The sequence below is a fragment of the Bos taurus genome, chromosome 23 (genome assembly GCF_002263795.3).
Source record: "Bos taurus isolate L1 Dominette 01449 registration number 42190680 breed Hereford chromosome 23, ARS-UCD2.0, whole genome shotgun sequence".
NCBI classification, from domain to species: Eukaryota; Metazoa; Chordata; class Mammalia; order Artiodactyla; family Bovidae; genus Bos; species Bos taurus.
In genome coordinates this window covers 29,011,432-29,154,916 of record NC_037350.1, presented here as the reverse complement: position 1 = coordinate 29,154,916, position 143,485 = coordinate 29,011,432, and the positions used below count along the sequence as shown (strand labels likewise).

Below are 143,485 nucleotides of genomic sequence, written 5' to 3'. Positions count from 1 at the left end.
GTGTCCCGGATGAAAAAGGTCTACCACTCAAGCGGGGAAACAAAGTGATGGAGCCACAGGAAAAGCAGAGAAAGCAAAGCTGGTGGGGTATCCAGCAGAAAATAACTCCTAGTCATTGAATTTTACCTGTGCAAGGTAACTTTTTTAATCATTAAGCTTAGCTTTTTATTTATTTATTTTTTTAATTTTTGGTTCCAGTGTTTTCATTGCTTTGTGCAGCCTTTCTCTAGTTGCAACAAGTAGGGCTTGCTCTTGCCAGTGCACTGGCTTCTCATGGCAGTGGCTTCTCTTGTTCTGGAGCACAGGCTCTAGGCGCAGGAGCTTCAGTGGTTGCAGTGCATGGGCTCAGTAGTTGCTCGCAGGCTCTAGAGCTCAGGCTCAGTAGTTCTGCCACACCCACTTTAGTTGCCCCAAGCATGAGGAATCTTCCCAGAACAGGGATTGAGCAAGTGTCCCTGCATTGGTAGGCAGACTCCCACCCAGGGACGTCCAGTCATTAAGTCTATATATTTGCTCTGGGGAGTTATCTGTGGCATTTTAAGTGAAACAGTTGCTCCTCCTGCCACCCAGCATGTCCATTTTTGCCTATTCTTTCCATTGCTCAGCTTCTCCAGAGGAGTGAATACTCTGATGTTCATATAAAGTGCTGGGAAATCGCACATGGTTTGTAGTCTGTACATCTGGGTTGGACATCCAGCTCCTTCACTTGCTATCAGGCAGGTAACCAAAGAACATAAAATCCTTTTCAGTTCTCTCAGAGAGAAGTTCTGATGTTCAGTAGACTTAATAACATGCAAAGCAGTGAATGAAGAAATGATGCAAAGCCGAAGAATTGATGCTTTTGAACTGTGGTGTTGGAGAAGACTCTTGAGAGTCCCTTGGACTGCAAAGAGATCCAACCAGTCCATCCTAAAGGAAATCAGTCCTGAATATTCATTGGAAGTACTGATATTGAAGCTGAAACTCCAATACTTTAGCCACCTGATATGAAGAACCGACTCATTGGAAAAGACCCTAATGCTGGGAAAGATTGAAGGTGGGAGGAGAAGGGGACAACAGAGGATGAGATGGTTGGGTGGCATCACTGAGGTGAGGGACATGAGTTTGAGTAGACTCCAGGAGTTGGTGATGGACAGGGAAGCCTGGTGTGCTGCAGTCCATGGGGTAGCAAAGAGTCAGACACGGCTGAGTGACTGAACTGAAAGCAGTGAACAAGTGCTGGTTTATTAGATTAGATTGGCATGTAGTTTTCTTTCCTTGTAGTGCTGTTATGCGCTGGACTGTGTGTGACCACCTCTCTCACCCCCAGAAAAATTCATATGTTGAAACCCTAATGACCAATGCCTCAGAATGAGGCTGTATCTGGAGACAGCATCTTTAAAGAGATGATTAAGGATAAATGAGTTACCTGGAATGGGGCCTAATCCAATATGACTACTAATATCCTTTTAAGAAGAGGCAACCAGGACACAGATACACAGAGGGAAAACCAGTGTCTTAATACATAGGAGAAGACAGCCTTCTATAAGCAATGAGAGTAGACTCAAGAAACTAACCTTGCCAACACTTGGATCTCCAGACTCCTGTGGAGTCTGTGAGATAATGAATCTTTTTATTTAATCCATCCCATTTGTGATACTTTGTTGCTGCTGCTGCTGCTAAGTCGCTTCAGTCGTGTCCAACTCTGTGTGACCCACAGACGGCAGCCCACCAGGCTTCCCGTCCCTGGGATTCTCCAGGCAAGAACACTGGAGTGGGTTGCTATTTCCTTCTCCAATGCATGAAAGTGAAAAGTGAAAGTGAAGTCGCTCAGTCGTGTCCGACTCTTAACGACCCCATGGACTGCAGCCTACCAGGCTCCTCCATCCATGGGATTCTCCAGGCAAGAATACTGGAGTGGGGTGCCATTGCCTTCTCCGTTATGGCACCCCAAATAAACTTTGCCTGTTATTTTCTTTTTTATTGAAGTTTAATTGATTTAAAATGTTATGTTAGTTTCAGGTGCACAGTAAAATGATTCATATATATATATATATACATATATATACAGTCTTTTTCAGATTCTTTTCCCTTAAAGGTTATTACAAAATAGTGAGTACAGTTCCTTGTGCTATACAATAGATTCTTTGTAGGTTATCTATTTTACATACAATAGTGTGTATATGTTAATAGCAAACTCCTAATTTTCCCTCCCCTCCTTTCCCCTTTGGTAGCCATAAGTCTGTTTTCTATGTCTGTGAGTGTATTTCTGTTTTGTATAGATATTCATTTGTATCATTTTTTAAATTCCACATAGAAGCAATATTATATAATATTTGTCTTTGTCTGGCTTACTTAGTATGATAATCTCTAGGGTCCATCCATGTTGCTGTAAATGGCATTATTTCACCCCTTTTTTGGCTGAGTAATATTCCTGTGTGTGTGTGTGTGTGTGTACTACATCTATATCCATTTATCTGTTGATGGACACTTAGGTTTCCTCCATTTCTTGACAATTGTAAATAATGCTGCTATGATCATGGGTGCATGTATCTTTTTAGTGTTTTGATTCAGTTTGGGTTGGTTTGGTTTGGTTTGGATATATACCCAGGAGTGGAACTGCTGGGTCATAGTTCTATTTGTAGTTTTTTGAGAAACCTCTGTACTGTTTTCCATAGTGGCTGCACCAGTTACATTCTCACCTCAGTGACCAAGGGTTCTCTTTCTCCATATCCTCACCAACATTTGCTGTTTGTGTTCTTTTTGATTACAGTCATTCCAATAGATGTGAGGTGATAGGTCATTGTGTTTCAGGTTTGCATTTCCCTGATAATTAGCAATATTAAGCATCTTTTCATGTGCCTGATGGCCATCTGCATTTCCTCTTTGGAAAAAATGTCTCTTCAATTCATCTGCCCATTTTTTAATTGGGTTAGTTTTTTGATATTATGGGAGAGCTACGAAAAACAATAGCCCTGGACATTTTCTCTGATATGCTCTTGACAGGTCACCCTACAATTTCTGCAACCTAAGAAACAGACTTTAAAATAACACATTAATTGGTTGTGTGAAGAGCACTTCCCTTTGGAAAGTCAAATATGCTTGGAGACTCAGGTCCTCAGAGACATGAAAGAGACACCAAATTGAACAGTACCTTCCTCGGGAGGGATCCACTGTGTAGAGAAAGGAGAAGATAAGCAAGTCATCAAAGACCATCTGCCTTTATCACTGGCTGTTTCTTCAAATAAAAAGAAAGAATTCTGATAGCATCTCCTGAAAAACACTGAAAGAGCCACTAAGGTGGAATGAACCAAGGACTCTCGAACTGCAAAAGGACACCAGTGTGTGAGCTTGTACTTTTAATAGATGTTCCTGAATATGGTTTTACATTTGCAAAGAATTTAGATGTGTGCTTCTATTATATATCTGGGTGTATTTATATTCCTAGGTTAAATGTATTTTCACATTCATTGTTATTTGTAGTGATATTTGTGTGTATATACAATACATGATTTATTTGTGACCTTAGCTGACTCTAGCATCTGAGGATATTGGGCTATTTTTCTGTGCTTGTGTTTAGAAATGTAATATGTTAGTGTGTGGATCTGTGAAGTTTACACGTGTGGCTTGGGCTTTTGCATACATATTAAGATAAATAGAGATGAGGTTTGAGGGCTGTAAAATGCAAAAATAAGCAACCAGGAAGGACCTTGTCATCTCCTTCCTGAGTATCTTTAAAAACTAGAGTGATTCTCACTCCTTTGGATAATTAACAGTTTAACTGCTTATAAGAGAGAGAATCTTTCCAATTTCTTCTCTCCCCTTTGAAAACCATGAAATTTATCTCATTGCCATTAGATAGGAAACTGACAGAAAAAAAATAGAGAAAGGTTGAGTGGATCTGGTAACTGAAGAAAGAGTTGAAGTTGGGGGGTGGGGGGTGGGGAACTATATGAAAATTGTGTGAGAGGGGAGACAAATGGAAAGGCATGGAAAAAGGAAACATGTGAAAGAAGGAAAGTAAAAGACAAATATAGAAGGACTCAAAAAGGAAAAAACACAGAGAAAATTCCGACTAAATTGGGATTTTTCATGCCCTCCCTGAACATGGAACACATCTAACTTTGAGGAGGGAAATATCTGCTGGGAGGGAAAATTCTGTCCCCAGCACTGTGGGAAGGATGAGTAAGGGAGAAAAGAGTAAAAAGGAGGCTAGAATGATCCAGCCCTCATCCCTGGAGTAACTGAAAACAGAATTCAGTGTGTTGTTATGAAAGGCGGGCACCACCAGGGAGAAGTCAGGTGAGGGAGTTAGGCACAGAGCCGCACTATTCACCCAGGGTTCCAAGAGCCAGCAAGAGTCTAATATGGACTCAAGGCTGTGCTGCCTCAAAGGCCATGAAAGTCTAAAAGACAGAAGTTCCAATGCTTTGCTCAGATACAAGAAGAGGTCATCTTTTTTAAAATTTCAAATTTTGAAACAGGGTTTATTTCTTTTTAATTGTTGGCCAGACCCTGTGTCACGTGAGATCTTAGTTCCCCTACCAGGCATGGAACCCGCATCCCCTGCACTGGAAGGAGCAGTCTTAACCACCTGACCGACAGAGAAGTCCCAACAAGACGCCATCTTTGCCCACCTCACAATTCCATAATTGCAACTTTCCCTCGCCATTTCTTTCGTCCTTCATCAGAAGGGATTTGAGCAGGATGTCTACAAACACCTCCGTGGTGACCGAATTCATTCTTGTCGGTTTCTCCCGCCTGGCCGACCTCCAGGGCTTACTCTTCTCCTTCTTTCTCACCGTCTACCTGCTCACCGTGGCTGGCAACCTCCTCATCGTGCTGCTGGTCTCTGCTGACGCTGCCCTCCGGACCCCCATGTACTTCTTCCTTCGAAACCTCTCAACCCTGGAGATCGGCTACACGTCTGTCACGGTCCCCCTGCTGCTTCACCACCTCCTCACCGGTCAGCGCCACATCCCTCGCTCTGGTTGTGCTCTCCAGATGTTCTTTTTTCTCCTTTTTGGTGCCACGGAGTGTTGCCTCCTGGCAGCCATGGCCTATGACCGCTACGCCGCCATATGCCAACCCCTTCGCTACCCACTGCTTCTGAGCCAACGGACATGCCTGTGTCTAGCTGGGTCAGCGTGGGCCTGTGGGGCACTGGTGGGCCTGGGCCACACCTCCTTTGTCTTCTCCTTGCCCTTCTGTGGCCCCAAGGCCATCCCACACTTCCTCTGTGAGATCCAGGCTGTCCTGCAGCTGGTATGCGGGAACACCTCTCTCAACGAGCTGCAGATTATCCTGGCCGCTGCTCTCCTCATCCTCTGTCCCTTTGGCCTCATCCTGGGTTCCTATGGGCGTATCCTGGCTACTATCTTCCGGATCCCGTCTGCTGCTGGCCGCCTCAAAGCCTTCTCCACCTGCTCCTCCCACCTGGTGGTGGTGTCCCTTTTCTATGGCACCGCCATCTTTATCTACATCCGGCCTAAGGCCAGCTATGATCCCACCAGTGACCCTCTTGTCTCCCTCTTCTATGCTGTAGTCACCCCCATCCTCAATCCCATCATCTACAGCCTCCGGAATGCTGATGTCAAGGCTGCCCTAAAGAGAACCATCCAGAAAATAGGGCCGGCAGGGATTTGACAAAGGGTTGCTGATGATGACCCCCATTTCCAGTCAGCCCCAAATCACCAAAGATCAAAGGGAGAAGAGGCGTGGTTCTTGGGAGAGGGCAGCTTGTCAAAAAGAAAATGTTACCTTAAAGAACTACTGGAGTCAAACGCCTCCTCCAACTTCAGCAACCCACGCACGCACAAGCACGCAAACACTATTCTGCCTTCTCCTAAGAAACAGGAAATATTTAGGATGGAGGATTAACTCTACAAGCAGAGCAAGTTGACAATTGGGAAAATGTTACAAATTGTCATCCTCACCAATGAAGGTAATAAAATTTCCAACCAGAGTAATGATCCTTGAAGTTATTTGACATTTGTACATTCTAAGGTAAGGCATTTATTCTCTGAGTGGTCCTGCTCCTTAGTACTTAGCACACATAATTATACCTAAGTAAATCTATCACCAGGTAGAAAGGAAAGCCCTTAAGAAGTGAGAGCAATGAAAAAAGTTTCAATAAAGGTAAGTTCTTATGAGAATCGGACTTCCCTGGGGGCTCAGCTGATAAAGAATCCCTCTGCAATGCAGAAGACCTGGGTTCCATTCATGGGTTGGGAAGATCACCTGGAGAAGAAATAGCTACCCACTCCGGGAGTGGTTAAGAGAATAGATTATAATGTCTGTAATTCAAGATCATAATTTTTCCAAGTGATTACCTGTGTGATAACAGGAGAACTATATCATCACTCTGAGCCTTAATCTATTTATCCATAAAATTTGCATAATAATAGAGTATTTCTTTGGGTTTGTTGAGGATTTATAGACTTGTTAAATAGCCAAATTCAATGTCTCACACAAAATAGTGTCTCCATAAATGGTTTTATTAGAGAGTCAGACAGATCTGTACAGAGGATAATATCCATTGCACATTGGGCACCTTTGCTGGGAGAGAGAAGGATCTTCTTGGAGTGTCAGTGACCTCCTGCACCAAGATTCAAAGGAGTGGAGGAAGAGACTCCACACCCATCACAGACATAAAGACAACCAGGCCACTATAGAGCAGATATGATGGCAAAGTACAGAAGAGTCAGAGACACACAGAACAAAAAAATGAAGATGAGCTGAGACCATCAGAAACCATGTCTCGGGGGCAAATACTCAGTCATTATTAAAAATCCAATCCATACTCGTTTTCTTATAGGCAATATTTTATTCAGTTTTACAAGCATTTACTGAAGGTCTTCCGTATGCCCACTGCTGTGCTTGGCACTGTGGTGAATACCAGAGAAATATAGGGTGGTGATTTTGCCCAGATGGTGCTTGCTAGCTGGTTGAGGAAATAATGCTGACTCCCATGAATCTGGGCTTCCCTGGCAGCTCAGTTGATAAAGAATCCACCTACAATGTGGGAGACCTGGGTTCAATCCCTGGGTTGGGAAGATCTCTTGGAAAAGGGAAAGGCTACCCACTCCAGTATTGAAGCCTGGAGAATTCCATAGTGTAGTTAATGGACATGACTGAGCACACACACACACACACACACACACACACACACTTGTGAAACCATTCCCACATGCATGATATGAAAGAATTCAAGCCCTTCAAAAGTTTTCTCATGTCCTGTTTCAATTTCTCCCTTCTACCCCTCCACACATTGCTCATTCCCAAACCTCTGATCAGCTTTCCGTGGCTATAGATTATTTTGCCTTTTCTAGAGTTTTATATAAATGGAATCACAAAGTATGTACTCTTTTATGACTTCTTTCATTCAGCACAATTAATTTGAAAGTCATCTATGTTGTGTGAATCAACAGCTCGTTTCTTTTTATTGCTGTGTTATTCCATTATACAAACATATGACAAAATATTTATCCATTAACCTATTGGTGGAAATTTGGGTTGTTTTCAGTTTCTGGTTATTACAAATAAAGCTGCTCTGAACACTATGTACAAGTCTTTGTCTGCTTTTATTTCTCTTCAGTTAGTATTTAGGTGTGGAATAGCTGGATCATACGGAAAGTGTTTAACTTTTTAAGAAACTAATTAATCACTTTTCCCTGCTTGCATGACAACCAGTAAACTTAAAGCCAAATTTGTAAGCCATCTCCAGGAAATGTACATTCCCTCACAGTGCACTTTTGAAATATTCACCTGATATCTGACATCACCTTAGTTTTTCTATTCTGCCATTTTCTTTGTTCTCTCTACCTCATCCTTACTTTGTGGATAATATGTAAAGCTTGTTAAAGTTTTTCTAGAACAAGATCTAGGGTCATGAGCATAGAAAAGATAGCAGAGAGGAGGGCTGAAAGGAAAAGGGCTGACTCAAATGAGCTCTATGTCAGGTTCAAGCTCCACTATTTCATGTCAATTTCCCTGAGGACTTTCTGCTTCTTGTGGCTAATTCTTGGATAAAGAACCAAAAAAAAAAAAATCTGGTAAATGCTCCCTCCCCACCATTGCTACTAAGGGATCTTGAACTACATTGTATATGTGTTAGTCACTCAGTTGTGTCCAATTCTTTGCTACTCCATGGCTCCTCACCAGGCTCCTCTGTCCATGGTTCTTCAGGCAAGAATACTGGAGTGGGTAGTCATTACCTTCTCTAGGGGATCTTCTGACCCAGGGATTGAATCTGGGTCTCCTGCATTGCAGGCAGACTCTTTAACCATCTGAGCCACCAGGGAAGCTTGAATCTTGGCCAATACAAGCTGTCCGCTTGGTTGCCTGGCAAATACCACTCAAAATAGACAGCAAGTTTCTAAATTCTGAACTATGACCCCAGATATAAGAGAATTCACATTTCTGTTTATTCACATGGGGATTTCTAGCAGAGAGCAGACAAGCATATGGTCATCAGGAAAGAAGGAAAATATACAGGGAGGAGCCAGTTATCAGAGAGATCTCTGGGTGGCCGATGTACACCCTCACCCAAGGTTAAGGAATCTACTGACAAATCCGAATCTGCTCCCCAAATCCAATGTGGCTTCTGCCCCATCTTTCTGATGGATGCTCATCATATCTGGGAGCTGTATCTAGACAGCCAGGATCTCACCAAGAAAATGTCATCTGAGGTTACTGTCTCACACAGGCCATAGCCCTGTGTCTGGATGAGATCTCCCAAAGAGGGGAAGTCTCATCAGCATCTACGGTATTATTAGGAAGCAGTCCCAACATCGTGGTGGATTTGCACACCAGACACATGCACTAAAAATAGTAACACAGCTGCCTGAGAAGGTGCCTGAAGCCCACTTTTAAAGACTCATAAAAGCCCTTCCCTTTGAATCACAGGCAATTTTTACTTCAGGAATTTCTGAAAACGTGATCATTTTTCATTCACAGGTTAATGTAGAGTTCTAAGAGCAAGACACCTCAGAACATGAAACCTAGACATATAGAGAGGCCAAACAAAAACAAAGGGTCGGGGAACTTCCCTGGTGGTCCAGTGGTTAAGACTCTGTACATCCACCGCAAGGGGGTACGGATTCCATTCCTGGTCAGGGAACTAAGATTCCACATGTCCCCCAGCCAAAATGTTAAGTAAATAAAATAAAAGGAAGAGTCTGAAAAGGTGGCCAAGTTCGATTTTGTCCATGTCCCAGTGTGCCCTGGTCAATCGTAGGGCTTCTCCTGGGTAAGCCAGACTTCATCTGGGCTCTCTCATTTCCTTGCACTTCTCTGAGCTTTTCCAGATGAACTAATGAGACAACAGACTATTTTATAACGCGCCCCCTTGTGGTCAGGGACTGGTACAGATTACAATCTCCATCTCTTCAATACAGACTGTACAGACGGGAACACCCTGATTACCCTTGGTTTGGATTTGGGTGGGAACGTGCAGTGATGGAGCTGAGGGCTCTATACTACTGGCTTTTAACTAAACTAGGACAGAGATTCTTAAAATGCAGTCTCCTAACCAGAAGGAACGACATCTCTCAGGAACATAGAAATGTAAAATTCTCAGGGGCCTCCCCAGACCTACTGAATCAGGAATTCTGTGGGTAAAATCCATCTTAAAGACTAAAATTAGTATCCTAGACCTTAGCTCAAGGGATACTTGCTACAGTATTTCAGGATCGGGTCTTGCTCTCCAGAATTCTGGAGATGATTCAGTTCTCTATTATGACCACAGGGTGGCATACCAATCCTGACATCCTGAAGTTCAGTCGCTCAGTCTGACTCTGCCAACAGGCAGAGTCCCCATGGAGGGCAGCACACCAGGCTTCTGTCTTCCACTATTTGCCAGAGTTTGTTCAACTCATGTCCATTAAGTCGATGATACCATCCAACCATCTCATCCTCTGTCATCCCCTTCTCTTGCCTTCAGTCTTTCCCAGCATCAGGGTCTTTTCCAATGAGTTGGCTCTTCATATCAGGTGGCCAAAGTATTGGGAGTTTCAGCTTCAGCATCAGTCCTTCCAATGAATATTCAAGATTGATTTCCTTTAGGATTCGCTGGTTTGATCCCCTTCCAGTCCAAGGGACTCTCAAGAATCTTCTCCAGCGCCACAGTTCAAAGGCATCAATTCTTCAGTGCTCAGTATTTTTTATTGTCCAGTTTTCACATCTGTACATAACTACTAAAAAGCCATAGCTTTGACTATATGGACCTTTGTTGGCAAAGTACTCTCTCTGATTTTTAATATGCTGTCTAGATCAGTTGTAGCTTTTCTTCCAAGGAGCAAGTGTCTTTTAATTTCATGACTACAGCCATCGTCGGTTGTGATTTGAAGCCCAAGAAAAGAGTCTGTCACTGTTTCCATTGTTTCCCCATCTATTTGCCATGAAGTGATGGGACCGGATGTCATGATCTTCTTTTTTTGAGTGTTGAGTTTTAAGCCAGCTTTTCACTCTCCTCTTTCACCTTCATTAAAAGGCTCTTTAATTCCTCTTTCCTTTCTGCCATTAGGGTGGTATCATCTGCATATCTGAGGTTATTGATATTTCTCCCGGCTATCTTGATTCCAGCTTGTGCTTCATCCAGTCCAGCATTTCCCATGATGTGCTCTGCATATAAGTTAAATAAGCAGGGTGACAGTATACACCCTTGACGTACTCCTTTCCCAATTTTGAACCAGTCCGTTGTTCCATGTGCAGTTCTAACAGTTGCTTCTTGACTTGTATACAGGTTTCACATGAGGCAGGTAAGGTAGTCTAGTGTTCCCATCTCTTTAACAACTTTCCACAGTTTGTTGTGATCCATACAGCCAAAGGCTTTGTCATAGTCAATGAAGCAGAGGCAGATTTTTCTGGAATTCTTTTGCTTTTTTTATGATCCAGTGGATGTTGACAAATTGATCTCTGGTTCCTCTGCCTTTGCTAAATCCATCTTGTACTTCTGGAAGTTCTTGCTTCACATACTGTTGAAGTCTAGCTTGAAGGATTTTGAGCATGACCTTCCTAGGATGTGAAATGAGTGCAATTGTGTGGTAGTTAGAATATTCCTCAGCATTGCCTTTCTTTGGATTTGGAATGAAAATACCTTTTCCAGTCCTGTGGCCACTACGGAGTTTTCTAAATTTGCTGGCATATTGAGTGCGGCACTTTCATAGCATCATCTTTTAGTATTTGAAATAGCTCAGCTGGAATTCCATCACGTCCACTAGCTTTATTCATACCGATGCTTCCTAAGGCCCATTTGACTTTGCACTCCAGGATGTCTGGCTCTAGGTGAGTGATCACACCATCACAGTTATCTGGGTCATGAAGATCATTTTTATATAGTTCTTCTATGTATTGTTGCCACCTCTTCTTAAAATCTTCTGCATCTATTAGGTCCATACCGTATCTGTCCTTTATTGTGCCTAGCAGGAGGGCCAAGAGGAGCTGCTCCACATTCAAGGTCAGGAGGGGTGGCCGTGAGGAGATACCCCTCATCCAAGGTAAGGAGCAGCAGCTGCACTTGCTGGAGCAGCCATGAAAATATACCCCACATCCAAGGTAAGGGAAACCCAAGTAAGACAGTAGGTGTTGCAAGAGGGCATCAGAGGGCAGACACACTGAAACCATAATCATAGAAAACTAGCCAATCTAATCACATGGACCACAGCCTTGTCTAACCCAATGAAACTAAGCCATGCCATGTAGGGCCACCCAAAATGGGCAGATCGTGGTGGAGAGGTCTGACAGAATGTGGTCCACTGGAGAAAGGAATGGCAAACCACTTCAGTATTCTTCCTTGAGAACCCCATGAATAGTATGAAAAGGCAAAATGATAGGATACTGAAAGAGGAACTCCCTGGGTCGGTAGGTGCCCAATATGCTACTGGAGATCAGTGGAGAAATAACTCCAGAAAGAATGAAGGGATGGAGCCAAAGCAAAAACAATACCCGACTGTGGATGTGTCTGCTGATAGAAGCAAGGCCGATGCTGTAAAGAGCAATATTGCTTAGGAACCTGGAATGTCAGGTCCATGAATCAAGACAAATTGGAAGTGGTCAAACAAAAGATGGCAAGAGTGAATGTCGACATTCTAGGAATCAGTGAACTAAAATGGACTGGAATGGGTGAATTTAACTCAGATGACCATTATATCTACTACTGTGGGCAGGAATCCCTTAGGACAAATGGAGTAGCCATCATGGTCAACAAAAGAGTCTGAAATGCAGTACTTGGATGCAATCTCAAAAATGACAGAATGATCTCTGTTCGTTTCCAAGGTAAACCATTCACTATCACAGTAATCCAAGCCTATGCCCCAACCAGTAACGCTGAAGAAGCTGAAGTTGAATGGCTCTATGAAGACCTACAAGACCTTTTAGAACTAACACCCAAAAAAGAAATCCTTTTCATTATAGGGGACTGGAAGGCAAAAGTAGGAAGTCAAGAAATACCTGAGATCAGATCAGTTGCTCAGTCGTGTCCGACTCTTTGAGACCCCATGAATCACAGCATGCCAGGCCTCCCTGTCCATCACCAACTCCTGGAGTTCACAGAGACTCATGTCCATCGAGTCAGTGATGCCATCCAGCCATCTCATCCTCTGTCATCCCCTTCTCCTCTTGCCCCCAATCCCTCCCAGCATCAGAGTCTTTTCCAATGAGTCAACTCTTCACATGAGGTGGCCAAAGTACTGGAGTTTCAGCTTTAGCATCATTCCTTCCAAAGAAATCCCAGGGCTGATCTCCTTCAGAATGGACTGGTTGGATCTCCTTGCAGTCCAAGGGACTTTCAAGAGTCTTCTCCAACACCACAGTTCAAAAGCATCAATTCTTCAGCATTCAGCCTTCTTCACAGTCCAACTCTCACATCCATACATGACCACAGGAAAACCCATAGCCTTGACTAGACGAACCTTTGTTGGCTAAGTAATGTCTCTGCTTTTCAATATGCTATCTAGGTTGCTCATAACTTTCCTTCCAAGGAGTAAGCGTCTTTTAATTTCATGGCTGTAGTCACCATCTGCAGTGATTTTGGAGCCCAGAAAAATAAAGTCTGCCACTGTTTCCACTGTTTCCCCATCTATTTCCCATGAAGTGATGGGACCGGATGCCATGATCTTCATTTTCTGAATGTTGGGCTTTAAGCCAACTTTTTCACTCTCCACTTTCACTTTCATCAAGAGGCTTTTGAGTTCCTCTTCACTTTCTGCCATAAGGGTGGTGTCATCTGCATATCTGAGGTTATTGATATTTCTCCTGGCAATCTTGATTCCAGCTTGTGCTTCTTCCAGTCCAGCGTTTCTCATGATGTACTCTGCATATAAGTTAAATAAGCAGGGTGACAATATACAGCCTTGACATACTCCTTTTCCTATTTGGAACCAGTCTGTAGATCCATGTCCAGTTCTAGCTGTTGCTTCAAGATCTGCATACAAATTTCTCAAGAGGCAGATCAGGTGGTCTGGTATTCCCATCTCTTTCAGAATTTTCCACAGTTTATTGTGATCCACACAGTCAAAGACTTTGGCATAGTCAATAAAACAGAAATAGATGCTTTCCTGGAACTCTCTTGCTTTTTCCATGATCCAGTGGATGTTGGCAATTTGATCTCTGGTTCCTCTGCCTTTTCTAAATCCAGCTTGAGCATCTGGAAGTTCATGGTTCACATATTGCTGAAGCCTGGCTTGGAGAATTTTGAGCATTACTTTACTAGCATGTGAGATGAGTGCAATTGTGTGGTAGTTTGAGCATTCTTTGGCATTGCCTTTCTTTGGGATTGGAATGAAAATTGACCTTTTCCAGTCCTGTGGCCACTGCTGAGTTTTCAAAATTTGGTGGCATATTGAGTGCAGCACTTTCACAGCATCATCTTTCAGGATTTGGAATACCTCAACTGGAATTCCATCACCTCCACTAGCTTTGTTCGTAGTGATGCTTTCTAAGGCCCACTTAACTTCACATTCCAGGATGTCTGGTTCTAGGTCAGTGAACACCTGAGGTAACAGGCAAATTTGGCCTTGGAGTACAGAATGAAGCAGGGCAAAGGCTAATAGAGTTTTGCCAAGAGAACGCACTGGTCATTGCAAACACCCTCTTCCAACAACACAAGAGAAGACTCTACACATGGATATCACCAGATGGTCAACACCAAAATCAGACTGATTACATTCTCTGCAGCCAAAGATGGAGAAGCTCTATACAGTCAGCAAAAATAAGACTGGGAGCTGACTGTGGCTCAGATAATGAACTCCTTATTGCCAAATTCAGACTGAAATTGAAGAAAGTAAGGAAAACCACTAGACCATTCAGGTATGACCTAAATCATATCTCTTATGATTATACAGTGGAAGTGAGAAATAGATTTAAGGGACTAGATCTGATAGATAAAGTGCCTGATGAACTATGGACAGAGGTTCGTGACCTTGTACAGGAGACAGAGATCAAGACCATCCCCATAGAAAAGAAAAACTAAAAAGCAAAATGGCTATATGAGAAGGCCTTACAAATAGCTGTGAAAAGAAGAGAAGTGAAAAGCAAAGGGAAAAAGGAAAGATATAAGCATCTGAATGCAGAGTTCCAAAGAATAGCAAGGAGCGATAAGAACGCCTTCCTCAGCAATCAATGCAAAGAAATAGAGGAAAACAACAGAATAGGAAAGACTAGAGACCTCATCAAGAAAATTAGAGATACCAAGGGAACATTTCATGGGCTCCATAAAGGACAGAAATGCTATGGACCTAACAGAAGCAGAAGATACTAAGAAGAGGTGGCAAGAATGCACAGAAGAACTGTACAAAAAAGATCTTCATGACCCAGATAATCACGATGGTGTGATCGCTCACCTAGAGCCAGACATCCTGAAATGTGAAGTCAAGTGGGCCTTAGAAAGCATCACTACGAACAAAGCTAGTACAGATGATTGAATTCCAGTTGAGCTGTTCCAAATCCTGAAAGATGATGCTGTGAAAGTGCTGCACTCAATATGCCAGCAAATTTGGAAAACTCAGCAGTGGCCACAGGACTGGAAAAGGTCAGTTTTCATTCCAATCCCAAAGAAAGGCAATGCTGAAGAATGCTCAAACTACCACACAATTGCACTCATCTCACACACTAGTAGGGAGAAGGCAATGGCACCCCACTCCAGTACTGTTGCCTGGAAAATCCCATGGATGGAGGAGCCTGGTAGGCTGCAGTCCATGGGGTCCTTTAGAGTCAGACATGGATGAGCAACTTCAATTTCACTTTCCACTTTCATGCATTGGAGAAGGAAATGGCAACCCACTCCAGTGTTCTTGCCTGGAGAATCCCATGGCCAGAGAAGCCTGGTGGGCTGCAGTCCATGGGGTCCCACAGAGTAGGACATGACTGAAGCGACTTAGTGGCAGCAGCAGCAGCACACACTAGTAAAGTAATGCTTAAAATTCTCCAAGCCAGGCTTCAGCAATACATGAATCGTGAACTTCCAGATGTTCAAGCTGGTTTTAGAAAAGGCAGAGGAACCAGAGATCAAATTGCCAACATCTACTGGATCATGGAAAAAGCAGGAGAGTTCCAGAAAAACATCTATTTCTGTTTTATTGACTATGCCAAAGCCTTTGACTGTGTGGATCACAACAAACTGTGGAAAATTCTGAAAGAGATGGGAATACCAGACCACCTGACCTGCCTCTTGAGAAACCTATATGCAGGTCAGGAAGCAACAGTAGAATTGGACATGGAACAACAGACTGGTTCCAAATAGGAAAAGGAGTATGTCAAGGCTGTATATTGTCACCCTGCTTATTTAACTTATATGCAGAGTACATCATGAGAAACGCTGGACTGGAAGAAACACAAGCTAGAATCAAGATTGCCGGGAGAAATATCAAGAACCTCAGATATGCAGATGACACCACCCTTATGGCAGAAAGTGAAGAGGAACTCAAAAGCCTCTTGATGAAAGTGAAAGAGGAGAATGAAAAAGTTGACTTAAAGCTCAACATTCAGAAAACAAAGATCATGGTATCCGGTCCCATCACTTCATGGGAAATAGATGGGGAAACAGTGGAAACAGTGTCAGACTTTATTTTTTTAGGCTCCAAAATCACTGCAGATGGTGACTACAGCCATGAAATTAAAAGACACTTACTTTTTGGAAGGAAAGTTATGACCAACCTAGACAGTATATTTAAAAGCAGAGACATTACTTAGCCAACAAAGGTCCGTCTAGTCAAGGCTATGGTTTTTCCAGTGGTCATGTATGGATGTGAGAGTTGGACTGTGAAGGAAGCTGAGCACCAAAGAATTGATGCTTTTGAACTGTGGTGTTGGAGAAGACTCTTGAGAGTCCCTTGGACTGCAAGGAGATCCAACCAGTCCATTCTAAAGGAGATCAGTCCTGGGTGTTCATTGGAAGGACTGATGCTAAAGCTGAAACTCCAGTACTTTGGCCACCTCATGTGAAGAGTTGACTCATTGGAAAAGACTCTGATGCTGGGAGGGATTGGCAGGAGGAGAAGGGGATGACAGAGGATGAGATGACTGGATGGCATCACCGACTCAATGGACATGAGTTGAGTGAACTCCAGGAGTTGGTGATGGACAGGGAGGCCTGGCGTGCTGCGATTCGTGGGGTTGCAAACAGTTGGCCACAACTGAGCGACTGAACTGAACTGAACTGAACTGAACTTGCATGAAATGTCCCTTGGTATCTCTAATCTTTTTGAAGAGAGCTCTAGTCTCTCTCATTCTATTGTTTTCCTCTATTTCTTTGTATGTCTCCTTGCTATTCTTTGGAACTCCTGATATTTTGACCTAAAGTGTATAGTATGCAACGACATAGGGAAAGGCCTCTTCCCAGAACTTGATAGGCTCCAGGAACGTTGAGGAAAATTAGAAAGTCAAAATCAAAGTATTTTTAAACCAGTTGCCAAGACTGCACAGGAAAGTGTGGCTAGTCATATAATTCATGTAGAAAGAGAAGTGCTGGCTTCCACCAACCACAAGCTTAAAAATAATTTTCTTCCAGCAAAACGACAGCTGATTGAAGGGAAAAGTCGGTGCACAAGGAAACATATAGGAAGTACCAACCTCCAGGAAGTGCATCCAGTGGAATTTGGTGATAATTTCCAGCTCCATAACGTCTGATTTTCGGTTAGAGGACTGAGCAAAGAATGGTATTGCTACCCTCACCGTATCAACTCTGACACCTCTTCAACCAGAAAACATCAAGTGCTGAGAGGAAACCAGGCCGCTAACTCTCCACCACCATGTCCCCTGTGTTTAACTTCTACCCCCTGTTTTGAGTTCTGTGGAAACACAAAAAAATGTTGCTTGTTTGGCTTTTTTAATTGCTAGTTACACAGACTCCCACCACATCCTGCCCTAATGCAACACAGGCAGGAAGTTACACCAGTGAAGCAGAGTACAATTTCAAAGAAAACAACACAACCCTGTAACACCAAAATTCAGAACTCTGAAAACCAAAGATTTGGGTGAGGGAGGAGGAGCAAGATGACCATGGGGTGGTACAAATGAGGACACTTGGGCTGCAGGGCTCAGGTCATTTAGGAGGTGAAAATATTTCAGGGGACCTCTTCAAAAGGGGGCCACCTGCTCCTCCCTCTTTATCTTCTCCCATGAGATAGACTAGGGGCTCCAACAAGTGAGAATAAAAACCTTAGAAAATAAGATGATGTAAGTTAGATAAAAAAAAAAACTCTACAAACAGATTTAACCTGAGCACCTACCACCTGCCCTGTACCTTCTGCTCCAAGATCATTCCCTGAGGACCCAGGGATTAGCTGTCTGATGCTCTCTAGCATTTCTTACACTTCTGGATAGGGGCATGGAAGACACTGAAGAGGCAGGAAGGACCGAGGCCTGCTTAGAAACCCTACTTAGTAACCATCAACCCCAGATATTTGCCTGAAGGCCACTCAGTTCAGTTTATAGTTACTCAGTCATGTCTGACTCTTTGCAACCCCATGGACTGCAGCACGCCAGTCTTCCCTGTCCATCACCAACTCCCAGAGCCTACTCAAATTCATGTCCATCAGGTCAGTGATGCCATCCAACCATTTCATCCTCTGTCATTCCCTTCTCCTCCAGCCTTCAATCTTTCCCAGCATCAGGGTCTTTTCCAATGAGTCAGTTCTTCACAACAGGTGGCCAAAGTATTATAGCTTCAGCTTCAGCATCAGGTCTTCCAATGAATATTCAGAACTTATTTCCTTTAGGATGGACTAGTTGGAGCTCCTTCAGTCTAAGGGACTCTCAAGAATCTTCTCCAACACCACAGTTCAAAAGCATCAGTTCTTTGGTGCTCAGCTTTCTTTATAGTTTAACTCTCACATCCATACATGACTACTGGAAAAACCATAGCCTTGACTAGACGGACCTTTGTTGGCAAAGTAATGTCTCTGCTTTTTAATATGCTGTCTAGGTTGGTCATAGCTTTTCTTCCAAGGAGCAAGCATCTTTTAATTTCATGGCTGCAGTCACCAACTTGCAGTGATTTTGGAACCCCCCAAAAAACAAACTCTCTCACTGTTTCCATTGTTTTCCCACCTATTTGCCATGAAGTTGAAGGAGGAAACAGAACAGGCTCTATCTTGAAAGCAGGACTCCATCTTGGGCGGACTGTGGACTTTGAGCTATATGCCCAGTATCTATGTAAACGACACACCAACTGGAAAACCAGACCCCCAGAAGAAAGAGCCCCAGGGCTCTCTGTAGCCTAAAAGAATACCCTAATTATCTGGGTAACCAAATATAATCATACATTCTATTATGCTTATTGGGGTATGACCACAGGCCTATTGATAATTCTCCACTGTTAACTACCTAGCCTTCAGTTCAGTTCAGTCTCTCAGTCGTGTCGACTCTTTGTGACCCCATGAATTGCAGCACGCCAGGACTCCCTGTCCATCACCAACTCCCGGAGTTCACCCAAACTCACGTCCATCGAGTCAGTGATGCCATCCAGTCATCTCATCTTCTGTCATCCCCTTCTCCTCCTGCCCCCAATCCCTCCCAGCATCAGAGTCTTTTCCAATGAGTCAACTCTTCGCATGAGGTGGCCAAAGTATTGGAGTTTCAGCTTTAGCATCAGTCCTTCCAATGAACACCCAGGACTGATCTCCCTTAGAATGGACTGATTGGATCTCCTTGCAGTCCAAGGGACTCTCAAGAGTCTTCTCCAACACCACAGTTCAAAAGCATCAATTCTTCTGTGCTCAGCTTTCTTCACAGTCCAACTCTCACATCCATACATGACCACTGGAAAAACCATAGCCTTGACTAGACAGACCTTTGTTGGCTAAGTAATGTCTCTGCTTTTGAATATGCTATCTAGGTTGGTCATGACTTTCCTTCCAAGGAGTAAGCATCTTTTAATTTCATGGCTGCAGTCACCATCTGCAGTGATTTTGGAGCCTAAAAAAATAAAGTCTGACACTGTTTCCACTGTTTCCCCATCTATTTCCCATGAAGTGATGGGACCAGATGCCATGATCTTCATTTTCTGAATGTTGGGCTTTAAGCCAACTTTTTCACTCTCCACTTTCACTTTCATCAAGAGGCTTTTGAGTTCCTCTTCACTTTCTGCCATAAGGGTGGTGTCATCTGCATATCTGAGGTTCTTGATATTTCTCCTGGCAATCTTGATTCCAGCTTGTTTCTCATGATGTACTCTGCATATAAGTTAAATAAACAGGGTGACAATATACAGCCTTGACATACTCCTTTTCCCATTTGGAAGCAGTCTGTTGTTCCATGTCCAGTTCTAACTGTTGCTTCCTGACCTGCATATAGGTTTCTCAAGAGGCAGGTCAGGTGGTCTGGTATTCCCATCTCTTTCAGAATTTTCCACAGTTTGTTGAGAACCACACAGTCAAAGGCTTTGGTATAGTCAATAAAGTAGAAATAGATGTTTTTCTGGAACTCTCTTGCTTTTTCCATGATCCAGTGGATGTTGGCAATTTGATCTCTGGTTCCTCTGCCTTTTCTAAAACCAGCTTGAACATCTGGAAGTTCACGGTTTACATATTGCTGAAGCCTGGCTTGGAGAATTTTGAGCATTACTTTACTAGCGTGTGAGATGAGTGCAATTGTGCAGTAGTTTGAGCATTCTTTGGCATTGCCTTTCTTTGGGATTGGAATGAAAACTGACCTTTTCCAGTCCTGTGGCCACTGCTGAGTTTTCCAAATTTGGTGGCATATTGAGTGCAGCACTTTCACAGCACTACCTAGCCTTAAGGCATATGAATCATGGGTTAACTTTGATTGTATCTTTCTTTTTCCTTTGTTCAGACTAGTTTCAGGGAATTTGGGGAGGTGGGTTTGTGCATGTACACTTAGGGTATATAAGGTTTTCACAAAAACTGGTCAGGATCCTTGGCTAAGAGGAGACTCTGCCTTGGGCCTGCCCGTGTAATAATCTGCACTCCACTATCTGCATTGTCCTTCTGAGTGAGTTTGTTTCCCGGAACTCGTGGCTACAACAAAGTGATGGGACCAGATGCCATGATTTTAGCTTTCTGAATGTTGAGTTTTAAGCCAACATTTTCACTGTCTTCTTTCACTTTCCTCAAGAGGCTCTTTAATTCTTAGCTCTGAGAAAAGGCAAAACCCTGGTTGTTGCTGTTCAGTAGTTCAGAAGTGTCTGACTCCTTGCGACCCCATCACTGCAGCACGCCAGGCTTCCCTGTCCTTCAAAATCTCCCAGAGCTTGCTCAAACTCATGTCTGTTGAGTCGGTGCTGCCATCCAACCATCACATCCTCTATCATCCCTTCTCCTCCTGCCTTCAATCCTTCCCCAGCATCAGGGTCTTTTCCAGTGTGTCCATTGTTCCCATAAGGAGGCCAAAGGCTTGCAGCTTCTGGATGTGATGAGGTTGGTTTTAGGACTGAAGCTCCTGCCGCCCCCACCCCGCCCCCCAACCCCGGTCGGCCGCGCAGCCTTAGGGTTTCTTGCGCATATGGACCCTGTGGTGCGCGACCATCTGCTGAAGCCCTGGTCTTAGCCATCCCTAGCCACAGGTACGGGATGAGGTGCGAGCTCCGTGCCACCCCGCCACTTGTCTTGCCGGGCTTCCCGCCGGCGGGGACCCGCCTGTGCGGAATGAGGTTGGCGCGGTGGCTGAAACACTTGGTACAATCCGCGCACTTGTGGGGTCTCTTGCCACCGTGGATGCGCCGGTGCCGGGTCTTGGCCAAGGTGGAAGCACTTGTCGAAACTCACTGCCGCGGTAGGGCTGCTGGCCCCTGTGGATTCGCTGGTGCGCGAGCATGACGAGATGCGGCCAAAGCTGCGGGTGCACTGCGGGCAGGGCAGCTCAGCGGCGTGCGTGCACTGCTGGTGTCCCGTGTCCTCAACAACTCTAAAGATTTGAGGCCAAAGCGCTCCGCGGACGGCGCGCAGCTTAAAGGAGCCTCCCCGCGGTGCCTGCAGCAGTGGCAAGTCGGATCTGAGTTCCAGCTCAGGCTCTCATTGAGCTGTGGACACTGGAAAAGCTTCTTCTCGCTGGGGATGCGCTGTTGGCGGTTCCTTTTGGAGGGGTGGCTGACGCCCTTGCCCCGCAGCGGGCACTGGTAAGGCTTGCGTGGATCTGGAGCAGAAAAGGGTCATCAGGGAGAGTCGATGGCAGTGCAAAGGGTCAGTTCCTTGCCCTCGAGGGGCATCAGTAGAGAACCTTGTCAGAATGCTCCTCGGAGACCTCATCCCCACTGGGCAGGGCTGGGGAAAGGAGTCCCTGCCTCACAGACCTCCTGGGTTCGGTAAGGATTTCATGATGTCTCCTGCAGGGGAAAGCAGAAGCCAGGGTTTGAGATGGGTGGAAATGAAGTGCAGTGCAAACTGGCAGATTCGAGCCTTAGTACTGAGGCTAATATTGACCTGTGGGGCAAATCACTCAGGATCTCTAAGCCTTCTTCCTCATCTGTAAAATGGGGGAAATAAGACATACTTAACAAGTCTGTATGGTTATAAAGCTGTTTAATAAATATGTGCTGAATGGAGCACTTGGAAAGGGAAAGGGGAAGGTGTCAAGGGTTACTTCAGACTCCATGGTCTCCATACTCGCAAGAAACTCAGACATTTCAAAAAGAAAGCAAATAAAAGGTTGTTTCTACTTGGTCTTAGTAGATTTAATTTCCTGATTCTACTTGACTTACCATTATTTAGGGGTTAAGGAGGTTAAGGTGGAGGGGAACTTTTAAAATATCTGAGTGAGGCAGGCACTCAGCAAATACTCTCACCACCAACAACAAAAACAAAATAACTACAGATTTGTCAAAAACGATAATGGAAGGGCTCTAGAAATTGACCAAAGGCATCTATCGACTTAAAAAATATTGACTTTAAACAACCTAAAACTTCAGCTTTGTTTTACTCAGTGGGAATTTTTAGGACTTAAGCCCAGGAGAGAGCATCTCAAGTGAACCTAAGAGAACCGCTCTGAAGAGCTGATGGGAAGAAGCCAGGTTTTATAGAAGTCTTACAACAAAGAGCAGATAGTCTAATATCAAAAGATACAGTTCAGTTCAGTTCAGTTCAGTCGCTCAGCCGTGTCCGACTCTTTGCGACCCCATGAATCGCAGCACACCAGGACTCCCTGTCCATCACCAACTCCCGGAGTTCACCCAAACTCACATCCATTGAGTCCGTGATGCCATCCAGCCATCTCATCCTCTGTCGTCCCCTTCTCCTCCTGCCCCCAATCCCTCCCAGCATCAGAGTCTTTTCCAATGAGTCAACTCTTCACATGAGGTGGCCAAAGTATTGGAGTTTCAGCTTTAGCATCAGTCCTTCCAATGAACACCCAGGACTGATCTCCTTTAGAATGGACTGGTTGGACCTCCTTGCAGTCCAAGGGACTCTCAAGAGTCTTCTCCAACACCACAGTTCAAAAGCATCGATTCTTCTGAGCTCAGCTTTCTTCACAGTCCAACTTTCACATCCATACATGACTACTGGAAAAACCATAGCCTTGACTAGACAGACCTTTGTTGGCTAAGTAATGTCTCTGCTTTTGACTATACTGTCTAGGTTGGTCATAACTTTCCTTCCAAGGAGTAAGCGTCTTTTAATTTCATGGCTGTAGTCACCATCTGCAGTGATTTTGGAGCCTAAAAAAATAAAGTCTGACACTGTTTCCACTGTTTCCCCATCTATTTCCCGTGAAGTGATGGGACCAGATGCCATGATCTTCGTTTTCTGAATGTTGAGCTTTAAGCCAACTTTTTCACTCTCCACTTTCACTTTCATCAAGAGGCTTTTGAGTTCCTCTTCACTTTCTGCCATAAGGGTGGTGCCATCTGCATATCTGAGGTTCTTGATATTTCTCCCGGCAATCTTGATTCCAGCTTGTGCTTCTTCCAGCCCAGCGTTTCTCATGATGTACTCTGCATATAAGTTAAATAAGCAGGGTGACAATATACAGCCTTGACATACTCCTTTTCCCATTTGGAACCAGTCTGTTGTTCCATGTCCAGTTCTAACTGTTGCTTCCTGACCTGCATACAGATTTCTCAAGAGGCAGGTAAGATGGTCTGGAATTCCCATCTCTTTCAGAATTTTCCACAGTTTGTTGTGATCCACACAGTCAAAGACTTTGGCATAGTCAATAAAGTAGAAGTAGATCCTTTTCTGGAACTCTCTTGCTTTTTCCATGATCCAGTGGATGTTGGCAATTTGATCTCTGGTTCCTCTGCCTTTTCTAAAACCAGCTTGAACATCTGGAAGTTCACAATTCATGTATTGTTGAAGCCTGGCTTGGAGAATTTTGAGCATTACTTTACTAGCGTGTGAGATGAGTGCAATTGTGCAGTAGTTTGAGCATTCTTTGGCATTGCCTTTCCTTGGGATTGGAATGAAAACGGACCTTTTCCAGTCCTGTGGCCACTGCTGAGTTTTCCAAATTTGGTGGCATATTGAGTGCAGCACTTTCACAGCATCATCTTTCAGGATTTGAAATCGCTCAACTGGAATGCCATCACCTCCACTAGCTTTGTTCATAGTGATGCTTCCTAAGGCCCATTTGACTTCACATTTCAGGATGTCTGGCTCTAGGTGAGTGATCACACCATCATGATTATCTTGGTCATGAAGATCTTTTTTGTACAGTTCTTCTGTGTATGCTTGCCACCTCTTCTTAATATCTTCTGCTTCTGTTAGGTCCATACCATTTCTGTCCTTTATCGAGCCCATCTTTGCATGAAATATTCCCTTGGTATCTCTACTTTTCTTGAAGAGATCTCTAGTCTTTCCCATTCTGTTGTTTTCCTCTATTTCTTTGCATTGATCGCTGAGGAAGGCTTTCTTATCTCTTCTTGCTATTCTTTGGAACTCTGCATTCAGATGTTTATATCTTTCCTTCTCTCCTTTGCTTTTTGCTTCTCTTCTTTCAACAGCTATTTGTAAGGCCTCCTCAGACAGCCATTTTGCTTTTTTGCATTTCTTTTCCATGGGAATGGTCTTGATCTCTGTCTCCTGTACAAGGTCATGAACCTCCATCCATAGCTCATCAGGCACACTATCTATCAGATCTAGTCCCTTAAATCTATTTCTCACTTCCACTGTATAATCATAAGAGATTTGATTTAGGTCATACCTGAATGGTCTAGTGGTTTTCCCTACTTTCTTCAATTTAAGTCTGAATTTGGCAATAAGGAGTTCATGTTCTGAGCCACAGTCAGCTCCCGGTCTTGTTTTTGCTGACTGTATAGAGCTTCTCCATCTTTGGCTGCAAAGAATATAATCAATCTGATTTTGGTGTTGACCATCTGGTGATGTCCATGTGTAGAGTATTCTCTTGTGTATGTGTAGAGTCCAAGGAGCGCTGGCTGCGCTGGTGCAGGAGGGCTGAGAAAAGCTACTCCACGTTAAAGGTCAAGAGGTGCAGCCATGAGGAGATACCCCTCATCCAAGGTAAGGAGCAGCGGCTGCACTTGCTGGAGCAGCCGTGAAGAGATACCCCATGTCCAAGATAAGAGAAACCCAAGTAAGATGGTAGGTGTTATGAGAGGGCATCAGAGGACAGACATACTGAAACCATAATCACAGAAAACTAGCCAAACTGATCACATGGACCACAGCCTTGTCTAACTCAATGAAACTAAGCCATGCCGTGTGGGGCCACCAAAGACGGGCAGGTCATGGTGGAGAGGTCTGACAGAATGTGGTCTACTGGAGAAGGGAATGGCAAACCACTTCAGTATTCTTGCCTTGAGAACCCCATGAACAGTATGAAAGGCAAAATGATAGGACACTGAAAGAGGAACTCCCCACGTTGGTAGGTGCCCAATATACTACTGGAGATCAGTGGAGAAATAATTCCAGAAAGAATGAAGGGATGGAGCCAAAACAAAAACAATACCCAGTTGTGGATATGACTGGTGATAGAAGCAAGGTCTAATGCTGTAAAGAACAATATTTCATAGGAACCTGGAATGTCAGGTCCATGAATCAAGGTAAATTGGAAGTGGTCAAACAGGAGATGGCAAGAGTGAACGTCAACATTCTAGGAATCAGCGAACTAAAATGGACTGGAATGGGTGAATTTAACTCAGATGACCACTGTATCTACTCCTGTGAGCAGGAATCCCTCAGGAGAAATGGAGTAGCCATCATGGTCAACAAAAGAGTCCAAAATGCAGTACTTGGATGCAATCTCAAAAATGAAAGAATGATCTCTGTTCGTTTCCAAGGCAAACCATTCAATATCACAGTAATCCAAGCCTACGCCCCAACCAGTAACACTGAAGAAGCTGAAGTTGAACAGTTCTATGAAGACCTACAAGACCTTTTAGAACTAACACCCAAAAAAGATGTCCTTTTCATTATAGGGGACTGGAATGCAGAAGTAGGAAGTCAAGAAACAGCTGAATTAACAGGCAATTTTGGCCTTGGAGTACGGATTGAAGCAGGGCAAAGGCTAATAGAGTTTTGCCAAGAGAACGCACTGGTCATAGCAAACACCCTCTTCCAACAACACAAGAGAAGACTCTACACATGGACATCACCAGATGGTCAACACCGAAATCAGATTGAGCAAAAGATTATTGTTAATTAAAGAAAATCAGATATCTCAAGTTAAGAAATTTAGCACTTTTCTATGTATGGGAGGATGCAAGAAAGAATCTGGGCTAACTGAAATCATTCCTTTCATATCCGTCTCAGCTATCCGGGGCCAGCATCTTATGTTTTTCACATCCTAAGCTCCCTTGGGCTCACTGTAGGGAGTGGCTGCAACCTGATGGCTATTAGATCTCAGATATTCTTCTACTTCCTGAGTGCCTTTATGCTCAGATTGGAGGTCTGGAATTGCTGACGACTGTGGACTGTGACATCATTGTTCACTAATATGGCAGGAAATGTTCCATTTCTCACATCCAACAATTTGAGAAGTGTTTATTCAAGAATACTTTCCTAAACTTTAGCAAGAACCCTCTTAGGCTGGAGTTTCTCCTTTCACCCACCCAACTGAACAAAGGAAGGATTAAGATACAATGAGATCTGGGTGTTAGGACTGTGAAGTACTGACAAATGAAACTCTCTTAAAAGTTGGGGGGGGGCTGGGGGAGACATGCAGAATGACCATTCCAGGATGAGGAGTTCTATAAGGAAAACAGTCCAGATACCCTCACTCTTCCCAGAAGAAACTCAAAGCCAACTTCTCAAATGTCAGCAACCCTGGAATAGCATGTGAGCCCAAGGATGAGCCCCATAAGGGCTGATAGACAAGAAAGGACATTCAAATATGAAGAGGAAGCAAGATTCAAAGACACAGAGAAGAGATGGCATAAGGAGCAGATAAAGGCAGAGTGACCTGAACCAATGGGACCGAATGAATTAGGTGGCCAGCACTGCTTAATAAACATAACTCCAGCATCAAGGAGTCAATAGGGCATTTGAGCAGAAAAGTGGGCTTATCTGGTCTAATCCCATCATTTGGAAGATGAGAAAACAAAGACATAGATAGACTTAAATGTGTCCATGGTCACAAAGCTACCTAGTGCAGAACCAGAATCCTAGGTTTCCTTTGGCCCAACCAAGTTCTCTGGCCATTGTGATCTTGCCTCTACATACATGCTGAATGAACAAATGAATGAATCCCACCCACCTGGTTTCATCATAAGACAAGTCAGAGCTTTTGGTTCAGAGAAAACTGAAATAGTCAGGCTTGTGAGATGGAGTAAAAGGAAAGAGATGGCTGAGTACTAGCCCAAAGAGCAAAAAGGAAAAGGAACACAGAGTCACCATAAGAGTAGGAAAGAGGAAGAGGTAGAAGAAAAGACAAGGGGGAAGTCAAGAGGCCACATTCTCCCCTGAACCCCAGTTGCAAAGTGCATAGATGTCACAGTTAGTCTGTGGAGGATGAAGATAGGGGAAAGTTAAGCTGGGGAGGCCATTGAGAGATTTCATTCTTGAGGGTATCACCCCCCACTCCATTCTGCCTCCCTGAACCTGACACCTAGAAGCTATTACCCCTATTCACATCCTGCTCTATTCTCGGATCCTGCCCTTGCCCACAACAACCACTGGTCCTCCTCTTCACCTCCCACTGCCCTTTCTGTCAGGCTTCCTCTTCCCCACCTCTCTCCCCAGACTTTCCCATAACTTTCCCATCCTCAGAGGACCCACCCTCTAAAGTGTGCCCCACCCCTAGACATCTGCTCCGGAAGTGGCCTCCTCCCCTCACTCTGCAGAATTGAAGTGGGAGGTGACTGGGATGGGAATAGGAGGGGTGCAGGCAGGGTGACCCACTGGTGGAGAAAAAGAAGGACCACCACAAAAGCCCAGAGGAAAACTCACTAGCTCACAGGGAAATTGGTGTCTGGGCTCCCTGGGCCAGCCTCTTTTAGGAGCTAAGGAGCAGCACACTCACCCATGGATCTCACCTCCCCAGCCTGCACTCTCGGATCCCCCTGCTTCACCTCCTCCCCAGGCTCTCTCACATTCACAGATCAGGGTCCCAGGGAGGGACTGGAGAGCCTGGCAGGAGAGGATCTCCCTTGGGAGCCAGAAAAGAGATGTAGAAAGCAGGAGTGGCTGAGGAATAGAGACAAAGGTTTCAGCTCAGTCCAGAAAACATGAGTGGGTGCTCACTCTGTTCACTGGCACCCTCTTTGTCTCTCTAGGGTATGTACTGTCACTGTCAGGGTCAACCAGGGAAGAGGCAAGGAAAGTGGGAGAAACTCAGGTGCCATGGGGCTGAGAAACAGAAGCGCTGGGTCCTCCAGAGATATTGGACCAGGGATTGAACCCAAGTCCCCTGAATTGGCAGGCAGATTCTGACCCATTGAACTACCAGGGAAGCCCTATAATGAAATGAAAAGCAGAAGGTGAAAAAAGATTGTTTGTTTTGCAAATTCTAAAGGCTGTGGGAAGTGAGAAGAGGCTTAGAAAGGCTTCCTGGAGGAGGTGATGCTTGTTTTGAAGCTGGAGGGGTAGGGAGGAATGAGGTCGGTGTAAAGGGACAAGGAGGGCATTCCTTCAAGCAAAGATACAGAGGTGGGGATGCGCAAAGAGTCACCCAACCCCACCAGGGCAACAAGTTTATGTGAGAAAAAGCAGAACACGTGCCAGGCCTGGAAACTTGAGGCTGGATTCTTAGAAGCCTTGAATGCCAGACTTCAGACTACTGGCTCTATCTGGGGAGAGGGGGCACTGGAGAAAGTCACATATTTCTCCAACCTTCCAACACTCTTATTGAGGCAGAAATCATTTAAGTTAATTTCAAGATGAATACAAGGATTCTGAAAGATCCTGAGAGACATGGAAAGAAGATCAAAGGGACCATGGTGAAGGTTTCTGGGTTCAAGTGTCTTCACTTGGCCCCTGAAAGAGGCAGCTTACAGAATGGGAGGAAATATTTGTAAACCATATTATCTGATAAGGGGTTAATATTCCAAAAAAAAAAAAAAACATATACAACTCACTAGCAAAATAAATTCAATTAAATAATTGTCAAAGGACTTGAACAGATATTTTTCAGGAAAAAAAAATCTGATCAAAAAGTGGACAAAGGATCTGAATAGATGTTTTTTCCAAAGTCATAAAAAAGGGCTACCAGGAACATGAAAACATGCTTGACATCACTAGCCATCAGGGAAATGCAACTCAGAACCACAATGAGAGGGGGCTGGACTTCCCTGGTGGTCCAGTGGTTAAGAATCTGCCTTTCAATGCAGGAAACACGGGTTCAATCCCTGGTCTGGAAACTAAGATCCCACATGCCCCGGAGAAACTAACCTCGAGTGCCACAAATAGAGAACCAGCACACCACAGCTAAGACCCATCACAGACGTCCCCCGTCCCCCCAAAAAAAGCACAATGAGACATCACCTTACACTTATTACAACAGCTATCATCAAAAAGACAAGAGAGATAAGTGTCAGTGAGGATGTGGGGAAGAGAACCCTGGTGTGCTGTTGGTGGGGATGTAAAGTGATACATACATATGTGTGTGTTTCAAAGGAAAGCAAAGTGGGTGAGGTGGGAAATGACAGCAATGAGGAGTGTCGAGGGTAAAGCTGAAGTGAGAGCCGAAGCTGCGTTCAAAACTGAAGATGACCTCATCAAATCTATAATATCTCCCACAGGTCAGGGTTGCTACCTACGTTTTACAGATGGTGACACCAAGAATCACTAGGTTGAACAGCTGGCTGAAGGTCACCCTACAGAGAATGAAATCCTAAACCAGTTAAAAATTAAGAGTAGCAACAATGTGAGAAGGAATCGCGCTGCCTCTGGCTTCCACATACTGCCAGGGACACTCTACCTAAAAGGACCATTCCCTCTAGTATCTTCCCTTGCATACCCTGGGAGAGCTCTCTCTCCGGATACCTCCATACGAAGGACTAATTATGGGAGAGGGTCAAAGAGTCCCCAGAGCTCCACCCTCTCTCTAAATAACAGGAATCGGTTAATTCCCCGGCTCCTTCTTCATTCTCTACAACTGCTCTGCCCTTAAGAATCAGGAAGAACATTTTTTTTTCTATTTTTTTAAAAATATTTTTATGCTTTTTGTTGGTTTGTTTTAAATACATAAAGAATCAAATCTAGTAAAATGGGATATGGACTTTTTCTATTTTTTAAAAAACATTTTTATGCTTCTTTTTTTTGTTTTGGACACATAAGAATCAAATCTAATAAAATGAGATGTGGGCTTTTTTTCATTTTTTAAAAAACATTTTTAAGGAAAGACATCTTTGCTGCCACTACCAACAATACTGATTTGCCATCACCACAAGGATCAGGTCCTCGCCTTGTCTAAACCTTATTACAGGGTTCTCCGGGAACCCATATCACCACCTGTACCTGGATCTCAGTGTATCCCAGGACTTACAGGGCTTCTTGCCCCAGGTCATTCTATTCATTCCTCTGCTGACCAGCAAGAAGCATCCACCCTAAGTCTTCTTCCCTAAGGTAGCTGCTCTGATCTCAGGCACCCATTCCAGAAATAACAGTCATGTGACTTGGCCTTTCTTTCATCCCTCCCCCGGCCACTTCAAACCCAGAGAATCCAGAGCAGGAGCACAAGACGAGCCTCTCATCTGTTAGCTGAAGGCCTAAACACCAGTGCCAAAGAATAAGACATGAAGGTAGGTTTATTACCACATCCCACTTTTTAAAAATGGTCTTATGGATGAGGGGTGCATTCTAGAACACCAAATGATGTGTGAGGACAGATTAGAATATTTTTTACAACATATTTTGTGTTCTGGATGCTTGAGGGGGATTATGGGGTGTTTGTATGTGTGTACAAACGTGTCTGAGCTACTTGTTTGGGAATTTGTGTGTACCTGCGGTAAAGATGTCTGTGCAATTTTACCACTGTGTGCCTGTTTTCAGAGTTTGGTGGGTTTGCAGAAGAATGTCTTAAGGCTTGCCTGGCTGAACTGTTGTGTATTTATGTAGCCACAGAATTAGAAAATTTGACTTTTTATAACTCAACGTCCCTAACGCCATTGTCAGCTTTCATACTTTTTTCGTCTTTGATATGACTATAATATTATCCAGAAATAAAGGTAAATCTTTGTATGGAATTTTATCCATCACAGTCCTTAACATATTAGAGCCTGGTTCCTTTAAAAAAAGCAAGGGTCCCCGAATTAATCAGATTTGAGTTGAAATCCTGAGAGGCATTTACAAACTATGTGACTTTGAGCATGTTATTTAACCTCATTTGCCCTCCTCTCTTATTATATAAAGTAAGGATATTATCTAATTTTTCACATAAGGTCAGAGTGAATATATGAAAAGGGATATAAATTCACACACCAGCTTTGTCCTGACCTAGTGTAAGAACCCTCTAGAAGCCTATTCCCTGATATGAAATAGGGTTTGATAGTTAACATTCATTCACCATCTACTACATTGTCAGAAACTGATCTAAGAGCTTGACATGTTTGACCTACTTAACCAATTCTACTTTCACATCAGGAAACTGAGGCACAGAGAGGTTAAACAACAGTGGCCAAGGTTGCTCGGGTAAGAAATGAGAGAAGCAAGAATGGAACAGGGGCAGTCTGACTCCCAAATCCTTGTGGTTTTTTTTTTAATTATTTTTATTTATTTATCAGTATTTGGCTGTGCCGGGTCTTGGTTGCAGCATAAAGCATCTTCACTGCGGCATGCAGGACTCTTTCGTTGTGTCCTGGGAACTGTTAGGTGTGGCACGTGGGATCTGGTTCCCTGACAAGGGATTCAACAAAGTGTCTCTGCATTGGGAGTGCTGAGTCTTAGCCCCTGGACCACCAGGGAAGTCCCCCAAACCCTTATTGTAAATCAAAACATTAATACCTGTTCTGCTTAATGAAGATAAATGAGAGAACCATACAGATACAATGTTGTATTGGGGGGAAGAAGTTTCTTTTCTGAACAATAAAAAATACAGGATTATAATTTAAGAACAGCAAATATGATTTTTAAAATAAGTTATCCTTACAATGATAACCTGTCAGAGACCATGCAGTAGGAAGCTTTCTATGTGACTTTTATCCATCACATCAACCATGATGGTTTCTGTACTGTTAGAAATTTGATTCGGCATTCCCTCAAGGATTAAGACTTTTGCATCCACTTTTACTTTGCTTGAAAAATAGTTATTAAAGTGAAAAAAAAATTTATTAAAATGAGAGCCAGGAAGGTAGTACAGGAACTTCAGATGTCATTTAGTTCTTACTCAATGGTTCACACATGAAAAAAAATTGAGGTGGAAAGAAATGAAATGACGTCCCCATATCAAATCATTAACAAAAGGGAGTTCTACTAGGTGAAACCCAGGTCTCCTGGCTAGTGGTCTTTCTCTACCCAGATGACTCTGGATTTAAAGGCTGGTACATATGTGTCCATCTGTGTTGTTCACGCTCATCACAGTAGCTGGTAAGCAGGAGTGACATGTACATTGCACACAGCCTAGAAGAGAGATTCACCACAAATTAAAGTTTCTCCTTCTGGCAGGAAAGCCACTGATAAAACACTGATTTTGGAAATCAAACAGTCCTGAATACACTTCCACAGGGGCACTCACTTATCTATGACCTTGGGATGCTTTACCTTACTGAGCCCAAGTCTGTTCATCTCTAGAAGGGAGATTCTATTTCCTCATAGAATTTTCTGGTAAATATATAACTAGAGCATACTAATATATGGCTGCCTTCCTAAACTAAAGGTTCAGATCTGTAAATGAGCTCCAATGGACACCTAAGCATGTGTGTGCTGCCTGCCATCTGTTCCCCCTCCCCACTCCCATGGTCCGGGTTTTCCTTTGCTTGTAAGGGACACATCGCCCTGTGTATCGTCCTTCCAAACCTGCGAGTTTCCCTCTTCAGGGCAACCACAGCACAGAGGAGCGCTTCCTCCTGCTGGGCTTCTCCGACTGGCCCTCCCTGCAGCCTGTGCTCTTCGTCCTCGTCCTCCTCTGCTACCTCCTGACTCTGATGGGCAACTCGGCGCTGGTGCTGCTGGCGGTGCGCGAGCCGCGACTACACACGCCCATGTACTACTTCCTCTGCCACCTGGCCTTGGTGGATACGGGCTTCACCACGAGCGTGGTGCCACCCCTGCTGGCCAACCTGCGCGGCCGGGCCCTGAGGCTGGAGCGCGGCGGCTGCCTGGCGCAGCTGTGCGCATCGCTGGCGCTGGGCTCGGCCGAGTGCGTCCTCCTGGCGGTGATGGCTCTGGACCGCGCAGCCGCCGTATGTAGTCCTCTGCGCTACGCCGGCCTCGCCTCCCCCCGCCTCTGCCACACTCTGGCCGCTGCCGCCTGGCTCGGGGGCCTCACCAACTCTGCCGCGCAAACCGCGCTGCTGGCCGCTCGGCCGCTGTGCGCGCCCGGTCGGGTGGACCACTTCATCTGCGAGCTGCCCGCGCTGCTCCAGCTGGCCTGCGACGGCGGCGGCCAGGACTCCACCGAGCGCCAGATGTTTGCTGCCCGCGTGTGCATCCTTCTGGTGCCGTCCGCCGTCATCCTGGCCTCTTATGGCGGCGTGGCCCGTGCTGTATGGGGCATGAGGACCAGAGGCAGCCGCAGGAAAGCGGTGGGCACCTGTGGGTCTCACCTGACAGCCGTCTGCCTGTTCTATGGTTCAGCCATCTACACCTACCTGCAACCCACGCACAACTACAACCAACGGCGGGGCAAGTTCATTTCTCTTTTCTACACTGTAGTCACACCCGCCCTCAACCCACTCATCTACACCCTCAGGAATAAGGAAGTGAAAGGGGCAGCGAGGAGGCTCCTGGGGGCTGTGGGGAGAGGACAAGATGCACAGTGAGTCAACTGGGGAGGGAAAGAGGGGAGTGTTACCCCAGGGCCCAAGGATGGGAATGCCCAGTGGAAAGAAAGGGTTTAGCCTTCAGGCTGTTCATTTCTCTACATGAATCCGTAAGACTTGTCCTTAAGAAGCCCATGATTAATGGGGAGGTCCCTTCCTCCCATCAGGAAAGGTTCTTGTGCTATAGGGAAAACCCCCCATGTCCTTTAGCTGTGCAGGTTTAGTGAGGGGAAAATGGCCCTTGGGCTTTCTCCAAAGCTGATGAAAATAAGAAAGTGAGATTTGGGGAGGACCTTTCCCATCTTCAAGCTTACCATATCCCCAAGTCAAGAGTCCGTATGCTGGTAAGAAGATGTATGAAGATCCCAGTCTAGTGGAGGAGGCCATGGAAGACCCCATGGTGTTTGTCATCAGACATATCCCTAAGTGACAATAAAATCATAGACTCAGCCCTGCGGGAGATTCCATCCAAAAAAAGAAGACACGGTCTCTCATTGCAGGGAATCAGTGCAAACAAATGCCCTCCTACCCAGTTAAATAGTGCCCACCCCAGAGAACTTGACCCATAATTATACTGAGCAACACCTGTAAGTGCGGTTTGTGCTGAGTGCATTAAGTTCAGAAAGGCTTCTGCAGGAAGTGGTTCTTGAGACAGTTATAAACAAGAGAAGAGACTAGTGGGGAAGAGGGTGGACATGTTTCAGGCTGCAAGAAAAACATATAGGTGATTGGGAAGGAGACCTAAGGTGGTGAGACATAGGAGTAAAGGAAGGGAGAGAGATGGAGGAAGCAGAGAGGGGAACACTCCGCTAGCCAGAATGTGGGCAGAATGTTGGGGTCAACCCAGAAACCAATCCTCAGCTCCCATCCAACCCAGAGAAGACCTGCTAGAGCCCTAGGCAGTCAGGACAGAGACTGCTCCACAATCACTCAATTTTCTGAAAATCTGTTCCCACCTAAAGTACATCTACTCCCAAGGAGCCCCCACTAGAGGCATAAAATCTCTAGATCCCACCATGAATATCTTGCCATGACCACCATCATCCCCAGAAATAAGAATGGTTTAATAAGAGTGTGAGAAACAGAGAGTAGAAAGGGGCATGGTGCCAAGTTTCACTTCATAACAAATAGCTTTAAATAAGGCGAGGGGAAGTCGTTTGATTGAATTTCTAAATTATTTATTAATAAGATTGGAATCATCACAGTAAATAGTTCAATAATAAAGCATTTCACTATTCTCTATAAGTAGAAAGTAAATGTAGCTCAACAATTTTTGAGTGATATGATAGAAGAAGCACTGCACTAACAATAGATGCAAACACAGTAATTAGAAGAACATGGATCACAACCTAAAATGTACTTTTGTTGATTGGGAAAGGAAATAGGAGTTTTTCTATGAGTCAGAACCAATTCAGAATTAAACTGCAAGCTGGCTTTGAATGTTACCTCTAAGAGGTGTTCAAATTCCAATATATTCTAACATATCAACATATAATGTATTATATGCAATTTTGCAATTATTCAATCATGTGAAAATGAAAGAATCAATGAATTAGAAATGTTCTACAACATTCTTCACCAGCCCAACCTAAATCTTCTCTTTCTATTTATCTTTCACATTAATTTTGGGAGATTTTCAGAGGGTGTGATTAGTGAGTAAGAAGTAAAAGGAAATGAGCTCTTTCATTTCTGCTATCATTCCATCTGCAGGGTCATCATCCGCCAATGCAGGGATATGTCAGGAAGAGTAAATGGCCCTTTTTGATGCCATAATCTCCCATGATCTTCCCGTCTTCCAGTTTCTTTCCATTGCAGTTCACAATCTGCTTCTTCGGGGGTATAGCGGTCCTCATCTTGATCATCTCCTTCACCTGGGCCACTGAGCTGGACCTTCGCACCTGGAGCTCATGCCTCTGCCCCCCCTCACCAGGCTCCACCAAAACCAAGGGCAGCTCCTCATCACTGGGCTTCACCACCTTCAGGGTGAGGTGGATGGTCGTCTCCTTGTCGATGCCATACGATGACAGAGTTCTCTTTGGCTTTAGGGTCTTCGAGCCCAGCTGGAGGACCTGGTCCGGCACGGGAACCTTGGTCCTAGAGCGGACACGTTCATTGATCTTATTCACTCTGTCTCCCGGATGGGCAGGGAAGGTCATCGGTTTCCATTTCTCAGAATGGACAGTCACCTGGACAAAAGTGGCCAAGAGAGAGTTGCCTATGACTGCACTCATCTATACCCTTTGTACCCCCTCCTCCATTGCTCCCACCCCTCTCTGCCTATCTGGTCCTCCAGATCCTTTACAAGCTGTGCCCCTCCCTTGTTTGAAACTTGTTTTTGAAATTTCCAGGTTATAATGCAAGAAAACCAGTTTTCTCCCTTTGTCCTCTTATCCATTGCAAAATGTTATTGATAATTTCCTATCTTTTTTACCTGTCTCCTCTCCAGATAAATGTTGTCAAATGTCAAAAACTAAATACACCTAGAAAGCATCCAAAGATGTACACCAGATTTGAAAAACAGCTCTCAAACAGAATTCCCAAGACCTGACAGCCTAATGGAATACTCACATGGCTGTCCTCTGTGACTATGACTTCTTTAGAAGGAAATTCTGTTTATGACACATCTTTTCTGTATTGTTAGTTTCTTTCTTAATGCTTTAAATAATAACTCACACATTGTAGTGAAGCTATGTTCAATATCACCTGCTCATCTGTTTCCTGTGTTCTTATATCCACCTGTTGTAGAATATGATCCCTCCTTTAATTGAATCGGGGTCCCACTCACAGAAAGTAGGGACTACATCTGAGTCTTATTTCAATAATATGAACACAAGGAATCTCACTCCTGTGCTATCACCTGAAAGTCTTGGAGGACCTCTTTCAGGCTTCATTCAAAATATCTTCCCAAACTAGATGCCACAGACATTTCTTCACTGAATTCACACGCTTCTATGCTAAGCATTAGCCTCATTCCAAGTTCCTTTTGTAGAGCATATAGTCTTACACAGGCATTAACAACTTAGAATAAATGAATTCTGTAGACCTCTCTTTTGGTAAAAGAAGAAAGCTCAAGTTTAAGAGCCCTGGAGGCCTAAACAGGATAAGACAGAAAAGGATCAAGAAAATATTCCCATAGTTTCAAGTCTTGCCAGCCCTGCTGAGCACAAAGCCCACTCCCACTTCCTACCACGTACCCCTAAGTGTGACCAGTGCAAGGTCTCAATGCAAAAGAACTCAGGAGCCAAGCGACCTGGTTCTCTTCATGGAAACTTTCTTCACATTCAGTAAGTAACAATGCCTATCTCCTCCCCTTCCAGATGCCTTTCCAGCAGCACCCCCTTCACTTCCCAGCACTGTCCCTCATCCATTCCTGATTCTCTCCCATGACTCAGAGGTCCTCTCCCTTTCTCCACCCTCAGTATCAAATCCCAACTCACATCGACCACAGTGGCCATGTCTGCAATCAGAGGAGCAGAATCAGAAGACAGAGCAAAGGACCTCGCCTCCAGTTTATATAAGCAGCTAAATTGGAAATCCCCTGCCTGGTTTTCAAGGTACGGTGGTTTTCAAGTTTTTCTCTACCCTTTGTTATCAAACTTCCTCAAGTTACTTTCACTTTTGCTACTGGGGAGTCAGTAAACAAAAGTGCCTTATGATTAGGCACTTGGCCCCACAATCAACCCATTTGTCCTCCCTGTTCCAAACATGGGATGGTCTTTCTCTGTTGAGAATTTTCCCCTGATTTACAACCCACCACTCCCAATCCTGACTTGTGACTTCCTAGCCCACAGCTCTGACCTTCACTAGCTTAAAGACCTTTAACTCCTGTGGTCCTTCCCTTAGCTTTTAAGAGCCCCCTCGCCATTAGTCAGAGAACTTCCTGAGAACAGAGGTGCCCGGGAGAGGACCGTGAGAGTTGCCATGAGTGATGTGAGCCTGTTAACCCTAGCCTAGCAGAATGTGTGAAGCTGACCTGGAGAAAACACATAAATAACCCTGGACTGAGAAGAGCCATGAGTTCCAGTCCCAGGGCTGACACTCAATTAACCTGGGCAAGTCTGTTCACCTCCCTGGATATTGGCTTTCTGGTCTACAAAAGGATGATTGGAGAGAATTCCTAAGTGTCTTCCAGACTCATAAAATGTTGTTTATAAATGTCCTTTACAAAGAACTTTAGATTCCTGGGTCTTGAGTTTTCTAACATTCTTCTCATGCTGTCTGAGAACCTGGAAACCAAATCTACTACTTGAGAACAATCTGAAGCCAACAATCAAACACTGACTCCCACCTTCCACATGCAAAACAACCACATATCCTTGTCTCACTACAGTGCCTCTATTTTCTCACCCTTACCCCGGACCCTCACTAACGTGACCTCACAAATGCCTAAGGAGCTGTTTACCCGCTGGATCTTCAAATTTTGACTGGGGACAAAAAGAGAGGGGACTTTCCTGGTGGTCCAGTGACTAGGACTTCAAGCTCCCAATCCAGGGGACCCTGGTTCAGCCTGGCCAGGGAAATGTATCCCACATGCCTCCACTAAAGATGCCCACGCCATCCCACCTGCTGCAGCTATGACCTGGCACAGCCAAGTAAATGAACAATTTTTTTAAAAAAGAGAGAGAGAACATAAACTGTGCATGCTCAGAGGATTTTCTTGATCACTCTGATCTCCTAACATTTCAAGTTAATCCCTGCTCTCTCTGAAAGTCTCAGGACATCTCCATAAAACCCATTTTTTTCTAACAAAACATGTATTTAAAGTGCTCCAAATAATTTCAAAGTAAAAAGTCTGTAAAAAAAAAAAAGCCAAGTTAATTTCTTTACTGTGTTTTCAGTGAAAATTTACTGTCCCTTCATTCACTGATAAATTTCACATGATCGCATTTTATTTCAGGAGTTTCCAGCCTAGAGAACTTGGCTTTGCAGAAGTGTCTACACAAGTAATGGGACCCAAGAACTCATTCCAATATTTCAATAGGCTTAACATAAATAATGTTCTTTTAACTGAAGCTCTTATTAGATAGTTAATAAAGTTGGTAAAACTAATTATTATTTAAATATACTTTGTGAGGCGGACAAACTTTTTTATAAACAGAATGAATATGGAAAGGGAAGAATGCAACCTGATGGAACAGACTGAAAGCCCTGACCTGCTCTTCTCCCTTTAGATATTTCTGCAGGTTCCAAGAATCTCTCTGTTTAGAAAACATGATTGTGACCTCCCGGCTACCCTACAGTAGAAAAGGAGTACCCTGCACCCACTGTCCAATAAGATTTGAGAACTCTGAAACATCATCAGTGGCCAGGCAAAAAACATCAGATGAAGTTGAGAGTGATAGAAAAAGTGAAACTCCTCTAGCAGGACAAGGATGGCTGTTGGGTCTGGAGAGAGAAAGAAAAAGCTGTACAAAGCAGACTTGAGGAAACAGCTTTCAGTTTTCACATTTTGTTTGCATCCCTCAATTTCTTAGGTCTCCACATCATTATTGGAAAGAGAAGTGGGAGAATAGATGGTTAAGCTCCTTTAAATTAAATCATTCTTTTTTCATACCCTTTCTGCTTTGCCTTTCTGCCCTGGGAGTGTAAATATTGGCACCTATACCACCTTGGTGCCAATGTTTACATTCTCAGGGGGAGGAGGATCCCAGGAATATTTCCCAGGGGTGTTATTTGTCTGCTGACACACTTCACATCTGTATCCATAGTCCCACCCTGAGCTGCAGATCTGTATGTCTAGCCACTTCTTTCCATGCACAGGGTCCTGAATTCCCTGTGTATTTTTGAACATGCCAGGCTCTCCACCACCAGATCATTAACATGGCTTTCCCTTTAACTCTACCCCCCAACACCATGGATTTATAAGAATATACAACAGAAGCAGCGTCCCCTCCAGGAAGACCTCCCTGACTCTCTTCCATCCTATGCTGGGTTACATGCCCATTTTCTGTCCTTCTATACGCCTTCAGCAAACTTCCCAGAGCATGTTTCTCTAGAAATAATGTCATCGGTGTACTTGTCCTTCCCCCCTCAGTAATCAATGAGACTCTTGAGGGCCATGGCTAAGTCTTAACTTGTATCTTCAACACTTCCCAGGCTGTCTGACACTCCATTCTTACTAAATATTTGCCAAATGTATGAGTAAATCAATAAATGAATGAATAAGTAAGTGAATATTAATAGGAAAATAACACTTAGTGAGTACCAATTACACTACAGGAACTGCACAAGGTTTTATTAAATGGTACCTCATTAAGTAATTTAGGATTCTGAAGTAGTAGTACCTTTATGGATAAACAGGATGCTAACTTACCCACAGTCATATTAGTGCTAGCTGGTAAGTAAGGGTTCCACAGGCTTCCCTGGTGGCTCAGCAGTAAAGAATTCACCTGCCAATGAAGGAGAAACGGGTTCGATCCATGGATCCACAAGATCCCCTGGAGAAGGGAATGGCAACCCACTCCAGTATTCTTGCCTGGGAAATCCCATGGACAGAGGAGCCTGGCGGGTACAGTCCATAGGGTCGCAAAGAGCGGAACACAATTGAGAGACTAAACAACAACAAGTAAGGGTTCAAATGCAAACCTCTATTTCTACAGTCCTCATCATCTCATGTTGTGCTTCAGTGGAAAGAAGGGCGGGGAGTATATGCCCTTGCATACCTTTTTATTACAGGAAAAGTATGAGTTGAGGGAATAAATAGATAAAGGAAAGCAGAGGATGCAAGGAGCCTTTGGATGCATGTGGCAGCCCCTGCCTGGACAGAGGTAAACAAAGAGCAGTGGAGAGTGCAGGACTCAGAGCCTGGAGGAAGACTGCACCCTGGGAAAGAGCTGCTCTCCCAGGACTGTGAGTAATAAAAGACAGCACTGCGAGGCAATTCCCCAGAGCGGTAGAAAAACTGCCCACTGGAGCTGGGGATTTTACAGCCTTGAGTTACTCTAGGGCAAGCCACAGATTTTCCCAGGAAAAACTAGTTCAAGTGATTCCCTCCCCAGATAGCATCTGGATTCCGAGAAATTCAGTCCTTTCAAGGAACGAGAATAACAAATCTGGACTCTGATCTCTCTTTGCCCTCCTCCCTTCTTACGTGAAATTCCCTCCTAGCCTAAGTCTGGGGGAGGGGCTGTCCCAAACACCCTGGTGTCCCTTGCTGTCTATAGGTTCTTCTTGGGAACTGACTCCTCCTTGCTTCTCACCACAGTGTCCATCTGACTTGTTTTTTCCCTCTGTGTCACAATGCACTTTTTCAGAGGCAAAAAGATCTTTTTTCCTTTGCCCCTCTAACAAATTCAGAAAACTAGCCAAGTTCAAAGATCATGCTGTGGAAACTTTGGCAAGTTTTAAAACAAATGTCTCTGACATCCATAGCCTCCCAGCTTGGCCCTAGCTGCCCGGGTGGTCTATTGCATGTCACTGTCCCTACTGGGACTCCTTGGAGCAGAAGCCTCTTTCCCATGTCTTTCAAAACACTCATGAAACAGTTTGTAAAACTGCCTTGAGATCAGGAATATTGCTTCAGAAATTCCAATCAGAAGGCTTCTCTGGTGGCTCAGTGATGAAAAATCTGCCTGCCAATGCAGGAGACATGGTTCAATCCCTGGTCCGAGAAGATCCCACATGCCGCGGAGCAGCTAAGCCCGTTTGCCCCAACTATTGAACCTGTGCTCTAGAGCCCGGGAGACACAGCTACTGGACCTATATGCCACAGCTACCAAAGCCTGCTGGCCCTATAGCCTCTGTTCTGCAACAAGAGAAGCCACTGCAATGAGAAGCCCGTGTACTGCAACTAAGAGAGAAGTCCCCACTAGCAGAAACTAGAGATAAGTCCATGCAGCAAGGAAGACTCAGATAGCCATAAATAAAAAGAAATGCCAACCAAACTCAATCAAAATACATCTGTAAATTCTTGTTTAATAATGGCTATAGGGAAAGTCTGTCTAATCTCAAAGAATGACCATTTGGAAAATATTTGTCAAAATGAAAAATGGACATGCCAAACTAAAACAACCCAAATACCTTTCAGTAATAGGGACATAGATAACTAAACTGTAGAACAGCATCAGCAATAAACATGGTTGAATTATACCTGCAAGCAACGATATGGATGGACATGCCACATACCAGCTGAGCGAAAGAAAACAAGGCCAGGGAGACTACAGAGGGTATGCTACTATTCATAATTCTTCAAAACAAGCAAAAGTACACAGAGAAGCAGAGAAAGAGATTAGCTACTTTGAAATTCAGAGTATATTTGTTTTCTAAATAAATGAAGCCCAATCTACGTGCTGCAAGGGGTCACTTGAAGATTTTCAACAGCAAATAAGACATTTGAGAGCCCTCTGATAGCTCATCCTGTCGCATGCTGTGCTGTGCTCAGTAGTGTCTGACTCTTGGTGACCCCATGGACTGTAGCCCACCAGGCTCCTCTGTCCATGGGGATTCTGCAGGCAAGAATACTGGAGTGGGTTGCCATTTCCTTCTTCAGGGGATCTTCCCAACCCAGGGATCCGACCCAGGTCTCCCGCATTGCAGGCATATTCTTTACCAGCTAAGCTACTAGGGAAGCCCCATCCTGCATTTACAGTTTAAAGTTTAACTTTGGGAACTTAATGTTTGGTGAAGCAATGTATTGAATGTAACTAATATATGTTGCCTTATTAATTAATTAAGAGAAAACACATATTCAGTCAATTAAAAATAAAATAATGTTATAACCTAAAGGATAAATGTTCCAAAGGAAAATAAATACAAGCAAAACAACAATTAGTGTTTAAGACCATATAGTGTGTCATCAAGCTGTCATAAAAACGTAAAAATCATAAGTGTTGATTATGACACAATTACGCTTTAGAGTTTATATATGTTACATAATTCTTTTGTGGTACCAAAGCTATAACTAACTCTTTTTTTTCATCTATCTATCCTAAACCCAGCAATTTCACTTTAGGAATTTATTCTATCAGTATACTCATATATGTATGAAATAAGATATGTATCAATACAAGCATATTCATGCGGTATTACTTGTCATCCAAAAAATGGAAACAACATTTATCAACAAGGAATTAAATAAATGAAAGTGTATACAGAGGAATTAACTGAAAGAATCAAGTTACAAATGTATAATTTTCTGATATTTAAAAAAGAATAATATATACACACATATGCTGAAATATGCATGCATGCAATATCTCTGAGAGGAAACAAACTGTATTGCCTAAGAAACTGGAATGGGAGGGAGATTTACTTATTATGTGCCTTGTACTGTTACTGTTTTTAGTTTTGTATTGTCGACTAAAAAAATATATTCACCACCTAAAAGTTCAGTTCAGTTCAGTCGCTCAGTCATGTCCGATTCTTTGCAGCCCCATGTATCGCAGCACGCCAAGCCTCCCTGTCCATCACCAACTCCCGGAGCTTACCCAAACCCATGTCCATTGAGTCGGTGATGCCATCCAACCACCTTATCCTCTGTTGTCCCCTTCTCCTCCTGCCCTCAACCTTTCCCAGCATCAGGGTCTTTTCCAATGAGTCAGCTCTTTGCATGAGGTGGCCAAAGTATTGGAGTTTCAGTTTCAACATTAGTCTTTCCAATGAACACCCAGAACTGATCTCCTTTAGGATGGACTGGTTGGATCTCCTTGCAGTCCAAGGGACTCTCAAGAGTCTTCTCCAACACCACAGTTCAAAAGTATTAATTCTTTGGTGCTCAGCTTTCTTTATAGTCCAACTTTCACATCAATATATGACCACTGGAAAAACCATAGCCTTGACTAGACAGATCTTTGTTGGCAAAGTAATGCCTCTGCTTTTTAATATGCTGTCTAGGTTGGTCATAACTTTCCTTCCAAGGAGTAAGCGTCTTTTAATTTCATGGCTGCAATCACCATCTGCAGTGATTTTGGAGCCCCAAAAAATAAAATCTGACTCTGTTTCCACTGTTTCCCCATCTATTTGCCATGAAGTGGTGGGACCGGATGCCATGATCTTAACCTAAAAGTTAAGCATTGTGTTTTCTTCAGAGGACAGCCAACAAATTAGAGCTCCAGAGCAGCACCTCAAGTAACGCTGAGAAAACTGCTTCAAGAAGGTGAAATGGAAACTAGGATATATAGGAGTTTTGCAACAAAAGGCAGGTACTAGAAATAAAAGATTACTGTTAGTAAAAGAAAACTAGGTGTCTTAAGGAATTTAGTGCTTTTCTACCTATGGGAAGATGTAAGAGTCTGGGCTCTTTGAAATCCTCCCTTTGATATGCGTCTCAGCTCTCTGGGGCCAGTATCCTGTGTTTTCTCATGCTGAGTTCCCTCAGGGCTCACCAGCTCACCTGTGCTGCAATCGCTGATGACTGTGACTGTTTTCTGATACAGCCGGCAATATTCCATTTCTCCGCCTCCAGTGTATGTATTACCTGTTCAATAGCAAAAGAGAGGAGGGAACAGAGAAAGGGGTGGAGGAAGGGGTATGCATCTTTTTTATGCCGTCACTAGCTCAAGATAGAACTGGCTACAAGCTATGCACCATGCACTGATGGGAACCAGTTTCTGTACTCAATCACTTGCTGCTAAGCAGATGGCCATGAAAAGCTAGCACTATAGTAGGTCATCCCACACGCTAATAAAGTAATGCTCAAAATTCTCCAAGCCAGGCTTCAGCAATACGTGAACCATGAACTTCCAGATTTCAAGCTGGTTTTAGAAAAGGCAGAGGAACCAGAGATCAAATTGCCAACATCTGCTGGATATTCAAAAAAGCAAGACAGTTCCAGAAAAACATCTATTTCTGCTTTATTGACTATGCCAAAGCCTTTGACTGTGTGGATCAAAAAAATAAACTGTGGAAAATTCTGAAAGAGATGGGCATACCAGAGCACCTGACCTGCCTCTTGAGAAATCTGTATGCAGGTCAGGGAGCAACAGTTAGAACTGGACATGGAACAACAGACTGGTTCCAAATAGGAAAAGGAGTCTGTCAAGGCTGTATATTGTCACTCTGCTTATTTAACTTATATGCAGAATACATCATGCAAAATGCTGGGCTGGAAGAAGCACAAGCTGGAATCAAGATTGCCGGGAGAAATATCAATAACCTCAGATATGCACCACCCTTATGGCAGAAAGTGAAGAAGAACCTAAAGAGCCTCTTAATGAAAGTGAAAGAGGAGAGTAAAAAAGTTGGCTCAAAGCTCAACCTTCAGAAAACAAAGATCATGACATCCAGTCCCATCACTTTATGGCAAACAGATGGGGAAACAGTGGAAACGGCAGTTGCCTTTATTTTCTTGGGCTCCAAAATCACTGCAGATGGTGACTGCAGCCATGAAATTAAAAGACACTTACCCCTTGGAAGGAAAGTTATAACCAACCTAGACAGCATATCAAAAAGCAGAGACATTACTTTGCCAACAAAGGTCCATCTACTCAAGACTATGGTTTTTCCAGTAGTCATGTATGGATGTGAGAGTTGGACTATAAAGAAAGCTGAGTGCTGAAAATTTGATGCTTTTGAACTGTGGTGTTGGAGAAGACTCTTGAGAGTCCCTCAGACTGTGAGGAGATCCAACCAGTCCATCCTAAAGGAGATCAGTCCTGAGTTTTCATTGGAAGGACTGATGTTGAAACTGAAACTCCAATACTTTGGCCACCTGATGCGAAGAGCTGACTCATTTGGAAAAGACCCTGATGCTGGGAAAGACTAAGGGAAGGAGGAGAAGGGAACGACAGAGGATGAGATGGTTGGATGGCATCACCGACTCAATGGGCATGGGTTTGGGTAAGCTCCGGAAGTTGGTGATGGACAGGGAGGCCTGGCGTGCTGCAGTTCATGGGGTCGCAAACAGTCTGACAGGACTGAGTGACTGAACTGAACTGATAGTAGGTTAATTGTCATGATCCTGTGCCTTCCCTACTCCCAAACATGCAACATCCACTAATATTTTACATAATCCCAAACTTGGAAAAATCAATAATATACTCTATAATATTATCTGAAATCAAGAGAATTTAATATTAGCTAAAATCAGAGGTCAAATCTAATCTTTGGTTAGATTTTTGGTCAAATCTAATCAAATAAACCAAATATATGTAATGTATATATATATATACAACTCAAAACTATCACTGAGCCATGATCTTAGTCTGATGGCAACATGTGAAAATTGACTAAATGGACAAAATACCCGGAGTAGTTACTGCACTAGGAGGTGTGGGATGGCCTGTGGGCCAGTGGCCCACATCCACTTTGCAGCTCTCAGGCCTTCCTAGAATAAATTCAGACTCTGCTTCCTACTTTTATGCAAGCTCTTTAACTATTCTCAAGCTTAGTACTTTCTTCTGTCAGCTGGAGATTTCATTTAGGATTAAGCTCTGTTATTATTAACAGATACCTAAAAATATTTGGCTTTGTAAAGATATAAGTGGCTTCAAAATTCAGAAGTAGAAGATTCAGAGCCAATGTGGTAGTTCTGTTCAAAAAAAAGCAACTCAGGACCCCCTTCCTTTGAAGGGGGTCTGACCTTTTAGGACACGGTCCACATTGTTGTGGTCCAAAATGGTATCTAGTGCTCCGGCCATTACATCATTATTCCAGGAACAGAGAGCTTCAGTGGTATTTTTTAAAAGGCTCCATGAAATGGCCAGAAGAGATTTCTCCTACATCCTATTGCCTAGCATCTTACAACCACATGAAATTGAAAGGGAGGCTGTGAAATAGTCCTTAAGTAGGCATGCTGTTGTTCCCCTTGTTGTTGCTGTTTGGTTGCTAAGTCATGTCCAACTCTTTTGTGACCCCATGGCCTGTGGCCCACCAGGCTCCTCTGTCCATGGGATTTTCCAGGCAAGAATACCGGAGTAGGTTGTCATTTCCTTCTCCAGGGGATTTTCCCGACCCAGAGATTTAACCCGCATCCCCTGCAGCTCGTGCACTGGCAGGCAGACTCCTTACCACTGAGGGAAGCCCATGACACTCAGGAGGTGGTAGTAAAAAGAAAACAATACCCTTGTACTCCCCTGTGACACAGGGGAGCAGAGGGAGACCTTTCTATTTACCAAAGGGAGCGATGTTTCTGGCACATTTACTCTAGATCTTCCTGTCTTTTCTTAACCATGATTAGTGGCAGTCGCTAATTAGCTGTGAATTGCGAGGCCCCCAGTCTTGGCAGAATTGAGGAGGTGTTTCTCTCATGGGATAAGAGTCCTGGGATCACTCCCTTCATCACCTCACCACTCTTCCCTTTTTACCTCCAGTACCACTAAAAGAGAAGTTAACTTCCTGGATTGAGGAGGAGAACTTGTTATCAAAAAGCTCCACAGTAAAAGGCTGCCTCTGGCCTCACAGGCTCAGCAAAGTGATGGTGGGATGTGGTTATTACATGACCTCCTCAGCCACCACCCTGGGTTCAAATCTCAGCGGTGGTGCTTGCTAGCTACACTTTCAGAACAAGTGATTCATCCTCTGTTCATTCTCATTTCTGTGTCCGAAAAAGAAGATAATAATTGTGCACATCTCTTGAAGTTGTCATAAAGAGCAATCTACTGTGATGTGCTTTGCAAAGTGACTGGGGAAGGAACCCATAGCAATCATTACCCTTACCTGAAATCTGAGCTTTAATCAATTTCAAGGATATAGTATTTCTCATAATTTGCTTTTAGTTTTCAGTATGAGGATCAAGTGAAGGCTCAAACCAGTCCAAAGCTCCATATCCTGGGGATGCTCTGGCAGCAAGGCAATGAGGAGACTGACTTGATTGTGGGTAAGTCACATATTTATTCTTCTCCTATAGCCCATCCATTACTATATATCATCATTAATATTATGAATGAAACAGGGTCTAGAAATCTGGCCCTGGCACTTACTAGCTGGATCATCTTGGGTGACTTACTCATCCTTTCTGAAGCTGTTTCTTCTATAAATGAGGGATAGTATCAACAAGTTTTTTCATGGTTTTTGTGAAATACAGATATTGAGAATTTTTTTTAACATAGTGCCTGGTGCTTAGGAAACACTCAAGAGATGATAACTATGAAAATAATATGAGATTATCATTACTGGATGTGGAATTTGCATCTCATGACCTTGTAGCTCTTAGAAATGACTGACTCTTTGGTGACCGATAAAAGATTAAACATGCACATGAATATTGGAATCAATGGGAACTGGAAGTAGTGTTTGCTTTTCTTGGTGTAAGAGAAAAGAAGAACCTAGAGAAAGAGGATGAGGAAAAGACCTGTTACGAAAAACAGACAAAAAGAAGGAACGGAGAGTCAAAGGAAGATAGAACCTAAAGATATCCAGAAATAACATACAGAGTAAGGAAACACATTGCCAAGAAAATAAGAATATGGGAAATTCTACAGCTGATGGATAAATAAAACTTGGTGGGTAATTGCTGAGATACAAGCAATAGGACCACTATAAAGTTCAAAAGAAATTTAAAATAAGCCGAATACCAATTACTTCCTAAAGGGCAAAGAGAAGATGTCTCTTTGTGATCAGATGTGATCAGAGAGGTACCCAGAGCTATGGGTAACATTTGTTCTGCTCTTAAATTGAGTCGGGGGCAGATATGCCATGTGTTTATTTTATTATCCTGTAAAGCTTATAGACATATTTTATACACTCTTTATTACTCAAATTGTTGGGAATTCCCTGGTGGTCCAGTGGTTAGGACTCCACATTTTCACTGCATGGATTCAATGCCTGGTCAGGGAACTAATATCCCACAAGCTACCAAAAAAAAAAAAAAGTTATTAAAGGGAACAAATCTTATCCTCAAAGGGAAAGTAATGATGGAAGAAGAACTAGAGAAGAAGATAAAAAGGAGTCCTTACAAAAAGGGGAAGAAATGCAGCTTCTAACACAAAATGGTGACTTTGTGATGAAGAAATGCTTTGTTGTTGTTGTTGTTTAGTAGCAAAGCCGTGTTGACTCTTTGGTGACCCCATGGACTGTAGCCTGCCAGGCTCCTCTGGAATCTTCCAGGCAAGAATACTGGAGTGGGCTGCCATTTCCTCCTCCAGGGGATCTTCCCAACCCAGGGGTCAGACACACATCTCCTGCATCCCCTGCACTGGCAGACAGATTCTTTACCACTGAGCCAACATGGAAGCCTATCCCATTCCAAAAGCTTCTGGGACATTTTCTGCCATCAAAGCTACCCACATGCTTGCCACCACATCCCCTCAATGGTTTCCTACGATTGTCTCTTCTCAGAAGACCCCCAATTCTGCCCCTTGACTGCCAGAGTGGTTCCACATCTTGCAACCATCTGTGGGCTCAGTTCAGTTCAGTCACTTAGTCATGTCCAACTCTTTGAAACCCCATTGACTGCAGCACGCCAGGCTTCCCTGTCCATCACCAACTCCTGGAGCTTACTCAAACTCAGGTCCATCCAGTCGGTGATACCATCCAACCATCTCATCTTCTGTCATCCCCTTCTCCTCCTGCCTTCAATCTTTCCCGGCATCAGGGTCTTTTCCAATGAGTCAGTTCTTCGCATCAGGTGGCTAAAGTATTGGAGTTTCAGCTTCAGCATCAGTCCTTCCAATGAATATTCAGGACTCATTTCCTTTAGGATTGTTTGTGAGCTCACCTGTGACCCAAACTGTCTTTCACAGCAAAGATTTGGGTCACCTTCTCCAGGATGTTTTCTTGACTTACTTGCCCAGAATCCTCCTTACTGTTCAGACTTCCTTCTCCCACACACCCATCATCTTTGCTTTATTTGCCTTCAATTTCTTGGCGATCTCAACATTTTCTATGCCTTTCCTCCCTTTTGAACTACTGCATGAGGCCAGCTGTACACCAATCTCTGCTTCTTCTGGTGAGACTTGAACCCATCACTGAAAAGTTGTTGTTGAATCACGCGAAGACACCGGGATTCTTGGCCCCTGGAGGAGAAGAATTCAATCCGGGCCAGAGACGAGGCTTGATCGCTCAGAGCTTTTGTGTAATAAAGTTTTATTAAAGTATAAAGGAGATAGAGAAAGCTTCTGACATAGGCATCAGAAGGGGGCAGAAAGAGTACCCGCTTGCTAGTGTTAACAATGAAGTTATATAATCCAAAGAATGTCTAGAGATTGTAAAGACCTCATCAGACCTACTCCCATAATTTACATTTTAAGATAACAGCCAGAAGGTTTGATCCAGACACTGTCCTTAGGCAGGATACATTATTGTTATATAATCCTAAGGAATGTAGAGAAAGAAAAAAAGTTTGTCCTTTCTTCCTCCTTGAGAATTCCAGACCCCTCTCTCCTTGGGGACCCCTAGACTCCTTATCAACCTGCCTAGGAAATGACTCTCTCATCACCTTATACCTGAAGACGTTTTCATTTCAGTAGCTAAGGAAAGGCTACTATACGACCAAGGTCACACATAAGTGATAGGCACCAGATCTTTTATGGGGAAATTTGCTATAAAAAAACATTACTATGAGTATGAACAAAATTATGAGTATGAGCTACAGTCAATGTTTTGCCAATGGTGGATTTTCTATATTGAGTAGCTGTACTGTGTTTACATAAAAGAATTTCCTTTTGATTAGAAACTACATGTTAACATATAAAGGTGTGAAGAAGCATTATGTATGCAACCTACTCGCCAATAGCTCTGAATAAATATAACTGTGTATATAAAGAAAAGATAGAATGATTTAAAAGTGGCAAATACTAACAATTCATTGATCAAGAATAAACAAGAATTTTTAGACTTGGAAATTTTCTGCAAGTTTCAGAGTTGGATATAGAAAGTTTTAAAATCTCAAATACTGAGTAGAATTAAGAAAGCATTCAACAAATTCTATATTCTACTTAAATATCTCAATAGCAACTCAGCATATTTTGCTTTTGATGTAATCTTATCTGAAAGGGAAAGTATTTTTTTAATTACATCATCTTCCTTATTTCAAGGTCCAATTAGTATAGATGTTTCTACTTCCAAAGCAAGACAACTGGCAGCCTGTTTGGTCTTATTTTGTGACATGCATGTAATGTTAAGTTGAGCTTAGGGCTTTATTAAAAAAAATATTTATTTATTTATTTATTTATTTGGATGCATGAGGTCTTAGTGTGGCACGTGGGATCTTTAGTTGTGACATGTGGGATCTAATTCCCTGACCAGAGATCAAACCTGGGCCTCCTGCATTAGGAGCTCGAAATCTTAGCCACTGACCACCAGGGAAGTCCTCAGGTTTTTTAGTTATAGAAAATGCTCTTGTACTTAGTTTAATAAATCACAATTTTTTAAAATATTTATTTGTCTGTGCCAGGTCTGATATGTATGTGGGATCTGGTTCCCTGATCAGGGATCGAACCCTAGCCCCCTGTATTGGGAGCTCGGAGTCTTAGCCACGGGACCACCAGGGAATTCCCAATCACAATTTTTTCATGGGACAAGATAACTTAGTTAATATCTCTATAGTGGGGTCACTTCATACAGAGAAGAAATGTCCTTAATTCATACATTCTGCCTCTGGTGGCTCTCCTACAAATGAAAGTAAAGCGGATAAAACATGAGTGATCCAGAAAATTTATCATCCAAAGTAGGAAGTACTGCATAGATACTCTCAGGAAGGAAACTCAGTAAAAATGATTCCTTTGGTAATGATTTCTGACATAAGGGAATATCGAAAACTACCACAGTCCTCAGAACAAAATAGGCATTCAATAAATGATTGGTGAATTAAGGAAAACTAATTAATTATTCCATATTTCACATCAGTTTCTTTTGCCTTCACTCAGTAAGTCTGAGATACCAGTGTGAGTCTCCGTCTGTCTTCTGCACATTCACGGCTTCCTCACTCTCACTGGACCACATTTGACCAGGAGGAGCAGAAGAGAAGGAGCTGCTGGATGGCGATGTGCTGGGAAAGAGGCTGAGTGAGTGACGACAGAAGAGAAATGCCCACCTGGTATGACCTGACAAGTGCCCAAGGTGAGTTATTATAAGACAGGTGGGAACACACAGCTCAGACAGCCCTCATCCCTCTAGGTCTGGACAAGAACAGGCCATGGTCAACCACAGCTTCCCAGTGGACTTCCTCCTTCTGGGCTTCTCTGAACACCCAGGGCTTGAAAGAATCCTCTTCATGGTTGTCTCAATCTCTTACCTCCTGACTCTGGTGGGCAACACACTCATCATCCTGCTGTCCATGCTGGACCCCAGGCTCCACTCCCCGATGTACTTTTTCCTCTCCAACCTCTCCTTCCTGGACCTCTGCTTCACCACAAGCTGTGTCCCGCAGATGCTGGTCCACCTCTGGGGCCCAAGGAAGACCATCAGCTTCCTTGGCTGCTCTGTCCAGCTCTTCATCTTCCTGTTCCTGGGGACCACGGAGTGTGTCCTCCTGACCGTGATGGCCTTTGACCGCTACGTGGCTGTCTGCCAGCCCCTCCACTATGCCACCATCATCCACCCCCGCCTGTGCTGGCAGCTGGCGGCCGTGGCCTGGGTAATGGGTCTGGTCCAATCGGTAGTCCAGACACCACCGACCCTCCGCCTGCCCTTCTGCCCACATCGGCAGATAGATGACTTTGCGTGTGAGGTCCCTTCTCTAATTCAACTGTCCTGTGGAGACACCACCTACAATGAAATCCAGTTAGCTGTGTCCAGTTTCATCTTCCTGGTCATGCCACTTACCCTCATCCTTATCTCTTACGGTTCCATTGCCTGGGCAGTGCTGAGGATTAACTCGGCCATAGCATGGAGGAAGGCTCTGGGGACCTGCTCTTCCCATCTCATTGTGATCACCTTATTCTACAGTTTAGTCATTGCTGTCTACCTCCAGCCCAAAAATCCTTATGCCCAGAAGAGAGGCAAGTTCTTTGGTCTCTTCTATGCAGTGGGCACTCCTTTACTTAATCCCCTCATATACAGCCTGAGGAACAAGGAGGTAAAGGGGGCGCTCAGGAGGTTGCTGGGGAAAGACAAGGACTCCAGGGAGAACTAAAGGTAAGCTGTTTGATGTGCTTTCATTGAAAGGATATTCTTTATTCTTTTTTGGACAAGTTTGACCTCTCCAGTCTACAGCCTTCCCTATACCTATCCAATCCACTACGGTGAGTCACAGTGTATGCGTGTGTGTGTGTCTGTGTGTGTGTCTGTGTGTGTGTGTGTTACAGGAGACATGTATGTTGGAAAGGGGAAACAGAGTTTAAAAAAAAAGAATAGACAGAACTTCAAAGAGCTTTGGTATGAGTGAAAACAAGGAGAAGTTTGGGGTCTACGTGTAGGCAGGAGTAAGCATCATGATGCTTAGGCCTTCCCTGATGGCAGGCCTTCCCTGGGACCCGCCCCACCATGTACTTTTCCCATACTTTCTAGAAGGAAGAGAACAGCCCCTGAATGCAGGGAACAGGGCCTGGAGGAAGCATGCAGCCTGGAGGACAGGTAGACAAGAGCTGTTCTCCCAGGACTATGAGTGTTCAGGGCCCCACCAGCCTGTCCTCCAGGTGACACTCGCGCCCATCAGCTGATGCCACGTGGCCTGCAGGCTTCTGCAGGGTTGCCAGGGCCTCAACAGTTGAGCAAAGCAAAGACTGAACCCCTGAGGTCTCCACTCCCAGGCAGAATATATTAATCATGTCTTTCATTTGTTATATCTTGATGCTTTGACAGAAAAACATCTGTTTCTGCTTTATTGACTATGCCAAAGCCTTTGATCACAATAAACTGTGGAAAATTCTGAAAGAGATGGGAATACCAGGCCACCTGACCTGCCTCTTGAGAAACCTATATGCAGGTCAGGAAGCAACAGTTAGAACTGGACATGGAACAACAGACGGGTTCCAAATAGGAAAAGGAGTACATCAAGGCTGTATATTGTCACCCTGCTTATTTAACTTATATGCAGAGTACATCATGAGAAATGCTGGGCTGGAAGAAGCACAAGCTGGAATCAAGATTGCCAGGAGAAATATCAATAACCTCAGATATGCAGAGGACACCACTCTTACGGCAGAAAGTGAAGAGGAACTAAAAAGCCTCTTGAAAGTGAAAGAGGAGAGTGAAAAAGTTGGCTTAAAGCTCAACATTCAGAAAACGAAGATCATGGCATCTAGTCCCATCACTTCATGGAAAATAGATGGGGAAACAGGGGAAACAGTGTCAGATTTTATTTTTGGGGGGCTTCAAAATCACTGCAGATGGTGACTGCAGCCATGAAATTAAAAGACGCTTACTCCTTGGAAGAAAAGTTATGACCAACCTAGATAGCATATTGAAAAGCAGAGACATTACTTTGCCAACAAAGGTCCATCTAGTCAAGGCTATGGTTTTTCCAGTGGTCATGTACGGATATGAGAGTTGGACTGTCAATAAGGCTGAGCACCAAAGAATTGATGCTTTTGAAGTGTGGTGTTGGAGAAGACTCTTGAGAGTCCCTTGGACTGCAAGGAGATCCAACCAGTCCATTCTAAAGGAGATCAGTCCTGGGATTTCTTTGGAAGATCAGATCAGATCAGTGGCTCAGTTGTGTCTGACTCTTTGCAACCCCATGAATCGCAGCACGCCAGGCCTCCCTGTCCATCACCAACACCCGGAGTTCACTCAGACTCACGTCCATTGAGTCAGTGATGCCATCCAGCCGTCTCATCCTCTGTCGTCCCCTTCTCCTCTTGCCCCCAATCCTTCCCAGCATCAGAGTCTTTTCCAATGAGTCAACTCTTCCCATGATGTGGCCAAAGTACTGGAGTTTCAGCTTTAGCATCATTCCTTCCAAAGAACACGCAGGGCTGATCTCCTTCAGAATGGACTGGTTGGATCTCCTTGCAGTCCAAGGGACTCTCAAGAGTCTTCTCCAACACCACACTTCAAAAGCATCAATTCTTTGGCGCTCAGCCTTCTTCACAGTCCAACTCTCACATCCATACATGACCATCGGAAAAACCATAGCCTTGACTAGACAAACCTTTGTTGGCTAACTAATGTCTCTGCTTTTCAATATGCTATCTAGGTTGGTCATAACTCTCCTTCCAAGGAGTAAGCGTCTTTTAATTTCATGGCTGCAGTCACCATCTGCAGTGATTTTGGAGCTCAGAAAAAAAAATCTGACACTGTTTCCCCTGTTTCCCCATCTATTTCCCATGAAGTGATGGGACCGGATGCCATGATCTTCATTTTCTGAATGTTGAGCTTTAAGCCAACTTTTTCACTCTACTCTTTCACTTTCATCAGGAGGCTTTTTAGTTCCTCTTCACTTTCTGCCATAAGGGTGGTGTCATCTGCATATCTGAGGTTATTGATATTTCTCCCGGCAGTCTTGATGCCAGCTTGTGCTTCTTCCAGTCCAGTGTTTCTCATGATGTACTCTGCATATAAGTTAAATAAACAGGGTGACAATATACAGCCCTGACGAACTCCTTTTCCTATTTGGAACTCGTCTGTTCTTCCATGTCCAGTTCTAACTGTTGCTTCCTGACCTGCATACAAATTTCTCAATAGGCAGGTCAGGTGGTCTGGTATTCCCATCTCTTTCAGAATTTTCCACAGTTTATTGTGATCCACACAGTCAAAGGCTTTGGCATAGTCAATAAAGCAGAAATAGATGTTTTTCTGGAACTCTCTTGCTTTTTCCATGATCCAGTGGATGTTGGCAATTTGGTCTCTGGTTCTTCTGCCTTTTCTAAAACCAGCATGAACATCAGGAAGTTCACGGTTCATGTTTTGCTGAAGCCTGGCTTGGAGAATTTTGAGCATTACTTTACTAGCGTGTGAGATGAGTGCAATTGTGTGGTAGTTTGAGCATTCTTTGGCATTGCCTTTCTTTGGAATTGGAATGAAAACTGACCTTTTCCAGCCCTGTGGCCACTGCTGAGTTTTCCACATTTGCTGGCATATTGAGTGCAGCACTTTCACAGCATCATCTTTCAGGATTTGGAATAGCTCAACTGGAATTCTATCACCTCCACTAGCTTTGTTCATAGTGATGCTTCCTAAGGCCCACTTGACTTCACATTCCAGGATGTCTGGCTCTAGGTCAGTGATCACACCATCGTGATTATCTGGGTTATGAAGATCTTTTTTGTACAGTTCTTCTGTGTATTCTTGCCACCTCTTCTTCATATCTTCTGCTTCTGTTAGGTCCATACCATTTCTGTCCTTTATCGAGCTCATCTTTGCATGAAATGTTCCTTTGCTATCGCTGATTTTCTTGAAGAGATCTCTAGTCTTTCCCATTCTGTTGTTTTCCTCTATTTCTTTGCAATGATCGCTGAAGAAGGCTTTCTTATCTCTTCTTGCTATTCTTTGGAACTCTGCATTCAGATGCTTATATCTTTCCTTTTCTCCTTTGCTTTTCGCTTCTCTTCTTTTCACAGCTATTTGTAAGGCCTCCTCAGACAGCCATTTTGCTCTTTTGCATTTCTTTTCCATGGGGATGGTCTTGATCCCTGTCTCCTGTACAATGTCACGAACCTCATCCCATAGTTCATCATGCACTCTATCTATCAGATCTAGGCCCTTAAATCTATTTCTCACTTCCACTGTATAATCATAAGGGATTTGATTTAGGTCATACCTGAATGGTCTAGTGGTTTTCCCTACTTTCTTCAATTTCAGTCTGAATTTGGCAATAAGGAGTTCATGGTCTGAGCCACAGTCAGCTCCTGGTCTTGTTTTTGCTGACTCTATAGAGCTTCTCCATCTTTGGCTGCAAAGAATATAATCAATCTCATTTCAGTGTTGACCATCTGGTGATGTCCATGTATAGAGTCTTCTCTTGTATTGTTGGAAGAGGGTGTTTGTTATGACCAGTGCATTTTCTTGGCAAAACTCTATCAGTCTTTGCCCTGCTTCATTCCGTACTCCAAGGCCAAATTTTCCTGATACTCCAGGTGTTTCTTGACTTCCTACTTTTGCATTCCAGTCCCCTATAATGAAAAGGACATCTTTTTGGGGTGTTAGTTCTAAAAGGTCTTGTAGGTCTTCATAGAACCGTTCAACTTCAGCTTCTTCAGCATTCCTGGTTGGGGCATAGACTTGGATTACTGTGATATTGAATGGTTTGCCTTGGAAACGAACAGAGATCATTCTGTCGTTTTTGAGATTGCATCCAAGTACTGCATTTTGGACTCTTTTGTTGACCATGATGGCTACTCCATTTCTTCTGAGGGATTCCTGCCTGCAGTAGTAGATATAATGGTCATCTGAGTTAAATTCATCCATTCCAGTCCACTTCAGTTCGCTGATTCCTAGAATGTCGACATTCACTCTTGCCATCTCCTGTTTGACCACTTCCAATTTGCCTTGATTCATGGACCTGACATTCCAGGTTCCTATGCAATATTGCTCTTTACAGCATCAGACCTTGCTTCTATCACCAGACACATCCACAGCTGGGTATTCTTTTTGCTTTGGCTCCATCCCTTCATTCTTTCTGGAGTTATTTCTCCACTGATCTCCAATAGCATATTGGGAGTTTCTCTTTCAGTATCCTATCATTTTGCCTTTTCATACTGTTCATGGGGTTCTCAAGGTAAGAATACTGAAGTGGTTTGCCATTCCCTTCTCCAGTGGACCACATTCTGTCAGATCTCTCCACCATGACCCACCCATCTTGGGTTGCCCCACGGGCATGGCTTAGTTTCATTGAGTTAGACAAGGCTGTGGTCCTAGTGTGATTAGATTGACTAGTTTTCTGTGATTATGGTTTCAGTGTGTCTGCCCTCTGATGCCCTCTTGCAACACCTACCATCTTACTTGGGTTACTTACTTGGGTTTCTCTTACCTCGGGCGTGGGGTATCTCTTCACGGCTGCTGTAGCAAAGCGCAGCCATTGCTCCTTATGCTAACGCTGAAACTCCAGTACTTTGATCACCTCATGCGAAGAGTTGACTCATTGGAAAAGACTCTGATGCTGGGAGGGATTGGGGGCAGGAGGAGAAGGGGACGACAGAGGATGAGATGGCTGGATGGCATCACCAACTCGAGTGAACTCGAGTGAGTTTGAGTGAACTCTCGGAGATGGTGATGGACAGGGAGGCCTGGCGTGCTGTGATTCATGGGGTCACAAAGAGTCGGACACGACTGAGAGACTGAACTGAACTGAACTGATGCTTTGACATCTGGGGTTTTGTTGGCCCTGGAGGGACTTGCCCCAAGACTAGCTCATTCCTGGACCTCCCTGGTGGCACAGTGGATAAGGATTCGCCTGCCAGTGCAGGGGACACAGATTCAACCCCTTGTCCTGGAAGATTCTGCATGCCATGGAGCAATGGTGCCCCAACTAGCAAGCCCCTGCTCTAGAGCCTGAGAATCGCAACTAATGAAGCCTGCTGGCTCTAGAGTCCTTGAGCCAAAACTAGTGAACCCCAATGCTGCAGCTTCTGAAACCTGCATGCCCTAGAGCCCGCAAGCCACAATTACTGACCCTGAGTGCTGCAACTATTGAAGCCCAGGCACCTAGAGCCTGTGCTCTGCAATAAGAGAAGCCACCACATGTGAAGCCTGTGCACCGGAACTAGAGAGCAGCCCCTGCCACAACTAGAGAAAGCCCTGGCACAACAGTTGCACAGTAAACAGATCACCCTGAGAACGGCTTTTCAAATGCAAATCAACCAACTCAGAGCTCAGTCCCCAACCACCTCCTTCATCAAGCCCTCACACTCCAGGCCACCATCCACCTGCCCAAATCTCACCAGGCGGGTTCCAGACAACTAGAAATAGCCCCTTTGTCAGAGTCCACTGACATTATACAAACTAGCTAGTTCTCAACCTCCTTCTTCTGTCTTGTCCATTCCTTTCTGCTGAAACCACATGAAAGCCTCCTGTCCATAGTTCTCTGCTCCTCTCTCTTCCTGTGACCAACTTTGCTGCTTTCTAACATGGCCCTGCACGGCCACCTCCTCTTGAAATCTATGAGTAATAAACCGTCTCTTCAGAGGCCATCATTTTTGAAACTGTTGACATAACTGAGTACATAACCGATACACTATACTTTAAGACAGTTTTAGAGGTGTGTCAGTTACCTCTTCCTGTCAGTTAAAGTAAGTTCCGCTCCCCTTACAGATTTCATAAATAGAAATCCTCACCTCCAACCTCACTGAGTGTCATGTGGCTCCTGACTGGCCAGACCCTAGTGACAACAGAGAACCTGCCCACTGGAGCTGGGGATTTACAGCCTGCAGCTGTTACAGGGGGAAACATGGGCTTCTTCCGAGAAAGACTAACCCAGGGGATTTCCTACCCAGTGAGGGCCAGAGTTCAGGGAAATGCTGCCCTTTACAGAAATGTGAAAAAAAAGCCTAGGATCCTGGTCACCCCCCTTTGCTCCTCCCTTCCTGTGTGATATGACCTCCCTCCCAGAGACAGAACAGACCCGGACTCCCCAGCTGCCTTCATTCCTGATCAAAAACATTTTTTTTCCTCAGGAGTTTTCACACGTGCTTGGCTACGAATGCAGCATCAGAATGGATTCTCTTGCTCTGTGTCCTAAAAAAGTAAAATTCTCTTAAAGACAGAATATTCTCAGCTTATATATTCTCTGTAGTTTTTGTTGCTTAGTTGCTAAGTCATGCCTGACTCTTTTGTGACCCTATGGACTGTAGCCTGCCAGGCTCCTCTGTCCATGGGATTTCCAGGCAAGAATACTGGAGTGGGTTGTCATTTCCTTCTCCAGGGGATCTTCCCTACCCAGGGATCGAACCCACATCTCCTGCATTGGTTCTTTACTACTGAGCCACCTGAGAAGACCCTGTTTATTCTCTAGCAATATAAAAATAAATCAGACAAGGAGTAGAATTAGACTGTGGGAATTCTAACAGGTTAAGGAGATGAAGTAAGTAGCACATCAGCCCATGAACCTCCCATCTGGCCCCAGGATGATGGAGTGGCCTTGACCAAATCAATCCACCCATCGAGTCCTCCCTGGGGAAGATGCTTCCTTTCCTTCTAGAAGTAAAGTCTCATGAGAGAATGTGAGAAAGTGCTTTGAAAACACACTATTAATAGAATAGAAAAAATAATGCTTTAGAAATGCAAACCAAACCCAAACCCAAACCTACTTTGGATTTTTATTTACTGATGGTTAGAATAGAAATTCATTGGAGGCAGAATGCATAGATGAGAGGTTCTAGCAAATCTTCTTCTCAAAACAAATTAATAAATTTGGACAAAATAGAAACAACCATTTCAGAACCTCTAGGAGTTAACCAAAGGCCACATAAGAAACTAAGAAGATCATTTAGCAAATGAACAAAATGAGGTGTGCAATGTATAAATAATGTGCTGGCAGTACCCTTTAAAAACATTTTGATTGATGTCTTTATTCTTGTTTGTTTTTAAGGCTTTTATTGAATTTGTTACAATATTGCTTCTGATTGATGTTTTCAACTCACACCCCTTGCATTGGAAGGCAAAGTCTGGACCACCAAGGAGGTCCCTATGCTGGCAGTATTTTTAAAAGGAAGGACAGTAGGGAATTCCCTCGTGGCCCAGTAGTTAGGACTCTGTGCTTTCACTGCTGAGGATGCAGGGCCAATCCCTGTTCTGGGAAGTAAGATCCCACAAGCCACACAGCCCAGTCAAAAGTATAAAAATATTAAATTTTTTTTAAAGTAAGGACATTGCACACTTATATTTATTTTATTTGTAGATGCATACCAGTTACCAATATATTGACTCAGCTCCAAATTCAGCTTCAGTAACTGTTATGCATTAATGGACAGAATTCCTTTCAAGATTTCTCCTTTACAGTGAGGAGGACATTAAGCTTCTTCAGAGGGTTCGGGAGGAACTGCAGGAGAAAGGGCTTCTCTCTCTGGGTCCAGTGGTTGCACTGGTCCAGGGAGAAGGTATGAGGACATCCGGTGTTGCCCTGTCCCAGCTGTGTGCCCAGAAGACACGAGCCCTCAGCAGTCCCACAGCCCTAACCCAGCCTGATGGTTGCCTTCTCACAGCCCTTCCAACGTGGGTGCCCCACACTCCACATCTCCCATCCACTCCCACCTCTCTTACTCCAAAGACCAAAGGGCAGTTGTAGAGATTCTACCACGTACGTACATTCCAGTTATATATTCAGGGTCTTCAATGATGACTACCGGGTAGGTCCATGCACCTAACAGATCCATTGAGATCTGGACTGGGCCAGGATGCCATTTATTAGAGAACTCCATAAGCCCTGCTCTGATGGGGGAGGGGGCGTGATAATGATGCAGCTACATCATATGAGGGTTAGACTGAACGCTTAGTGCTCTTCCAACCCTAGGCTTTTATAATTCTGTGTCACAGTGTGCTCTGACTCAAAAAGACTGAAATGGAAAAGGAAGAAGTAGAGAACTTTAAAAAGCAGGCAAGGACTTCCCTCATGGTTCAGTGGTTAAGAAACCACGTGCCAATGCAGGAGACGGGGGTCTGATCCCTGGTCCTGGAAGATCCCACATGCCCAAGCACCACAACCAGAGAGTAACTCCCACTGGCTGCAACCAGAAAAAGCCCTAGCATAGCCACCCAAAAATAAAATTAACCAATTAATTTTTAAAAATAAAATAAACATGGCATCCTGGGACTTCCCTGATGGTCCCGAGGTTGAGAATCCACCTTCCAATGCAGGGGATGCTGGTTCAATCTCTGTTCAGGGAGTTAAGAACCCACATGCTATGAAACCCTGACATCACAACTAGAGAAAAGCCTGCCCACAGCAACTAAGACCTCAGGTAGAGCCAAAAAAATAAAAATGGGATCCTGAATTGATGAATCAGAGGCTTGAAAGGACTATCTGGAAGCCTGGGGGGACTCTCTGGAGGTGGAGAAAAGGAGAGATCACTTAGTTCTCCCTATTAACAGAATCGGTTGGTAACCTTTTTACCTCCCACAGGGATGACTATTGCTGAAGCATCTCCTCTAGATATTCCCCCGAAGGAATATCTAGCTAGTTGCCTGTAAACTGTGAGCCCCAGGGTCTTAGCACAGTAATGAGTGCTACCTCTCCATGGGATGGGCGTCCTGGGACTCCTCCCTCCACCACCACACCAGTGTCAATCCTTAACCTCCCTTCCCACAAAAACAGGTTAACAGCTCCTGCAGACAGAGGGAGAAGATTCTTTTGCCATTTCACTCCCAAGGAGCTCCACAGCATAGGTAACTCTGACCTCCACTCCATTGACCTCACCTTCCCTCCAGAGATGCTCAGGGCTGTGGTTGGGGCACAGTCTCTGCAACCCACTGCATGAGTGTGTGCTAAGTCACTTCAGTCTTATCTGACTTTTTGTGACCCTATGGACTGTAGCCTGTCAGGCTCCTCTGTCCATGGGATTCTCCAGGCAAAAATACTGGAGTGGGTTGCCATCCCCTCCTCCAGGGGATCTTCCCAACCCAAGAATCGAACCCTCATCTGGTTCTTTACCACTAGCACCAGCAGGGGAGCCCCTACAACCCACTATGCTGTGCTTAGTCGCTCAGTCATGTTCAACTTTTTACTACCCCATGGATGGTAGCCCCCTAGGCTGATCTATCCACGGGGATTCTCCAGGCAAGAATACTGGAGTGGGTTCTACAACCCACTACTTAGATTCAAATATCAGCTTACTAACTACATTGTCTGAGTAAAGTTATTTAAACATTCTTGAGCAGGGGCCATGCTAATCTTCTCTGTATCATTTTAATTTTAGTATATGTGCTGCCCAGAGGGAGCACAAGCTATTTAAATATTCTTAGTTTCAATTTTCTCATCTTACTCAGTGACTAAACCACCACCACCACCAAAAGGAAAATAACACACAGAACTGTGGTAAGGACAATCAGAGATGTGCTGGCAAAGGTTTAACAACCAGCTGGGCTGTGGAGAGACAGAGCCCTAAATTGAAGTGTTGCCAGTTTCCATTATGTAAATATGGCTGCCATGGCTGACTCAAGCTACCAATAGTTTAGCATGTGTCTCACAAAATTCCTGAAAATTTAACAATCAAGAGCTGCTGCTGCTGCTAAGTCGCTTCAGTCGTGTCCGATTCTGTGTAACCCCATAGACAGCAGCCCCCCAGGCTCTGCCGTCCCTGGGATTCTCCAGGCAAGAAGACTGGAGTGGGTTGCCATTTCCTTCTCCAATGCATGAAAGTGAAAAGTGAAAGTGAAGTCGCTCAGTCGTGTCCAACTCTTAGCGACCCCATGGACTGCAGCCTACCAGGCTCCTCCGTCCATGGGATTTTCCAGGCAAGAGTACTGGAGTGGGGTGCCATCTCCCTCTCCGAACAATCAAGAGCTAGTATGAGTCAACTGCAACATATGACATGTGCATACGCTTAGAAAAGTGCCTAGCAGTAAGTATTAACAATCTGTATTGTGATCAGACACCTACTGCCCATTCAAGGATGTCCATTCCTCTTTACTTTAGGTTTTCCCCTTGAAAAGAAGGCTAGGCACCAGTTAAGAGTTTTGTCATCATTGGCAGCAAAAGAGATTTTTATCTAACTGAAGGTAAGTGAAAAGTTTGTTCTCCTCCTTTGAGGCAGGAGTTTTCACATTTCCTCATTCACATTTCCTCACATGTGAAATGTGAGGACATTTCACATGTCCTCAACAGCTTCAAACTAAAACAGGGACTAGAATCCCAACCCAGAAACTAACTGGCTGGTTGACCTTAGCCAAGTTACTTAACCTCTCCGAAACTGTTCCCTTCTTGGTAAATGTGGGATAATAACATAATATTGCAGCGTTACTATGAGAACTGGGTGTTCAAAGAGTTGATTGGCACCAAGCTTGACTCACAGGGAGCATTTAACAAATGTTATGGCTAATAGCAAGAGCTGGTACCGATCACTGGATTATGTAAAACTCCTTTTAGTGGACCCGCCAACCCCTGCCCTGGCTCCTAGCACAAGGCTGGTACTTTGGGGGTGCAAAAACTGAATCAATGTATAAGCTAAAGAATGAATGTGTCAGAGGGAAAAGGACTAGGAGAAAGATGCTAAATGAAAATAAAAGTCGAAAAGACAGATCAAAGGAGAGAAAAAGGAGAAACTCACTAAGAAAGATCTCATTTAAAGAGACTCAGGAATAAAGCAAGGGAATGAAATGGCAAAAGAATGAGAAAGTTAGAAATGAAAAAAAAAAGATTAGGATGATGGTGAATTAATCTTAAAAAATAGTTGGTTTTTGATTAAGGGTACAAGGACTTTTATAGTAAAGAAAATAAAGGAGGTGATGACTGCTCAAGGGGCCTGGGGTTTCTTTTTCTGGAGATGAAACATTCTGGAATTGATAATGCTGGCTGCACAATTTATGAATATACTAAAAACCATTAGGTTATACCCTTTAAAAGGGTGAATTTATGGTGTGTAAAATATATCTTCAAAAAATAAAACAAAGTCACAATTTAAAATTCAAAATGTTAAAAACAAATTCAAAACGGTGGTTACACTTTCAGGAATGGGCAATTGAGCAGTCAGGGAGGGGCCCCTAGGAGCTTCTAAGATACTTGAGACATTGATTCCGTCCAGGTTGGCACATATACCAGGGTTGACTTTATTACTCATTAGACTATAGAGATATGCTTTGTTTACACTTTCATTTGAGTATAACAATCTGAAAGTACTTTTAAATATATCCTATAAAGGAGAAAAGAACTACAGGAGAAAAAGAAAGAACAAACCAAGAAAGATGCAAAAGCAGAACTTTCTGGCAAAAGGGGGATGCAATAGAGCTTAAACACGGATGGAGATCTTGTGATGGGAGATGTTCAGGCCGCCCTAGAGCTGCAGGGCACTTTTGCCGCCTGCCACCATCCCCCAGCCGCCTTCTGAAGGTCTTGTAAGACCAGAGAACCCTGAGTCCTTGTCTCTCAACTGCCAGAGTGGCTGCAGCCTCCACCCCATTCCTGAGCTGACCTTCTATACCCCAGTACTTCCCTATTTATTTTTTTTAATCCAGTTACCTCCTCTAGGAAGCTTTCCCTGTTACACCTACCCAAGTTGGTCCTTCATCTTTCTGACTTTTTCTCTAATTCACTCAGTGTGTTGGTCCTTCATCTTTCTGACTTTTTCTCTAATTCACTCAGTGTGTTGGTATTCCTGACTTTTATCTTGGAGTCTTTGACAGTGTTCCTGAGATCTCCTCCATGATTTTAGTGTGCACGGGACCACCTCACCTCCTGCCTGTAGGCTTCCCAAGGCAGAGACTGAGCATGTGGACCAGCTTGCCAAGCAGGAATGTTGGTTCTGTGACTCAGGCAAGCAAACTGATCTGTCATTAGACACAAAGGGAAAACCTGTCTCATAGATAAACATTCCATCTCTGATAAGCTGCTTCGCAAATAAACAAGCATAAAATCCAGGGAGTATAAATAAGTAGCTCTAAAAATTCATCAGAACAATAGAGAAATGATCAAATCTACAGACATCATTTACAATCAGAAAATGTATTCAAAGTATATACCTTGCTATTTCTTCCAACAAATATATAAGGAAAAAGACAACACTTAGAATAGTGCTCTGAAAATAGCAGCACTCCGTAAATGCATGTTGGGTGAACTAATTAATCCATGCTTTACACCAGCCCCCTTTAAACTGAACCAGTGAATCTGAGACCAGTGTGAGTCTCCGTCTGTCTTCTGCACATTCACAGCTTCCTCACTCTCACTGGACCACATTTGACCAGGAGGAGCAGGAGAAGAGAAGGAGCTGCTGGATGGTGATGTGCTGGGAAAGAGGCTGAGTGAGTGACGACAGAAGAAAAACGCCCACCTGGTATGACCTGACAAGTGCCCAAGGTGAGTTATTATAAGACAGGTGGGAACACACAGCTCAGACAGCCCTCATCCCTCTAGGTCTGGACAAGAACAGGCCATGGTCAACCACAGCTTCCCAGTGGACTTCCTCCTTCTGGGCTTCTCTGAACACCCAGGGCTTGAAAGAATCCTCTTCATGGTTGTCTCAATCTCTTACCTCCTGACTCTGGTGGGCAACACACTCATCATCCTGCTGTCCATGCTGGACCCCAGGCTCCACTCCCCGATGTACTTTTTCCTCTCCAACCTCTCCTTCCTGGACCTCTGCTTCACCACAAGCTGTGTCCCGCAGATGCTGGTCCACCTCTGGGGCCCAAGGAAGACCATCAGCTTCCTTGGCTGCTCTGTCCAGCTCTTCATCTTCCTGTTCCTGGGGACCACGGAGTGTGTCCTCCTGACCGTGATGGCCTTTGACCGTTATGTGGCTGTCTGCCAGCCCCTCCACTATGCCACCATCATCCACCCCCGCCTGTGCTGGCAGCTGGCGGCCATGGCCTGGGTCATTGGGCTGGTGGAGTCAGTGGTCCAGACACCACCGACCCTCCGTCTGCCTTTCTGCCACCACCGGCGAGTGGATGATTTTGTGTGTGAGGTCCCAGCTCTAATTCACCTCTCCTGTGGAGACACCACCTACAGTGATATCCAGATGGCTGTTGCCAGTGTCTTCATCTTGGTTGTGCCACTCAGCCTCATCCTGGTTTCTTACGGTGCCATTGCCCAGGCAGTGCTGAGGATTAACTCGGCGGTAGCATGGAGGAAGGCTCTGGGGACTTGCTCCTCCCACCTCATTGTGGTCACTCTTTTCTACAGCTCGGGCATTGCTGTCTACCTCCAGCCCAAAAATCCCTACGCCCAGAAGAGAGGCAAGTTCTTTGGTCTCTTCTATGCAGTGGGCACTCCTTTACTTAATCCTCTCATATACACCCTGAGGAACAAGGAGGTAAAGAGCGCGCTCAGGAGGTTACTGGGAAAGGCTGTGGACTCCAGAGAGAGCCAAGGGAATGCTGCCTGATGTGCTGGAAAAGCAAGAACAGCTTCTCAGTGGTTTTGCCAGGAAGTCTGTGTCCACACAACTCTGCTCTCCTCACATCCATCATACCACAGAAATGAATGGCAGCCCCCTCTGTGTTCATGCAAGTGTGAGTGTGGGTGTGTGACACAGAGAGATGCCTCAGAAATGGATGACAGCCCCTATGTGTGTGTGCATGCAAGTGTGTGTGTGACACAGAGAGACACACACAAAGAGAAACAAAAATTGAAAATGTGTTAAGTGGACTTATGTAGCCCTATATGAAACATATGAATCAAATTTAATATTTTGTGCTTCACACAAAATGTTGATCTCCCCAACTTTATCATTTCTATTTTAGCTCACCTCCTTGTCACATTGTCACTATTTCTTCACCTCCACTTCTAATTTCTACTGTAGTTTCTTTAGTTCTCCCTTAAGGTTTTTCCACTTCCCTATGTGTCTATTTTGCTATCTCATTCTATTTTACATCAAGGAGACAGGGAGGTGAAGCCCAGGGGGTTCCAAGATGCACCCAAGGACACACAGTGTTAGGACTAAATCCCAGGCCCTATGACTTCCATCTGGCAGCTTCACAATTACAGGCAGTTGTTTTCCATATACTTGGGCTGGAAGTCAGAACAGAGGCTTAGGAGAAACCTTAATTTCTTCAGTTCTACTGCCTCCTCTTCTCTGGCACCCACAGATGACAGACCAACCACTAAGACAGAGAGGGAGACATCAAAATGTTTATGCTGGTGAACAGTTTTGACAAGGAGGGATTGGTGCCATCTAATGGATCTTCCCTGTAGTTCGGATGGTAAAGAATCTGCCTACAAAGCAGGAGACCGGGGTTCTATCCTTGGGTTGGGAAGATTCTCTGGAGAAGGGAATGGCAAACCACTCCAGTATTCTTGCCTGGAGAATCCTATGGAAAGAAAAGCCTGGAGGGCTACAATTCATGGAGTCGCAAAGAGTCAGTCGGACACGACTGAGTGACTAACACTACTAATGGCAATATGTGGTATTACATCTGGCATCTCAGACTCCTGACCTAAGACCTGTCCAGGGTCATCAGTCCTTTACTCTTCCTCAGAAAGATGATAATGATCGTATTGTTATTATTACGTATTAAATAGTGGGTGTTCGTCTAGTCAAGGCTATGGTTTTTCCTGTGGTCATGTATGGATGTGAGAGTTGGTGAAGTTGTGAAGAAGGCTGAGCACCAAAGAATTGATGCTTTTGAACTGTGGTGTTGGAGAAGACTCTTGAGAGTCCCTTGGACTGCAAGGAAATCCAACCAGTCCATTCTGAAGGAGATCAGCCCTGGGATTTCTTTGGAAGGAATGATGCTAAAGCTGAAACTCCAGTACTTTGGCCACCTCATGCAAAGAGTTGACTCATTGGAAAAGACTCTGATTCTGGGAGGGATTGGGGGCAGGAGGAGAAGGGGACGACAGAGGATGAGATGGCTGGATGGCATCACTGACTCGATGGACGTGAGTCTGAGTGAACTCCAGGAGTTGGTGATGGACAGGGAGGCCTGGCATGCTGCGATTCATGGGGTCGCAAAGAGTTGGACACGACTGAGCGACTGATCTGATCTGATGATATCCCAGGTACCATTTAAAGTAGTTCACACACATTGGCTCTTTTAATCGCTATTACAATACTATGAAACATGTAATATCCTTTATCAGATGCAGAAACTAAGACCCAGAATTTAGTAATAGCTTAACAATGTCAGAGCTTTGGACCCAAGAGGACTGGGTTAAGTTTTCATGATCTTCATCCTACAGTTGGATACAAATAGTGTCTCCCTAGCCCAGGTGAGAATTCTCAAGCTCTCAGTAAACTTTGAGGAAATTGGGGACTTCTCTGACCATGCTTCCACGCCTGGGTTCCATGCCTGATTAGAGAACTAGACCCCACATGCCCATGCCTTAAGTGTTCACATGCTACAACTAAAAGATCTTGTATGCTTCAACTGAGACCCAGTGCAACCAAATAAGTTTTTTTTAACTTTGAGGAAGTCATCCCAATCTAAAAAAAGTGTTTAGTTGGTTTGCTCCCCTTGAATAAGAGTTTACAATATGCTCCAAAGCATCCCATGGAAACAAGAAACAATAGCCTCCTGGAGGAAGTTTTGGTACATGGTGTATGCTCCTCAGTTCCTGCACTGGACTTCAGAGTCCTAGAAGCAAGGACCAGGAAGTTGCGCTAAGTTGGCCCCTAATTAGTTCTATAAAAGAATGAGTGAGTGAATGTCTCCGAAGAATATGTAAAGGGTTTTGGGGTCCTAATCTCACAGATACCGTCTCCCAGCTTTCCCATGGCAATGGCAACAATACCAAATTCTCTCAGGTATGTGCTGATAAAATAAGAAAAAGGAAAAGCCTAGGTTTGGTGGCTCAGATGGTAAAGAATCCACCTGCAATGTGGAGCCCAGGTTCAATCGCTAGGTCAGGAAAATCCCCTGAAGAAGGGAATGGCACTCCAGTATTCTTGCCTGGAGAATTTCATGGACAGAGGAGCCTGGCAGGCTACAGTCCATGGGGTCACAAAGAGTTGGACACGACTTACTGACTAACACTTCCACTTCCATTCCAGTCCCAACACAAAATGGCTTGGATTCAACATTTACTCTGGCATCAGCAAAGAACAGCAGCATTAACTCTATTTTAATCCTAATCTTCATTTCAGCCATCTATTAGTCCAATCTTCTTGTCTTCTTGGCCTCCTTTACCAGCCTTATCATAATTTCAATGTAGATCTCCCATTTTATTTAATAATTCTAATCTTGCCCTACAATGAATGCTAAGCCTAATTCCACTTTTCAAACATTTGTAATACATGTTTTTCATGATTACCTATTAGGCTACACCATGAAGTTTCTCAAGCCCTGTAATCACCCAGCCTTAAGTCTGAAGAAAGAGCCCAGAACAGTGACAGAGACATCAATGATTTACTGAATATCAGTTTATTGGATAGAGAAAGGTCCTGGAGTGACGCCCACAGAGCATAAGGCAGAGAGCAGACATTAGCTGTGGGGGTAGGAATGAGGGAAGGTTACCAGTTAAAGGGGGAATTGACTTCTGGTTGGCCCATCTGTTACCAGGGAAACAAGCAGAGGAGCACACCTCTCATCAGGTCAGTTTAGTTCAGTCGCTCAGTCATGTCCAGCTCTTTGTGACCCCATGGACTGCAGCATGCAGACCTCCCTGTCCATCACCAACTCCTGGAGTTTACTCAAACTCATGTCCATGGAGTTGGTGATGCCATCCAACCATCTCATCCTCTGTCACCCCCTTCTCCTCCCGTCTTCGATCTTTCTCAGCATCAGGGTCTTTTCCAATGAGTCAGTTCTTTTCATCAGTCCTTCCAATGAATATTCAAGGCTGATTTCCTTTAGGATGGACTGGTTGGATCTCCTTGCTGTTCAAGAGACTCTCAAGAGTCTTCTCCAACACCACAGTTCAAAAGCATCAATTCTTTGGCTCTCAGCTTTCTTATAGTCCAACTTTCACATCCATACATGACTACTGGAAAAACCATAACTTTGACTAGATGGACCTTTGTTGGCAAAGTCATGTCTCTGCTTTTTAATATGCTGTCTAGGTTGGTCATAACTTTTCTTCCAAGGAGCAAGTGTCTTTTAATTTCATGGCTGCAGTTACCATCTGCACTGAGTTTAGAGCCCCCCAAAATAAAGGCTGTCACTGTTTCCACTGTTTCCCCATCTATTTGCCATGAAGTGATGGGACCAGATGCCATGTGATTAGTTTTCTAAATGTTGAGTTTTAAGCCAACTTTTTCACTCTCCTCTTTCACTTTCATCAAGAGGCTTTTTAGTTCCTCTTCACTTTCTGCCATTAGAGTGGTGTCATCTGCATATCTGAGGTTTTTTATATTTCTCCTGACAATCTTGATTCCAGCTTGTGCTTCTTCCAGCCCAGTGTTTCTCATGCATATAAGTTAAATAAACAGGGTGACAATATACAACCTTGACATATTCCTTCCCCTGTTTGGAACCATTCTGTTATTCCATGTCCAGTTCTAACTGTTGCTTCTTGACCTGCATACAGATTTCTCAGGAGGCAGGTTAACCCCTCCATTAAGCCTGTCAAGGATCAGATGTTTTTCTCTGATAAACTAGCATAGTGAAACTGTTTTGACCTGACCCAAAGATAAGAACAATGACTGCTGGAGCCTGGGGCCAGCATGGAGATAGTTACTGATTAAGCTCTATGACTAAGAGGGGGAAGGTCAGTCCTGTGAGTAGGGTGAGGTAAGGCAGGAACTGGTCAGCAGGAGTGAACAGATAGAGCAAGAGAGCACCCATCTTGAGTGGCCTAACCATACACCACCTTCATCTTCTTTCTCTTAGTGGAACCAAAAAACCTCTACTCTTCTTGCCTGTTTATCAACTCCCTCTGCTCAGAGGCCCTAATGTTCCCATATAAGAAAATCCTTTCTAGACAGACTGTAGGGGAAATACAATAGAGAATTAAATGAAGCTGTGTAAACAATATGTTTTCATGAAACCTGATTTGTTGAATAAATGGTTTAACAGAGACTTTAGGACTAAAGCCTCTTCTCCCTGGAGAAGGAAATGGCAACCCACTCCAGTACTCTTGCCTAGAAAATCCCATGGACGGAGAAGCCTGGTGCAGGCTACTGTCCATGGGGTCGCAAAGAGTCGGACACAACTGAGCAATTTCACTTTCACTTCACTTAGGACTAACATTCCGAATGTACTCAGTCTGTGTGGACAGTTATCTATTAGATACTCGAGGACAAACTCCAGCATGAGATCACTCAATCACAACCTCAAAGTGTCTGAAGCAGATCAAGATGGTCAGAGACACAATTTCAACATAAGTAGCCACTGCACAACTGAGTTTGGGGCAAGTACGAGGCCAAAGGCATAGAGAATGAAAGAATAAAGTGTACGAGTGTGTGGGTGGTGTGGGTATCAGAGAATTCTTCCAAGAGGTTTGAAACACGGCAGAGAGAACAATATTAATATGAAATATTTGCCAATTTACTATGTGGAAATGAGCTAATGTATGTTGTGCATTAAGATAGGAAGAGTTACACCAGGGAACCAAATGATTAAAGAGAAAAATGGAGGTTATTTTAGAAACATAGAGGGGCTTCCCTGATGGTTCAGCAGGTAAAGAATCTGCCTGCAATGAAGGAAATACAGGTTCAATCCCTGGGTTGGGAAGATCCCCTGGAGGAGGAAATGCCAACACACTCCAGTACCTCTTGCCTAGAAAATCCCATGGACAGAGGAGCTTAGAGTCCACAGGGTCACAAAGAGTTGGACATCACTTAGCAGAGCAGACAGAAACATATAGAAGCTACTGAATTGGATACAAATGGAAACATTTGTACAGATAATTAAAAATCAGAAGATCTACAGCCTATGAGTGTATTCAATAAGACACATAAGTTGGCAGTACTTAAGGGACATGATTCAAAAATCTCAGGATATGATCACCAGTTCACTTCTGAAAGGCTCACTGAACCATGAATAGGTCCTGACTTCTTTGAAGCCCTGAGTGTTCAGAGGAGCCCAGAAGGAGTAAGTTCACTGGGGAGCTGTGGTAACTACAGCCAATTCCTGTCCAGACCTAGAGGGCTGTCTGAACATGTGTTCTCACCTGTTTTATAATAACTCACCCTGGGTGCTTGTCAGGTCATACCAGGTGGATGATTCGTCACTCACTCAGCCTCTTTCCCAGCACATCACCACCCAGCAGCTCCTTCTCTTCCCCTGCTCTTCCTGGTCAAATGTGGTCCAGTGGGAGGGGGGAAGGCGTGAATGTGCAGAAGACAGATGGAGACTCACACTGGAATCTCAGACTTACCAAGTGAAGACAAAAGAAACTAATGTGAAATATGGATTAATTAATTAGTTTTCATTAATTCAGCAATCAGTTATTGAGAGCCTATTTTGTTTGGACTATTGCAGTATTTCTCAATATTCTGTTATGTATCCAGAAAGTATTAACAAAGGAATACTTTTGACTGAATTTCTCTTTCATAAGTATGTAGTTTGGGGATAGCGGGGGGGTTGTCCTTTTGCAGTTTCCTCTTTCCTGGGATTTCTCCTTAATTTCATGCAGAATAACTCTCTTTTTTCAAGGGTCAAATGTCCTCTAGTTTCTCCTTGCTTTTGATCACTCCCTCTGACTTTATGTGCTGTTTTTTTAATATTTTTTATTTTCAGAGAATTTATAATTATTATTGACAGGAGAAGCAATCTAATGCAGACTATTCTCTTTGTTGTAAATTTTCAGATTCTTTTATTTTATTCTCTGTGTTGGACTACAGGGTAAGAAGCACAAATTCTAGAATCTGAAGTTTTGAAGAGCCATTTAGGACATTGTTTAATCTTCATCTGATGCAACAAAATCCCCTTATAACTCATCATTTTTTGAATCATCTGAGGTCATTTTTTCCCATTTATTTTTTTTTTAGTTCCTTATTGATAAATGTTGTTTCTATTTTTAATTACAAATAATACCACATGACTATATACTTGCATTGGTATATATCTTATTTAATACATATATGAGTATATTAATAGAATAAATTCCTAAAGTGGAATTGTTGGATTTAGGATATGTATATGAGTTTTTTAAAAAATTATATTTTTGTCACCAAATTTGGTACCACAAATGAATAAATGTAATATATGTAAACTCTAAAGCATAATTTTGTCATAATCAACATGGTTTTCAAATTTTTATGACAGCTTAAAAGCATACATATATGGTCCTAAACACTGATTGTTCAGTTTTGTTTATATTTATTTCCTTTTAGAACCATTTATGTTTTAAGTCATAATACTGAGTGACTGAGTAAGTGAAAGTCACTCAATAGTGTCCGACTCTTTGCAATCCCATGGACTATACACTCAATGGAATTCTCCAGGTGAATACTGGAGAGAAGATCCCTTCTCCAGGGGATCTTCCCAACCCCAGGATCAAACCCAGGTCTCCTACATTGCTGGCAGATTTCTTCACCAACTGAGCCACCAGGGAAGCCCAGGTCATAACATTATTGTACCTTTAAGAGAGTGAATATATGTTAATCTCTTAATTAATTAATAAGAGAACACACATTATGGAGAAGGAAATGGCAGCCCACTCCAGTATTCATGCCTGGAGAATCTCATGAACAGAGGAGTCTGGCGGGCTACAGTCCATGGGGTCACAAAGAGTTGAATACAACTGAGCGACTAACACAAAACATACATTAGTTACATTCAATACATTGTGTCACCAAACATTGAGTTCCCAAAGTCAAACTTTAGACTCCAAATATAACAGGATGAGCTATCAGAGGGCTCTTAAATGCCTCATTCCCTGTTGAAACTCTTTAAGTAACTCCTATCAGCATTTAGATTGGGCTTTATTTATTTAAAAAACAAATACACTCTGAATTTCAAAGTAGCTTATCCCGTTCTCTGTCTCTCTGTGTAGTTTTGCTTGGTTTGAAGAGTTATGAATAGTATCATACTTTCTGTAGTCTCCTTGACCTTGTTTTCTTTCATTCAATTGGTATGTGGCATGTCCATCCATATCGTTGCTTGCAGGTATCATCCATCCATGTTTATTGCTGATGCTGTTCTACAGTTCAGTTATCTATTTCCCCATTACTGAAAAATATTTGGGTTGTTTTAGTTTGGCATGTCCATTTTGGAATTTGGCAGATATTTTCCAAATGGTCCTTCTTGAAAGTGGACAGACTTTCCCCCTAACCATCATTATATAAGAACTCACAGGTGCATTTTTGTAGAGTTTGCTTGGCATTTCTGAAGCAATATTGCTGATCCCAGTTTTACAACTTCTTTCATGGGCATTTATGAAAGAGATGGGAAAGAGGCATCTTCTCCAGGGAGTCCCAGTGGGGAAGTGATGAGCCCTAGATCACCCGGCCAGCTAGGACCATGCTGGGCGGCTCTGGATATCTGAGACATTTGTTTTAAAACCTGCCAAAATCTCCACAGCATGATCTTTGACCTTGACTGGTTTTCCAGATTTGTTAGAGGAGCAAAAGAAAAGAGATTTTTATTTGCCTCTGAAAAAGTTTATTGTGACAGATGGGAAAATGTCAGATGGACACTGCAGTAAAAAGCAAAGAGGAATCAGTTCCCAAGAAAAACCTGTGGTCAGCAAAAGGACACTGGGGCACTTAGGAGAGCCCTCCCCCTGGACTTGGGCTGGGAGGAAATTTCATATAAGAAGGGAAGAGGGAAAGAGAGATCCAAGTCCAGATTTGTTATTTTCCTTCCTTGAAAGGACAGTTTCTCAGAATCCAGATCCTGTCTAAGCAGGAAATCCCCAGCTCCAGCGGGCAGTTTCTTTACTGCTCTGTGTAATTGTTTCGCAGTGTTGTCTTTTTCCACTTATAGTCCTGAGAAGCAATTCTCCTCTACCTTTGCACCAGGGTGCTGTCTTCCTCCAGGCTCTGAGTCCTGCACTCATGAACTCTTTGGTCCCTTCTGCCCAGTGGAGGCATATATGTTCTTCCAGGCAGGGCGCACCACTCAGGGATGCTCCTGCCTATGTATAGACCCCACTCCACCAAACCCTTCTTGCTCTCATTCATCCTAAGGCTCCTTGCATCCTCAGCTTTCCTTTATCTCTCTATTCCTTCCCTCAACTTGTATCTTTGCTATAATAAAAAAGCACACACGTGTACACACGCCTCTTTTCTTTCCACTGAAAGAGGAAACAGGAGAAGACAAGGAGTGTAGAAATAGAGGTTTGTATTTGACCCTTGCTTACCAGCTACTACTAATAGGACTCCTGCTTACCAACAAAATTACTAACACTTACCTCACTAGAATGCTAAAATCTTAATGAGGTACCATTTAATAATACCTTGTGCAGTTTCTGAAATATAATAATACTCACAAAATGTTATTTCTCACTTTTTATTCTTATTTATTCATTTAATAATTCATTCATGCACTTACTAAATATTTATTGTTTAAAGTGCCAGACAGCATGCCTGAGGAGTGCTAAAAACACAAGACAATTAAGACACAATTTATGAAGGACTTCCCTGGTGGTCCAGACATTAAAATGCGCTGTTTCCAATGCAGGGGGGCACAGGTTTGATCCCTGGTCAGGGAACTATGATCTCATAAGCTGCATGGCACAGCCAAAAATGAGACACAATTATGACCTCCTAGACTCCTACTGGGGAGGCCTTACAAATAGCTGTGAAAAGAAGAGAAGAAAAAAGCAAAGGAGAAAAGGAAAGATACAAACATCTGAATGCAGAGTTCCAAAGAATAGCAAGAAGAGATAAGAAAGCCTTCTTCAGCGATCAATGCAAAGAAATAGAGGAAAACAACAAAATGGGAAAGACTAGAGATCTCTTCAAGAAAATCAGAGATACCAAAGGAACATTTTATGCAAAGATGAGCTTGATAAAGGACAGAAATGGTATGGACCTAACAGAAGCAGAAGACATTAAGAAGAGATGGCAAGAATACACAGAAGAACTGTACAAAAAAGATCTTCACAACCCAGATAATCACGATGGTGTGATCACTGACCTAGAGCCAGACATCATGGAATGTGAAGTCAAGTGGGCCTTAGGAAGCATCACTACAAACAAAGCTAGTGGAGGTGATAGAATTCCAGTTGAGCTATTCCAAATCCTGAAAGATGATGCTGTGAAAGTGCTGCACTCAATATGCCAGCAAATTTGGAAAACTCAGCAGTGGCCACAGGACTGGAAAAGGTCAGTTTTCATTCCAATCCCAAAGAAAGGCAATGCCAAAGAATGCTCAAACTACCGCACAATTGCACTCATCTCACATGCTAGTAAAATAATGCTCAAAATTCTCCAAGCCAGGCTTCAGCAATATGTGAACCATGAACTTCCTGATGTTCAAGCTGGTTTTAGAAAAGGCAGAGGAACCAGAGATCAAATTGCCAACATCCGCTGGATCATGGAAAAAGCAAGAGAGTTCCAGAAAAACATCTATTTCTGCTTTATTGACTATGCCAAAGCCTTTGACTGTGTGGATCACAATAAACTGTGGGAAATTCTGAAAGAGATGGGAACACCAGACCACCTGACCTGCCTCTTGAGAAATTTGTATTCGGGTCAGGAAGCGCCAGTTAGAACTGGACATGGAACAGCAGACTGGTTCCAAATAGGAAAAGGAGTACATCAAGGCTGTATATTGTCACCCTGTTCATTTAACTTATATGCAGAGTACATCATGAGAAACGCTGGATTGGAAGAAACACAAGCTGGCATCAAGATTGCCGGGAGAAATATCAATAACCTCAGATATGCAGATGACACCACCCTTATGGCAGAATGTGAAGAGGAACTCAAAAGCCTCTTGATGAAAGTGAAAAAGGAGAGTGAAAAAGTTGGCTTAAAGCTCAACATTCAGAAAACGAAGATCATGGCATCCGGTCCCATCACTTCATGGGAACTAGATGGGGAAACAGTGGAAACAGTGTCAGACTTTATTTTTCTGGGTTCCAAAATCACTGCAGATGGTGACTACAGCCATGAAATTAAAAGACGCTTACTCCTTGGAAGGAGAGTTATGACCAACCTAGACAGCATATTTAAAAGCAGAGACATTACTTTGCCAACAAAGGTTCGTCTAGTCAAGGCTATGGTTTTTCCAGTGGTCATGTATGGATGTGAGAGTTGGACTGTGAAGAAAGCTGAGCGCTGAAGAATTGATGCTTTTGAAGTGTGGTGTTGGAGAAGACTCTTGAGAGTCCCTTGGACTGCAAGGAGATCCAACCAGTCCATTCTGAAGGAGATCAGCCCTGCGTGTTCTTTGGAAGGAATGATGCTAAAGCTGAAACTCCAGTACTTTGGCCACCTCATGCGAAGAGTTGACTCATTGGAAAAGACTCTGATGCTGGGAGGGATTAGGGGAAGGAGGAGAAGGGGACGACAGAGGATGAGATGGCTGGATGGCATCACTGACTCGATGGACATGAGTCTCAGTGAACTCATGAGGAGTTGGTGATGGACAGGGAGGACTGGCGTGCTGCAATTCATGGGGTCACAAAGAGTCGGACACGACTGAGCTACTGATCTAATCTGATCTGATCTGAGACTCCTACTGTTGAGTGAGGGTAAAGCACAAGTAAGCAGGTGAACTTATGGCTGGAGAAATGGCCTCTGAGAGGTTTGCAGAGGAAGTATAAAAGAACAGAAGATGGGCATGTAACCCAGAACAGGATGGAAGAGAGTCAAGAAGGTTTTCCTGGAGGAGATGCTGCTTACCTTGCATATTATTGTAAATTCACAGTGTTGGGAATACAGTGGACAGAAAGTCATGCTCAGTGACCCGGTGACAGAGAGACCTTGGCATGTTCAAAACATGCAGGGAGTCCAGGGAACCATGCATGGAAGCAGCTAGACCTACAGATCTGCAGCTCAGGGCCAGCTGCAGGCACAGATCCAAGGGGTATCAACAAACAAATATCATCCCTGGGAAATGTCATTCCTGGGCTCTCCCACCAGGAGATTCTGACTAAAGTTCCCTGCCTCCCCAGAGAATGCAGATTTGGCACCAAGATGGTGTAGGCTAGACTTCCCTGGAGGTCCAATGGCTAAGACTCCACTCTCCCACTGCAGGGGGCATGGGTTCAATCCCTGGTCCAGAGAACTAAGATCCTGTATGCCTCAGGGTGAGAGAAAGGTTATGAGAAGAGAGAGATTTAATTATGAGAAGTTTTAACCATCTACTCCCCCTGTTCCCTTTCCAGAAATGACATGAAGACCTAAGGTACAAATAAAATTTGAAAACTGAAAACACTTCCCTCAAGTCTGCTTTGTGCAGCTTTCCCTTTCTCTCTCCAGACCCATCCTCCACCCTTGTCCTACTGCAGGGGTTTCACTTTCTCTATCACTCTCAGACATTTTCTGCCTGGCCACTGGTGATGTTTCAGAGTCCCCATATCCTATTGGACAGTGGAGGAGTTAGAGGTCTTAATAATGTTTTCTAAATAGAAAACATAGTGAGATATCTGAAGGGAGAATAGAAGATCAAGGTCTCCAAGTTATTCCATCAGGCGTTCTTTCCCCTTCAAACACTCCCTATGAGTTTAGAAAAGTATGTCTATCCCACAAAATAATTTAAATAGCAATTCGTTTTTCCAATTTTATTAACTGTCTGATAAGAGCTTCAAATAGGAAAACATAATTTGTGTTAAACTTATTGATATATTGGAGTGAGCTCTTGGATCCCATTACTCTGTGTAGGCACTTGTGTAAAGCCAAGTTCTTCAGGATGGAAATCCCTGGGATAAATGGGATCATTTGATATTTCTCAGTGAGTGAAGGTATGGTAAACGATCACTGAAAGCACAGTAAACAAAGATGACAACTTGGCCTTTTTATAGATCGTTCATTCTGAAAACATTTAAAGCACTTTCAATAAATGTTTTTCTTAAAGTGGGTTTGGGGGATTCCCAGGAGGCGCTAGTGGTAAAGAACCCGCCTGCCAATGCAGGGACACAAGAGATGCGGGTTTGATGCCTGGTCAGGAAGATCCCTTGGAGGAGGGCACAGCAAACCACTCCAATATTCTTGCCTGGAGAATCCCATGGACAGAGCAGCCTGCAATCCATGAGGTCGCAATGAGTCAGACACAACTGAAGTGACTTAGCAGGCATGGACCTGAGACTTTGCACAAAGACAGCAATTAATTTGGAATGTTAGGAGGAGATATCAAGAAAATTCCCTGAGCACACACAGTTATGTATTCCCTTTTTATCCTAATCCAAATCTGAAGAGCCGGGAAGCAAATAGCTTCTAGTGAGTATCCAGGAGTAAAGGTGAGGAAATAGAGGCACTTTGTGTGAAAGGGATGTGTGATTGTTTTCCATGTGGAAGGCAGTAGTCAGCTTTTGACTGCTGGATTTGGGTTGCTCTCAAGTAGTAGGTTTGGTTTGTAGACACCGTAGGAAGTGCTAGAAAGCTCAAGACCCAGCAATCTAGAGTTCTTTGTAAAGGATATTTATAAACAAAATTTTCTGAGCCTGGAATACACTTAGAAATTCTCTCCAATCATCTCATTTTATAGACCAGAAAGCCAGCATCCAGGGAGGTGAACAGATTTGCCCAGGTTAATTGAGTGTCAGCCCTGGGACTGGAACTCATGGCTCTTCTCAGTCCAGGGTTATTTATCCCATGTTTTCTGTAGGCCAGCTTTTCACATTCTGCTAAGCTGGGGTTAACAGGCTGCTCCTGGTCACATCACACATGGCAACTCTCACTGTTCTCTCCCGGGTACCCCTGTTCTAAGGAAGTTCTCTGACTAATGGCAAGGGGGCTCTTAAAAGCTAAGGGGAGGATCACCAGTGTTAAAGATCTTCAAGCCAGTGAGGGTCAGAGCTGCAGGCTGGAAGTCACAAGTCAGGATTGGGAGTGGTGGGTGATTAATCAGGGAAAAATTCTCAACAGAGAAAGACCATCCCATGTTTGGAACAAGGAGGGCAAATGGATTGGCTGACCTGAGAAGTGCTTGGTCGGGAGGTATTTTTGTTTATTGACTCCCCAGTAGCAAAAGTGAAAGTAAATTCAGCATACCATGCAAGAGCAAAGGGTACGGGGAAGCTTAATAAATACAGCAGTCAGGCAGGGTATTTCCCGTTCGGCTGCTTATTTAAACTGGAGGCCCGGTCCTTTGCTCTGTCTCCTGATTCTGCACCTCTGATTGAAGACATGCCTGCCACCCTCCTTGTGAGTTGAGATTTGATACCAGGGGTGGGGGAAGGGAGAAGACCTCTGAATCATGGGAGAGACTCAGGAATAGATGAGGGACAGTTCTGGGAGATGAAGAGGGGGATGAGTGTTGCTGGGAAGACATCTGGAAGGGGAGGAGATGGGCATCAATACCTACTGAATGTGAAGAAAGTTTCTATAAGAGTTCTTGGGCTCCTGAGTTCTCTTACATCGAGACCTTGCACTGTTCACACTTAGGGATACTTGGTAGGAAGCAGGAGTGGGCTTTGTGCTCAGCAGGGCTGGCAAGCTTGAAACTGAAAATATTGTCTTGATCCCTTTCTCTTTTACCCTGTTTAGGCCTCCAGGGCAATTAAACTTAAGCTTTCTTCTTTTCTTAAAAGAGAGGTTGACAGAATTCACTTATTTTAAGTTGTTAATGCCCTGTTACATTACCTTATGTGAGACTATATTCTCTACAAAGAGGACCTGGAATGAGGGCAATGCTTAGCACAGAAGAGTGAGAGTTCAGTGAAGAAATCTCTGTGGCATCTGGACTGGAAAGATATTTTTGAATGAAGCCTGAAAGAAGTCTTCTGAGACTTTCCAGCAAGAGCGCAGGAATGAGATTCCCTTTGTTGAGATTACTGAAGTAAGACTCAGATGTAGTCCCTACTTTCTGTGAGTGGAGCCCCAATTTGATAAAAGGAAGAGATCATATTCTATAATGGATGGATAGGAAAACATAGGAAATACATATGGCCAAGTGATACTGAAAATAGGGACACTATAAAAAATGAATTATTGTTACCAAAAAAAAGTACAAATAGTACAGAGAAGATGTTTCCTAAACAGGGTTTTCATCTAAAATAGTCACGTCATGGAGGACAGCCCTATGAGTATTCCATGAGAATGTGAAGTCTGCGAAATTCTCTTTGAAAGGTGTTTATAAACTCTGGCGTATATTTTTAGATGTTTTGTTTTTAACATCTGACAACTTTTACCTGGATAGGAGACAGGTAAATTAGGTGGGAAGTCATTGATAACATTTTGGGGAAGGATAAGAAGTGTGGTTACAAAAGAATCAGACTGGTTTTCTTGCATTAGAACCTGATAATTTCAAAAGAGACGTTTGAAACAAGGGAAGGACACAGCTTGTTGTAAAGGATCTGGAGCACCAGACTGGCAGTGAAGGGTGGGAGCAATAAAGGAGGGGGAACAAGGGGTGTAGAAGAGGGCAGGAAATCTAGGCAACTGTCTCTTGGCCTTTTTTTGTCCAGGTGACTGTCCATTCTGAGAAATGGAAACCAATGACCTTCCCTGCCCATCCGGGAGACAGAGTGAATAAGATCAATGAACGTGTCCGCTCTAGGACCAAGGTTCCTGTGCCGGATCAGGTCCTGCAGCTGGGCTCGAAGACCCTAAAGCCAAAGAGAACTCTGTCATCGTATGGCATCGACAAGGAGAAGTCCATCCACCTCACCCTGAAGGTGGTGAAGCCCAGTGATGAGGAGCTGCCCTTGGTTTTGGTGGAGCCTGGTGAGGGGGGACAGAGGCATGAGCTCCAGGTGCGAAGGTCCAGCTCAGTGACCCAGGTGAAGGAGATGATCAAGATGAAGACCGCTATACCCCCTAAGAATCAGATTGTGAACTGCAATGGAAAGAAACTGGAAGACGGGAAGATCATGGGAGATTATGGCATCAAAAAGGGCCATTTGCTCTTCCTGACATACCCCTGCATTGGTGGGTGACCATCCTGCAGATGGAGTGATAGGAGAAGCAAAAGATTTGGGGTGAATTGAGGTGGAAGACTAGAATATTTATAACCAATTGATTCTTTAATTCTAGTGTGATTGAATAATTGGCAAAATTGCATATATTTGATATGTTAGAACATATTAGAATTTGAAGGCCTATTAGAGATGACATTCAAAGACAGTTGCAGCTGCATCCTGTCTTGGTTCTGTCCGATTCATAGAAAAACTCCTATTTCCTTTCCCAGTCAACAAGATAGATTGTGATCGATGTTCTTCTAATTACTGTGTTTCATCTATATTTAGCTCAGTGTTTCTTCTCTCATATGACTCAATAATCATTGAGTCAAACTGACACTCTGCCTGTAGACAATAGTGAAATGACTTATTATGAAGTGATTTATTTACTGTGACATAATGTTAATAAATAATTTAGAAAAATTAAATTACTTCCCCTCTCCTTATTTAAAGCTGTTTGTTATGAAGTGAAACTTGGCACCATGGCCCTTCTTACTCTGTTTCCCACACCCAATTAAACCACTCTTATTTCTGGGGATGATGGTGGTCATGGCAAGATATTCACCTTGGGGATCTAGAAATTTTATGCCTCCAGTGGGGGCTCCTTGGGAATAGATGTACTTTAGGTGGGAACAAACTTCCAGAAAAGTGAATGAGTGAGAGAGCAGTCTCTGGCCTGCCTGCCTGAGGCTCTGCCAGGACTTCTGTGCTGGGGGTAGGGGTTGATTTCTGGGTTGACCCCGACACTCTGCCCACAGTCTGGCTAGTGGAGCTTGTCCCTCTCCGTGTCCTCCATCTCCTTCCCTTCCTTTCTTCCTCCATCTCATTTCTCCCTCGTGATCACCTGTATGTTTTCTCACAGCCTGAAACATGTCCACCCTCTTTCCCACTAGTCTCCTCTTCTTTATAACTGTCTCAAGAACCACCTCTGGTAGAAGCGTTTATGAACGTAACCCCACTCAGCACAAAGCACACTTATACATGTTGCTCATTACAACGATGAGTCAAGTGCTCTGGGCTGGGCACTACTTAACTTGGTAGGAGGGCGTTTGGTTGTACTGATGCCCTGCGATGAGAGACCAGAGCTTTTCTTTTTTTTGGATGGAATCTCCTACAGGGCTGAGTATGATCTGATTGTCACTTAGGGATGTCTGATGTCAGACACCATGGGGTCTTCCATGGTCTCTTTCACTAGACTGGGATATTCATCATCTCTTACCAGCAAATGAGCTATTAACTGGGAGATATAATACCCCCGAAGATGGGAAAGATCCTCCCAAAATCAAAGTTTTTTTTTCATCAGATTAGGAGAAAGCTCAAGGGCCAATGCTCCCTCACTAAACTTGCACAGATAAAAGACATGGGGGTTTTACCTACAGCACATGAACCTTTCCTGATGGGAGGAAGAGACCTCCCCATTAACCATGGGCTCCTTAAGGACAAATCTTGCAGATCCTCATAGAGAAATGAACAGCCTGAAGTCTAGTCTTTACACCGGACATTCCCATCCTTGGGCCCTGGGTAACATTCCCCTCCTTCCTTCCCTGACTGACTCACTGTGCTCTTGCCCTCTCCCCAAATCCCTCAGGAACCTCCTCGCTGCCTCCTTCTCTTCCTTATTCCTGAGGGTGGAGAGGAGTGGGATGAGGGTGGATGTGTGACAGTGTAGAAAAGAGAAATGAACTTGCCTGCCACTGGTTGTAGCTGTGCATGGGTTGCAGGTAGCTGTAGAGGAGGGATCCACAGAACAGTCAGATGGCTTTCAGGTGGGACCCACAGGTGCCCACCACTTTCCTGAGGCTGCCTCTGGCCCTCATGCCACAACAACATGGGCCGTGCTGCCAGGTAGGCCAGGATCACGGCAGAGGGCACGAGCAGCCACATGATCCAGAGCCATCACTGCCTGGGGGACACACTCAGCTGAGCCCAGAGCCAGCGATGCGCACAGCTGCACCAGGCACCCACCGGCTCCAGACTCAGCACCGGATTGTGCAGGATGGCCAGCAGGAGAGGCACCACACTTGTGGTGAAGCCCACATCCACCAGGGCCAGGTGGCAGAGGAAGCAGTACATGGTCGTGCACTGCCAGCAGCACCAGCGCCAAGTTGCCCCTTAGAGTCAGGAGGTAGCAGAGGAGGATGAGGGCAAAGAGGACAGGCTGCAGGCAGGGCCCGTCGGAACAGCCCAACAGGAGGAAGAGCTTCTCTGTGCTGTGGTTGCCCTAAAGGGCAAACTCGCAGAAGGTTTGGAAGGATGACACACAAGGGTGATGTATCCCTTACAAGCAAAGGGATGGGGAGTGCAGAGGGGAAATGGATGGCAGCATACACATGTTTAGGTGTCCATGGGAGCTCATTTACAGATCTGAATCCTTAGTTTAGGAAACAACCATGTATAAGGATACCCTAGTTGATGTATTTACCATAAAATTCGATGAGGAAGATAGAATCTCCCTCCTAAAGATGAACATACTTGAGCTCTATAAGATAAAGCGTCCAAAGGTCATAGCCACTGAGTGGTCCTTTGGACATGTACTCAGACCTGTTTGATTTCTGAACCAATACACTTGTGCTGCTTCCCTGTTTCTGGTGTATTCCTAGGAGCCAAAGTAGAAAGTAGAAACCTAAACTTCCTCTCACATGATAGCCCTTCAGATATTTGAAGACAAATTTCTTTTTTGAGCCTCCTGACCCCCTTCTTTGGAAGCATGTAAAAAAATGCCTAAAAATAGATGCAATGCTCCAGGTTAGTATAACTAAAAATGGGTAGATCAGAACTGTCACCCTTTTGTTTGATGTGCTCTACCTCCATTAATACAGCCAATATACTGCTGAATGCTGAATTTTAATCTGTGGTGAGTCTCTCTTCCAGGCTGTGTCCAATGTCCACGCCACTCCTGTTTACCATCTAGTATGACAATCATGAGGAACACAGATGGGCACATGTGTAACAGGAAAAAACATAAGTCAGCAGACCTGGGTTCCACCTAACAGAACCACCTTGGTCCAGTGATTTGATGATTTTATAGTCATACTGGAGATGAATAAATGCAAGAGATGACATTCAGGCTTATAGACCCATGGTTCTAGAGATGTAGAGTTATAAAAAGTCAAATCACCTAGTTCTGTGATTACACAGACACACACTAGTTCAGACAGATAAACTTTAAATCTCTCCGGGCCCATTCCTAGTCCCTGTCCTGCTGCAGGACTTTCTCTTTCCAGATCAACCTCAACCTGATCTGAGTTTTTCTGCCTGGACACCGGTGAGGATTCAGAATTCCCCGATCCTATTGAACAGTGAACTCAGGGAGGGTCAGGGGAAGCCCTTTGCTGCTGTGCTTCAGCCCAAGGTCATAATCTTGTCTTCTAAACTCAGGGACAATAGGAACCTGGAGAACTATCTGAAGGGAGGAAAGGCAGGTAAGGTTTCCACTCGATTCCATCAGATATTCTTCCCCCTTCATACTTATTCTGTGTGTTTCAGAATGTATGTCTTTCCACACACACATGAAATACACTTAAATAAGTATTAGGTTTTCAAACTTGATTCTCTCTCTCGTGAGAGCTTCAAAGAGGAGAACATGATTTATGGTAAGGCTTTTAAAGTACTCGAATGAGTTCTCGGCTCCCAGTACTTTGTTGTTGTTGTTGTTTTGTAGTGGTTTTGCCATACATTGCCATGAATCAGCCATGGGTGTACATGTGTTCCCCATCCTGAACCTCCCTCCCACTTCCCTCCCCATCTCATCCCTCTGGGTCATCCCAGTACATCAGCCCTGAGCACTCTGTCCCATGCAGCGAACCTGGTATGGCAATCTGTTTCACATCTGATAATATACATGTTTCAATGCTATTCTGTCAAATCATCCCACCCTCACCTTCTCCCGCTGAGTCCAAAAGATGTTCTTTACATCTGTGTCTCTTTGCTGTCTCACATATAGGGTTATCGTTACCATCTTTCTAAGTTCCATATACATGCATTAGTATACCGTATTGGTGTATTTTTTTCTGACTTACTTCACTCTGTATAATAGGCTCCAGTTTCATCCACCTCATTAGAACTGATTCAAATGTATTCTTTTTAATGGCTGAGTAATATCCCATTGTGTATATGTACCACTGCTTTCTTATGCATTCATCTGCTGATGGATATCCAGGTGGCTTCCATGTCCTGGCTATTATAAACAGTGCTGCAATGAACATTGTGATACATATGTCTGTTTCAATCCTGGTTTCCTCGGTGTGTATGCCCAGCAGTGGGATTGCTGGGTCATATGGCAGTTCTATTTCCAGTTTTTTAAGGAATCTCCACACTGTTCTCCATAGTAGCAGTACTAGTTTGCATTCCTACCAACAGTATAAGCAGGTTCCCTTTTCTCCACACCCTCTCCAGCATTTATTGTTTGTAGACTTTTGGATAGCAGCCATTCTGGCCACTGTGAGATGGTACCTCACTGTGGTTTTGATTTGCATTTCTCTGATAATGAGTGATGTTGAGCAACTTTTCATGTGTTTGTTAGCCATCTGTATGTCTTCTTTGGAGAAATGCCTGTTTAGTTCTTCGGCCCATTTTTTGATTGGGTCATTTATTTTTCTGGAATTGAGCTACAAGAGTTGCTTGTATATTTTTGAGATTAATTCTTTGTCAGTTGCTTCAGTTGCTATTTTTTTATCCCATTCTGAAGGATGTCTTTTCACCTTGCTTATGGTTTCCTTCCTTGTGCAAAAACTTTTAAGTTTAATTAGGTCTCACTTGTTTATTTTTTATTTTATTTCCATTACTCTGGGAGGTGGGTTATAGAGGATCCTGCCATGATCTATGTTGGAGAGTGTTTTGCCTATGTTTTCCTCTAGGAGTTTTATAGTTTCTGGTCTTACATTTAGATCTATAATCCATTTTGATTTTATTTTTGTGTATGGTGTTAAAAAGTGTTCTAGTTTCATTCTTTTACAAGTGGTTGACCAGTTTTCCCAGCACCAGTTGTTAAAGACATTGTCTTTTCTCCATTGTATATTCTTGCCTTATTAGGCAAAGATAAGGTGTCCATAGGTGTGTGGATTTATCTCTGGGCTTTCTATTTTGTTCCATTGATCTATGTTTCTGTCTTTGTGCCAGTACCATACTGTCTTGATGATTGTAGCTTTGTAGTACAGCCTGAAGTCAGGCAGGTTGATTCCTCCAATTCCATTCTTCTTTCTCAAGATTCCTTTGGCTATTTGAGGTGTTTTGTACTTCCATACAAATTGTGAAATTATTTGTTCTAGTTCTCTGAAAAATGCCGTTGGTAGCTTGATAGGGATTGCATTGAATCTAAGGATTACTGGATAGTATACTCATTTTCACTATATTAATATTTCCAATCCATGAACATGGTATATTTCTCCATCTATTTGTGTCCTTTTTGATTTCTTTCATCAGTGTTTTATAGTTTTCTATATATGTGTCTTTTGTTTCTTTAGGTAGATATATTCATATGTATTTTATTCTTTTCATTGCAGTGGTGAATGGTATTGTTTCCTTAATTTCTCTGTTTTCTCACTGTTAGTGTATAGGAATGCAAGGGATTTCTGTGTGTTAATTTTATGTCCTGCAACTTTAATCCTGCACTTGATTCCATCAGGCATTCTTCCCCCTTCATACTTATTCTGTGTATTTCAGAATATATGTTTTTCCCCACACATGCATGAAATATGCTTAAATAAGTATTAGGTTTTCCAAATTGATTCTCTCCTAATGAGAGCTTCAAAGAGGAGAACATGATTTATGTTAAGGTTTTTAAAGTATTGGAATGAGTTCTCAGCTCCCATTACTTTCATTACACAGGCACTTCTGTAAAATCATATTCTCCAGGATGGAAAGAGCTGGAAGTAAAATGGGATCATTTGAAACCTGTCAGGGAGTGAAGGTGCACTAAAGGGTCACTGAAACACAGCAAACAAAGATGAATACCTGGCATTTCTGAAGACTTTTTACATTGAACTTTAGGAGGAACTTTTAGTAATCACTCTCAGAAAAGGGGAGAGGAGGGTGTAGAAACATCCTGAGCCTTAGGAAGAGGGCAGAGATTAATCTGGGAAGTTAGGAGATCGGGGTAAGGAAAAAAAATTCCAGGAGAACACACAGCTTATGTACTCCCTTGTCATCCTGATCCAATCCAAAGAGGCACAGAGTAAGAAGCACCTTAGGAACGTGTGAGATGACACTAGTGAGTCTCCAGGAGGAAAGGCCAAGAAGTAGTGGAACTATGGTGTGAGAGTGGATGTGTGATTGTTTTGACATCTAGAAGGTGAGAGTCAGCGTTTGACTGGTAGTTCTGGATAGTTCTCAGGTAGTGGATTTCGTTTGCAGGTTCTCCACAGGAGAGGAAGAGTGCTAGGAAGCTCAAGAATCGGGAATCTAAAATTCTTTGTAAGGGACAGTATATAAAGAAAGTTTCTTGAGCCTGAAGACCCTTAGGACTTCTCTCCAATCATGTCATTTATAGAACAGAAAACCAACATCTTGGGAGATGAACAGATTTGCCCAAGTTAATTCAGCAAGTGGCATCCCTGGACTGGAATCATGTCTCTTCTCAGTGCAGGTTTATGTGTCTTATGTCTGCTTCTCCCAGTGTATTTTACACATTCTGTCAGGCTGGTGTGAACAGGCTGCTCCTGGTCACATCACCCACAGCAACTCTCACTGTCATGTCCAGGGCACTCTTCCTCTCAGAAAGACCCCTAAATACTGGCAGGAGGAGGAGGGGTCATGGGCCAGTCAGATCAGATCAGATCAGTCGCTCAGTCGTGTCTGACTCTTTGCGATCCCATGAATCGCAGCACACCAGGCCTCCCTGTCCATCACCAACTCCTGGAGTTCACCCAAACTCATATGCATCGAGTCAGTGATGCCATCCAGCCATCTCATCCTCTGTCGTCCCCTTCTCCTCTTGCCCCCAATCCCTCCCAGCATCAGAGTCTTTTCCAATGAGTCAACTCTTCGCATAAGGTGGCCAAACTACTGGAGTTTCACCTTTAGCATCATTCCTTCCAAAGAAATCCCAGGGCTGACCTCCTTCAGAATGGACTGGTTGGATCTCCTTGCAATCCAAGGGACTCTCAAGAGTCTTCTCCAACACCACAGTTCAAAAGCATCAATTCTTCGGCGCTCAGCCTTCTTCACAGTCCAACTCTCACATCCATACATGACCACAGGAAAAACCATAGCCTTGACTAGACGAACCTTTGTTGGCAAAGTAATGTCTCTGCTTTTCAATATGCTATCTAGGGTTATTAAAAGCACTGGAGAGGATCACCAAGTGTTCAAATTCTTCCAGCCACTGAGGGTCCAGGACTACATAGAAGTCAGGATTGGGAGTGATGGGTGGTTAAGCACACAACAATTTCCAACACAAAAGGGTCATGTCACATTAAGAACAAGAAGGGCAATGGATTGACTGAAAGGAGACATGCTTGATTAGGTGACATTTCTGCTTACAGAAGCCTCTGTAGAGAAAGTGAAAGCACTTGCAAGAACAAAGGGTCCAGGAAAGCCTGATACAAACAGCAGGCAGGCAGGGGATTTCCAACTTAGCCGCTTCTATAAATGGGAGGCCAGCTCCTTTGCTCTCTCTCCTGTTTTTACTATCTTGAGTGCAGAGATGGCTGCCACCAGTTTCATAAGTTAGGATTCTATACTGCAGAGGGGAAAGAGAGAGAACCTCTGAGACATGGTGGAACTCTCAGGGGTACATGAGGGACAGTGCTGGGGAGATGGGGTGGCAAGGAAGATATCTGGAAGGGAAGGAGATGGGCATAGATACCTACCCAATGTGAAGAAAGTTTCTGTGAAGAGGACCTGGTCATTGGGCTCCTGAGTCCTCTTGCATTGAGACCTTGCAGGGTCCACTGATAGGGTATGTGGGACTGTTGTAGCCACACATTCTGGGAAACAAACTCACTCAGAAGGACAATGCAGATACTGGAGTGCAGTTTATTACACTGGCGGGCCCAAGGCAGAGTCTCCTCTTAGCCAAGGACCCCAACCAGTTTTTGTGAAAACCTTATATACCCTGAGTGTTCTTGCTGAAACCCACCTCCCCAGATTCCTTGAAACTACTCTGGACGAGGTAAAAGAGAGATACGATCAAAGTTAACCCATGATTCATGTGTCACATGACTAGATAAACAGTGGACATTTATCAATAGGACTGTGATCATATCCCGATAAACATAATGGAATTTACAACTTTGTTCTGTTACAGAGATAATTAGCATATTCTTTTAGGCAATGGAGAGTCCAAGTACAAGTCCTGGCTCTTGCATGGTCTCCTGAATTTACTTTCACTTTTGCTATTGGAGAGTCAATAAAAATACCTCCTGACCAAGCATTTCTTAGGTCACATCCATGTAAATGGTTCCTATTTCTGGGGATGATGGCAATCATGGCAAGATACTCACCTTAGGGATCTAGAGATTTTATGCCTCTCATGGGGGTCTTTGGGAATAGATGTGCTATAGGTGGGAACACTTTCAGAAAGGTGGGGTATTGGGGAGCAGTCTCTGTCCTGCCTGCCTTAGGCTCTAGCAGGTCTTCTCTGGGTTGAGTTAAGGGGGTGGGGATCGGTTTCTGGGTTGACCCCAACACTCTGTCCAAAGTCTGCATAGTGGAACTTTTTCCTCTCAGCCTCCTCCGTCTCATTCCCTTCCTTTCCTCCTCCATGTCACCACCTCATGTCTCCCTCCTGATAACATTATGTTTTTCTCTCAGCCTGAAATATGTCCACCCTCTCCCACACTAGTCTCTTCCCTTCTTTATAACTGTCTCAAGAACCACTTCCTGCAGAAGTGTTTCTGAACGTAACCCCACTCAGCACAAGGCACACTCATAGGTATTGCTCATTACAATTATGAGTGGTGTACTCTGGGGTGGGTACTATTTAACTGGAAAGGTAGACATTCAGTTGCACTGATTTTTTTTTTGAATGGAGTCTCCTTCAGGGTAGAGTCTATTTTATTGTCACTTGGAATTTTTCTGATATCAGACACCATGGCATCTTCCATGGTGTTTTCCATCAGACTGGGATCGTCATGCATCTCTTACCAGAATTTGGTCTCTTGACTGAGGGATACGTTATCCCCCCAAAAGTCCTCCAAAAATCATTTTTTTTTTATCAGCTTAGGAGAAAGCCCAAGGGCCATTTCCCCCTCGCTAAACCTGCACAGATAAAGGATGTGGGGTTTTTTACTTATAGCACATGACCCTTTCCTGATGAGAGGAAAGGACCTTCCCATTAACCATGGGCTCTTTAAGGACAGATCCTGCAGATTCTCATGGAGAAATGAACAGCCTGAAGGCTAAACTGACTGACTTTCCAAAGGACGTTCCCATCCTTGGGCTCTGGGGTAACACTCCCCTCCTTCCCTCCCTGATTGACTCACTGTGCATCTTGCCCTCTCGCCTGACCCCTCAGGAATTCCTCACTGCCCCCCTTCACTTCATTATTCCTTAGGGTGGAGAGGAGTGGGTTGAGAGTGGGTGTGACTACAGTGTAGAAAAGAGAAATGAACTTGCCCAATGTTGGTTGTAGCTGTGAGTGGGTTGTAGGTAGGGGTAGATGGTGGATGAATGGAACATGCAGACAACTCTCAGGTGAGACCCTCAGGTGCCCACCGCTTTCCTGAGACAGCCTCCGGTCCTCATGCCGAATACAGCATGGGACACGGTGCCATAAGAGATCAGGATGATGGCGGATGGAAGTAACAGGATGAAAATGCAGTCCAGAGCCATCATCACTGGGAGGACGCACTCAGCAGAGCCCAGCGCCAGCGATGCACACAGCTGTTCCAGGCAGCCACTGCACTCCAACCCCAGCGTCCAGCTGCACAGGTTGGCCAGCAGGGGTGGCACCATACTTGTGGTGAAGCCCACATCCATCAGAGTCAGATGGCAGAGGAAGCAGTACATGGGTGTGTGCAGGCGCATGTGAAGGCTAGCACCACCAGCAGCCAGTGCTAAGTTGCCCATCATAGTCAGGAGGTAGCACAGGAGGACGAGGACGAACAGGACAGACTGCAGGGAAGGCCAGTTGAAGAAACCCAGCAGGAGGAAGTGCTTCTCTGTGCTGTGGTTGCCCTAAAAGGGGAAAGTTGCAGAAGGTTGGGAAGGACGACCCACAGAGGGTGATGTATCCCTTACAAGCAAAGAAAAATCAGGACCATGGTTGGTGGTGGGTGAGGGAATGGATGGCAGCACACACATGCTTAATGTCCATTGGAGCTCATTTACACTTCCGAACCTTTAGTTTAGGAAAGCAGCCATGTTTAAGTATACCCTAATGATGTATTTCCACAAAATTCTATGAAAGAGAAATCTCTATCCTAGAGATGAACACATCTGGTCTTAATGGAGTAAGTCATCCCAAGGTCATAGCTAGTGAGTGGCCCTGTGGACGTGTACTCAGGCCTGTTTGATTTCCAAACAAGTGCCCTTTGTGGCTTCCCTGCTTCTGGTTAAACTTATAGAAGCCAAAGTAGAGATCTAACCTTCCTCTCACATGATAGCCCTTCAGATATTTGAAGTCCGATCTCTCTTTGAGCCTCCCAATCCCCTTCTTTGAAAATATGTAGTGTCTAAAAATAGGTGCTACCAGTCCACCTGACCTGCCTCCTAAGAAACCTATATGCAGGTCAAGAAGCAACAGTTAGAACTGAACATAGAACAACAGACTGTTTCCAAATAGGAAAAGGAGTACACCAAGGCTATATATTGTCACCTTGCTTATTTAACTTATATGCAGAGTACATCATGAGAAACGCTGGATTGCATGAAGCACAAGCTAGAATCAAGATTGCCAGGAGAAATATCAATAACCTCACATATCCAGATGATACCACCCTTATGGCAGAAAGTGAAGAAGAACTAAAGAGCCTCTTGATGAAAGTGAAAGAGGAGAGTGAGAATGTTGGCTTAAAGCTCAAATTCAGAAAACTAAGATCATGGCATCCAGCCCTATCACTTCATGGCAAATAGATAGGGAAACAGTGGCTGACTTTATTTGGGGGGGCTCCAAAATCACTGCAGATGGTGACTGTAGCCATGAAATTAAAAGACACTTACTCCTTGGAAGGAAAGTTATGACCAACCTAGACAGCATATTAAAAAGGGGAGATATTACTTTGTCAACAAAGGTCTGTCTAGTCAAGGCTATGGTTTTTCCAGTAGTCATATCCGGATGGGAGAGTTGGACTATAAAGAAAGCTGAGTGCTGAACTGTGGTGTTGGAGGAAACTCTTGAGAGTCCCTTGGACTGCCGGAGATCCAACCAGTCCATCCTAAAGGAAATCATCCCTGAATATTCATTGGAAGAACTGATGCTGAAGCTGAAACTCCAACACTTTGGCCACCTGATGTGATGAGCTGACTCATTTGAAAAGACCCTGATGCTGAGAAAGGTTGAGGGCAGGACGAGAAGGGGACGAGAGAGGATGAGATGGTTGGATGTCTTCACCAACTCAATGGACATGAGTTTGAGTAGGCTCTGGCAGTTAGTTATGGAGAGGGCGGCCTGGCGTACTGTGGTTCATGGGGTCACAAAGAGTCAGACATGACTGAGCAACTGAACTGAACTGAAAATGGGTGCAGTAGGCCAGGTTAGTATAACTAACACTGGGTAGATCAGAACTGTCACCTTCTTTGTTTCAGGTGCTCTATCTCCATTAATACAGCCAATATACTGCTGAATGCTGAATTTTAATCTGTGGTGAATTTCTTTTCTAGGCTCTGTCCAATGTCCATGCCACTCCTGCTTACCATCTAGTGCAATGATCATGAGCAACACAGATGGGCACATGTAACAGCCTTTAAATACAGAGTCTTCTGGGTAGAGGAAAACTCATTAGTCAGGAGACCTGGGTTCCACCTAACAGAACCCTCTTGGTCCAGCGATTTGATATGAGGAAGTCACCTCATTTCCCTTCATCTCAATATTTTCATGTATAAATGGTCATCTAGATGACTAGATGACTGCTGAGATTCCTGTACTACTTTCCTGGATCTCAGATTGATCAGTATTTTTCAAACAAATGAATGTGGATTCAAAGTCTTTAACTCTTGACTGTGATGCTGAATCAGTGGTATGGAAACCATCATAGTTGATGTGATGGATAAAGTTAATGGAACCTTTCTACTGCAATTTTGCCAATGGGTATCTTTTATAGATAACCTATTTTCAACATCATTTTTACTGTTCTTCATTTGAAATAATAATCTTGCAATTTTTTATTAATTTTTCAGTAAGGAACTCTTTTCATCCCTGTATGTATACATGGTTGTCTAGTCCCAATAGGTAGACCAAATATTAATATTGTGATTAAGAATACATGTTTGGAAGTCAGCCTTCAGAGATTCAGTGTTGCTCTGCCAATTCATAGATGAGCATCCTTATGCAATGTTGCTTAACCTTCCACACCTGTTTCTTGACTTGAAAATAATATTTGTTAACTAGTCAAACATTCAGAGCTCTTAAAATTGTGCCTGACAACGTGTGTGTGTGTGTGTGTGTGTGTGTGTGTGTGTGTGTGTGTATGTTAGTCTCTCAGTCCAGTCCAACCCTTTGTGACCCCATGGACTGTGTATAGCTTTCCAGGCTCTTCTATATAGGGTATTTCCCAGGAAAGAACCACAAAACCATGCTTGGAAGGAGCTAGATCCACAGATCTGCAGCTCAGGGTCGGGCTATGGGTAGAGATCTCAGGGGTATTGGCACACAGATATCATTGCTGGCAAATGACATTTCTGGGCTCAGCATCCTGGACATTCTGACCAAGGTTCCCTGCTTCCCCTGAGAATGCAGACTTAGGCACCAACATGGCATAGGCCCCTGGAGCCAGAAGGGCAAGACAAAAAAGCTCTGAGAAGACGTGATTTAATTTTGAGGTGCTTTAACCATCCACACTTCCTCTTCTCTTTCCAGAAGTGGCGTGGAGATTTAAGAAATTAAATGAGTGCCAGTAAAGTTTGGAAATTGAAAACAGTTTACTCCAGGCTGCCTTGTCCAGTCTTCCTTACTCTTTCCAGGCCCCTCCCCCATCCCTGTCCTGCAGCAGGACTTTCTCTTTCCAGATCACCCTCAAGCTAATCTGAGCTTTTCTGCCTGCCCACTGGTGAAGTTTCAGAATCCCTGGATCCTACTGGACAGTGGACTTGGGATAGCCCTTTACGGCTGTGCGTCAGTCAAAGCTCACAATCGTGTTTTCTAAACACAGGGGCAGTAAGACCCCGGAGAGCTGTCTGAAGGGAGAAAAGGCAGATCAAGGTTTCCACTCTATCCCATCAGGCATTCTTCCCCCTTCACACTCATTCTATGTGTTTCAGAATGTATGTCTCCCTACACAAAATACACTCAAACAAGTATTAGGTTTTCCAACATGATTCACTCTCTGGTGAGAGCTTCAAAGAGGAGAACATGACATCTGATTAAGGTTTCAAAAATATTGAAATGAGTTCTCTGCTCCCATTCCTTTCATTACATGGACACTTCTGTAAAACCATGTTCTCCAGGATGGAAAGACCTGGAAAGGACCACCAAGTGTTCAAAGTCAAGCCACTGAGGGTCCAGGGCTACATAGAAGTCAGGATTGGGACTGGTGCGTGGTTAAGCACAGAACAATTTCCTACACAAAAGGGTCTCTCACGTTAGGAACAAGGAGGACAATGGATTGGCTGAGACGAGACATGCATGATTAGATGACATTTCTGTTTAGGGAATCCACTGTACAGAAAGTGACAGAAAATTCTCTAGCACTTGCAAGAACAAAGGGTGCAGGAAATCCTGACACACACAGCAGGCAGATAGGAGATTTCCAACTTAGCTGCTTCTGTAAATGGGAGGGCAGCTCCTTTGCTCTCTCTACTGTTTCTACTCCCTTGAATGCAGAGATGGCTGCCGCCCCTGGTGTAAGTTGGGATCTGATACTGTGGAGGGGAAAGAGAGAGGACCTCCGAGACATGACAGAGCTCTCGGGGTGCATGAGGGACAGTGCTGAGATGGGGCCACTGGGAAGACATCTGGAAGTGGAGCAGACAGTCATGGATACCTACACAATGTGGAGTAAGCTTCTGTGAAGAGGACCCGGTTATCGGGCCCTTAAGTTCTCTGGTATTGAGACCATGCCATGGCCTCTGATAGGGTACGTGGTATGAAGTGGGAGTGGCCTTTGTGCTCAGCAGGGCTGGCAAAACTTCAAACCATGGAAATACTGTTTAGATTCCCATTTCCCTTATCTTGTTTAGGGGTCCAGGGCTCTTAAACCTCCTTCTAGTCCCCAGAGAGAGGTTCACATAACTCTGTTATCCTATATTCTTTATGACCTGAGCTGTTAACTGACGTAAGAATATAAACACTCGGAAGGAACTTGGCATGAGGGCAATGCTTAGCACAGAAGAGTGAGACTTCAGGAAAGAAATGTCTGTTGCATCTAGATTAGGAAGATATTTTTGAATGAAGACTGAAAGAGGTCCTCTGAGGCATTCCAGTGACAAGATAGGGATTAGTTCAGTTCAGTTCAGTCGCTCAGTCCTGTCCAACTCTTTGCAACCCCATGGACTGCAGCACACCAGGCCTCCCTGTCCATCACCAACTGCTGGAGCCTACTCAAACTCATGTCCATTGAGTCGGTGGTGCCGTTCAACCATCTCATCCTCTGTGGTCCCCTTCTCCTCCTGCCTCAATCTTTCCCAGCATCAGGGTCTTCTCCAATGAGTCAGTTCTTCGCATCAGGTGGCCAAAATTTTGGAGTTTCAGCTTCAACCTCAGTCCTTCCAATGAATATTCAGGGATGATTTCCTTTAGGATGGACTGGTTGGATGTCTGTGCAGTCCAAGGGACTCTCAAGAGTCTTCTCCAACACCACAGTTCAAAAGCATCAATTCTTTGGTGCTCAACTTTCTTTACAGTCCAGATCTCACATCCATACATGACTACTGGAAAAACCATAGCTTTCACTAGATGGACCTTTATTGGCAAAGTAATGTCTCTGCTTTTTAATATGCTGTCTAGGTTGGTCATAGCTTTTCTTCCAAAGAGCAAGGGTCTTTTAATTTCATGGCAGCAGTCACCATCTGCAGAGAGTTTGGAGCCCCCCAAAATAAACTTTCTCACTGTTTCCGTTGTTTCCCCATCTACTTGCCAGGTAGTGACTGGACCAGATGCCATGATCTTAGTTTTCTGAATGTTGAGCTTTAAGCCAACTTTTTCACTCTCCTCTTTCACTTTCAACAGGACGCTTTTGAGTTCCTCTTCACTTTCTGCCATAAGGGTGGTGTCATCTGCATATCTGAGGTTATTGATATTTCTTCCAGCAATCTTGATTCCAGCTTATGCTTCATCAAGCCCAGCATTTTGCATGATGTACTCTGCATATAAGTTAAATAAGCAGGGTGACAATATACAACCTTGACGTACTCCTTTTCCTATTTGGATCCAGTCTGTTGTTCCATGTCCAGTTCTGCCTGTTGTTTCTTGACCTGCATACAGATTTCTCAGGAGGCAGGTCAGGTGGTCTGGTATTCCCATCTCTTTCAGAATTTTCCACAGTTTGTTGTGGTCCACACAGTCAAAGGCTTTGGCATAGTTAATAAAGCAGAAGTAGATGTTTTTCAGGAACTCATTTGCTTTTTTGATCATCCAGTGGATGTTGGCAATTTGATCTCTAGTTCCTCTGCCTTTTCTAAATCCAGCTTGAACATCTGGAAGTTCACAGTTCATGTACTGTTGAAGCCTGGCTTGGAGGATTTTACCTTACTTTGTTAGTGTGTGACATGAGTGCAATTGTGCAGTAGTTTGAACATTCTCTGGCATTGCTTTTCTTTGGGATTGGAATGCAAACTGACCTTTTCCAGTTTTGTGGCCACTGCTGTGTTTTCCAAATTTGCTGGCATATTGAGTGCAGCACATTCACAACGTCATCTTTTAGGATTTGAAAAAGCTCAACTGGAATTCCATCACCTCCACTAGCTTTGTTCATAGTGATGCTTCCTAAGGCCCACCATCAAGGTACTGCTGCCTCATAAAAAGAGTTTAGCAGTGTTCTGCCCTCTTCAATTTGAGGGAAGGTTTTGAGAAGAATTGGTTTTAATTCGTCTTTAAAATTTTGGTGGCATTCATTTCAAAACAATGTAGTCCCGAGCTTTTCCTTATTGGGAGGCTTTTGATTACTGATTCAATTGCCTTCCTTGTTATTGGTCTGCTCAGATTTTCCAATTCATCATGATTTCAGACATGGTAGGTTATATTATATTGCTAGCAATTTATCCATTTCTACTAAGTTATAAATTTGTTGGCATATAATTGTCCATATTCATGCAACACAGGAGTGAGCATCCCTATGTTCAGAATATTGAAGTAAGACTTAGATATACTCCCTACTTTCTGTGAGTGGAACCTTTATTTGACTAGGAGGAGACTATATTCTATACTAGGTGATATTAAAACATGTTAAGTCGCTTCAGTCGTGTCCGACTCTGTGCGACCCCATAGATGGCAGCCCACCAGGCTCCACCGTCCCTGGGATTCTCCAGGCAAGAATACTGGAGTGGGTTTCCATTTCCTTCTCCAATGCATGAAAGAGAAAAGTGAAAGTAAAGTCGTTCAGTCACGTCCAACTCTTAGCAACCCCGTGGATTGCAGCCCACCAGGCTCCTCTGTCCATGGATTTTCCAGGCAAGAGTACTGGAGTGGGGTGCCATTGCCTTCTCTGATATTAAAACATAGGAAATGTTAAAAAGAATACATTTGAACAAGTTCTAATGAGGTGGATGAAACTGGAGCCTATTATACACAGTAAACTAAGCCAGAAATAAAAATACCAATACAGTATACTAACGCATATATATACATATGGAATTTAGAAAGATGTTAACAATAACCCTGTATACGAGACAGCAAAAGAGACACTGATGTATAGAACAGTCTTTTGGACTCTGTGGGAGAGGGAGAGGGTGGGATGATTTGGGAGAATGGCATTGAAACATGTATAATATCATATAAGAAATGAATTGCCACTCCAGGTTCGATGCAGGATACAGGATGCTTGGGGCTGGTGCACTGGGATGACCCAGAGGGATGGTATGGGGAGGGAGGTGGGATGGGGGGTTCAGGATGGGGAACACGTGTGCACCCATGGTGGATTCATGTTGATGTATGGCAAAACCAGTACAATATTGTAAAGTAATTAGCCTCCAATTAAAATAAATAAATTTAAAATTTAAAAAAAAACATAGAAAATAAAGGTGAATGAGAGATATTGAACATACCATCACCAGAACATGTAGGTTGTTACTATATAGCAGTGGGACATTAAAAGGAAACTTACAGCACAGAAAATATGTGTCCTAACCAGGATCGCCTCCTCACATAATCATGGAAGACAGCCCTGTCAGTATTACACTAGGCTGTCAAGTGCTGGAAACTCTCTTTGGGAGTTGTTTGGAATGTCAAGAACATCTTTGGATGCTTGGTAGCTGTATATACTTTTGACAGTTGACAAAGTTTATCTAAACAAGAAACAGGGAAATAAGGTAGGAAATCATTAATAACATTTTAAGATGGGTAAGAGATATGGTAATAAAGGAATATCACCGCTTTTCTGACATTATAACTTTGAAAATTCAGAAAAAGCAGCACCACAGATGGAAGGGACAGAGATTGTTGTAAAGAAAGTGGAGAACCAGACTGGCAGTGAAAGGTGGGAGCAATTAAGGCAGTGGCACAAAGGATGTAAAATGGGGCAGGCATTCTGAGTACCAGTCTCCTGGCCTTTGCTGTCCAGGTGAATGTCCTTTGTGAGACCGTGGGATGCATGACCTTCAAAGTCAACTTGAGACAAAGAGCAAAGGAGATCACTGAACAAGTGTGGCATAAGACCAAGGTTCCCATGCAGGACCAGGTCCTCCAGCTGGGCTCAAAGACCCTGAAGTCCCAGAGAACTCTGTCATCTTATGGCATCGACAAGGAGACAACGATCCACTTCACCCTGAAGGTGGTGAAGCCCACTGATGAGCAGCTGCCCTGGGTTTTGGTGGAGCCTGGTGATGAGGAGCAGAGGCACGACCTCCAGGTACGAAGGTCCAGCTCAGTGGCCCAGGTGAGACAGGTGTTTCCGACTCAGAGAGCTGTAACGCCTAAGAAACTGATTGTGGCTTGTTGAAAATGGGTTTTATTGATTGAACTTGAAGCGCAGTACCAAGACTCGTGCCTGCACCCATGTCAAGGGACTTTTTGCCCATGTTTCATTCTAAGAGTTCTATGCATAAACACATTACAAGAGAATCTTTACTCAACTCCATGTGAATTGTTGTGAATGGGAATGAGATAGAGATCCTTTTTCATTTTTCAGCATGCAGATACCTAGTTTTCCCAACAAGATTTACTAAAAATTCTATCTTTCCCCATTGAGCATTCTTGGCTCCCTTGGGAAATATGAGTTAACTCCATTTGCATGGGCTTATGGAGAAGGAAATGGCAACCAACTCCAGTGATCTTGCCTAGAGAATCCCAGGGACAGAGGAGCCTGATGGGCTGCCGTCTAGGGGGTCACACAGAGTCGGACATGACTGAAGCGACTTAGCAGCAGCAGCAGCAGCATGGGCTTAAATCTGACCTCTCAGTTCTGGTCCACTGGTCTATATGTCTGTTTTTCATCCAAGTACCAAACTTTTTCAATACGATAGCTTTGTCTCATAGTTTGATATATTGATGAAAGTGAAAGAGGTGAGTGAAAAAGTTGGCTTAAAACTCAACATTCAGAAAACTAAGATCATGGCATCCGGTCCCATCACTTCATGGCAAATAGTGGAAACAGTGTCAGACTTTATTTTGGGGGGCTCCAAAATCATTGCAGATGGTGATTGCAGCCATGAAATTAAAAGACGCTTACTCCTTGGAAGGAAAGTTATGATCAACCTAGATAGCATATTAAAAAGCAGAGACATTACTTTGCCAACAAAGGTCCATCTAGTCAAGGCTATGGTTTTTCCAGTGGTCATGTATGGATGTGAGAGTTGGACTGTGAAGAAAGCTGAGCGCCAAAGAATTGATGCTTTTGAAGTGTGGTGTTGGAGAAGACTCTTGAGAGTCCCTTGGACTGCAAGGAGATCCAACCAGTCCATCCTAAAGGAAATCATCCCTGAATATTCATTGGAAGGACTGATGCTGAAGCTGAAACTCCAATATTTTGGCCACCTGATGTGAAGAACTGACTCATTGGAAAAGACCCTGATGCTGGGAAAGATTGAAAGCAGGAGGAGAAGGGGATGACAGAGGATGAGATGGTTGGATGGCATCATCGACTTGATGGACATGAATTTGAGCAGGCTCCAGCAGTTGGTGATGGACAGGGAAGCCTGGCACACTGTAGTCCATGGAGTCACGAAGAGTCAGACATGACTGAGCGACTGAACTGAACTGAAGTACTCAAGAAATTTTGCTTCCTATTTTTACTCAATTATTCATTCATTAATTCATTCATTAATGCATTTGGTAACTAGTCTAGTTAGTAAATACATCCTGTGCCCGAAAACATGCCAAGAAAGTGCTGAAGGTATAGGGTAATGCAGACATAGTCATGACCCTCAAGTTTTCCATTGTTGACTAAATGTAAAGGACAAGTAAGCAGATGAACTTATCGCTGGAGAGCATTGCAGAGGGGCTGGAAAAGGACAGGAGATGAGGATATAACCCAAGAGAGGGTGGAGGACTGTCAGGGAGGACTTCCAGGAGGAGATGTTGCTCACATTGCATATTCTAATAAATCCAAGGTGTTGAGGGTAGAGTCGTTGGGAAAGGTGTGCTCGGTTTCCAGGTGGCAGAGTGCCAGGAAAGTTCAAGGACACACAGGGAAGTCCATGGAACCATGCATGGAAGCAGCTAGATCCACAGATCTGCAGCTCATGGCGGGGCTGTGGATAGAGATCTCAGGGATATTGGCACACAGATATCATCGCTGTCAAATGACATTTCTGGGCTCAGCATCCTGGAGATTCTGACCAAGGTTGCCTGCTTCCCCTGAGAATGCAGACATAGGCACCAACATGGCATAGGTCCCTGGAGCCAGAAGGGCAAGACAGAAAGCCTCTGAGAAGACGTGATTAACTTTTAAGCAGCAATGGCACCCCACTCCAGTACTCCTGCCTGGAAAATCCCATGGAGAGAGGAGCCAGGTAGGCTGCAGCCCATGGAGTCGCTAAGAGTCGGACATGACTGAGCGACTTCAATTTTACTTTTCACCTTCATGCATTGGAGAAGGAAATGGCAGCCCACACCAGTATTCTTGCCTGGAGAATCCCAGGGACGGGGGAGCCTGATTGGCTTCCATCTATGGGGTCGAACAGAGTCAGACACGACTGAAGTGACTTAGCAGCAGCAGCAACCATCCACACTGTCTCTGCTCTTTCCAGAAGTGTCATGAAGAGTTAAGAAATTAAGTGGATGCAAGTAAAGTTTGAAATAGATGGGGAAACAGGGGAAACAGTGCAAACAGTGTCAGACTTTATTTGGGGTGGGGCTTCAAAATGACTGCAGATGGTGACTGCAGCCGTGAAATTAAAAGACGCTTACTCCTTGGAAGGAAAATTATGACCAACCTAGATAGCATATTCAAAAGCAGAGACATTACTTTGCCAACAAGGGCCCATCTAGTCAAGGCTATGGTTTTTTCAGTGGTCATGTATGGACGAGAGAGCTGGACTGTGAAGAAAGCTGAGCACTGAAGAATTGATGCTTTTGAACTGTGGTGTTGGGGAAGACTCTGGAGAGTCCCTTAGACTGCAAGGACATCCAACTAGTCCTTCCTAAAGGAGATCAGTCCTGGGTGTTCATTGGAAGGACTAATCCTGAAGCTGAAACTCCAATATTTTGGCCACCTCATGTGAAGAGTTGACTCATTGGGAAAGACCCTTATGCTGGGAGGGAATGAGGGCAGGAGGAGAAGGGGACAACAGAGGATGGGATACCTGAATGGCATCACCGACTCAATGGACATGAGTTTGGGTAAACTCCAGCAGTTGGTGATGAACAGGGAGGCCTGGCGAGCTGTGATGCATGGGGTCGCAAAGACTCAGACACGACTGAGAGACTGAACTGAATGGAAAGTTCAGTTGAAAACACTTTACTCCAGGCTGCCCTGTTCAGTGTTCCTTACTCTTTCCTGGCCCATCCCCCATCCCTATCCTGATGCAGGGTTTACTCTTTACAGATCACCCTCAATCTGATCTGAGCTTTTCTGCCTGGCCACTGGTGAGGTTTCAGAATCCCCCGATCCTGTTGGACAGTGCACTGTTGGAGAGTGCACACACAGGGGCACCATTTTGCTGCTGTACTTCAACCAAAGGTCACAATCTTGTTTTTTAAACACAGGGACAGTATGACCCTGGAGAGCTATCTGAAGAGAGAAAAGGAAGGTCAAGATCTCCACTCAATTCCATCAGGCATTCTTCCCCCTTCACACTCATTCCACGTATTTCAGAATATATGTGTCCCCCAACAAAATACATTCAAAATAAGTATTAGGTTTTCGAACATGATTCACTCTCTAGTGAGAGCTTCAAAGAGGAGAACATGACATCTGATTAAGGTTTTCAAAATATTGAAATGAGTTCTTGGCTCCCATTCCTTTCATTACACGGACACTTCTGTAAAACCATGTTCTCCAGGGTGGAAAGACCTGGAAAGAACCACCAAGTGTTCAAAGTCTTCAAGACACTCAGGGTCCAGGGCTACATAGAAGTCAGGATTGGGGGTGGTGGGTGGTTAAGCACAGAACAATTTCCTACACAAAAGGGTCTCTCATGTTAGGAACAAGGAGGACAATGGATTGGCTGAGAGGAGACATGCTTGATTAGATGACATTTCTGCTTACGGAATCCACTGTAGAGAAAGTGACAGTAAATTCTCCAGCACTTGCAAGAACAAAGGGTCCAGGAAAGCCTGACACACACAGCAGGCAGATAGGAGATTTCCAACTTAGCTGCTTCTATAAACGGGAGGCCAGCTCCTTTGCTCTCTCTCCCATATCTACTCTCTTGATCACAGAGATGGCTGCCTCCCCTAGTGTAAGTTGGGATTTGATACTGTGGAGGGGAAAGAAAGAGGACCTCCGAGACATAATGGAGCTCTCAGGGGTGCCTGAGGGACAGTGCTGCAGAGACTTTTCCCCTAACCATCATTATATAAGAATTCCCAGGTGCATTTTGATTGAGTTTGCTTGGCATTTCTGAAGCAATATTTCTGATCCCAAAGCAGTTTTACAACCTCTTTCATGGGCATTTATGAAAGAGATGGGAAAGAGACATCTGCTCCAGGGAGTCCCAGAGGGGACAGTGACGAGCCCTAGACCACCCTGTCAGCTAGGGCCAAGCTGGGAGGCTGTTGATATCTGAGACATTTGCTTTAAAACCTGCCAAAATCTCCACAGCATGATCTTTGACCTTGGCTGATTCTCCGGATTTGTTAGAGGGGCAAATGAAAAGAGATCTTTTTGCCTCTGAAAAAGTTTCTTGTGACATTGATGGGAAAATGTCAGATGGACGCTGTAGTTAAAAACAAAGAAGAGTCAGATCCCAGGAAGAACCTGTGGTCAGCAAGCGACATTGGGGCCTTTAGAACTCCCCTTCTCCCGGACTTGGGCTGGGAGGTAATTTCACATAAGAAGGGAGGAGGGGAAAGAGAGATCAAAGTCCAGATCTGTTATTCTCATTCCTTGAAGAGACACCATTTCTCGGAATCCAGATCCTGTGTGAGCTGGAGATTCCCAGCTCCAGCAGCAGTTTCTCTACTGCGCTGTGGAATTGCCTTACAGTGTTATCTTTTGTCACTCACGGTTCTGGGAGAGCAGTTCTTCTCTACCTTTGCACCAGGGTGCAGTCTTCCTCCGGGCCTGAGTCCTGCACTCACAGACTCTTTGTTCCCCACCACCCAATGGAGACACATAGATTTTTCCAGGCGGGGCCCACCACCCAGGCATGCTCCTGCCCACACAGAGACCTCCCAAACGCTTCTTCCTTTCATTCATCCTAAGGCTCCATGCATCCCCTACTTTCCTTTCTCTCTATTCCTTCCTTCAACTTGTACCTGTGCTGTAATAAAAAAACATGCACGTGTACACACTCCTCACTTTTCTTTCCACTGAGGCACAACAGGAGAAGACAAGGAATGCAGAAATAGAGGTTCACATCTGAACACTTGCTTACCAGCTACTACTAATACGACTTCTGCTTATCAACAAAAATACTAATACCTACCTCATTAGAATGCTAAAATTTTAATTAAGTATCATTTAATAATACCTTGTGCAGCTTCTGAAATATAGTAAGTACTAAGTAAATGTTATTTCTCACTTTTTATTCACTTCCTTATTCATGCATTTCATAATTCATTCATGCCTTTACTAAATATTTGTTTATTTAGTGTGCCAGACAGCATGCCTGAGGAGTGCTGAAAATGCAAGACAATTAAGACCCAATTATGAAGGACTTCCTTGGTGGTCCAGACGTTAAAATGCCCCACTTCCAGTGCAGGGGCCCCAGGTTAGATCCTTGGTCAGGGAACTGTGGTCCCATTTGCTACATGGTCCAGCCAAAAACAAAAAGAGAGACACAATTATGACCTTCAAGATTCCTACTATTGACTGAGGGTGAAGGGTAAGTAAACTGATGAACTTGTGGCTGAAGAAATGGCCTCTGAGAGGTTTGTAGAAGAAGTATAAAAGGACAGAAGATGGGCATGTAACCCTGAATACTATGGCATAGGATGCAAGAGAGTCAGGAGGCCTTCCTGGAGGAGATGCTGCTTATGTTGCATATTCTAGTACATCCACAGTGTTGGGGATACAGTGGGACGGAACGGTGTGCTCAATGACTCAGTGACAGAGAGAGCTTGACAAGTTCAAGGACACACAGGGAGTCCAGGAAATTATGCATGGAAGCAGCTAGACCTACAGATCTGCAACTCAGGGCTGACTGTGGATACAGATCTGAGGGGTATCAATGGACAAATATCATCCCTGGGAAATGTCATGCCTGGGCTCTCCCTCCGGGAGCCTCTGGCCAAGGTTCCCTGCTTCCCCAGAGAATGCAGATATTGGCACCAGGATGGTGCTTGTACAATAGACTTTCTTGGCAGTTGACTCCTGCTCCCACTTCAGGGGCATGGGTTCAATCCCTGGTTCCAAGAACTAAGATCCTGCATGCCTTAGGGTGAGAGAAAGCCTGCAAGAGAGAGATTTAATTATAAGAAGCTTTAACCATCTACTGTCCCTCTTCTCTTTATTCAGAAATAACATTAAGACCTAAGAAAGTATTAGATACAAATAAAATTTTGAAGGTGACGGCAGCTTATTCAACTCTGCTTTGTACAGCTCTCCTTTCTTGCTCCAGACCCATTCCCTCATGCTTATCCTGCTGCAGGGGTCTCACTTTTCCTATTGCCCTCAGCCTCATCTGACATATTCTACCTGGCCACTGATGACCTTACAGAGTTCCCAAATCCTATTGAACTGTGGATGCAGGATCAGTACAGGTAAACCTTTTCTACTCTGAAGCAACCAGATATCACAAACTTGTATTCTAAACAGAGAACTTGGAGAATTATCTGAAGAGAGAATAGTAGGTCAAGATTTACAGTCTTCCATCAAATGTTCTTTTCCCTTCATACTCATCCTGTGTGTTTAAATAAGTATGTCTACACCACAAAATAATTGAAACAACAATCAGTTTTTTCAGTTTAATAAGCTGTCTAATAAGAGTTTCAAATATGTGATTTATGTTGTTTGTTAAAATACTGGAATGAGCTCTTGAGTCCCAGAACTCTGTGTAGCCACTTCTGTAACCCAAGTTCTCCAGGATGGAAACTCCTAGAATAAATGGGATCATCTGATATTTATCAGTGAGTGAAGGTACAATAAATGACCACTGGAAACACACAAAAGATGACAACTTGCATTTTTACAGATGTTTCACTTGAAAACGTTTGAGGCACTTTTAATAAATGCTTTTCTTGAAGTGGGATGTGGCGATATTCTGAGACTTTGGGAAACGAGAGCAATTCATTTGGAATGTTAGGAGATCAGAGTGATCCGGAAACTTCCCTGAGCACTCACAGTTTATGTACTCTCTTTTTGTCCTAATCCATACATATCTGAAGAGCCAGGGAGGAAAGAGCTCCTAGTGAGTGTCCAGCAGTAAAGGTGAGGAAGTGGAGGCACTGTGGGTGAAAGGGATGAGTGATTGTTTTCTCTGTGGAAGGTGGGAGGCAGCATTGGATTGTTGGTTTGGGGCTGTTCTCAAGTAGTGGGTTTGATTTGCAGGTTCACAGACAGCACAGGAAGTGATAGAAAGCTCAAGATCCAGGAATCTAAAGTTCTTTGTAAAGGGCATTTATGAACAAAGATTTCAGAGCCTGGAAGACACTAGGAATTCTCTCCAACCATATCATTTTATAGACCAGAAAACCAACATCCAGGGAGGTGAACAGACTTGCTCAGGTTCATTGAGTGTCAGCGCTGGGACTGGAACTCATGGCTCTTCTCAGTGCAGGGCTATTTATCCTCCAGGTGTGCTTCAGATATTCTGCAGGCTAGCGTGAACAGGCTGCTCCTGGTCACATCACCCACAGCAAATCTCACTGTCTTTTCCTGGGTACACTTGCTCTCATGAAGGTCCCCAGCTAATGTGGGCGGGTCACTTAAGAGCAGCAGGAAATGACCCCAAGTGTTAAAGGTCTTAAGACCAGTAAGGGTTCAAGGCTGCAGGCTAACCTTTTTCTCAGTTGTTAATCAGAAAAATTCTCAACAGAAAAATATCATCCCATGTTTCGAAAAAGGAGAGCAAATGCTTGGGCAGGAAGTATTTGTACTGACTCTCCTATAGCAAAAGTGAAAGTAAATTCAGGAGACCATGCAAGGGCCAAGAGTATAAGGAAGCTTGATAAACACAGCAGGTGGGCGGGGCATTTCCTACTAACCAGCTTGTTTAAACTGGAGGACAAGTCTTTTGCTCTGTCTCTTGATTCTGCCTCTCTGATTGCAGACATGGCCGCCCGGGACACTGCCTCTGTGAGTTGGGATTTGATACTGGGTTGGGGGAAGTGAGAGGACTTCTGAGACATGAGAGAGTCTCAGGAATGGATGAAGAACAAGCTAGGAGGTGAAGGGGCCATGCTGGAAATGCATCTGGAAGGGGAGGAGATGGGTATTGATCCCTATTCAATGTGAAGAAAGTTTCCATGAAGAGAACCAGATCATTTGGCTCCTGAGTTCTCTTGCATCGAGAGCTTACACTCGTCACTGGTAGGGGTACTTGGGAGGAAGTGGGAGTGGGTTTTGTGCTCAGCGCCAAAGAATTGATGCTTTTAAACTGTGGTGTTGGAGAAGACTCTTGAGAGTCCTTTGAACTGCAAGGAGTTCAAACCAGTCCATCCTAAAGGAGATCAGTCCTGGGTGTTCTTTGGAAGGACTGACACTGAAGCTGAAACTCCAATATTTTGGCCACATCATGGAAGAGTTGACTCATTGGAAAGACTCTGATGCTGGGAGGGATTGGGGGCAGGAGGAGAAGGGGACGACAGAGGATGAGATGGCTGGATGGCATCACCAACTCGATGGACATGAGTGGGTAAACTCTGGTTTTGGTGATGGACAGGGCAGCCTGGCATGCTGTGATTCATGGGGTCGCAAAGAGTCAGCCACGACGGAGCGACTGAACTGACCCATTACAGAGACCTTCACTGACCAACTGGAAGATGGAATGAGCAAGAAACCCTGTTTAGAAAACATCTTCTCATAGTGTTTTTGCTTTTATTTTATAATATTAATTCGTTTATTATAGTGACCCTATTTTCAATATTATTTGGCCGTATGTATTTCTTATGTTTTTATATCTGACCATTATAGGATGATTATCCAACCATTGCAGAGACCTCCGATAACTCACAGGAAGACAGCATGAGTCAGACTAATGAAGCAACCCTGTATTACCCACAAGGCTCCTCTCGCAATCCAATCGTCCAGGTGAGAATACTGGACTGGGGGGCCATTCTCTTCTCCAGGTGATCTTCCCCACCCAAGGACTGAACCCAGCGTCTCCAGCACTGCAGCCTGACAGCATAATAGGATTTTAATACATGGTAACTATTATCCTTATTTCACATCAGAAAAGAGATTTTTTTTAAATTTTATTTTATTTTTAAACTTTACATAATTGTATTAGTTTTGCCAAATATCAAAATGAATCCGGGTACTACGCAAGGTAAAGACAGACTGGGGTATAAATTTATACCACTTTTCATATATTAATCCTAAGCTTAGTCATCTGAAAATTGGTTACTACTTCTATTTTATACAGCAAAAAAACAAGGTAATTGAGATTAAATAATAGGCCCAGGGTCACATGGTTTGTAAATGCTTATCAGGATTTCAACACAAATCTGACTAATTGAAAGGTCCTTCCTTTTTTCATGAACCAGGCTCTAATATGCTAGGGATAGTGAAAGATAAAAGACAAAGACAAGGCAAAGACTGACCTTAAAGTCTAAATAATTTTATAGTCATACTGGAGATAAATAAATGCAAGAGACAACATTCAGGTGTATAGACCACTGGTTCTAGAGATGTAGAGTTATAAAATTAAAATCATCTAATTCTGTGATTACATAGCCACACACTAGTTCAGACAGGCAAGCCAAACCAAAGATGCCAAACTCTGAAAACAGGCACAGAAGGATAAAACTGCACAGACATCTTTACCACAGGTACACATGAATTTCCAAACACATAGCTCAGACATACGTAGACACGTATACAAAAACGAACGCCAAAATTACTCTCAAGATCCAGGACACAACTCTGTCTGAAATAATGTTCTATAATGTGTCCCTACACATGATTTGGGATTCCAGAATGTGCTCCTCATCTGTAGGACCATTTTTTTAAAGTGTGGTGTGTACTATGCCCGCCTTGGTGTCTTATTCTGTGGCAAGTATATTTAGACCTTCAGTTTCCAGGTGAGAAGTTGGTTTCTTGCTCCTGCTCTGGATTCTCCAGGTTTGAAGTGGCCATGGCGGGATGCAAGAAAGACCAAGTGACACGACTGTTGATTTCTGAAATGGGTGCTTGAGATCAGAGCAGTAACCATAGGGCAGGAGAACTGGGGTGCATGCTTCCTGCTGTTTAGCCAGAGAATGAATAGAATGTCTTGGGAGTATGAAGCTCCCTTGCCAGGGTCCAGCCCCGGTGGATCCAGGGAATTCGAAGCGGGGACGGCGTCGGCGAGGATCAGGAAACAATTGCTTAATTAAATGTTAATTAAGGATATAAAGAGTAATAGAATAAGGATAGCTCAGTGAGGAAATTCAGTGGAGAAAAGAGGCTGAAATGAGGATAGCTCAGTGAGGAAATTCAGTGGAGAAAAGAGGCTGAATAATTCAGCCAGAAAGGTGAGAGAAAGAACGACATGGGGGACCAAGCTTCTGTGAACAAGGCCCACACTTCATTTTCCAAAGTAGTTTTTATACCTTAAGTTATGCATAGAGGATAATGGGGGAAGGGGTAGAGTCATGCAGTAAGCCAGGCTTTCTTCCTGCAAACTTATCATATGCAAAAGTTTAGGTGATTTGCATCATCTTCTGGCCCAGAGGCCTGTTAACATTTTAAGACCCTTTCTTCAGAAAACTTATTTTTCTCTAAAGGTGATTAGTCAGGCGCCACCCTCCAAAAGCATTAGATAAAGTTGCATTCCTACAGGGCAAAGGTGTGGTGGGCTATAACAAGAAAAAGAATCAACTCAAGGGTCCAAGGTTACAAACATTAAAGCTGCTACTTACACCAATTATGTCAATCAATACACTGCCAGGGACACAGCAGGTAAGGGATATGGAGACTTAGCAGCAAACATTGGCCCAACAAGTGAAAAACCCTTCACCAATACAATTTCTAATCAATCTTTTAACTGCTCAAAGGAACCTGTATTTAGACAGTTTAGAACATCTCATGCCTCTGACAGCTGGGAGGCTCTGAGCAATCACATGTGGCCGGAAAAACCTATTCAGGCAGGCTAGAGGACTTCCAAAGGAGTTTGTAGGTTGAAACACTATCACACCCAGGAATTTTATTAACTGGAGCTGTAAGTTAACTCTTTTTTTCAGACAGAGGTAGTGGGGGACAGCCCCCGGTAAAGTCAGAGGTGTAGGTGAGAGCACAAAGCATAAAGTAGGCAGACTCTGGTTTTGGGGGTAGATGCTCGAGAATTTCCAGGGAGACTCCTGAGGCTCAATCCTGCCTTTGCCTATCCAGAGCCTCCTTCCTCATGACCTTTGTCATGGGCGGAGCTCCTGCTCCAAGCACTCCCTAAGTCCTGGGAAGCATTGAAATCCTCCCCAAGTCCTGGAAAGCAGAGGTGAGGATGTGGGTTCCTAGAGAACCCTGTAAGGAGGTGTAGACAAGGCAAGGGCCTGACCCTTGTGGCAATGGCAAATCAGGATGAGCTGGTGGTGGCAGCAAAATCGTCCTCCCTGGTTATAAAGGGCAGAGCAGTTGTAGAGAATGAGAAAGGGTGTTGAGCCTCTTACTGAAGAGGAAACCAGGGAATCAACTACTCTTGGTGTTTAGGAGAGAAGATGGAGCTCTGGAGACTCTACGACCCTTGCCCTTAATTAGTCTTTGTATGGAATATTCAGAGTGAGCTCCCCCAGTGTAGCAAAGGGAAAACATTGGAGAGAAAGGCCCTTTTGGGTAGGCTGTCCCTGGCAGTGTGTGGAAACCAGAGGCAGAACAATTCCTTCTCACATCATGGCTACTCTTAATTTTTAACTGGTTTAAGATTTCAATCTCTGCTGAGAGACCTTGGCCAGCTATTTAGCCTCATACTGCTTGGTGTCATCATGTGTTGCAACCCTCATCTGTGGGGGATTTTTGTTGGTCTGGTGGCTAAGAGTCCACCAGCCAGGGCAGGAGACACAGGTACCATCCCTGATCTGGAAAGTGCACACATTCCCTCTGAGCAACAAAGCCAGTGCCCACAACTACTGTGCCTGTGCTCTAGAACCCGTGCTCAGCAACAAGAGAAGCCACAGCAATGAGAAAACTGCGTACCACAACAAGAGAAAGCCCGTGCACAGGAACGTAGACCCAGGGCAGCCAAAACTAAATAAATCTTAAAAAAAAAAAAAAAAAGAATACCTTCCCTGTGGGAGATGTTGTGGATTAAATGACATCATCCTCAGTTTTGACTGCAGCTTTGCCCCCTAACCCTCCTAGCTGCTGTCATCCCCACCTCACCCTCTTGGTCCCTTTTTTCCATGAAGGGCTTTGTCCTGACTCACTCTCACTCTCTCCACAGCTACCTCTGTGATTCCTGAGAATTCAGTATCCACAGAGACTGTACTTCTGTAGCATCTCCTTTCAGTTTCTTCCTGAGTACGCCCCTAGACATTTATCACTGTGCTTCATCTCCCTCATATCTTTACATCTCTCTCTCCAGTTTAGATTCCCTAGGCAGTCATTATAATTACTTTTTTTTTTCTCACATATTCTATATAGGTGTATGATAAAATCCAGCTAAAATCCTAGCCTTTCCCTGCATCTGTTCAGTTGATTGTGGATGAAGAAAAGGCCATAGTTGTGTTGAGAAATTTCATATAGCATCATGACCACTAACTTCATTTTTATATTTTTGCAGCTTTATTGAAAAGTGATTTTCACTTAACAGCTTGTCAGTTTAAAGCATATAATATTACGACTTATATACCTATACATGGCAAAGTGTTTACCACACAAAAGTTAGCACATTCTTCATCTCATAATCAACATTTTGTATTGTGATGGTGGTGAAAACATTAAAATTCTATTCTCATAGCAACTTTTAAGTATCCAATACAATCATATTAACTATGGTCAACACCAGCACTCCCCAACCTTTTTGACACCAGGGACTAGTTGCGTGGAAGAGAATTTTTCCAGGGACCTCGGCCAGGGAGCTGGGAAAGGTGAGGATGGTTTTCATTTCTCCTGCCATTCACCTTCTCTGGGCAACCCATCTCCTAACAGGCCACGGTTTGGTTCCTGTTCATTGCCTGGGGTTGGGGACCACTGGTCAACACACTGATCATTAGATTCCCAGACCTTATCATTTCATACCTGAGACTTTGTACCCTCAGAACATCCACCTCCGCATTTCCTGAAACCCTCAGTCCCTGGCAATGTCAAGGGCCTTTTCCTCTGTATTTCATTCTAGGAGCTCTATGCTTAAATGTCTTACATTTTAATCTTTACTCCATTCAACATTGTGAGGGGGAGTGGGACTGAGATCTGTTTCAGTTTTTCATCATGCAGACATCCCATTTTCCCAACACTATTTATTAAAAGGTCTGTCTTCTCCCCATTGAGCATTCTTGGCTCCCTTGTGAAATAGGCATTGACCATATATGAATGGGCTTACATTTGGCCTCTCGTTTCTGTTCCACTGGTCTATATGTCTGTTTTTATCCAAGTACCAAACTACTATCAACAGTATAGCCGCATCTATAGTTTGAGGTATCAATACTCAAGAAATGTTTCCTTTTCTACTCACTTATTCATTCATTTATTAACTTATTCATGCATTTGGTACCCAGTTGGTAAGTACATCCTGTGTCCGTCAACATGCCTGGGAAGTGCTGAACATATAGGATAATTCAGATACAGTCATGACCCTCAAGATTTCCACTGTTGACTAAGGGTAAAGGACAAGCAAGCAGATGACCTTATCGCTGGAGAACATGCTCTAGAAGGTTTGCAGAGGGTCTGGAAAAGGACAGGAGATGAGCATATAACCCTGGAGAGGGTGGAACAGAGTCAGAGAGGACTTTCTAGAGGAGATGCTGCTTACATTGCATATTCTAATAAATCCAAGGTGTGGAGGGTAGAGTCAGAGGGAAAGGGTGCTCAGTGCCCAAGTCGCAGAGAGCCAGGCAAGTTCAAGGATGCAGGGAAGTCCACAGAACCATGCATAGAAGCAGCTAGATACACTGATCTGCAGCTCAGGGTTGTGGCTCTGGGTAGAACTCGGAGGACTCAGAGGTATTGGCACACAGATATCATTGCTGGCAAACGACATTTCTGGGCTCAGCATCCTGGAGATTCTGTCCAAGGCTGCCCTGAGAATGCAGACATAGGCACCAACATAGCGTAGGGCCCTGAAGCCAGAAGGGCAAGACAGAAAGGCTCTGAGAAGACATGATTTAATTTTGAGCAGTTTCAAGCATCCATACTTCCTCTTCTCTTTCCAGAAGTGGCATGGAGATTAAAGAAATTAAATGAGTGCAAGTAAACTTTGAAAATAGGCTGCCTTGTTCAGTCTTCCTTACTCTTTCCAGGTCCCTCTCCCATCCGTGTCCTGCCACAGGACTCTTTCCTTCCAGATCACCCTCAACCTAATCTGAGCTTTTTTGCCTAGCCACTGGTGAGGTTTCAGAATCCCCAGGTCCTACTGGACAGTGGACTTGGGATAGCACTTTACTGCTGTGTCTCAGTCAAAGCTCACAATCCTGTTTTCTAAACACAGGGAGAGTAAGACCTGGGGAGCTGTCTGAAGGGAGAAAAGGCAGGTCAAGGTTTCCACTCGATTCCATCCGGCATTCTGCCCCCTTCACACTCATGTGTTTCAGAATGTATGTCTTCCCCCCAAAAACACACTAAAACAAGTATTAGGTTTTCCAACATGATTCACTCTCCAGTGAGAACTTCAAAGAGGGGAACATGACATCGGATTAAGGTTTTCAAAATATTGAAATGAGTTCTCGGCTCATGCCAGAGAGAGCCTGGCATGTTCAAGGACATGCAGGGAGTCCAAGGAACCATGCATGGAAGCAGCTAGACCTGCTGCTGCTAAGTCGCTTCAGTCATGTCCAATCTGTGCGACCCCATAGACCGCAGCCCACCAGGCTCCCCCGTCCCTGGGATTCTCCAGGCAAGAACACTGGAGTGGGTTGCCATTTCCTTCTCCAATGCATGAAAGTGAAAAGTGAAAGTGAAGTCGTGTCTGACTCTTAGCGACCCCATGGATTGCAGCCCACCAGGCTCCTCCGTCCAAGGGATTTTCCAGGCAAGAGTACTGGAGTGGGGTGCCATTGCCCTCTCCATAGCTAGACCTACAGACCTGCAACTCAGGGTTGGCTGTGGGTACAGATCTGAAGGGTATCAACAGACAAATATCATCCCTGGGAAATGTCATGCCTGGACTCTCCCTCCGGGAGCCTCTGGTGAAGGTTCCCTGCTTCCCCAGAGAATGCAGATATTGGCACCAGGATGGTGCTTGTATCATAGACTTTCTTGTCAGTTGACTCCTGCTCCCATTTCAGGGGCACGGGTTCAATCCCTGGTTCCAAGAACTAAGATCCTGCATGTCTTAGGGTGAGAGAAAGCCTGCAAGAGAGAGATTGATTATAAGAAGCTTTAACCATCTACTGTCCCTCTTCTCTTTATTCAGAAATAACATTAAGACCTAAGAAAGTATTAGGTACTAATAAAATTTTGAAGGTGACGGCAGCTTATTCAACTCTGCTTTGTACAACTCTCCTTTCTTGCTCCAGACCCATTCCCTCATCCTTATCCTCCTGCAGGGGTTTCACTTTTCCTATTGCCCTCAACCTCATCTGACATTTTCTTCCTGGCCACTGATGACATTTCAGAGTTCCCATATCCTATTGAACAGTGGGTGCAGGATCAGCACAGGTAAACCTTTTCTACTCTGAAGCAACCAGATATCACAAACTTGTATTCTAAACAGAGAACTTGGAGAATTATCTGAAGGGAGAATAGTAGGTCAAGATTTCCAGTCTATTCCATAAAACGTTCTTTTCCTTTATACTTTTTTCTTTTCTTTCCACATACTCATCCTATGTTCTTTTCTTTCCACATGCTCATCCTGTGTGTTTAAATAAGTATGTCTACACCACAAAATAATTGAAATAACAATCAGTTCAATTAGCTGTCTAACAAGAGTTTCAAATACGTGATTTATGTTAAGTTTGTTAAAATACTGGAATGAGCTCTTGAATCCCAGAACTCTGTGTAGCCACTTCTGTAACCCAAGTTCTCCAGGATGGAAACTCCTAGAGTAAATGGAATCATCTGATATTTATCAGTGAGGGAGGGTACAGTAAATGACCACTGGAAACACACAAAAGATGACAACTTGCATTTTTACAGACCTTTCACTTGAAAACGTTTGAAGCACTTTTAATAAATGCTTTTCTTGAAGTGGGATGTGGCAATGTTCTGAAACTTTGGGAAACGAGAGCAATTCATTTGGAATGTTAGGAGGTCAGAGTGATCCGGAAACTTCCCTGAGCACTCACAGTTTATGTACTCTCTTTTTGTCCTAATCCATACATATCTGAAGAGCCAGGGAGGAAATAGCTCCTAGTGAGTGTCCAGCAGTAAAGGTGAGGAAGTGGAGGCACTGTGGGTGAAAGGGATGAGTGATTGTTTTCCCTGTGGAAGGTGGGAGGCAGCATTGGATTGTTGGTTTGGGGCTGTTCTCAAGTAGTGGGTTTGATTTGTAGGTTCACAGACAGCACAGGAAGTGATAGAAAGCTCAAGATCCAGGAATCTAAAGTTCTTTGTAAAGGGCATTTATGAACAAAGATTTCAGAGCCTGGAAGACACTAGGAATTCTCTCCAACCATATCATTTTATAGACCAGAAAACCAACATCCAGGGAGGTGAACAGACTTGCTCAGGTTCATTGAGTGTCAGCGCTGGGACTGGAACTCATGGCTCTTCTCAGTGCAGGGCTATTTATCCTCCAGGTGTGCTTCAGATATTCTGCAGGCTAGCGTGAACAGGCTGCTCCTGGTCACATCACCCACAGCAAATCTCAGTCTTTTCCTGGGTACCCTTGTTCTCACGAAGGTCCCCAGCTAATGTGGGCGGGTCACTTAAGAGCAGCAGGAAATGACCCCAAGTGTTAAAGGTCTTAAGGCCAGTAAGGGTTCAGGGCTGCAGGCTAACCTTTTTCTCAGTTGTTAATCAGAAAAATTCTCAACAGAAGAATATCATCCCATATTTTGAAAAAGGAGGGCAAATGGATTGGCTGACCTAAGAAATGCTTGGGCAGGAGGTATTGTTATTGACTCTCCTATAGCAAAAGTGAAAGTAAATTCAGGAGACCAAGGGAGAGCCAAGAGTACAAGGAAGCTTGATAAACACAGCAGGTTGGTGGGGCATTTCCTACTAACCAGCTTGTTTAAACTGGAGGACAAGTCTTTTGCTCTGTCTCTTGATTCTGCCTCTCTGATTGCAAGACATGGGCACCCCACACACCGCCTCTGTGAGTTGGGATTTGATACCGGGTTGGGGGAAGTGAGAGGACTTCTGAGACATGAGAGAGTCTCAGGAATGGATGAAGAACAAGCTAGGAGGTGAAGGGGCCATGCTGGAAATGCATCTGGAAGGGGAGGAGATGGGTACTGATACCTAATCAATGTGAAGAAAGTTTCCATGAAGAGAACCAGGTCATTTGGCTCCTGAGTTCTCTTGCATCGAGAGCTTACACTGGTCACTGGTAGGGGTACTTGGGAGGAAGTGGGAGTGGGTTTTGTGCTCAGCGCCAAAGAATTGATGCTTTTGAACTGTGGTGTTGGAAAAGACTCTTGAGAGTCCCTTGGACTGCAGGGAGTTCCAACCAGTCCATCCTAAAGGAGATCAGTCCTGGGTGTTCTTTGGAAGGACTGATGCTGAAGCTGAAACTCCAATATTTTGGCCACATCATGGAAGAGTTGACTCATTGGAAAGACTCTGATGCTGGGAGGGATTGGGGCAGGAGGAGAAGGGGACGACAGAGGATGAGATGGCTGGATGGCATCACCAACTACATGGACATGAGTGGGTAAACTCTGGTTTTGGTGACGGACAGGGAGGCCTGGCATGCTGTGATTCATGGGGTTGCAAAGAGTCAGCCACGACTGAGCGACTGAACTGACCCATTACAGAGACCTTCACTGACCAACTGGAAGATGGAATGAGCAAGAAACCCTGTCTAGAAAACATCTTCTCATAGTGTTTTTACTTTTATTTTATAATATTAATTCATTTATTATAGTGACCCTATTTTCAATATTATTTGGCTGTATGTATTTCTTATGTTTTTATATCTGACCATTATAGGATGATTATCAAACCATTGCAGAGACCTCCGCTAACTCACAGGAAGACAGCATGAGTCAGACTAATGAAGCAACCCTGTATTACCCACAAGGCTCCTCTCGCAATCCAATCCTCCAGGTGAGAATACTGGACTGGGGGGCCATTCCTTTCTCCAGGTGATCTTCCCGACCCAAGGACTGAACCCAGAGTCTCCAGCACTGCAGCCTGACACCAGAACAGGATTTTAATATATGGTAACTATTATCCTTATTTTACATCAGAAAACAGATTTTTTGAGGGTACTACGCAAGGTAAAGACAGACTGGGGTATAAATTTATACCACTTTTCATATATTAATCCTAAGCTTAGTCATCTGAAAATTGGTTACTACTTCTATTTTATACAGCAAAACAACAAGGTAATTGAGATTAAATAATAGGCCCAGGGTCACATGGTTTGTAAATGCTTATCAGGATTTCAACACAAATCTGACTAATTGAAAGGTCCTTCCTTTTTTCATGAACCAGGCTCTAATATGCTAGGGATAGTGAAAGATAAAAGACAAAGACAAGGCAAAGACTGACCTTAAAGTCTAAATAATTTTATAGATGTACTGGACATAAATAAATGCAAGAGACAACATTCAGGTGTATAGATCACTGGTTCTAGAGATGTAAAGTTATAAAATTAAAATCACCTAATTCTGTGATTACATAGCCACACACTAGTAAAGACAGGCAAGTCAAACCAAAGATGCCAAACTCTGAAAACAGGCACAGAAGGATAAAACTGCACAGACATCTTTACCGCAGGTACACATGAATTTCCAAACACATAGCTCAGACATACTTAGACACATATACAAAGATGAATGCCAAAATTACTCTCAAGACCCGGGACACAACTCTGTCTGAAATAATGTTCTATAATGTGTCCCTACACATGATTTGGGATTCCAGAATGTGCTCCTCATCTGTAGGACCATTTTTTAAAGTGTGGTGTGTACTACGCCCGCCTTTGTGTCTTATTCTGTGGCAAGTATATTTAGACCTTCAGTTTCCAGGTGAGAAGTTGGTTTCTTGCTCCTGCTCTGGATTCTCCAGGTTTGAAGTGGCCGTGGCAGGGATGGAAGAAAGACCAATGACACGACTGTTGATTTCTGAAATAGGTGCTTGAGATCAGAGCAGTTACCATAGGACAGAAGAACTGGGGTGCGTGCTTCCTGCTGTTTAGCAGGAGAATGAATAGAATGTCTTGGGAGTATGAAGGGAAGCACTGAAATCCTCCCCAAGTCCTGGAAAGCAGAGGTGAGGATGTGGGTTCCTAGAGAACCCTGTAAGGAGGTGTAGACAAGGCAAGGGCCTGACCATTGTGGCAATGGCAAATCAGGATGAGCTGGTGGTGGCAGCAGAAATGTCCTCCCTGGTTATAAAGGGCAGAGCAGTTGTAGAGAATGAGAAAGGGTGTTGATGAGCCTCTTATTGGAGAGGAAACCAGGGAATCAACTACTCCTGGTGTTTAGGAGAGGAGAAGGAGCTCTGGAGACTCTATGACCCTTGCCCTTAATTAGTCTTTATATGGAATATTCAGAGTGAGCTCCCCCAGTGTAGCAAAGGGAAAACATTGGAGAGAAAGGCCCTTTTGGGTAGGCTGTCCCTGGCAGTGTGTGGAAACCAGAGGCAGAACAATTCCTTCTCACATCATTGCTACTCTTAATTTTTAACTGGTTTAAGATTTCAATCTCTGCTGAGAGACCTTGGCCAGCTATTTAGCCTCATACTGCTTGGTGTCATCATCTATAATGCATGTGTTGCAACCCTCATCTGTGGGGGATTTTTGTTGGTCTGGTGCCTACGAGTCCACCAGCCAGTGCAGGAGACACAGGTACCATCCCTGATCTGGAAAGTGCACACATTCCCTCTGAGCAACAAAGCCAGTGCCCACAACTACTGTGCCTGTGCTCTAGAACCCGTGCTCAGCAACAAGAGAAGCCACAGCAATGAGAAAACTGCGTACCACAACAAGAGAAAGCCCGTGCACAGCAACGTAGACCCAGGGCAGCCAAAACTAAACAAATCTTAAAAAAAAAAAAAAAGAATACCTTCCCTATATGAGATGTTGCAGATTAAATGCCATCATCCTCAGTTTTGACTGCAGCTTTGCCCCCTAACCCTCCTAGCTGCTGTCATCCCCACCTCACCCCTTGGCTCCCTTTTTTCCTTGAAGGGTTTTGTCCTGACTCACTCTCACTCTCTCCACAGCTACCTCTGTGATTCCTGAGAATTCAGTATCCACGGAGACTGTACTTCTGTAGCATCTCCTTTCAGTTTCTTCCTCAGTATGCCCCTAGACATTTATCACTGTGCTTCACCTCCCTCATATCTTTACATCTCTCTCTCCAGTTTAGATTCCCTAGGCAGTCATTATAATTACTTTTTTTTTTTTTCCAGACATTCTATACAGGTGTATGATAAAATCCAGCTAAAATCCTAGCCTTTCCCTGCATCTGTTCAGTTGATTGTGGATGAAGAAAAGGCCATAGTTGTGTTGAGAAATTTCACATAGCATTCATGACCACTAACTTCAATTTTATATTTTTGCAGCTTTATTGAGAAGTGATTTTCACTTAACAGCTCGTCAATTTAAAACATATAATATTATGACTTATATACCTATACATGGCAAAGTGTTTACCACAAGGTTAGCACATTCATCATCTCATAATCAACATTTTGTATTGTGATGGTGGTGAGAAATTAAAATTCTCCTCTCACAGCAACTTTTAAGTATCCAATACAATCATATTAACTATGGTCAACACCAGCACTCCCCAACCTTTTTGACACCAGGGACTAGTTGCGTGGAAGAGAATTTTTCCAGGGACCTCGGCCAGGGAGCTGGGAAAGGTGGGGATGGTTTTCATTTCTCCTGCCATTCACCTTCTCTGGGCAACCCATCTCCTAACAGGCCACGGTTTGGTTCCTGTTCATTGCCTGGGGTTGCGGACCACTGGTCAACACACTGAACATTAGATTCCCAGAACTTATCATTTCATACCTGAGATTTTGTACCCTCAGAACATCCACCTCCGCATTTCCTGAAACCCTCAGTCCCTGGCAATGTCAAGGGCCTTTTCCTCTGTATTTCATTCTAGGAGCTCTATGCTTAAACATCCTACATTTTAATCTTTACTCCATTCGACATTGTGAGGGGGAGTGGGACTGAGATCTGTTTCAGTTTTTCATCATGCAGACATCCCATTTTCCCAACACTATTTATTAAAAGGTCTGTCTTCTCCCCATTGAGCATTCTTGGCCCCCTTGTGAAATAGGTGTTGACCACATATGCACGGGCTTGCATTTGGCCTCTCGTTTCTGTTCCACTGGTCTATATGTCTGTTTTTATCCAAGTACCAAACTACTATCAGCAGTATAGCCGCATCTATAGTTTGAGGTATCAATACTCAAGAAATGTTTCCTTTTCTACTCACTTATTCATTCATTTATTAACTTATCCATGCATTTGGTACCCAGTTAGTAAGTACATCCTGTGTCCGTCCACACGCCTGGGAAGTGCTGAACGTATAGGATAATTCAGACACAGTCATGACCCTCAAGATTTCCACTGTTGACTAAAGGTAAAGAACAAGCAAGCAGATGACCTTATCACTGGAGAACATGCTCTAGAAGGTTTGCAGAGGGTCTGGAAAAGGACAGGAGATGAGCATATAACCCGGGAGAGGGTGGAACAGAGTCAGAGAGGACTTCCTAGAGGAGATACTGCTTACATTGCATATTCTAATAAATCCAAGGTGTTGAGGGTAGAGTCAGAGGGAAAGGGGAGCTCAGTGCCCAGGTGGCAGAGAGCCAGGCAAGTTCAAGGATGCAGGGAAGTCTGCAGAACCATGCATGGAAGCAGCTAGATACACTGATCTGCAGCTCAAGGTGGGGGCTCTGGGTAGAACTCAGAGGACTCAAAGGTATTGGCACACAGATATCATTGCTGGCAAATGACATTTCTGGGCTCAGCATCCTGGACATTCTGACCAAGGTTCCCTGCTTCCCTTGAGAATGCAGACATAGGCACCAACATGGCATAGGGCCCTGGAGCCAGAAGGGCAAGACAGAAAAGCTCTGAGAAGACACAATTTAATTTTGAGCAGTTTCAAGCATCCATACTTCCTCTTCTCTTTCCAGAAGTGGTGTGGAGATTTAAGAAATTAAATGAGTGCAAGTAAAGTTTGAAAATAGGCTGCCTTGTTCAGTCTTCCTTACTCTTTTCAGGTCCCTCCCCATCCCTGTCCTGCCACAGGACTTTCTCTTTCCAGATCACCCTCAACCTAACCTGAGCTTTTCTGCCTGCCTACTGGTGCAGTTTCAGAACCCCCGGATCCTACTGGACGGAGGACTAGGGATAGCTCTTTACGGCTGTGCCTCAGTTAAAGCTCACAATCGTGTTTTCTAAACACAGGGAGAGTAAGACCTGGAGAGCTGTCTGAAGGGAGAAAAAGCAGGTCAACATTTCCACTCAATTCCATCCGGCATTCTTCCCCCTTCACACTCATGTGTTTCAGAATGTATGTCTTCCCCCCAAAAACACACTAAAACAAGTATTAGGTTTTCCAACATGATTCACTCTCCAGTGAGAGCTTCAAAGAGGGAAACATGACATATGTTAAGGTTTTCAAAATACTGAAATGAGTTCTCAGCTCATGCCAGAGAGAGCCTGGCATGTTCAAGGACATGCAGGGAGTCCAAGGAACCATGCATGGAAGCAGCTAGACCTGCTGCTGCTAAGTCGCTTCAGTCGTGCCTGATCTGTGCGACCCCAGAGATGGCAGCCCGCCAGGCTCCCCCGTCCCTGGGATTCTCCAGGCAAGAACACTGGAGTGGGTTGCCATTTCCTTCTCCAATGCATGAAAGTGAAAAGTGAAAGTGAAGTCGTGTCTGACCCTTAGCGACCCCATGGATTGCAGCCCACCAGGCTCCTCCGTCCAAGGGATTTTCCAGGCAAGAGTACTGGAGTGGGATGCCATTGCCTTCTCTGCAGCTAGACCTACAGATCTGCAACTCAGGGCTGGCTGTGGTACAGATCTGAGGGGTATCAACAGACAAATATCATCCCTGGGAAATGTCATGCCTGGGCTCTCCCTCCGGGAGCCTCTGGCCAAGGTTCCCTGCTGCCCCAGAAAATGCAGATATTGGCACCAGGATGGTGCTTGTATCATAGACTTTCTTGGCAGTTGACTCCTGCTCCCACTTCAGGGGCACGGGTTCAATCCCTGGTTCCAAGAACTAAGATCCTGCATGCCTTAGGGCGAGAGAAAGCCTGCAAGAGAGACATTGATTATAAGAAGCTTTAACCATCTACTGTCCCTCTTCTCTTTATTCAGAAATAATGTTAAGACCTAAGAAAGTATTAGATACAAATAAAAATTTTAAGATGACCGCAGCTTATTCAATTCTGCTTTGTACAGCTCTCCTTTCTTGCTCCAGACCCATTCCCTCATCCTTATCCTTCTGCAGGGGTTTCACTTTTCCTATTGCCCTGGCCACTGATGACGTTTCAGAGTTCCCACATCCTATTGAACAGTGGGTGCAGGATCAGCACAGGTAAACCTTTTCTACTCTGAAGCAACCAGATATCACAAACTTGTATTCTAAACAGAGAACTTGGAGAATTATCTGAAGGGAGAATAGTAGGTCAAGATTTCCAGTCTATTCCATAAAACATTCTTTTCCTTTATACTTTTTTCTTTTCTTTCCACATACTCATCCTATGTTCTTTTCTTTCCACATGCTCATCCTGTGTGTTTAAATAAGTATGTCTACACCACAAAATAATTGAAATAACAATCAGTTCAATTAGCTGTCTAACAAGAGTTTCAAATACGTGATTTATGTTAAGTTTGTTAAAATACTGGAATGAGCTCTTGAATCCCAGAACTCTGTGTAGCCACTTCTGTAACCCAAGTTCTCCAGGATGGAAACTCCTAGAGTAAATGGGATCATCTGATATTTATCAGTGAGGGAGGGTACAGTAAATGACCACTGGAAACACACAAAAGATGACAACTTGCATTTTTACAGACCTTTCACTTGAAAACGTTTGAAGCACTTTTAATAAATGCTTTTCTTGAAGTGGGATGTGGCAATGTTCTGAAACTTTGGGAAACGAGAGCAATTCATTTGGAATGTTAGGAGGTCAGAGTGATCCGGAAACTTCCCTGAGCACTCACAGTTTATGTACTCTCTTTTTGTCCTAATCCATACATATCTGAAGAGCCAGGGAGGAAATAGCTCCTAGTGAGTGTCCAGCAGTAAAGGTGAGGAAGTGGAGGCACTGTGGGTGAAAGGGATGAGTGATTGTTTTCCCTGTGGAAGGTGGGAGGCAGCATTGGATTGTTGGTTTGGGGCTGTTCTCAAGTAGTGGGTTTGATTTGTAGGTTCACAGACAGCACAGGAAGTGATAGAAAGCTCAAGATCCAGGAATCTAAAGTTCTTTGTAAAGGGCATTTATGAACAAAGATTTCAGAGCCTAGAAGACACTAGGAATTCTCTCCAACCATATCATTTTATAGACCAGAAAACCAACATCCAGGGAGGTGAACAGACTTGCTCAGGTTCATTGAGTGTCAGCGCTGGGACTGGAACTCATGGCTCTTCTCAGTGCAGGGCTATTTATCCTCCAGGTGTGCTTCAGATATTCTGCAGGCTAGCGTGAACAGGCTGCTCCTGGTCACATCACCCACAGCAAATCTCACTGTCGTTTCCTGGGTACCCTTGCTCTCATGAAGGTCCCCAGCTAATGTGGGTGGGTCACTTAAGAGCAGCAGGAAATGACCCCAAGTGTTAAAGGTCTTCAGGCCAGTAAGGGTTCAGGGCTGCAGGCTAACCTTTTTCTCAGTTGTTAATCAGAGAAAAATTCTCAACAGAAAAATATCATCCCATGTTTCAAAAAAGGAGGGCAAATGGATTGGCTGACCTAAGAAATGCTTGGGCAAGAGGTATTTTTATTGACTCTCCAATAGCAAAAGTGAAAGTAAATTCAGGAGACCATGCAAGGGCCAAGAGTACAAGGAAGCTTGATAAACACAGCAGGTTGGTGGGGCATTTCCTACTAACCAGCTTGTTTAAACTGGAGGACAAGTCTTTTGCTCTGTCTCTTGATTCTGCTCCAATGATTGCACACATGGCCACCCCCCACACCGCCTCTATCAGTTGGGATTTGATACCGGGTTGGGGGAAGTGAGAAGACCTCTGAGACATGAGAGAGTCCCAGGAATGGATGAAAGACAAGCTAGGAGGTGAAGGGGGCATGCTGGAAATGCATCTGGAAGGGGAAGAGATGGGTATTGATACCTACTCAATGTGAAGAAAGTTTCCATGAAGAAAACCAGGTTGTTTGGCTCCTGAGTTCTCTTGCATCAAGAGCTTACACTGGTCACTGGTAGGGGTACTTGGTAGGAAGTGGGAGTGGGTTTTGTGCTCAGCACCACTGGCAAGACTTAAATTAAAACTATGGAAATATTGTCTTGGTCCCTTTCTCTCTTATCCTGTTCAGGCCTCCAGGGTTCTTAAACCTAAGATTTCTTGTTTTCCCAAAAGAGAAGTTCACAGAATTCATGCATCCTAAGTTGTTAATGCCCTGATACATTACCTTCTGTAACACCATATTCTCTACAAAGAGAACTTGCAATGAGGACAAAGCTTAGCACAGAAGAGTGAGGATTCAGTGAAGAAATCTCTGTGGCACCTGGACTGGGAAGATATTTTTGAATGGAGCCTGAAAGAAGTCCTCTGAGGCTTTCCAGTGAGAGCACAGGAGTGAGATTCTCTGTGTTCAGATTATAAAAGTAAGATTCAGATGTAGTCCCTACTTTCTGTGAGTGGGGCCCTGATTTGGTTAAAGGAAGAGATCATATTCAATAATGGGTAGATATAAAAACATAGGAAATACATACGGCCAAGTGATACTAAAAATAGGGACACTGTAATAAATGAATTATCATTATTTAAAAAAAAAAAAAAGTACAAACACTATAGAGAAGATGTTTCCTAAACAGGGTTTTCATCTAAAATAGTCATAGTCATGGAGGAAGCCCTAGGAAATTGCCATTAGCCTGTCAAGTTTTGGAAATTCTCTTTGAGAGGTGTTTATAAACTTCGATGTACATTTTTAGATGCTTGGGTTTTAACATTAGACAAACTTTATCTGGATAGGAGAAAGGCAAATAAGGTGGGAAATCACTGATAACATTTTGTGGGTAGATAAGAGGTATGATTACAAAAGAATAAGACTGGTTTTCTTACATTATAACTTGGTAATTTCAAAAGAGAAGTTTGAAACAAGGGAAGGACACAGCTTGTTTTAAAGGATCTGGAGCATCAGACTGGCAGTGAAGGGTGGGAGCAATGAAGGAGGGGGCACAAGGGGTGATGAAGAGGGCAGGCATTATAGGCTGCTGTCTCTTGGCCTTTTTTTTGTCCAGGTGACTGTCCATTCTGAGGAATGGAAACCAATGACCTTCACTGCCCATCTGGGAGACAGAGTGAATAAGATCAATGAACGTGTCCGCTCTAGGACCAAGGTTCCTGTGCCGGATCAGGTCCTGCAGCTGGGCTCGAAGACCCTAAAGCCAAAGAGAACTCTGTCATCGTATGGCATCGACAAGGAGACGACCATCCACCTCACCCTGAAGGTGGTGAAGCCCAGTGATGAGGAGCTGCCCTTGGTTTTGGTGGAGCCTGGTGAGGGGGGACAGAGGCATGAGCTCCAGGTGCGAAGGTCCAGCTCAGTGGCCCAGGTGAAGGAGATGATCAAGATGAAGACCGCTATACCCCCTAAGAATCAGATTGTGAACTGCAATGGAAAGAAACTGGAAGACGGGAAGATCATGGGAGATTATGGCATCAAAAAGGGTCATTTACTCTTCATGACATACCCCTGCATTGGCGGGGGACACTCTGTGAAAGAAATGGTAGGAGAAGCAAAAGATTGGGGATGGATTGGGGAGGAAGACTAGAACATTTCTATCTGATTGATTCCTTCATTCTAGCATGATTGAGTAATTGACAAAATTGTGTATATTGGGTATGTTAGAATATATTAGAATTTGAAGGCCTATTAGAGATGACATTCAAAGACAGTTGCAGTTTCATCCTATCTTGGTTCTGTCTGATTCATAGAAAAACTCTTATTTCTTTTCCCAATCAACAAGATAGAACACTATAGCTTGTGACCCATGTTCTTCTAATTACTGTGTTGCATCTATATTTAGCTCAGTGTGTCTTCTGTCATATGACTCAATAATCATTGAGTCAAAGTGACACTCTGCCTGTAGACAATAGTGAAATGACTTATTATGAAGTGATTTATTTACTGTGCCATATTCAATGTGAAGAAAGTTTCCATGAAGAGAACCAGGTCATTTGGCTCCTGAGTTCTCTTGCATCGAGAGCTTACACTGGTCACTGGTAGGGGTACTTGGGAGGAAGTGGGAGTGGGTTTTGTGCTCAGCGCCAAAGAATTGATGCTTTTGAACTGTGGTGTTGGAGAAGACTCTTGAGAGTCCCTTGGACTGCAGGGAGTTCCAACCAGTCCATCCTAAAGGAGATCAGTCCTGGGTGTTCTTTGGAAGGACTGATGCTGAAGCTGAAACTCCAATATTTTGGCCACATCATGGAAGAGTTGACTCTGATGCTGGGAGGGATTGGGGGCAGGAGGAGAAGGGGACGACAGAGGATGAGATGGCTGGATGGCATCTCCAACTCGATAGACATGAGTGGGTAAACTCTGGTTTGGGTGATGGACAGGGAGGCCTGGCATGCTGTGATACATGGGGTCCCAAAGAGTTGGCCACGACTGAGTGACTGAACTGACCCATTACAGAGACCTTCACTGACCAACTGGAAGATGGAATGAGCAAGAAACCCTGTTTAGAAAACATCTTCTCATAGTGTTTTTACTTTTATTTTATAATATTAATTCGTTTATTATAGTGACCCTATTTTCAATATTATTTGGCCGTATTTCTTATGTTTTTATATCTGACCATTATAGGATGATTATCCAACCATTGCAGAGACCTCCGCTAACTCACAGGAAGACAGCATGAGTCAGACTAATGAAGCAACCCTGTATTACCCACAAGGCTCCTCTCACAATCAAATCATCCAGGTGAGAATACTGGACTGGGGGGCCATTCCTTTCTCCAGGTGATCTTCCCCACCCAAGGACTGAACCCAGAGTCTCCAGCACTGCAGCCTGACAGCATAATAGGATTTTAATACATGGTAACTATTATCCTTATTTTACATCAGAAAACAGATTTTTTGAGGGTACTACGCAAGGTAAAGACAGACTGGGGTATAAATTTATATCGCTTTTCATATATTAATCCTAATCTTAGTCATCTGAAAATTTGTTACTACTTCTATTTTATACAGCAAAAAAAGAAGGTAATTGAGATTAAATAATAGGCCTAGGGTCACATGGTTTGTAAATGCTTATCAGGATTTCAACACAAATCTGACTAATTGAAAGGTCCTTCCTTTTTTCATGAACCAGGCTCTAATATGCTAGGGATAGTGAAAGATAAAAGACAAAGACAAGGCAAGGACTGACCTTAAAGTCTAAATAATTTTATAGATGTACTGGACATAAATAAATGCAAGAGACAACATTCAGGTGTATAGACCACTGGTTCTAGAGATGTAGAGTTATAAAATTAAAATCACCTAATTCTGTGATTACATAGCCACACACTAGTAAAGACAGGCAAGCCAAACCAAAGATGCCAAACTCTGAAAACAGGCACAGAAGGATAAAACTGCACAGACATCTTTACCGCAGGTACACATGAATTTCCAAACACATAGCTCAGACATACTTAGACACATATACAAAGATGAATGCCAAAATTACTCTCAAGACCCGGGACACAACTCTGTCTGAAATAATGTTCTATAATGTGTCCCTACACATGATTTGGGATTCCAGAATGTGCTCCTCATCTGTAGGACCATTTTTTAAAGTGTGGTGTGTACTACGCCCGCCTTGGTGTCTTATTCTGTGGCAAGTATATTTAGACCTTCAGTTTCCAGGTGAGAAGTTGGTTTCTTGCTCCTGCTCTGGATTCTCCAGGTTTGAAGTGGCCATGGCGGGATGCAAGAAAGACCAAGTGACACGACTGTTGATTTCTGAAATGGGTGCTTGAGCTCAGAGCAGTAACCATAGGGCAGAAGAACTGGGGTGCATGCTTCCTTCTGTTTAGCAGGAGAATGAATAGAATGTCTTGGGAGTATGAAGCTCCCTTGCCAGGGTCCAGCCCCGGTGGATCCAGGGAATTCGAAGCGGGGACGGCGTCGGCGAGGATCAGGAAACAATTGCTTAATTAAACGTTAATTAAGGATATAAAGAGTAATAGAATAAGGATAGCTCAGTGAGGAAATTCAGTGGAGAAAAGAGGCTGAAATGAGGATAGCTCAGTGAGGAAATTCAGTGGAGAAAAGAGGCTGAATAATTCAGCCAGAAAGGTGAGAGAAAGAACGACATGGGGGACCAAGCTTCGGTGAACAAGGCCCGCACTTCATTTTCCAAAGTAGTTTTTATACCTTAAGTTATGCATAGAGGATAATGGGGGAAGGGGTAGAGTCATGCAGTAAGCCAGGCTTTCTTCCTGCAAACTTATCATATGCAAAAGTTTAGGTGATTTGCATCATCTTCTGGCCCAGAGGCCTGTTAACATTTTAAGACCCTTTCTTCAGAAAACTTATTTTTCTCTAAAGGTGATTAGTCAGGCGCCACCCTCCAAAAGCATTAGATAAAGTTGCATTCCTACAGGGCAAAGGTGTGGTGGGCTATAACAAGAAAAAGAATCAACTCAAGGGTCCAAGGTTACAAACATTAAAGCTACTATTTACACCAATTATATTAATCAATACACTGCCAGGGACACAGCAGGTAAGGGATATGGAGACTTAGCAGCAAACATTGGCCCAACAAGTGAAAAACCCTTCACCAATACAATTTCTAATCAATCTTTTAACTGCTCAAAGGAACCTGTATTTAGACAGTTTAGAACATCTCATGCCTCTGACAGCTGGGAGGCTCTGAGCAATCACATGTGGCCGGAAAAACCTATTCAGGCAGGCTAGAGGACTTCCAAAGGAGTTTGTAGGTTGAAACACTATCACACCCAGGAACTTTATTAACTGGAGCTGTAAGTTAACTCTTTTTTTCAGACAGAGGTAGTGGGGGACAGCCCCCGGTAAAGTCAGAGGTGTAGGTGAGAGCACAAAGCATAAAGTAGGCAGACTCTGGTTTTGGGGGTAGATACTCGAGAATTTCCAGGGGGACTCCTGAGGCTCGATTCCGCCTTTGCGAATGCTGAGCTTCCTTCCTCATGACCTTTGCCACGGGCGGAGCTGCTGATCCCGGCACTGCCTAAGTCCTGGGAAGCGTTGAAATCCTCCCCAAGTCCTAGAAAGCAGAGGTGAGGATGTGGGTTCCTAGAGAACCCTGTAAGGAGGTGTAGACGAGGCAAGGGCCTGACCCTTGTGGCAATGGCAAATCAGGATGAGCTGGTGGTGGCAGCAAAAACGTCCTCCCTGGTTATAAAGGGCAGAGCAGTTGTAGAGAATGAGAAAGGGTGTTGAGCCTCTTACTGAAGAGGAAACCAGGGAATCAACTACTCTTGGTGTTTAGGAGAGAAGATGGAGCTCTGGAGACTCTACGACCCTTGCCCTTAATTAGTCTTTGTATGGAATATTCAGAGTGAGCTCCCCCAGTGTAGCAAAGGGAAAACATTGGAGAGAAAGGCCCTTTTGGGTAGGCTGTCCCTGGCAGTGTGTGGAAACCAGAGGCAGAACAATTCCTTCTCACATCATTGCTACTCTTAATTTTTAACTGGTTTAAGATTTCAATCTCTGCTGAGAGACCTTGGCCAGCTATTTAGCCTCATACTGCTTGGTGTCATCATCTATAATGCATGTGTTGCAACCCTCATCTGTGGGGGATTTTTGTTGGTCTGGTGCCTACGAGTCCACCAGCCAGTGCAGGAGACACAGGTACCATCCCTGATCTGGAAAGTGCACACATTCCCTCTGAGCAACAAAGCCAGTGCCCACAACTACTGTGCCTGTGCTCTAGAACCCGTGCTCAGCAACAAGAGAAGCCACAGCAATGAGAAAACTGCGTACCACAACAAGAGAAAGCCCGTGCACAGCAACGTAGACCCAGGGCAGCCAAAACTAAATAAATCTTAAAAAAAAAAAAAAAAAGAATACCTTCCCTGTGGGAGATGTTGTGGATTAAATGACATCATCCTCAGTTTTGACTGCAGCTTTGCCCCCTAACCCTCCTAGCTGCTGTCATCCCCACCTCACCCTCTTGGTCCCTTTTTTCCATGAAGGGCTTTGTCCTGACTCACTCTCACTCTCTCCACAGCTACCTCTGTGATTCCTGAGAATTCAGTATCCACAGAGACTGTACTTCTGTAGCATCTCCTTTCAGTTTCTTCCTGAGTATGCCCCTAGACATTTATCACTGTGCTTCATCTCCCTCATATCTTTACATCTCTCTCTCCAGTTTAGATTCCCTAGGCAGTCATTATAATTACTTTTTTTTTTTTCCACACATTCTATACAGGTGTATGATAAAATCCAGCTAAAATCCTAGCCTTTCCCTGCATCTGTTCAGTTGATTGTGGATGAAGAAAAGGCCATAGTTGTGTTGAGAAATTTCACATGGTATTCATGATCACTAACTTCATTTTTATATTTTTGCAGTTTTATTGAGAAGTAATTTTCACTTAACAGCTTGTCAGTTTAAAGCATATAATATTACGACTTATATACCTATACATGGCAAAGTGTTTACCACAAAAAGGTTAGCACATTCTTCATCTCATAATCAACATTTTGTATTGTGATGGTGGTGAGAAATTAAAATTCTATTCTCACAGCAACTTTTAAGTATCCAATACAATCATATTAACTATGGTCAACACCAGCACTCCCCAACCTTTTTGACACCAGGGACTAGTTGCGTGGAAGAGAATTTTTCCAGGGACCTCGGCCAGGGTGCTGGGAAAGGTAGGGATGGTTTTCATTTCTCCTGCCATTCACCTTCTCTGGGCAACCCATCTCCTAACAGGCCATGGTTTGGTTCCTGTTCATTGCCTGGGGTTGGGGACCACTGGTCAACACACTGAACATTAGATTCCCAGAACTTATCATTTCATACCTGAGACTTTGTACCCTCAGAACATCCACCTCCGCATTTCCTGAAACCCTCAGTCCCTGGCAATGTCAAGGGCCTTTTCCTCTGTATTTCATTCTAGGAGCTCTATGCTTAAACGTCTTACATTTTAATCTTTACTCCATTCAACATTGTGAAGGGACTGAGATCTGTTTCAGTTTTTCATCATGCAGACATCCCATTTTCCCAACACTATTTATTAAAAGGTCTGTCTTCTCCCCATTGAGCATTCTTGGCCCCCTTGTGAAATAGGTGTTGACCACATATGCACGGGCTTGCATTTGGCCTCTTGTTTCTGTTCCACTGGTCTATATGTTTGTTTTTACCCAAGTACCAAACTACTATCAACAGTATACCCGCATCTATAGTTTGAGGTATCAATACTCAAGAAATGTTTCCTTTTCTACTCACTTATTCATTCATTTATTAACTATTCATGCATTTGGTACCCAGTTAGTAAGTACATCCTGTGTCCGTCAACACGCCTGGGAAGTGCTGAACGTATAGGATAATTCAGACACAGTCATGACCCTCAAGATTTCCACTGTTGACTAAAGGTAAAGGACAAGTGTGCAGATGACCTGATTGCTGGAGAACATGCTCTAGAAGGCTTGCAGTGGGTCTGGAAAAGGACAGGAGATGAGCATATAACCCGGGCGAGGGTGGAAGAGAGTCAGAGAGGACTTCCTAGAGGAGATGCTGCTTACATTGCATATTCTAATAAATCCAAGGTGTTGAGGGTAGAGTCGGAGGGAAAGGGGAGCTCAGTGCCCAGGTGGCAGAGAGCCAGGCAAGTTCAAGGATGCACAGGGAAGTCCACAGAACCATGCATGGAAGCGGCTAGATACACTGATCTGCAGCTCAGGGCGGGGGCTATGGGTAGAGATCTCAGAGGTATTGGCACACAGATATCATTCCCAGTAAATGACATTTCTGGGCTCAGCATCCTGGAGATTCTGACCAAGGTTGCCTGCTTCCCCTGAGAATGCAGACATAGGCACCAACATGGCACAGGCCCCTGGAGCCAGAAGGGCAAGACAGAAAGGCTTGAGAAGACATGATTTCATTTTAGCCGTTTTAAGCATCCATACTTCCTCTTCTCTTTCCAGAAGTGGTGTGGAGATTTAAGAAATTAAATGAGTGCAAGTAAAGTTTGAAAACAGGCTGCCTTGTTCAGTCTTCCTTACTCTTTCCAGGTCCCTCCCCCATCCCTGTCCTGATGCAGGGCTTTTCTCTTTCCAGACCACCCTCAACCTGGTCTGAGCTTTTTTGCCTAGCCACTGGTGAGGTTTCAGAATCCCTAGATCCTACTGGACAGTGGACTTGGGATAGCACTTTACTGCTGTGTCTCAGTCAAAGCTCACAATCATGTTTTCTAAACACAGGGAGAGTAAGACCTGGAGAGCTGTCAGAAGGGAGAAAAGGCAGGTCAAGGTTTCCACTCAATTCCATCTGGCATTCTTCCCCCCTTCACACTCATGTGTTTCAGAACGTATGTCTTCCCCCAAAAAATACACTCAAATAAGTATTAGGTTTTCCAACATGATTCACTCTCTAGTGAGAGCTTCAAAGAGGAGAACATGACATATGATTAAGGTTTTCAAAATATTGAAATGAGTTCTTGGCTCCCATTCATTACACGGACACTTCTGTAAACCCTGTTCTCCAGGATGGAAAGACCTGGAAAAGACCACCAAGTGTTCAAAGTCATCAAGCCACTGAGGGTCCAGGGCTACATAGAAGTCAGGATTGGGAGTGGTTAAGGATGTGGTTAAGCACACAACAATTTCCAACACAAAGGGTCATCTCACTTTAGGAACAAGGAGGTCAGTGGATTGGCTGAGAGGAGACATGCTTGATTAGATGACATTTCTGCTTATGGAATCCACTGTAGAGAAAGTGACGGTAAATTCTCCAGCACTTGCAAGAACAAAGGATCCAGGAAAGCCTGACACATACAGCAGGCAGGCAGAGGATTTCCAACCTAGCTGCTTCTATAAATGGGAGGCCAGCTCCTTTGCTCTCTCTCCCATATCTACTCTCTTGATCACAGAGATGGCTGCCTCCCCTGGTATAAGTTGGGATTTGATACTGTGGAGGGGAAAGAGAGAGGACCTCCAAGACATGACGGAGCTCTCAGGGTGCCTGAGGGACAGTGCTGCAGAGACTTTTCCCCTAACTATCATTATATAAGAATTCCCAGGTGCATTTTGATTGAGTTTGCTTGGCATTTCTGAAGCAATATTCCTGATCCCAAAGCAGTTTTACAACCTCTTTCATGGGCATTTATGAAAGAGGTGGGAAAGAGACATCTGCTCCAGGGAGTCCCAGAGGGGACAATGACGAGCCCTAGACCACCCCATCAGCTAGGGCCGAGCTGGGAGGCTGTGAATATCCAAGGCATTTATTTTAAAATCTGCCAAGATCTCCACAGCATGATCTTTGGCCTTGGCTGATTTTCCGGATTTGTTAGAGGGGCAAAGGAAAAGAAATCTTTTTGCCTCTGAAAAAGTTTCTTGTGACATTGATGGGAAAATGTCAGATGGATGCTCTGGTTAAAAACAAAGAGGAGTCAGATCCCAGGAAGAACCTGTGGTCAGCAAGCGACACTGGGGCGTTTAGAACTCCCCTTCTCCTGGACTTGGGCTGGGAGGTAATTTCACATAAGAAGGGAGGAGGGGAAAGAGAGATCAAAGTCCAGATCTGTTATTCTCATTCCTTGAAGAGACACCATTTCTTGGAATCCAGATCCTGTGTAAGCTGGAGATTCCCAGCTCCAGCAGCAGTTTCTCTACTGCGCTGTGGAATTGCCTTACAGTGTTATCTTTTGTCACTCACGGTTCTGGGAGAGCAGTTCTTCTCTACCTTTGCACCAGGGTGCAGTCTTCCTCCAGGCTCTGAGTCCTGCACTCACGGACTCTTTGTTCCCCACCACCCAGTGGAGACACATAGATTTTTCCGGGCAGGGCCCACCACCCAGGCATGCTCCGGCCCACATAGAGACCTCCTAAATGCTTCTTCCTTTCATTCATCCTAAGGCTCCATGCATCCCCTACTTTCCTTTCTCTCTATTCCTTCCTTCAACTTGTACCTGTGCTGTAATAAAAAAACATACACGTGTACACACGCCTCACTTTTCTTTCCACTGAGACGCAACAGGAGAAGACAAGGAATGCAGAAATAGAGGTTCACATCTGAACACTTGCTTACCAGCTACTACTAGTAGGACTTTCGCTTATCTACAAAAATACTAATACCTACCTCATTAGAATGCTAAATTTTAATGAGTTACCATTTAATAATATCTTGTGCAGCTTCTGAAATATTGTAAGTACTAGGTAAATGTTATTTCTCACTTTTTATTCACTTCCTTATTCATTCATTTAATAATTCATTCATGCATTTATCCTTATTAACTATAACTATTATCCTTATTTCACATCAAAAAGAGATTTTTTGAGGGTTCTACACAAGGTAAAGACAGATTGGAATATAAATTTATACTGCTTTTCATATATTAATTCTAATCTTAGTCATCTGAAAATTGATTACTACTTCTATTTTATACAGTAAAAAAGGAAGATAATTGAGATTAAATAATAGGCCCAAGTTATCAGGATTTCAGCTGATAACAGCTTGAAAGAACCACCAAGTGTTCAAAGTCTTCAAGCCACTGAGGGTCCAGAGCTACATATAAGTCAGGATTGGGAGTGGTGGATGGTTAAGCACAGAACAATTTCCAACACAAAAGGGTCATCTCACATTAGGAACAAGGAGGGCAATGGATTGGCTGAGAGGAGACATGCTTGATTAGATGACATTTCTGCTTACAGAATCCACTGTAGAGAAAGTGACAGTAAATTCTCCAGCACTTGCAAGAACAAAAGGTCCAGGAAAGCCTGACACACACACAGCAGACAGGCAGAGGATTTTAGCTGCTTCTATAAACGGGAGGCCAGCTCCTTTGCTCTCTCTCCCATTTCTACTCTCTTGAGCGCATGGCTGCCGCCCCTGGTGTAAGTTGGGATTTGATACTGTGGAGGGGAAAGAGAGAGGACCTCCGAGACATGACGGAGCTCTTGGGGTGCATGACGGACAGTGCTGGGGAGATGGGGCGGCCGGGAAGACATCTGGAAGTGGAGGAGACAGGCATGGATACCTACACAATGTGGAGTAAGCTTCTGTGAAGAGAACGTGGTTGTTGGGCCCCTGAGTTCTCTGGTATTGAGACCTTGCGTGGCCTCTGATAGGGTACCTGGTATGAAGTGGGAGTGGCCTTTGTGCTCAGCAGGGCTGGCAAAACTTCAAACTATGGAAATACTGTTTTGATTCCCTTTTCCCTTATTCTGTTTAGGGATCCAAGGCTCTTAAATCTCCTTTTAGTCCCCAGAGAGAGGTTCACATAACTCTGTTATCCTATATTCTTTATGACCTGAGCTGTTAACTGACATAAGAATGTAAACACTTGGAAGGAATTTGGCATGAGGGTAATGCTTAGCACAGAAGAGTGAGACTTCAGGAAAGAAATGTCTGTTGCATCTAGATTAGGAAGATATTTTTGAATGAAGCCTGGAAGAGGTCCTCTGAAGTATTCCAGTGACAAGATAGGGATTAAAGTTCCCACATTCAAAATTTTGAAGTAAGATATGCCTCCTACTTTCTGTAAGTGGAACCCTGATTTAATTAAAGGAAGAGATCATTTTCTGCAACAGGTAAATTTAAAAACACAGGAAATACAGAGGAGCAAGTGATATTGAACATGAGCATGCTAAGTCCCTTCAGTCGTATCTGACTCCTTGTGACCCCATGGACTGTAGCCCACTAGGCTCCCCTGTCCATGGGATTTGCCAGGAAAGAATACTGGAGTGTGTTTCCATGCCCTCTTTCAGGGGATCTTCCTGACCTAGGGACCAAAGCCATGCCTCTTAAGTCTCCTGCATTGGCAGAAGGATTCTTTTATTTTTTAATTTATTTTTTTACTGAAGGATAATTGCTTTACAGACTTTTGTTGTTTTCTGTCAAACCTCAACATGAATCAGCCATAGGTATACATATAGCCCCTCCCTTTTGAAACTCCCTCCCATCTCCCTCCCCATCCCACCGCTCTAGGTTGATACAGAGCCCCTGTTTGAGTTTCCTGAGCCATACAGCAAATTCCCATTGACTATCCATTTTACATATGGTAATGTAAGTTTCCATGTTACTCTTTCCATACATCTCACCCTCTCCTCCTCACTCCCCATGTCCATAAGTCTATTCTCTATGTCTGTTTCTCCATTGCTGCCCTGTAAATAAATTCTTCCGAACCATTTTTCTAGATTTGGTATATGTGTGTTAGAATACGATATTTATCTTTCTCTTTCTGACTCACTGCACTCTGTATAATAGGTTCTAGGTTCATCCACCTCATCAGAACTGACTCAAATGCATTCCTTTTTATGGCTGAGTAATATTCCATTGTTATATGTACCACAACTTCTTTATCCATTCATCTGTCGATAGGCATCTAGATTGCTTCCATGTTCTAGCTATTGCAAATACTGCAACAATGGACAGTGAGATACATGTGTCTTTTTCAATCTTATTTTCCTCAAGGTATATGCCTAGGAGTGGGATTGCTGGGTCATATGGTGGTTTTATTCCTAGTTTTTTAAGGAATCTCCATACCATCTTCAACAGTGGCTGTATCAATTTACATTCCCACCAACAGTGCAAGGGCATTCCCTTTTCTCCACACCCTCTCCAGCATTTATTGTTTCTAAACTTTTTGTTGATGGCCATTCTGACTGCTGTGAGGTGATATCTCATTGTGGTTTTGATTTGCATTTCTCTAATAATGAGTGATGTTGAGCATCTTTCCATGGTTATTAGCCATCTGTATGTCTTCTTTGGAGAAATGTCTGTCTAGGTCTTTTTCCCACTTTTTGATTGGGTTGTTTGTTTTCCTGGTATTGAGTTGTATGAGCTGCTTGTATATTTTGGAAGTCAATCCTTTGTCAGTTGTTTCATTTGCTATTATTTTCTCCCATTCCAAGGGTTGTCTTTTCATCTTGCTTATAGTTTCCTTTGCTGTGCAAAAGCTTTTACGTTTAATCAGGTCGCACATCTTTACTTTTGTTTTTATTTCCATTACTCTAGGAGGTGGGTCATAGAGGATCTTGCTTTGATTTATGTCATCGAGTGTTCTGCCTATGTTCTCCTCTAAGAGTTTTATAGTTTCTAGTATTACAGCAGAAAGATTCTTTACCATAGTACCACCTGGGAAGCCCAAATATTGAACATTTTTGTTGCTGTTCAGTTGCCAAGTCATGTCTGACTCTATGCAACCTCATGGACTGCAGCACACCAGGCCTCTCTGTCCCTCACCATCTCCTGGAGTTTGCCCAAGTTCATGTCCATTGCATCAGTGATGCCATCCAGCCATCTCATCCTCTGATGCCCTCTTCTCCTTCTGCCCTCAATCTTTCCCAGCATCAGGGACTTTTCCAATGAGTCCGCTGTTCACATCAGATGACTGAAATACTGGAGTTTAAACTTCAGGATTAGTCCTTCCAACAAGTATTCAGGGCTGACTTTCCTTTAAGACTGACTGGTTTGATCTCCTTGCTCTCCAAGGTCCTCTCAGGAGTCTTCTCCAGCACCAGAGTTCTAAGGCATCAATTCTTTGGTGCTCTGCCTCCTTTACAGTCCAGCTCCCACAACCGAATGTAACCACTGGGAAGACCATAGACTTGAATCTTGACTATATGGACCTTTGTCAGCCAGTAATGTCTCTGCCTTTCAACACACTAGGTTGTCGTAGCTTTCCTGCCAAGAAGCAGAGGTCTTCTGATTTCATTGCTGCATCACCATCCACAGTGATTTTAGAGCCCAAGAAGAGGAAATCTGTCACTACTTCCACCTTTTTCCCTTCTATTTGCCATGAAGTAATGCGGACGGATGCCATGGTCTTAGTTTTTTTAATATGAGTTTTAAGCCAGCTCTTTCACTCTCCTCCTTCACCCTCATCAAGAGGCTCTTTAGTTCCTCTTTGCTTTCTGCCATTATAGTGGTATCATCTGCATATCTGAGGTTGTTGATGTTTCTCCTTCTTAAATTGATTCCACCTATATTGAACATAGTGTCTTTATAAAACATGAGCTATTACTATAAACCACTGGGAAATTAAAAAAGAAACTAACAGGACAGAGGATGCATCTTCTAACCAGGATTTCCTTGTAACATATTCAAGGAGGAAGCCCTGTGAGCATTTCATTAGGTTCTCAAGTCTGAGAAACTCTTTTTGGAAATCTGGTGTACATCTTTGGATACTTTGTGATTGTATTTAATTTTTTAAAATATTTTATTGGAATATAATGTCTTCCCAGGTGGCTTCCCAGGTGTCTCAGTGGTAAAGAAACTGCCTGCCATAGCAGGAGACACAAGAAATCCAGGATCCATCCCTGGGTTGGGAAGATTCCCTGGAGAAGGAAATGAAAACACAGTCCAATATTCTTGTCTGGAAAATCACATGGACAGAAGAGCCTGGCAGACTACAGTCCATAGGGCTGCAAGAGTCAGACACGACTAAGCACATGTGTACGTGCCCGTATACACACACACACACACACACACACACACACACACACAGTGTCTTTACAACGTCGTGTTACTTTCTGCTGTACAGCAAAGTCAATCAGGTATATGTGCATATATAGCACCTGTTTTTTTGGATTTTCTTCCCATTTAGTTCAACACAAAGCACTGAGTAGAAGTTCCCTGTGCTATACAGTAAGTTCTCATTAGGTATCTATTTTTATGTCAATTCCAATTTGCAGTGAATTTTGACATCTGACAAACTTTGTATGGATAGGAAATAGGCAAGTGAGGTGGGAAATCATTGAAATATTTTGGAATGGATAAGAGGTATGATCACAAAGGAATAGGACAGTTTTTCTTGCCTTATAACCTGGAAAATTCCAAAGAAGGAAGGGATACAGCTTGTTGGAATGGATGAGGAGGATCAGGCAGGCATTGAAGGGTGGGAATAATAAGAAGGGGGAATAAAGGATGCAAATGGTAGCAGGTACTGTAGGTAATTGTCTCCTGTCCTTCGTTGTCCCGGTGAACGTCCAGTCTGAGCAAGGGAAATTAAAGAGCTTCACTGCCCTCTCACAGAACAGAGTGAAGAATATCAGTGACCACTCTCAATCTGAATCCCAGGTTCCTGTGGAAAATAAAGTCCTTCCGAAGAGTTTGAAGACCGTAAAACCCCAGAGGACCCCCAGAGGATCCCGAAAGGATGGGGCCTACATGCCTAGCATTGACGACAAAGTGAAGGACATCATGAGGCTGCTGTGCTCCGTCTCTGAGAAGAGGAAGATAAAGGTGGCCTTCAAGTACCCCTTGTTGGGTGGCCTAGTTTCTGGGACTGTGGCCACTGTGGGTGGTTTGGTGGGCGGTCTACCAGGAATAGTCTTTGGAGGAGCCGTCGGGGGTCTGTTAGGTTCATGGGTGATGAATGGAAAGTTTAAGCCAGTTCCTCAGATCATAATGGAGCTACCAGCTGACAAACAGAAGAGGCTCTTTATGAATACCATTGCCATCCTTAGGAACCCGTCCTGGACAAGTGTTGAGCAGCTGACCATGCTGGTCATGGGCAGTAAGACCCTGCAGAAGCAGCTGGTGGATATGCTGAATAACTATTTCATCAAGGAGCTGGGATTAGAAATGAAGTAGGACAAGTAGGCCTCTGCCCTGGGAAGCAGAGTCCATTTGGATGATTCCAAATTTGTTATGGTTGATGTATAACTGATTTGCAATGTCACAGTTTTTTGTGGGGTACAGCAAAGATAATTTACTTTTTCTGCATTGATGGATGACCATCCTGGGAGTGCTGTGATACCCAGAATAAAAGACCGTTTATCCTTTTTATTCTTACTCACTAATCACATCCTTTGAAAAATTCTCAAAATTAATCAGAAAGATAAATAGAACTCAAAGAGTGGACAGAGTAGGGAGGAAACCTGCAGAATATTTCTAGCTCAGGGATTCTCTGATTCTAACGTAATTGACTAAATGACAGAATTCATATAAGTATAATATACTATAAACTAATAAATGAAAATTTAAGGCAAATTAGAGATAACATTCAAGGAAGCTTACAATTTAATCCTTTCTTGGTTCCCTCTGATTTATCTCAAAATGTCTATTTCTTTTCCATCCAACAATATAGTAAGTTTTAGGTGGGGGTCTCATGTTTTACTCATATTTGTATTTGCATCTATGTTTAGCCCAGTGTTCCATCTGTCAAATCAGTAAATAAACATTGTGCCAAACTCACTTTCTACTCACAGAGAAGAGTGAAATAGTTTATTATGAAGTGAGTTATTACTTACTCTGACATGATTGCAGGTTTATTCATAAATAATTTAGAAATTCAATTCAAAAGTCCTCTTGACTCTTTAAAAGCTATTTGGTATGAATGAAACTTGGTACCAAGCCCCCTGTTATTCTCACACCCACTTAAATGGTTCTTATTTCTGGAGATTATGGTGATCATGGCAAGATACTCATCTTGGGGATCTAGAAATTTTATGCCTCTGGTGGGAGCTCTTGGGGAATAGATATGCTGGAGGTGGGAACACTTTCAGAAAGGTGGGGTATTGGGGAGCAGTCTCTTTCCTGCCTGCCTTAGGCTCTAGCAGGTCTTCTCTGGGTTGAGTGAGGGGGGCGGAGATTGGTTTCTGGGTTGACCCAACACTCTGCCCACAGTCTGGCTAGTGGAGTGTTCCCCTCTCTGCTTCCTCCATCTCATCCCCTTCTTTTCCTCCTCTGTCACCACTTCAAGTCTCCCTCCTGATCACATGTATGCTTTTCTCTTGACCTGATATATGTTCACCCTCTCCCCTACTAGTCTCTTCCCTTCTTTATAACTGTCTCAAGAACCACTTCCTGCAGAAGTGTTTCTGAACTTAACCCCACTCAGCACAAAGCACACTCATAGGTGTTATTCATCACGACTATGAATCAAATGTCCTGGGGTGGGCACCATTTAAGTGGGCAAGTGGACATTTGGTTGGACTGATTCCCTGAGACGAGAGACCAGGGCTTATGCTTCTGGATGGGGTCTCTTGCAGGGAAAAATCCATGACCCTCTTGTCATTTGGGGATACTCTGATAGCAGGCCACGGGGTCTTCCATGGTCTCTTCTAACAGCCGCGATCGAGTCGTACATCCTTTTAGCACATGGAATCTCTGGATCGGGGGGAGGCGGGAGGGTTGGTTATAGCATCCCCTGAGGATGGTGAAATTCTTCCTCAAATCATGTGTTCTCTCCTTACTGGCTTAGAGAGAGGCTGAGGACCATCTCCACCAACACTAAACCTGCATGTGTACAGATATAGACACTTCCCTAGAAGCACATGAACCTTTCCTGATGGGAGGAAGGGCTCTCCCCCATCAACCATCGGCTGCTTAAGGACAAACCTTACAGATTCTCATGGAGAAATGAACAGCCTGAAGGCTAAACTGACGACTTTCCAGTGGGCATTCCCATCCTTGGGCCCTGGGATAACACTCCCCTCCTTCCTTCCCTGCCTGACTCACTGTGCGTCTTGCCCTCTCCCCACACCCCCCAGGTACCTCTTCGGTGCCCCCTTCACTTCCTTATTCCTGAGGGTGGTAAGGAGTGGGTTGAGGGCGGATGTGACTACAGTGTAGAAAAGAGAAATGAATTTGTCCAACACTGGTTGTACCTGTGCGTGGGTTGCAGGTAGGGGTAGATGGCAGATCAATGGAACAGGCAGATGGTTGTCAGGTGAAACCTACAGGTGCCCACTACTTTCCTGCGGCTGCCTCTGATCCTCATGCCCCATACAGCATGGGCCACGGCAGCAGGTAGGCCAGGATGACGGCAGACCGCACCAGCAGCCGCATGGTCCAGAGCCATCACCGCCAGGAGGACACACTCAGCCGAGCCCAGCACCAGCGATGCGCACAGCTGTGCCAGGCAGCCACCACGCTCCAGCCTCAGCACCTGGCAATGCACGTTGGCCAGCAGGGGTGGCACCAGGCTCATGGTGAAGCCTATATCCACCAGGGACAGATGGCAG

At 44.0% G+C, this 143,485-nt stretch overlaps 8 protein-coding genes, 2 non-coding genes and 1 pseudogene across 18 annotated transcripts in view; 9 read left to right on the top strand and 2 right to left on the bottom strand.

Annotated features, from left to right (window-relative positions):
* Nucleotides 1-48, top strand: part of OR11W1 (olfactory receptor family 11 subfamily W member 1) — a 960-nt gene extending 912 nt beyond the window's left edge. Inside the window, exon 1 of the mRNA XM_002697400.1 lies at nt 1-48. This exon is cut by the window's left edge and continues 912 nt beyond it. Within this exon, the coding sequence (XP_002697446.1) occupies nt 1-48 (48 nt within the window).
* Nucleotides 49-4,686: 4,638 nt separating this feature from the next.
* Nucleotides 4,687-5,625, top strand: OR10C1 (olfactory receptor family 10 subfamily C member 1). Its single transcript, NM_001390680.1, has one exon. The coding sequence runs from the start codon at nt 4,687-4,689 to the stop codon at nt 5,623-5,625; it is 939 nt and encodes a 312-aa protein (NP_001377609.1).
* Nucleotides 5,626-30,479: 24,854 nt separating this feature from the next.
* On the top strand, nt 30,480-73,931 carry OR2H1D (olfactory receptor family 2 subfamily H member 1D). Of its 5 annotated transcripts, XM_059880252.1 has the most exons (6): nt 30,480-30,565; nt 37,162-37,296; nt 47,395-47,495; nt 51,484-51,676; nt 61,746-63,148; nt 65,294-73,931. In XM_059880252.1, exon 6 carries the CDS (start codon nt 65,515-65,517, stop codon nt 66,466-66,468), a length of 954 nt encoding a protein of 317 aa, XP_059736235.1. In that variant the 5' UTR covers nt 30,480-30,565; nt 37,162-37,296; nt 47,395-47,495; nt 51,484-51,676; nt 61,746-63,148; nt 65,294-65,514; the 3' UTR covers nt 66,469-73,931. The 5 variants fall into 5 exon arrangements, with proteins under 5 accessions (XP_059736235.1, XP_059736236.1, XP_024839602.1 ...); XM_059880253.1 differs by lacking the exon at nt 37,162-37,296; XM_024983834.2 differs by lacking the exons at nt 30,480-30,565; nt 37,162-37,296; nt 47,395-47,495 and having other exon boundaries at nt 51,589-51,676; nt 61,746-61,816; nt 63,066-63,148.
* On the bottom strand, nt 32,308-37,228 carry UBD (ubiquitin D). Of its 2 annotated transcripts, XM_059880304.1 has the most exons (3): nt 37,180-37,228; nt 34,057-35,928; nt 32,308-32,381 (listed from the first exon to the last, which is right to left on the bottom strand). In XM_059880304.1, the coding sequence occupies exons 1-2, from the start codon at nt 37,195-37,197 to the stop codon at nt 35,458-35,460; spliced, it is 489 nt and encodes a 162-aa protein (XP_059736287.1). In that variant the 5' UTR covers nt 37,198-37,228; the 3' UTR covers nt 32,308-32,381; nt 34,057-35,457.
* Nucleotides 32,789-33,742, top strand: OR2I1P (olfactory receptor family 2 subfamily I member 1, pseudogene; annotated as a pseudogene).
* On the top strand, nt 39,316-39,382 carry MIR12033 (microRNA mir-12033). The gene has a single exon (NR_162395.1). It is a non-coding gene; the product is annotated as a microRNA mir-12033 (primary transcript).
* On the top strand, nt 51,753-52,691 carry OR2H1 (olfactory receptor family 2 subfamily H member 1). Its single transcript, NM_001390162.1, has one exon. The coding sequence runs from the start codon at nt 51,753-51,755 to the stop codon at nt 52,689-52,691; it is 939 nt and encodes a 312-aa protein (NP_001377091.1).
* LOC112443888 (U6 spliceosomal RNA) lies at nt 62,266-62,371 on the bottom strand. Its single transcript, XR_003032296.1, has one exon. It is a non-coding gene; the product is annotated as a U6 spliceosomal RNA (small nuclear RNA).
* A 6,201-nt stretch (nt 73,932-80,132) lies between the features above and the next one.
* LOC504548 (ubiquitin D) lies at nt 80,133-82,405 on the top strand. Its single transcript, XM_002697377.4, has 2 exons — nt 80,133-80,223; nt 81,486-82,405. Exons 1-2 carry the CDS (start codon nt 80,206-80,208, stop codon nt 81,954-81,956), a joined length of 489 nt encoding a protein of 162 aa, XP_002697423.2. The 5' UTR covers nt 80,133-80,205; the 3' UTR covers nt 81,957-82,405.
* A 2,927-nt stretch (nt 82,406-85,332) lies between these two features.
* LOC786987 (uncharacterized) lies at nt 85,333-141,305 on the top strand. Of its 4 annotated transcripts, none has more exons than XM_059880635.1 (6): nt 85,333-85,399; nt 108,902-109,018; nt 118,151-118,267; nt 126,622-127,110; nt 128,193-128,309; nt 140,550-141,305. In XM_059880635.1, exons 2-6 carry the CDS (start codon nt 108,953-108,955, stop codon nt 141,108-141,110), a joined length of 1,350 nt encoding a protein of 449 aa, XP_059736618.1. In that variant the 5' UTR covers nt 85,333-85,399; nt 108,902-108,952; the 3' UTR covers nt 141,111-141,305. The 4 variants fall into 4 exon arrangements, with proteins under 4 accessions (XP_059736618.1, XP_024839808.1, XP_010816701.1 ...); XM_024984040.2 differs by lacking the exon at nt 85,333-85,399 and adding an exon at nt 107,957-108,064 and having other exon boundaries at nt 140,595-141,305; XM_010818399.4 differs by lacking the exon at nt 85,333-85,399 and adding an exon at nt 107,957-108,064.
* Nucleotides 99,818-100,165, top strand: LOC112441522 (ubiquitin D-like). The gene has a single exon (XM_024983904.1). It carries the CDS (start codon nt 99,818-99,820, stop codon nt 100,163-100,165), a length of 348 nt encoding a protein of 115 aa, XP_024839672.1.
* Nucleotides 141,306-143,485: the final 2,180 nt, after the last annotated feature.

Coding starts and splice junctions, on each gene's coding strand:
- OR10C1 (NM_001390680.1), top strand. CDS start 4,687: ATGTCTACAAACACCTCCGTGGTGACCGAATTCATTCTTGTCGGTTTC.
- OR2H1D (XM_059880253.1), top strand. CDS start 65,515: ATGGTCAACCACAGCTTCCCAGTGGACTTCCTCCTTCTGGGCTTCTCT.
- LOC112441522 (XM_024983904.1), top strand. CDS start 99,818: ATGACCTTCAAAGTCAACTTGAGACAAAGAGCAAAGGAGATCACTGAA.
- LOC786987 (XM_010818399.4), top strand. CDS start 108,041: ATGGCCGCCCGGGACACTGCCTCT. Junction 108,065..108,901: donor CCGCCCGGGACACTGCCTCT/GTGAGTTGGGAT, acceptor TGACCATTATAG/GATGATTATCCAACCATTGC. Junction 118,268..126,621: donor CTCGCAATCCAATCCTCCAG/GTGAGAATACTG, acceptor TTTTTTGTCCAG/GTGACTGTCCATTCTGAGGA.
- OR2H1 (NM_001390162.1), top strand. CDS start 51,753: ATGGTCAACCACAGCTTCCCAGTGGACTTCCTCCTTCTGGGCTTCTCT.